The sequence below is a fragment of the Saccostrea echinata genome, unplaced genomic scaffold, assembly GCF_033153115.1.
Source record: "Saccostrea echinata isolate AGI-Se365-2 ecotype Australia unplaced genomic scaffold, CSIRO_AGI_Sech_v1 ptg000015l, whole genome shotgun sequence".
NCBI classification, from domain to species: Eukaryota; Metazoa; Mollusca; class Bivalvia; order Ostreida; family Ostreidae; genus Saccostrea; species Saccostrea echinata.
This window is the reverse complement of record NW_026889764.1, coordinates 14,223,345-14,367,523: the sequence shown is the minus strand read 5'-3', so window position 1 is coordinate 14,367,523 and position 144,179 is coordinate 14,223,345. Positions and strand designations below refer to the sequence as shown.

Sequence of the window (144,179 nt, the reverse complement as noted above, 5' to 3'; positions counted from 1 at the left end):
ATTTTATGAAAATCTTTACTCAAGTGAGGATATTTCAAATGAAGACATTGATAGTTACTTAAATAATATTGACTTTGTAAACAGAATTACAGAGGAGGAAAAAATTAATTGCGACCAATTTCCATCTCTAAAAGAATGCGCAGAAGCAGTATATCGAATGAAACAAAATAAATCTCCCGGAATCGACGGTTTACCAGTAGAATTTTACAAAATGTTTTGGAAACACGTTAATAAGTATTTTTATAATGCTTTAATAGCATCTTTCGAAAAAGGTGAACTATCAAAAACACAGAAATGCTCTGTTCTTTCTCTAATACATAAAAAAGATGCTTTAGATAAACTTGAAAATTATCGACCAATTAGTCTTACTAATACCGATTACAAAATTATTGACTTTGAAACGAAAGTAAAGGCATTAAAAGCGGCATGGGTTTCCAAAATTATAAATAATAAAAGTAGCTTGAAAGAACTTTTAAATGCATATTTAGCGCAACAAGGACTTGATATACCCTACTTAGTGCGATCAAATATTACTGATATTGCAGACTTTAATATACTTTATAAGTTACCTCGCTTTTATAAGGAAGTTCTTTGTGCGTTTAAACAGTGTAAAGCACGAAATGAAATAAATGTATCAGACCAATTCTTACGTGAAAATATATGGTTTAACAAGGACTTTAAATATAAAGGTAAAATGATTTTTTTAAAGAATTGGATCGAAAGTGGATACAAATATGTAAAAGATCTTTTTGATGAAAACGGTCTCAAATCTCTCACAGAAATTCAGAAAAAACTTAATAAAACGCAAAACTATCTTTGTGAATACTTAGTTATTAAAATAATCTTTAGTAAATGGCATGATATTAATTCGTGTAATATTCCATATATCAATATTAACAACGCATGGAATTCATTTTCCTTTAAATTTCAAAATAAAAAAGAAAATATTGAAGATAAAACATCAAAATTCTTCTACAAAATTTTATTACAACAAAAGTCCCAAAAGCCAATTATGGAAAATATCTGGTCAAAAGAATTTGATATTAATTTTTCAAATCAATGGCAAAAAGTATATGATGAAAAAATTAAAAATATTCTTGATAAAAATGTTGCCGAGTTTAATTACAAAATATTACATAACTTGTTACCAAATAATCTCTATCTTAGTAAATGGAATAAAGATATTGATAAATACTGTTCTGTATGTCGCTGTGAAGAGAATTCTAAGCACTTGATCTTTGATTGCAGACAAGTTAAATCAATATGGAACAGAGTCTCTGAAGTCATAGGTATAGATATTAGTTGGAGAAATATTGTTGTGGGTTTCAGTCATGGGATTAACCAAAATACTTTCGTTTTGAATAATGTCATATCCTTTATTGCTTGTAAAATGTTTAAATATAAAATGAAATGTAGAATTCTGCAAAATAACATTACAAATGAAGACATGCTTATTTTTTTGAAAAATGCTCTTATGAAATTTTTTCTAGTGACCAAACGATCTCGAAGTATCACATGCAATTTTCATATTATGCAATCCTTAGCATTAAACTTGTAATAATTGCCATTCTTTTTTCCCATTTTTGATATATACATATGTATTTATATTTATATACATTATAATATAATCTTTGTATGAAGTATAAGAGGGTGACCTGGCCCTCTATATATACATGTTGCTAAGGGTATGTTGGACAATACTTTAAGTGTTCCCCTTGCAACATACATGTATAATTATCTATCTATATAAATATTATGTCACTATAAAAAAAAATATAATAATGTAGATTATAAAATGAAAACGTAAATGTATATGCGTTGTCATTTTTTTTAAAATCATCATTATATCAGTATTATTTATTAGCAAAGGTTAAATCAAATTACCTTCTTTAAAAAAAAAGTTAGCTGACCAAATATGATTTTCTTTGTGTTTTGTACAATATAGATATTTCATCTACAATATTTATTTTATTTACAAAAGCATATGTATAGAAATGAAATGTTAATAATGATATATATACATGTATTTTTCTTGATCAAATATTTATAATTTTGTATATTAAATATTGAAAAAATACCGATCCAGGGAGCTCCTGGCACCCCAGGTGAGGTATATACAGAGGGCTTCTGCGGAAGTTTTGCCTCGATATTTTGTTGTATGATATTGAAAATAAATACATGTACATTAAAAAAAAAAAAAAAAAAAAAAAAAAAAAAACAAGGAGCAATTTGGAAGTTCAACACACCTTTCTCCTCTCATATGGGAGGCGCTTGGGAGCGCTTAATTGGTGTAATCAGACGGATCATTGATTCCGTTTTACTAGATGCTAAGTACACCAAACTTACCCATGAAGTCCTTTGCACATTTATGGCCGAAACGACAGCAATAGTGAACGCACGTCCATTGGTACCAGTATCCACAGACCCAGAAACACCTTGCATTTTGTCTCCAGTTGTTTTGCTTACGCAAAAAACGACAGATTCTACAGAGGATTTCAAATATCTATCTGTTCGTGAAATTTATACTTCCCAGTGGAAATTCGTTCAGTGCCTAGCCGAGACATTTTGGCGCCGATGGAAGAGTGAGTACCTGCAGAGTCTTCAAGTGCGCAGAAAATGGAAACATACTGTAAAGAACATTCATGTTGGAGACATTATTCTTGAAGGACAATGAAGCACAGCGCAACCACTGGCCGACTGGACTGGTAGAACGTGTTTTTCCTAGTGACGATGGACTGGTGCGCAAACTTGAAGTTCGCATTGTGAAAGATGGGCAATCGCGGACCTACGTTCGCCCAATCTCAGAAATTGTGTTTCTGTATCATTCAGAGTAATTCATCAAAATGTACACTTTTGTGACGATATAATAAAACTCTTTAACTTATACCTTTTTGTCTCACTTTCATACGCACCATGTTTATTTGTTGGGTGATATATTCATATCAGACGGGGAGTGTGTTTTCTATTATTATTATTGTTGTTGAAAACTTACATGGTACAACTTAACTACTATGATTATGTATCTATTTTTGGTATGAGTTAACTCCAATGTTACTCACTTCCTGTTGACCTGCTTGACCAGCCCTGGTGTGGCTATTTCTTAATTAGAAATCCTAATGCATCAGATATTTTGAGTGCCTAAAACCACTATGTAAGTCTTTTTATATTATTTTTGAGCTATATTTTCATATTATTTGAACGTATTTTATAAAGTTTCTATTTAGATAAAAAGGTTTTCTTATGGTAAAAACATTCTCTAAAGCATGGCATGTCATTTTGGTCACTAAATTTTGTAATACTTTTTTTAACTTGTGTTTAAATACTATATCTGTTTGAACTATTTTTTTTTGTACTTAATTTGTAAGCATTTGTTTATATTTTTTTGTAGCTTTTTACCAAACAAACTCGTGCACTCATACTCATACTGTGTACACTCATGACCCACACAACATGAAGAATAAATTTATTTCGTGTGACTTTGACTTCTCATGTGTTGTACAATGTCAATGGTTAGTTATCTGCCTGCACCAGGCGGAATACCGATCTAAATTAAAACTGAAAGGGTATCTGCGCTCGCCCTAACGGTCGCACCGTCAACATATTAAGTCATCGTATATTTAATTCACGAAATGTTTCAAGAGTGTAGGATTCTAATAAGTTAAAGGTATATAATAAGACTTATACGTAGCCGATGTTTTATAACACGAACTAACCCTCTGCGGCCACATGTTGTGGGCGCCAATTGAGCGTAAAACAGAAACCGCCGTTCTGATAAAAACGGATTTTGATGGAATTGTATTTTATAAAGTTGATAAACAAGAATTAAAAAAAAAATATTTGAATAATCTTATTAAAAAAAAACTTTTTAGTCGGCACGATTTAAGCGGGTCGGTCGCGTTATGGGAAACAAAGGTATTTTTTATTTTGGCCTAAGATTAAAACTTTACAAGTCTATAATTTCTTTGTATTTTGTTTTAAATAAAATATTTTTCACAATATATTTTAGTGCAATAGAAATGTAACTTATCATGCCCTGGATATTCAAGAGAATTAAAATATTTTTATTTTTGTCTTACTTGTAAGATCTTTTGTGAAAAAGTCTACAAACTTGCAGTATTTTTTTTTTTAAAGGAAACTGCTTCGCAAATAAATCTCAAGCATCTTTGAACGTACTGACTTTCACTAATTAACAACTTTCAATTGTCAATGAGTACATGGCTAACTAATTATGTACTCGTTGATAATTGAAAATTGTTAATTAGTGAATGGCATTACTTTAATTTCTTTTAAGGTATATCGCTCCAGACCCTGGTTACATCAAGGAATTTTTGAGAAGTATATTTCAGACTCTTATATATATGTCGCATAACTCAAAATCGGAAAGAAAATTGGGGTCAGTATGCATATAATTACTGAGCAACAGTACAATATGCTTTTAATGACCTTTCAGCTGTATAGCATTGTAACTTTTAATTTCTTATCAGCTGAAATCATGGTAAAAAAAGGGACCGGAGTCTATTTTTTTCAGTGTGCACCGCCGTAAATTGGCTTTGTTTTGTAATATATAGTATATGCTGGCAAAGAAGATGGGCGAACAAGGCGAGCGCAATGTTTATAGTGCAACAAACATGAAGATGAAAAAATACATCTCAAATATAACAAAATTTTCTATGAAATTTTTTCTAAATTTAAAGTATACTTTATGCAAAATCTCCACAATTTGCAAATATCTCAATAAGATTGGAATTATTTGCCTATGAAACTAGCATACACACACTAGAGAGGGCAAAAAAGATCATTTTCTTACACTAAAACACAATTTTTCGATATGAGTGGGTCTTCGCTGCATATTTTTTCAAAGTTTATCCTCATAGTTTGAGGAAAAAAAAAATACATCTTTTCGTCAACAAAAACATGGAGCAAAGACCCACTATGCCTTGAAAATACAGTTTTGTGACACAACATTCGCATCTTTCTGAGAAGTACTTGAAGTTCATTTCGTCAAGGGTAGATATCACAAACATGATTTAAATGCCACAATTCAAGAGCCCCGTAGGAAAGGAAAATGGATTCTTCGGATTTTTATTGCAAGGGTTCGAACCTCACGAATACAACTTTATTTTTTTAATAACAGAATATTTTTTTGCAGAGGAAATTTTTCTCAGAAAAGTTTTGTTTATCATTATATCATGAATTTTAATAATGAGAACTTTACTCTAAATACTAAATTCACAATTTGATTATGATTTTTATATATCTGAAGCTATAGGCATTCTGCTCGCCTTGTTCACCCATCTCCTTTATTGAGAAGGTACAACTTTAAATTATAGCTTTGTTTTCTATGTAATAAAGTATATGATGGCAAAATTATTGAATGGGGGAGGGGTCCCCATCCAGTTCCTACGGGCCTGCTTTTGTATATTTATGTAGGTATAGAAGAAGTCATGCACCAAGTGCTAAAATGAGGGTCAAGATCAAGATTAGATAAGCATATGGCATTATGTATAAGAATTCAGATTTTCGTTTACAGATATAAATGTAATGGAAGTAGAATACACAGTGGCTTAAAGAAAATATATTATAATAAGTCCTTGTGGTTTTAATTTAAGTTAGTTCTGCTAGTGGTAGTCAGTGCTAACGCCCTTTTTCCTCTGATGATTTGCAAGAAATGCAGACTTAAATAATGTACTTTTGAAATGAAAAAAGTGAAGCTTGTATGTATCTGAGATATATATAGATTCAGAGATTCTCTGAACTTTGAACCTTCGTTTCGTTTCTCACTATAAATAGAAAATTTATACAGAATTTTATTCAAGTTTTTTAATTAATTTCTCTTTTAAGCAGGATTGGGATTGCATGCCATTGTAAATCTGAATATATATTTTCATTGAAAAAAATCTTTGTTTAATGTAAAATAAAGAAAAGATTTTTCTTATAAAATTCTTACAATTAATATTTTGTGTGTTTGTATGAGAAAGAGAAAGAGAGAGAGAATTTCATTTGAAAATATCAGTTTTTCTTCCTGCATTTTCTTCTTTACTCAGTAGAAATTTCTGGATTTTTTTTTTCTGTAAATTGTTGGTAACATAATTAAATAAAGAATAAGTGGTATAAAATGTTCCAATCTTAACACATAGTTGTAAAATGGACTAATTCAACTTTGACCTTAAATTGTCCATATAACTGTGATTCAAATTTCTCAATTATACTCTCACAATAATTTACATCTGTACTTATAAGTGTTAGCCTCCGATGTCCTTCTATTAGAGAATCAAAGTCCAGACAATAATTTAACATTCTTGTCCTTGTTATTCAATGTCTTCAAATAGACCCATCTTCCGAACCTCTACATGTATTGCCCCCTTTCCAAATAATAATTAAACAAGGGATTAAAAGACCCTTTTAGCTAGGGGGTGGAGCCCAGAGAAAAGTACGTACTTAAGTTTAAAAAAGCAGATAAATCAACAGACATTGATAAGTCACATGAGCAATAGCAATATATGAATACATGGGTATATATCACCTAGAATCACTATTTACAGCTCAGTCGCACACTATATACATATAAAAAAAAAAAGCAATTATGAATATTTCAATAACTATATCGTTTCTTCGCTTATGTAACAAAACAAGCACAAATTCACTACTCTAAATAAAGCTGTTCAGATATGGAGCTATGTAGGTCATATAAGGTCAATGATACATGTATTCCGATAGAGTCCTGGTATCTCTCTTTTAGCGTCTAAAGTCTCAAACTTCTTGGATGATGGTCTTACTTTCCCACAGGCTTGCCTCTGGATCTTCTTTTGCGTTTTGAAAGTCCTTGAAATTCTTGATGACGATGAAAATGGTGTGGGCGTGCTGTGCCATATCGTCTTTCAGTTGCTTATGCCACCTTTCCAGACTATACATTTCATCACCAAAATATGTAGCAAGGGTTAAAAAAAGTAAAAAATCTGGATATTGATTGAAACACGCTTGTGACTGTAATTAAGGAGGAATCTGAGTTATCAAGGGAAAATTTGCCGTATCGAATAAGACTTCCGGTTGACAAATGGCAGGGTGAGTGGTGTTTTTGAGCTCCTGGGATATTTCCAGTTGTAATTATTTTTTCACACGATTTAGTGTGAAATATGTAAATTTACTGTATGTCTTTTTTTTTAATATCCTAGGACTTCAAAAAGCGGAAGTTTCTTTTTGGATGGGAGGGTGTTTATATCAGAGTGCAGGAGGGTTTTACACAATGAAAACTGTCTACATGTATATACAAACAACTATCAAACTGACTGCAGAAATAACTAACAATCTCTTCATCTTCTTCTTGTTATTATATGAATGATTTAATTATTGGTTGCCAAAATTGTCGGGGACTTGCTTCAAATAACATTAAACGTAGTTTGTTGAAAAGATAACAGTCCCCTTCAATGACTTTAAGGAAATGGGAGGAAAAACTTTCAATACATATTCATGAAAATAAATGGAAAGACTCTTTCTCTTTACCCTGTTTAATAACAGAGGACACAAAGCTTCGATGCTTTCAGTTTAAGCTTTTATATCAAATATTTTTTTTACAAATAGCAAACTTATGAAATGCAAATTAGCTGAAACAGAACTTTGTTCTTTTTGCCATGATGCTAAAGAAACAATTATTCATCTATTGTGCTGGTGTCCTTATTCCGTTATTTTATGGTCTAATTTAAGAGATAAACTTCGAAATACATGTGGTTTAATAATTAAATTTACTGCTGAAGAAATTATATTTGGATATAACAGTTTTAGTGAAACTGCTTTCAGAACTTTGAACATAATTATTCTGGTTGCAAAGCAATATAGAATGAATTGTAATTAATGGAAAAATATAACACCGTCTTTTTATGCTTACTTGGAAGTACTTAGATATTATAGAACTATAGAGCTCTTTTCCTCCTTTTCTCTCTCTCATAAGAAAGCAGACATGATAAAGCAAAGTTGGGATTTTTTGAAAACATTTCTTAGTCAGTGAAGGTTTAAATGTTATAGAAAAAATATGCTGTCTATTTTTCAAAATTGTTCAAATGGATCTCTTTTTTTATCTATCTTGTGGAATATTTGTTTTTATGCCATTTTATTGTAGTTTTGTAATGTTTGTATAAAAATGCATGTTACGACGGAAATAAAAATATGAATGACAAAAAAAAAAAAAAAAAAAAAAAAAAAAGCCGTTTCTTTTATTAACCTCGATTACCGATTTTCAGATGATATGTCTGACCTAGTTAAAGACAAAAGAATAACATGAGTGAGAACTTGTAGCTATATTCATACCTCTACGTGTACACATGTGCTTTACAGAACATTGCGAACTGCGCATAGATTTCCAAAAATATATAGAGTTAAACATTATAGATATAATTTTAATATTAAAGAAATTATTTTGTTCTTCATACTTATCTTTCCAGTCATAAGAATACAATAAACAACAATATTGTTTACCCTAAATAATGTAATGTTTTTCTTCATTATCGTCAAGATATCCTGGAGGCATTTAAGTATCATAAGCAAAATTGGTATAATGTTGAAGTACTTTATAAGGTATAAAGAAGCAGGGATCAGAAAGCACACGAGCTTAAGAATGGACCGAGAGAGTCATAAACTCCTCTGAAAACTTGACCCATGTACACACAAGTACTCTGAAAGTAGATATTAAAAAGATGCTTGAGTTTCTGATTGACAATATTAATGTAGATTTTGGAGATCGGGTCTTCCAACAATCTGTCGGAATTCCCATTGGCACAAATTGCGCCCCATTATTAGAAGACATATACTTTGGATTCATATGAAGCAGAATTTATTCAAAAACTTATAAAAAGAAAAAAGATGACATTTGTTGCGGCCTTCAACTCGACATTTAGTTACATCACAATACGCATTATCGATTAACAACATATGTCGACTCGAAACATGTATATCCCAGTGAACTTGAAATAAAAGATACCACAGAGGCTGACACATCTGTGTCATATTTGGATATTTTACTAGAAAAAAGACGTTTATGGTAATTAACCTAACAACAACACTTTAAATGTATGATAAACGTGATGACTCCAACTTTTCTATCGTCAACTTCCCTTACTTATGTAGCAAGATATCCTTATTACTTGCATAATGGGTTTATATCTTCCACTTGATTCGATACGCAAGAGCATGCACCAGGTACGAACAATTTCTAAAACAAAGCGGCCATTGAGAAACAAATTGATGAAACAAGGATATCAACAGTCTCGTTTATCATTTCGCAAATTCTATGGTCGATACATTGACCTTGTCAGTAAATACAATCTATCATTAAGTCCAATGCTAACTGACGTTTTTCATACTTATTGGTAGGCCATTATTTAAACACTAGATTATCTACGGATTTTTCCATTTGCCCGATCATGACAATGAGCACACGACCGGGGTGACCGATCGACAGGGGATGCAATACCTCCATCGCATCTGACCCAACCTCTGATGTTTTTAGAGGTCCGTGTTTGCTCTGCTCCCGACTTGTATTGTTTCAATGGACTTTTTGAGCTTGATTACTGATCGTTATCTCTATATTTCACCCATCATATGACATGGGAATAATCAAAGAAATTACACTACCAAACTTAGCTATAAACGAAACAAAATACTAAAATTTTTTGGGATTGTCTTGGTCCCTTCCCCTCCATACTTCTAGCTCATAAAATAAGTAAGAACTGTGTACTTAAATTAATCATTCATCTCTGGCATCCTTGCTTGGCTGGATTCCCAGTTTCCTCCTATACTTGGTCAGAAACTTGAGTTAAATAATTATGATATGTAGTTGCTTAAAGTAAATTGTAAGTAATTGTTGAATTGATAGAAAAAAAAATACCATGACGTGCAAACTATATTTAAAAATGAAATAGAAAGTTACTCAAATGTAGCTATCAATTTGTTCACATAGGTATGTGTTTACAGAAAGTGATAAAAGAACATAGTCCTGAAATACATGTAGTGTCAATGATCTGTCTGTCTGTCTCTCTATGATTTGGACTATCTCTCTTAGCGTACCCTCTTTGCACAGTAGCCTTCCTCACATTAGCTTCACATCGAAATATTGACATCGATAAAAAGACATGAAAAAGTAGTGGCAGAAAAATCTTTGATATCCTGCTAATTTCTTTTAGCGTACCACTGAATTGAATGACACGACTCTTACTTATACCTCAAAGTGATTATGAAGATTAAAACTTAATGAAGATAACCGAAATGACTGACATACCGGTGAATGACCTCTTTGCATCTACATTTGTAGGTTAAATTTATCAGTGATGATCTCATCTAAGATTCCTGTTAGCTACAAAGTGAAGCTGTCTTGTTGAGGAAATTTGGACAGATACTTTGAGAGGCGGAACTTATATATTACAAAAATTAATACTCATAGCGTGCGTCAAAAACGCGTTGCTGTAAATCGAAAGTTTTTACAATACCTGAATCTGTAGATCTCTGGTTTGTCTGCCATATTTTTCTCAACCAGACAGCTACAGTTCTGCAGCTAGAATCGATTGTACATTTTTCAGTATCATAAAAAAATACTTAATGAATTAATTATTTTTGTATGTTCAAATAAATGCCTAGGCTGTTTGTTACATAAATTTGTAAATATCAGTGTGTGTGACACTGTACAAAAATCTTTTAAAACTTTCTTCATGGAAAATATGGTGACTTAAATCGAACCCTTTTGACTTCCTTTTAGTTTGTTACTAAATGTTTGAATTTTACAGCACTCGAGATCGAAGATGGGATTACATATTGTTGTTTTGTTTGAAAGTCTCTGCTTCTTTCCGTCTCTTCAATTGTCTACCCACAACTGTAAACTTGGCCCATGGATTTTGACACAAATAACATGGAGGATTCATAATTTCCAAACAGGTAGCTTACAACAAGGGGACAAGATTTTAGGATTTCAAAATCTAAATTCTATTCTAATTGTCCGTAAGTTTGTAGAAATGTATTGGATATAAGATATAGCACTCCATGAATGCATGTATCTATAAAATAACTGCAGACTTAATTCATTTTTACAAGAACTAATCATTAAATGCATTTTACAGTCATCTTTCATGTTCACTTTTCCCTGTTTAATATCTTGTGTTGTCTGTTTATTTTTACAATTCATATTTAGATTACAAGCATTCATTCATTTATGTTACGAGACAATCGTTATTCGTAATGAAGAAGTTCAGATAAGGGATCTGTGTAGGTCATAAGGTGGTCATTAATCCTGGGTCTGAAGTTTATAATGTATTACCCGTTTCAGTTGCGACTCTTAGTAGATATTCCTATAGTTCTGTTGGCTTGCCTCTGAACCTTTTAATTTCCATTGGCATTTTGATTGTACTTGAAGATCTTTATGACGACGAAGAAGTTGGGGGGATGGTGTGGTATGCCCTGCTTTCAACCTTTAATTTCCGATATCGTCCATCTAGGAGTCCTTCGGATGAGACCTTAAAAACCGAGGTCCCGTGTCACGGCAGGTGTTGGCACGATAAGGATCCCTCACTGCTCAATGGCCCTAAGTGCCGAGTAAAGGTCGAAATTTGAAGCCCTTCACTGGTATATGGTGACGTTTCTATATGAGTGAAAAATTCTCGAATGGGACGTAAAACAACATACAATCAATCAATCGTCCATCTAGGCAGTCGTTGGTATGTGGTCCGTCGGAGCCGAAGTGCATGGTTCCATAAAAGCCTTCAACTGTTCATACAGTACTTAGTTATATAGTCCAAGAATGTCTCTGTCGCTTGTATAAGGTCGCTTCATCTCTGTCTTGATTGTTCTGACCTGAAAATTTAAACTCTAAATATTCTGAAATACAACTTATTAAGAAATAAGCCCATAGAGATAAATTTCAAAAGTATGCTCGTAATAGCACCACAAAACATTGACGAAACCATTATCTTAAAACCTACCTTATTTTAAAACAACGTGGTAAAATATATTTTTTTAGCAAAAATGTTTTCATAAATGTAAATGAAAAATCTGAGTGATAAGAAAAAAGATAATTTGACAAAGAGTTACAAAAAATGGATATTGTGTCTGGTCTTCAAGGTGAATGCAAATCTAGATAAGCATAATACTATAAAAGAATCCTGCAAACCTATTTTCTAAGCATTTAGTGTGTCCAACATACAAAACCAGGTAGGGGGCATCTAATTTTTATTAGAGGAAAAATTGGAAACGGAATCTTTCAGTTTAACATCTTTTACAACTTTTATTCATGGTTTTTTTTATGGACGAGGCAAAGATTAATTAAACAATAAATTGAGAAAAAAATTAATCACCATTAAAGAACCAAAGTCATATCATTCTATTGCATCAGTAGTGTTGATGCATTAGAATATAACAATTCGTATCTCAATTATCTTACTACGGAAGCCGGTTGGTGCCAGGTAGAAAAATGTTTTATCTGGCGGCCGCCACATAAATAACTGGCGGCCGCCAGAAACTTATCTGGCGGCCGCCAGATAAATTATATGGCGGCCGCCAGATAAATATTTGTCGACCGCCAGATAGATAGATCTGGCGGCCGCCAGAAATTATATGGCGGCCGCCAAATAGTTTTCTGGCGGCCGCCAGATCTTTTTATCTGGCGGCCGCCAGATAAGTTTCTGGCGGCCTCGAGATATCTATGGGACGACCGCCAGATAATTATTTGGCTGCCGCCACATAAACATCTGGCGGCCGCCAGATAAAATATTTTTCTACCTGGCACCTACCGGCTTCCGTATCTTACAGAATATTTATGCAAAATAAATTTTATTAGTGACAAAAGTTAGCTAAATGAACGACAAATTGGCCATTAAGACAATCAATAAAAATGTGAAGATGAACAAGAATCAAGTACAAAATCCAATGAACAATAATTAATTGATAAATAGCTAGTATGCCCATTTTGATATCCCCAATTTTTACAAATTAAATTATTCAGAATTCCATCATCCATTAAGAAAGGATTAGGAAATAATCCGAAATAAAGGAATCCCCACCCCTCTTTTTCTTATAGTTAGATGCAATTTCATTCTACATAACATAAGATTTACTATAGTTAATCTTGGTATAATCTTTCTAAAAATATGCAAGAGGTGATCTATTTTGTTAAAGTAATTGAGTTAATCACGTTACATGTTTACGATTCTTTCTATTTGTTAAATGTAACATTCATTTTTATGAAGTTTTTTTTGAAACTTACAAAATTGTATGTATTGGATAATGAAGCATGAAGCAAATATCCTGGGTACTTTGACTTAAACAGCTATTAACACATACATATTTAAAATTTACTGTAATTTTAACAGTAATGTCCACAATGGAATACAGTGAACACTTGAATAAGGTTTCAAACCTTGTGTTAATTCAAAGTTTATGTCAAGATGCCGATCGTAGATATTAGAATAAGTATATGTACAGGATGTCCCAAAACATATGTTACACTTTTAATCATCTATAACTTTATCAAACCCAAAGCAATTACAAAGATATTTTGTCAACATCTAGTGTATTAGTATAAATTTTATTTGACAAAATTTCGGGAAAATCTGTTAAATAGTCAGGTAATTATGACGTCATAATGACGGCATCACATTTTTAAGATGGAACCTTCTTGTGAAAGAGACAGACATCAGAAGTCGTTTAGAGTTTGCCAATTGGATTTTAAGTAGATCTGACTCTGAAAATTTAACAGGTGCCATATGGTTTTCTGAGGAAGCCCTCTTCCATCTTAATAATGTTGTCAATAAACAGAATTTTAGATTCTGGGGTTCGGCGAAACCCAATCTTTATGTGGAAAAACCTCTAAACCGTGAGAAAGTTACTGTATGGGCTGCATTAAGTTCAAGCGGAATAATTGGCCCTTTTTTCTTCGAGGACACCGAAGGCAATACAGTGACAGTAAATCCTGAACGATATTTAAAGTTAATGAAATCTAAATTTCTACCAGCCATTAGACGAAAAGTTGTAAATTTGGATAATGTGCGGTTTCAACAGGACGATGCTACACCACACACTGCAGGTTGTGTTCTTCAGTGGCTTGACAACACGTTTGGTGATCAATACATTTCTTATCGTACCGCAAATGTTTGGCCACCGCACTCCCCCGATCTGAACCCCCTTGATTTTTTCTTGTGGGGTTATCTAAAAGACAGAGTGTACTCTCCTTCCCCACAAACAACAGAGGACCTAAAAACAGCAATTACACGAGAAATAAGATCAATCTCTGTTGATACATGTAAAGCTGTGGTAAAAAACTTCAGAAATCGTGTTCAAACAATGTTAAAGGAAAAGGGACGTCATTTGGAACATATGTTGTAAAATGACATATGTTATTCCAAAGAAAAATTTTGGTGATTAATAAGGAAACTGTGATAAATGTATGCTTGACAAAAAAATTTAAAACAATTTTATTATATGTTGTAAATTATATGAATGTAACAAGTTATTAAAATTTTATAACAGTTTAAAAGTGTAACATATGTTTTGGGACACCCTAACACTTTCTTACTTGTAATATCAAAGCTGTTAAGATATGAAGTTTTTTAATCTTCATGTTGGCAAGTTAATCTCAATTTATTCATCTTATCGGAATACTACATGCAAGGTAAAATTTGTATGAACGGAATGGACGACGTGTAAACAATACTGCTTTACTCATAATTCTATCAAATAGTCCACTACCCTTATTTTTTTTTTTTTGTTGATAGTCAAATTTTATAATAGTTAGAATACTAGTAATCGGTTTTTGTTGACATTCCCACTTAAATTAGAGTTATGAAATAAAAGACATATCGCTAGAAGGTATACAAGATTTCACCTTACAAAGAACATACATTTCTTATCCCTGTGAATGGCTCTATCGAGGAAAACTTTATTTATACAAATATATTTCAAGAATTATGATATAGTCCATATGTCTGTATCATATGTATAGACTTATGTCACTTTAGAAAGTTTTTTTTTTTAATTTATGTTGATTTTGTATGCATAAGTTACTCATTCGACTTCAATGAGAATTGTTTCAGCGCTTAGCCTTTAAAGAACATTTAAAAAGGAAATCTGTCGAAATTCGTATGCATAGGAACAGTCAACGATATTCAATTTTAGCGATCTCCACATCCTCGATTGAAATGCCAAAATTGAATACTCGCTTAAAGTTCTGCTTATACGGCAGCCATGGTAAAACAACTGACAATAAAGTTCTGCAAAAAAAAAAAAAAAACAAACAAACAAAAAAAAAAAAAAAAAAAAAAAAAAAACGCAGAAAATATATTAGCGGAGTTAAACCGGATGCCATGGTCTTACGTCAGGCCACGCATGCGCATGAATGCTAGAGAGTTCGCCTCCAAGACAACTTGCTCTTAGAACAATTCGCCCTTTTCGGATATCGTTAGCAAACCTCGCTCTAAAATCTTCACATCGTGTTTAATATTCTTTGGTGTAATCAAGATCTGAATTTCTCTTTAATACATAATATCCTTATATACAAATTCTATGGTACAAGCATTTTAAATAAGTAGGAAGAACATTTATGGATAGCTTAACAGCTTTCAAGAACATATTGAATTAAAAACTGAATTCAACTACTTGGTTTTAAAAGATAGTCTTTACCATGTTTACCGGCATTAGCTTTGTGCATCAAGGTTCGCAAAATAATTTGATGGACAGCAATCCAATTATAGCTGGATAAAGGCATGTAGCAACGTTTTTCCATGTCGGGAAGAGGAAGAAACATCAAAAAAAAATTCTGCGTACTACAGATCTGTGCTACACGTGTACCATCTATCTTTCAAATGATAGGATATGTTCCGTATAAATCTAGTACAGATGTCCCAGCCGTTATGGATTTCATGTATCGAAATAGCCCGAGTTTTTAAAATGACAAAACTATAAGCCAATCGGGAATGAAATTTAACAATGTTGCTATGAAAGTACAATCAATCAAAGTAGGCAGAGCATTGTAGAAAATGTTAACGAAAGGTTAACCTGTGCCACCTTTCAAAGTAACCAATGAACTCGTCCATGGATGCATTGACGGTCGTTGTAACAAGAATAGATATGGGTTACCCCATATCCAAGAGATTCGACTTTTAATTTACTCCAATTTTCACAAAAAAAAAACTGCACATGTTATGAAACTGGTGTATCCCTAACAAAAAAATACTATAGTAAACTATAGTTAACTATAGTTTACTATAGTTAACTATAGTACCAAAGTAAAAACTTCGGAACTTTGATTTACTATAGTGAAAACTTTGGAACTTTGATTTACTATACTAAAAACTTTGGAACTTTGATTTAATATAGTGAAAACTTTGGAACTTTGAGTTACTATAGTGAAGACTTTGAAACTTTGATTTACCAAGTAAAAACTTTGAAACTTTGATTAAGTACGATAAATCCCGTGGAATTATGTTTTTGATTCCCATTCTTTACATTTTATGATATTTCAAGTTTAAGATTCATAAAATCTTTAGAGAACATTTTAAAAACCCGACCCCTCCCCTAAAAGAATACTGTACAAGATATGAATTTTAATGTAAAGATTGTCGCTTGCGCCGATAAATAAGCAGTATTTGTTTCAATGTATTTAATTTTAATGTTATACAGATGTAACGTAAGTCTTATTTATGGAGAAAAAAATAATATATTATAAAAAATTATGTCATTTAGAATCAAAATATCTGCTTCATCAGTTTCAGTCAACATAATTTTCTTTTAATTTATAAATGTAAGTATTACATTTGAATTAACTACATTCTATATTTGAATAAAGATGTACAAAAAAAACCCAGCCCCAACCAACCCCATATCCACCCCCTACCCTACAACGGCTAAATAATAAAAAAAAATTAAAAAAAAAAGTACATAAGTTGTTAAACTATTGAAAAAAAACTTTTAAAATTTGATTAAGTATAGAGAAAACTTTTAACAACATTGTCTTTGTTTGTAAGGCTCATTATATTAAATGTATTTTAGAGGAACTTGGATTTAATTCTACAAGTGGTAATCCAACTTATACTCATAGTTCCCTTTCTAAGGAAGAAATTCTTCAAAATCATATGTCAGTTTTGAATATTTTTAATATTCCAAACAACCAAAATGAATTCGAATTACCATATTTATATTGGATTCCGAAACTTCATAAAAATCCTTACAAACAAAGATACATAGCGGTTTCCAGTAAATGTTCAACCAAGCCTCTATCTTTACTCCTCACTAAGATATTAACAGTGGTGAAGGAGAAACTTCAAGAGTACTGTGCAACAATATATTCGAGAAGTGGTGTAAATCAGATGTGGATACTTAAAAATCCCAAGGAACTTTTGGAAAATTTGAAATCACAAGATTTTACCAAAATCAACAGCTTAAAAACTTACGACTTTTCAACTTTATACATAACCATTCCCCACGATAAATTAAAGTCCAGGCTTTTTGATATCATTGACAGCTGCTTTTTCAATAAAAATGGAACTCGTAAATATACTTACCTTGTCATTGGTCATTTGCAAAATTATTTTGTTAAAAAACATTCTGATTGTACACACAAGTACTCTGAAGTTGACATTAAAAAGATGCTTGAGTTTCTGATTGACAATATCTATGCTGTTTTTGGAGACCAGGTCTTCCAACAATCTATTGGAATACCTATGGGTACCAATTGCGCCCCGTTATTAGCAGACCTTTTTTTGTATTCATATGAAGCAGAATTTGTCCAAAATCTTGTACGTGAAAAGAAGAAAACACTTGCTGTGGCGTTCAACTCGACATTTAGATATATCGACGACGTATTGTCAATCAACAATGGTTATTTTCATTCTTATGTCGATACGATATATCCTGGTGAACTTGAGATAAAAGATACCACAGAGTCTGACACATCTGTTTCATATTTAGATATTTTACTTGAAAAAGACGTTAATGGTAATCTAACAACCAAGCTTTATGATAAACCTGATGACTTTAATTTTTCAATCGTCAACTTCCCTTACTTATGCAGCAATATACCTTCATCATCTGCATACGGGGTATATATCTCTCAGTTGATTCGGTACGCAAGAGCATGCTCTACGTATGTACAATTTCTAAAACGAGGTAAATTATTGACAAATAAGTTGATGAAACAAGAATATCAGCTGTCTCGTTTAAAGTCATCATTTCGTAAGTTCTTTGGTCGATACAATGACCTTGTCAGCAAATACAATTTATCATTGAGTCAAATGCTGACTGACGTTTTTTTATACTAATTGTTAGGCCATTATTTACACACTGAATTGTCGACGGATTTTTCCGTTATTTCCCGATCATGACAAGAAGCACACGGCGGGTGTGACCGGTCGGCAGGGGATGCTCACTCCTCCATGGCACCTGATCCCACCTCTGATGTTTGGAGGTCCGTGTTTGCTCTGCTCCTATTTTGTATTGTATAATGGACTTTTGAGCTTGAATACTGTTCGTTATCTCCATATATATCATTTTAAGCTTTAATTAACCACATTAAAAACTTTGGAACTTTGATTTACTATAGTAAAAACTTTGGAACTTTGATTTACTATGGTGAAAACTTTGGAACTTTGATTTACTATAGTAAAAACTTTGGAACTTTGATTCACTATAGTGAAAACTTTGGAACTTTGATTTACTATAGTAAAAACTTTGGAACTTTGATTCACTATAGTGAAAACTTTGGAACTTTGATTTACTATAGTGAAAACTTTGAAACTTTGATTTACTATAGTGAAAACTTTGGAACTTTGATTTACTATAGTTAACTATAGTAAACTATAGTTAACTATAGTTTACTATAGAATTCTTTTTGTTAGGGATAGTTCTTCATGTCCGTAGTACCGTTCACGGTAACTCAGTCGGTGGAGCGCTCGCTTCGTGATCGGGAGGTCGTGAGTTCGAATCTCGGCCGCGACTGACCTAAGTCGATAAAAAATGGGTAGCAACTGTTCCTTCGCCATGCGCTCGGCACTTTGAAGTGAAAGTTGCGGGTCCTTCGGATGAGACCTTAAAAACCGAGGTCCCGTGTCACGGCAGGCGTTGGCACGATAAAGATCCCTCACTGCTCAATGGCCCTGAGTGCCGAGTAAAGGTCAAATTTTGAAGCCCTTTACCGGTATATGGTGACGTCTCTATATGAGTATGAATATAAAAATTCTCGAATGGGATGTTAAACAACATGCAATCAATCAATCAATCAATCATGTCCGTAGCAAATACCGTCACCAGTCTAAGAGTCACTAGCAAACAGTGCATACACCTGTGCTTGCAAGACCAAATAGCCTTGGTCTACACACGTGCGATGAGATTGTCAATCGCATCTTCTCAGTGGCGAGCTCGGAAAAACACGTTGTTTTGTCGAGAAGTTACGATTGCATGTGTTGTATATTAACCATTCCGTTATTTAAAAAGAAACAGAGAAAACACACACACATACACACAAAATTGATCTTTTTTGTGTTTTCAAATTGATCGAGTTAATCGATAACCTAGCATCATTTTAGATAACTCGAGACCCTCTAGTGCCGAGACCCTATAGTGCTCGAGTACAGGGTCGGATCCAGCAGTTTTTGAAAGGGGGGGGGGGGTCTAGGTCACATCGCAGGCACTTTCATTCAAGCCCGTAGGAACGGTTTTAAAGGGGCAACCTCCAATAAGAGTTGACAAGCAAAAATAAATAACTAAATTAAAATAATAACCTGTGCACCACACTGTAAAATCCAATTGCGGGGGGGGGGGGGGGGGGGAGGGGCTTCGTCTAATTTTTCGGTATATTTTGAATTTTTTAAATCTTTCATTTTCCGTATTTTGAACCTTTCCGCAAAAAAATAGTGCGGGGGAGCTTCCAATGCAAATCAAAACTTATATAATATTATTCAAATTATAACAAAAAATTATTTTTTTAGCAAAAAGTGAGCCCCCTAGTTTCCCCTACAAACTACGGGGGCATTTTGAACCTTTCTCTTCATTGATTAAAATATCCCCATAATATATGGATATAAATATTCTCTTATGAAAACCCCCTTTCATGACTTTTTATGCATACTTATTAAAATTAGTTACTTTAGAAGATGGTCCAAAAATGGCATAGCCGTATGTTCGCCGGGATCTTCCGATGATATCAAAGTGAAATCTTTCATGTTACGTGTGGGTGGTCGAGGCACGGGGCCGGGGTTATGAAGGTACACGAAGGAAAGCATTAAGCAAAACTCTATCTAGAGAGCAGAAAGGGCAGAAACTGAAGTACTTATTTTATTGAAAATACTAAACATGAAAATATCTATTTATATTTCAGAAAAAAAAAATTCTCTCAGAGTCTCTCTTTTCCTCTTTTTGCAAAAATAAAGGGGGTTCAACACCCTCCCCCCCCCCCTCCCTGGATCCGCCAATGGAGTTAAAATTCAACCATTACGATACGTGCACGCTCATTAGCCTCTTTTAATTCTGATGTTAATTTTAAAGGCTACATTACAATTACATGTACAAGATACCTAGATCAACATTTCATATTCATATCATTTCAAGGTCATTATTTTTTTTTATTATTACAGCCTAATTAAGCAGACTTAAATAACGATGAAAATAACAAGATACATGTAAAAAAAAATTAAATTAAATTACACCTTTGTAAAGTCACTATTAAATCTAGAAATTTTCTTTGAATTTCGTTTAGAAACAGATGCATATGGTCCACGTATTGCAGTCCTTTTTTAAAGGACAGCAACTTGTCTCATTACAGGATGAACGCTGCATTCCTTCTCCTAGTCTGTCTTCCATTCTTGTTCGCTGATACGGTAAATGAAAATGCCGCTCTGGAAGTCTATAAGAGAATGACACCAGAAGAGAGAATGAACGGTATGCTGTTTTCTGATCAGAGTGTCTTTTTTTAAACTCTGATTTGACTTAATAAATGCAGTGACGTAGCATCGTTTATGAAAGTGGGGGGGGGGGGGGGGCAACCCGAGGAAAATTTTTTCGACTTACCTGAAAAAAACTTGACAAGCAAAAAAAAAAAAAAAGGAAAATTGTGCAAACTCGAAAATCCTATATCGTGGAGTGGGGGGTGGAGGGGGGGGGGATAGGTACCAACTTCTTCTAGTACATGTACCAATTTTTTTTTGCTCAAAAACTGCATTCCCCTTATATTACCCTTATTTGACAATACTGTAACCAAAAGTGGGGGGGCCAACCGGACTTTCAATGAACATTTCCTATAGAAAAACTTATGTCTGGAAAAAAGTGCCTGATACTACGTGCCTGGAATGACTACATCAAGGTTTCTTATCTACACTAGACAGAATTGCTAACGCACCACTTATTATTCTTATTTGTGAATTGATCGATCATTTTTCTGATTGGTACTAGTATATAAAATATGCCATCTTTTCCAAAACAGAGGATTGACAAATGTCTTGGTGTCATGTCAAGACCCTTAAAGGACCTTCTTGTCCGAAATCGAATGTCCCGACGTGCACTGCGCACCGTTTTTGCCAAGATAAGAAGTTGGTGATTACCGAAGGTAGTCCGTGAGGTTGCGACGGGGGCAGTCTCCTACTTAAAAATCAAATGCTATACCCTGATTGACTACCATATTGCTTAATAGTCATCCAGTGCCTTGGTGTCCCTACCAAATCCACCCAACTTCCGGTTGCCTCAATTTTGTGGAACAATCTTGAAGTTATTGTGTGGTGCTTACTTAATGCCGTCGATATCTATTGTAAACATTTTTATGATCGTTGATTCATTTTGATCAATTTTTCACCAGAGAAATGCATAATCTTTGAATTATTTTAATTTTTCACAAATTTCTTCAAAGGAACCCCCTGCAGTTACCATACTGGCTGCCTTAGCAGGCTCTTCTAGAGTCAAACGCTGCATACGGTGTAACTTTTTTTTTGAGTTTTTAATTAGTACAAACATAAAGAACACAACCACAAAGAAAAAAATTAGAAATTCATTCCACCCAAAAAGTATGGATATGATTTTAATTTTTTCTATGAAGTGGTTACGCTTCAGTAAACATTGCTGTTATTTATCAGTTAAAACACATTTAAATGTCCCATTTTTTAACGAAGTAACATAAATATATATCAAAAACATCATAAACAAGTTTTGAAAAGAAAAATGATAATTTATTTAGGTGGTGCATTAGCATTTTTGTCTAGTGTATATTTTTCCCATTCCTATTATAGTACATATAATATTTTTGTAGGTCAAGTTCAGAAAACAATGAAAGTATAGGGTGATTAATTTTTTTTTCCTTTTTTTTTAGAAAAAATTATTTTTCCAGACATAATCAAATATTATTGTCCTTTCATATAAAGTTCATGAAGCTGTAGCACACATCAAACAATGGTTTCACGATCATGGAACACAGCTGACCTCTGGTGCCTGTGCAGTGTTCTGTGCTACAGAAGCCGCCGTCACTCTAGGAATCGGTGCTCCAGTATGTGCTGCTGCTTGTGCTTTGTAAGTACTGAATGAAATACCTTTCAAACAAAAAACAAGAACAACACACACAGTCAAACTAAAACACACACACACACACACACACACACAAAAACAACATAGTTTCCAAGTAAAAAAAATATGATTTTCTTGTAAAAAGTTTTCGTAAAAAATAATCCTCGCAATTAAATAAAAGCAATTTGACTTCAACATACATATGTATTTTGACAGATGATAATTTTATTTTCTGTTGCTTTGCTGTAAACTTGAGCTGAGCACACACAGTAAAAAGTGATAAGAAGAAAATGAAAGACAACATTATGCTTTATCGAGTGCATTATCAAGTACTTTGAGTATTCCATGTATTCTATTTTTTATATTAACATAGCTATATTATGTAGAAAGTGCTAGAATGATTATCATATTGATATGACTATTAAAAAAATTGCAGTTAATTTATAGCTCAAGAATATAAATAATATTGGCTAACAAATAATATGATAAACAGGTTACGATAGTTCTTTTTTTTCTGAAATAAAGTTTACAAATTATACATGCGCCACTGTACTGTCATTAAATCTAATATATTATATTCGTTATAGGAAAATGTAATCCACAAATGTTTCTTATTTTCAGGATTGGACTGATTGGCTGAATCATGTGAAAAGAAATAAAATATTTTCTTTAAAGCACTAATATTTTTAATCAGAAATATTAAAAGGTATCATCTATAATGACTTTCCCATCAAAATACTACTGGGCGACCGAACATGACAGAGAGAGAGAGAGAGAGAGAGATATTAGAGATTCTATGCTGTCCTGTATTACAAAATAAACCAAGAAGCGACTTAAACACTTAAAATAAAAGCAAAGAATCATCAAAATATCTTGAAGATCTCTTATAAACCTGGACAATCAGCAGATGTCGTATTTATTGTTAGTAGCCACCTTCTACCAAAAGTGTGAAATGCAAAACCCTTGGGTCCAGAATTTGTTAATGAATCAACCAGGGCTTGCTAATTAATGATTCCTTTTATTGAAGACAGCTGATTGCACATCCTGTCCGGTTTTTATGTTTCAGCCATTCTTGGCAGCAAGAATATCAGCCTTTAATATTTAATTACTTATGCATTAAATTAGAACATTGATATAAAGTTCTGCCAAAATCATTTGCTTTTTATGGGGTTATAAATCCGTCTCCAAGTTAGCGGTAAAAAAAATAAAATGCACCTTTCAAGCGAAAGGAAAAAATAATGATTTTAAAATAGGGACAATGGAAGCTTGCAGTCAGAGAGTATATCTTATGATATCCATGAGTAAATCTGGACTTCTTTTGGAGAAAACTTTGGTCTTTGAAGTATTAACAGGAATTTTAAATCGTCACAAGCGATTCTTGGAGTTAGCAGCTTTGAAAGTTTGGTAATGGTTCAAATAATTAATAGTGTGGCTTCTAAGGATTTTTTTTTAAAAGAGGTATACTGTCTAGTATTCTTCTACATGCAGAAGAATTTATCCTGACCAACGTTAAGGACCCAGAAAATATATACAATTTCTTAAATATGCAACAACAAAATCCATTGCTGGTAAACAAAGCAAGAAGTTTTCATGAAGGAGAACGTTTCTTACATCATACGATCTGAACATTTTGTACCACAGAATTTGCTCCTCCATTACTAATACAATATGTACAACAAACTAAACGACACCTTTGTTCGTAATATTTTTTATCGTAGGCTTATACAACTTTAAAAATCATTCGCGAAAAAAGCACAGCAAGAATCGATAAATTCAAAGTTTCTTATCCTTGTTTAGCACAGTGACAAGAAATGGTTTAATTGTTCCATATCCTCTCTAATCTTGATGTAACAGCGTATCAGAATTCAGTCACAGACTAGAAATTAAACAGCTTTTACATCCAAATGGCATCAGACGAATACATCTAAACTAAACAGCAAATTTTCTTTTTTCGATAAGTATGCACTTTCAAATATATATTTTTTAGTTTATCACATTTTCAAAGTATTGACGTATGCCAGATTTGCAAGTGTGAGTTGCTCTTATAAAAATTCTAGAATCCATCATAAAAAAAATTACGTGATAAAATATTTTGAAAAAATGATTTATTGAAGCAAATGCCCTTTCTGATGAAGGCCTAAAACGATATGCAACAGCTTGAACCAAAATATCAAATCTACAAAACGGTTAAGACTCACACTGTATACCGACGCTACAACTTAACATTTTGAATTACAAATGTCTGATTGAAATACTTTAAATAAGGAATAACAAATTAGATAATACGTTAGATTTTTTTCTAATGTTAAAATTGGGGGTTGGTGGGGTGGGGGAAGGGGAAAAAAGAAAGTTCATCGAGTAAACAAAATTGAACTAGAATTGTCAAACCTACATATGAGAAGAGTAACTACAGTGTAACAAGAAGTGGATATTAAATACATGGTTTTTTCCCCTGAATTTACTGGCTCAATGTAAAGTTAGAATTATTATATATCTAAATCTACATACACTTTTGCAGTCAATATACTGGTAAAAAGAAGAGTATTTTTTCCATCTCCTGTTTTTTCCCTTACATTCTACACCATGAATAATTATTACTTTATAATAAACATGTATTTGATGAGAAACTCCAGAAGCCACATTTATGCTTGTTTGCAAATAGCAATCAAAGCAAAGAATTCAAAGCTTTAATGATGTTTAATGTAAGGTTTTCAATAAACGTTATTGGTTTTATCTACATGGTCATTTTGATAAAAGTTGTTCACTGAAATACAGATTATGCTGTGTCATTCTTAGTTCAGACAAATTTAGATTAGTTCAGGACATATATAAAGTCCGAGAGGAGAATTTTCTGACCAGTTCGTCTGTTGAGATAAACAAATACAGGTTAGTCGGATAGAAAATATCGATATTATCTTTTATTGGATGCTTTAGAACATTTCTTATCAATATTTTTTGGAGAAAAAAATCAAATAAAAAAAATTATAATTCGAAATACCTAAACTTTTCGGAGTCAGTTAAAAACAAGTTATAACTGAGGGGTAGTATTATTAACTATGATTACATTCAATGATAAACTAATGCTTCTATTGAAATAAAATGCCTGACAGTCTGCCCCAAAAACATTTCGGAAGAAAATCGTAGAAAGACAGTAGAAATACAAAGAATAGAACAAATCAAAATTGTTACAAGGAAAATTAATAAAATCATTCGTTTTAAATTCTGCCCATGCATATTTATTAGTTATTTAATTTTATGCGAACAAAGACAACGGATATAAAGTACCGGGTAAACAATGGTAACATTTAAGAGAGCAATAATGAAGCAATTGTTACAATTACATTTAAAATTTGTCTCAATATTTAAATTTGTGGGTGTACTGATCATTTGTTCTCAAATGAAGTTTTTACCTTTGGAAATATACAATGACCTTGTTAATGATTTTTATTTTCAATTATAGTATGTATTTCGTCAGTAAGAATGCATCATTCACAAAAACGCAACAAAATGGTAATCAAAGATTTAACAGGACTAATCAAACCAAGTGTTTTATTAAAAAGAAATATGAAATATTTCTATCAATATTTTTTATTCAAAATATGTTAAGCTAGTTTTCAGATTTTAAGTGACCGTTTTAAAACAAGCCGGTAAATAAAAGTACCACCCCAATTGAATATTCTGTAAGAAAAAAAACTACCCTCATTTTAAAAGGTTCTTCGAAATAATCAATAGATATCGTAAAAATAATCAAAACCTAAATATTACGATAACTGATGGAATATTAAGATCTGTACTCTATGAAATAGATAATGAAATATTTTCACAAATGAGAGAGAGAGAGAGAGAGAGAGAGAGAGAGAGAGACGGGGCACTGTTTCCTTGAGTATAAGTTCGATATGCAGCAGCTGTGAGTAATTAATATTTTCAAGAAATTCTGAAAAATAAAAATAAAAAAGTATTTTTACGAACACAAAATCATTTGATAAACCAGAGGTTTATAAGAAAGATAAAATTAGAAATTAACGTCTTCTGAAGTTACTGTAATAAAAGCAAGACCTTTATTCAGGAATAAAAGATTGAAATCTATAAGATACAATAAATCATACGTGGCTGTAACAATAGTACATTGCTTAGGAATTTGGCTTTCTTTAACACAAGATTTAAACCATAATTACCGTATAAATTTCAAAAATATTCAATTTAAGGATGAATGCTGCATTTCTTCTCCTCGTATGTCTTCCATTTTTGTTTGCTGACACGGTAAATGATCATGCCGCTGCTCTGGAAGCCTATAAGAGAATGACACCAGAGGAAAGAATGAACGGTATGCTTGTCTTTACGTCCTTATTATCTTTGTTCTTTAGGATTTCTTTATTGTATAAGCTAATGGTTTTTGACAGATTAGGTAAAGTATTTTCATTATATATATATATATATATATATATATATATATATATATATATATATATATATATATATATATATATATATATATATATATATATATATATATATATATATATAAACAGTTCACGAGGCTGTAGCTCACATCACGAACTGGTTTCGCGATCATGGAACACAACTGACTGCTGGTGCATGTGGAGTCTTTTGCGCTACAGAAACCGCCGTCACTCTTGGTATAGCTGCTCCTGTATGCGCCGCTGCTTGTGCCTTGTAAGTTCTACAATATTTATGTGGATTTTTTTTTTCATTAAAAAATTGTATTTTCATTAAGGAGAAAAAGCCTGATTGATACTATGGTAAATTGTTGACAATTTTAAACTCGATTAAGAATAGAATGATGTAAGGTTTAGACATAAGAAAACAATATGCAAACAGTATTTTTGAGCTGGACTTCATTCTGTACATGTGCATCAGAGGCTATCATAACTAGCAGGTTTGAATTTCGAGAAAAACCAAGAAAAGATAGAATTGAAAAAGAAATGTGCTGGTGTTTATAAGTACTACAAGCTTGATTTATCTTACATATTGTTTATATCAAGTTGAAAAATCTTTAAGATATGCAAATGAAAATGATTCAATATGATAATTGTTTGTTTTATACTACGCATAAAATGCAAAAACAGTTATTGTCTTATTGTCTTTTTACAGGATCGGACTCATTGGTTAGAATCGGGATAGAAGATGAAAGAGGACATTAAAAAACTTTTATAAGAAATATATTTTTCTATTTTCAGTTCTAGTCAGACTTTTCTTTCGTATTTAGTTTTCATTTTTTCTCTCTCACACAGAGAGAGAGAGAGAGTGAGAGAGAGAGAGAGATCATCGTCGTATTCTTCTAGACTATGGCTTACATCTATGATAAATCAATGAACATCATTCTGATTAAGCTTCAGTTGCTAATTGCTTTATAAATAGCTATATAAAGACAAATATTGTTTATTTTTCTCCAGTTATATTTACATTGATCTGGATAGATATTTTATATTGTAAACTTGTTTAAAATATATGCATGTACGTCCTTTAACGGTAGGAACGGTACAATGTTACTTTCAATGCGACAACTTTTGAAATTGCAAGTCAGAGTACTTCTTTTGTAACTAAACAAGTTCTTTTTAAGCTTCACTCTTACTCATATTGAGCAAATAACACGTTTCCGACCAAGAATAAGATGCGTGACGCCAGAGAAAAATGATAAAAAAAGTGAACAATTTTCGCCGTCCTGATAGTGTAAGAAGCCAGTAAATAAAAGAACAATGTCCGAAGACCAAAATACTTTGCTTATTTAATAAGCTAAAAGTGGGCATTAATGCATATGCAAGGTTGTATTATACAATTCTAATCGTTTTTATTAAAAGTATCCTATTTTCCAAGACAGAGAGTTGAAAGTCAATTTTCTTGTCCTTCATTATGTTTGCTTTAATCCATCCATAAATTTCCATGTTTTTTTTTTTACCTCTGATTTTGGTTTTCAATACGTTTTAAAGCACTTTAACGTAATGCATGCTTTGAAAGTTATATATGTCTCGAGAGGATAATAAAGAAGCAACAACATAATACTACATGTACTATGTATCATAAAATAAGAAAACCTTTTTTTTAAATAAGATTTTCTTTTCATGAGTCATAATGTATATATCTTCAACAAGAAACACGTAAATTTCATGTAAACATATGGGCATCAATTGTTTGCAAAAATTCACATTCTGGGAGACCCAGTCCTCACACTTGCGGGATACCGCTGATTTCTGGTTTTGTCCTGAACATGTTGAAATCGGTCAGATATAATCGGTGTTCGGGGTCAATATTAATACAAGATAAGGAAATAATGTTAATTGATAAGATATGTTCCTACGTACAACTATGTTTATTCTAGGACTAAAGAAGTCAAAAATCAAGATTTTTACTTTTTTACTCATACAATATAAATTGTTCTTTAGACACTTTTTTTTATAATGGTCAATGTTTATGTTAAAAATACATACACTGTAATTTCAAGAAAATGTTGATTATTTTACTTTCTATAAAGTTTAGCACTTAATATATTAATACTTTTCAGCGGGATGTCCTTAAAGTTTATTTTTAATTTTACAGATGAAATCTCCTTGTATAATCAACATTTCCTTTAAAATTAAATTTTCATTGCAAATATTTCGTCAAGAAATAGTACAACATAACAATTATATAGATTAAAGACTGGTGATATCTTGATAGAAGCTCAATGTAGATCATTGATTGGAACCATTTTGAATTTGACAAGGAGATACGTTAAAATAAATCTCTGAATTATAAACTTCAAATCTGTTGCATTCTATCATGCTTTAGAATTTTGTTTTTTACGAACACAACATCATATTTGTTCTTCAGTCACAAAAAGGTCGTAAGACTCGATGTCTCAACTCCTTCTCTCGGCGCCTTTTATTCACGAATTTTAAAATGTATATTAGGCCATTTGTTTTGATAATTTGTATGTCCTCTTAATGGCCCAATATTGTATCTATGGTTCGATCCTTTTTACAAGGAGTGTGTGAGAAAATTCTTAAATATGTTGTCAAGAAAACAACACACTAAAAACTAACAAGAAACAATGCTTTTGCAAGTCGAAGCATAAGCATGTCTTATAAACCCCAGTGTTATATTAAATTTGAAAGCAGATAGCAAATACACGTACTGTCTTAAAGTTTTGCAAAGTTTCAAATTTTTAGAAAAAATTAAATGACTCTTTTTTAGTCCCAGGCAACTGCAGCTATTTTGGATATGTAAATGATCATCGGAAACTTAGATAAACATTTACATATCAATAATATGAAAGTGTAGTTTGAAATACAATTGCAGAAAAGCCATGTAAAGTTAAATTCCTGTTTGTTTCTCTGCACAAAGCTAAACAATAGCAATATTTCGCTGTGAAACTAGTGTGAGAAATGCTTTGTGCAAAGAGGCTATGCTAAGAGATGTAATTAAAATGAGAGAGAGAGAGAGAGAGAGAGAGAGAGAGAGAGAGAGATTATGACCACTATTCCAGGACTGCGTACCTTCTTTAGAAAATGTAATATTTTTTTAATCTTTGACAAAAATTATCTCCTACAAACCGATGAATAAAAATAAAAACAAATGAGTGGTGGATTAATTATTTCACATCCAATAAAAGGGTTTAAAATTCGATTTACCCTCTCTTCTTTGTCACAGTACATTTATTTATTTATTTATTTATTCAAAAAATTCAAAACAAGATAAACGGAAAATGTCACAGTTTTGTCAGAAATTTTTAGTGTGTATATGTTATTTTGTAGGCAAATAATTTCAATCTTAGTGAATTTTTTGCAAATTTTAGAGATTTAAAGTAAAATATGCTTTAATCAGAGATGAAATCTCAAAGAAAGTTTTGTTATAATTGAGATTAAATTTTTCACCTTCATGTTTGTGGCACTATTGGCACTTCGCTCGTCTTGTTCGTCCATTTTCTTTACTTTGACACTGAGTGATTTGGATTATACATGGATTCAATTATAATTAAAAAAACTGGCTGTAGGGGAAATCCTACTCTAAAACATACATGTAGGTACATGTAATTGAAGAAAAAATTCTTGCAGTGTATACGAGTCATGACATAAAAATAATTTTCAAAAATACATTGTGCTTTTGATCGACCTAAAACTCATCACTTTAAATATTCTTACATGTAAATCAATTGTTTGAAAGACAGGCGCACTCGATCGGAGATTAAAGGATACTGCGATTACGATCCGCTTTTCTTGACTTTTATTATACATGTAGCTGTGGAACTACAACTTCGTGCGAACGATGAATTTTGTGAATGGAAACACAAGAAAATTTAGTTAGAATTATGCCCTTCATCGTTACGCAGTAGACATAGACTCCAAATTGCCTTGACCGGTCTTTCTGTTATACGTTAGTCGCTTATTAACGAATATAATGTTTTACTTTAGGTGGAAGAATGGAGTGCATATTCTGCGAGAAATGATACCCAAGGCTTGCAACAAGAAACAGTTCTCTTTAATATATGTTCTAATTACTGAGTGGGTTTGAAGCTAATTTCGAAGAGAGTTACAACTCTGCAGCTAGAGATACGGTTAAAAACTATGTCAAATAGTAAAACAAACTTCGTTTAATGGTAAGACATACCTTCTTACCTTCTTACAAAACTGTTACTGGATGACTTGAGTGATAAGCAAACACAACATTTATCAAAGAGTACTTAAAATAGGATATTGTTTGGGGTTTTCAAGGTGAATGCAAATCTAGCTAGATAAGTATATGTGATTATGACTATAAAAGAATCCTCCATACATACTTTCTAAACCATCAGTGAGTCAAGCCAAATAAATTACAGGTAAGAAACATCGAAACATCTAATTTTCATTATATGAAGAAAATCCATACTTTTTCATAAAACTTCTTTCACGAATTTCAATTGAATGATGATCTAGACAAAAGGTTTGCTTCAATGACATAATTGACATTCGTAAGGAGATTTTGCAATTATATTAGATCTTATGTCAAACAGAATAAGATTGTATCTAACTATATCTGTCAAGGAAACTGTGGTCAGGAAGGTCCTGTAACCCCTTATATTTCTCTGTAATAAAATACTGCGATTTTTTTCGGAAAAATTATTGAGGTCATAAAGAGCATTATGTTTTAATGGATTGTTTTTGGAATTAAAGATTGCATATGTTTTTATCTTAGGCCACCTTTTTCAATATATGACTTTCTTAATACTGCATATATACTCTATGAAAAGAATAATAGAAACGAACTATTGCCTGACGCCACGTGCGTCAGGCAGTATAAGAATAAATTTTTCCATGGTCCGAAACTAAGCGATCATACCTAGTGAGCAAGATTTTGTGCAGGCTGAATGTATCGGAATTTGTTACCTGCATTTTAACAAATACTGTATGCAGAAGAAAGGAACATATTACTGAAGCAAAATAATAATGTGTTTACTTCCTTCAGACTTTTTTTTTGCATGCACCTGTTTATTCTTTGAGATTTTTTATACGGACATGTCCGTGTAACATTTTTTTTTTGCGTTTCTAAACTACTGGATCAGTCCATTTGTCCTCTACGAAAGGGGTGACACAATCATGTCGCACCAAATGTCACAAGTAAATTATCTTCGCGTCTCCTTCTTGGATTGTTCTATTGAATGGGTGTGATAACTTCTCTGCATCGAAATAAATAAAATTTGATTTTTTAACCTGATTTTTAAGCTTGAGATTTTTTATTAACTGCAAATTTTATGTCAATTTTTAAATAGCACATTGTATATGGTCAGGCAACACTAAAGCAATAGATTTGCTAATTATTCTATTATTAATTATTTTGTTTCCCGGTTATCCCATAAGTGGACTAGTCCAATTATAAACAAACTCCCTCCTCCTGGTAAATGGGATATCCCTTCTTGATTCAGTCTGTTCTCCCCTTTTCTTTCAATATTACAAATAATGTACGTTACAAGGTTAGCTTTTTAGAAGGCTTAGAAAGTCAGCCAGTGGCATATTATTCCACGCTTTGTAATGAACAAGGGTTTCCTTTTAATACAACGACAAGAGTGTAGGCCAGCACCCATTGAGGAATGGGCTTCACTCTCCTAAGGTTCTAAATAAAGAATCGGCAAAATAAAAAAAAATCATGATCTGTACTGGTTTTCTATACTGCTCTATTCATTTCATTAAAAAACACACGTTGTAATAGAAGAAATTTGAGGCCCAGAAATCGATTGAAAAGTAAAACTGTGAACGATTTTAAAACTGTACATAAAGACGTATTTTAAACCCATTCATAATACATGATAAAACCATCATCGCAAGTGAGTTTTGTCCGGGGTGGGGGGATTATCAATATCTTGTTTTGCTCAAGCTATAAAGTGTATCGGCCATTTACTTTGCGTCCTAGAGTGTCATTGAAACACTTCAAGACAACTTTCCTAGTTAAAACTGTTCACAATTTACTTCGTCGTCGAGAACGACCGAGAACAGACCAGTCTATAAATAGAGGCCGTCTCATCATTCTATCACTGACCAAAGAGTGTGCATGAAGCGAGCTCTCTGGTAAGAGAGTAATATGAATTTCTTTAGAACGACTCGTCTAATTATTTTCCTCAGAATTCCAATCTACTCAAGCGCACTTGCATTTTCATCCAAACGTAACTGGGCTAACAAATAAACGACCAAACAGGTGCATGTCTTAGATATTCGCTAATCTGTAATATTTGGTTATGACATTTGAGAAAGTCATTTGTACATCTTGTGTAATGAAGTATCGCAACTATGTCGTTCCTTGACGAGGGAAACGTTTAGCACTTCTCTTGCTTATACGTTCCATAGATATTGATTGATTTAGTCAGGCTAGCTTTTTGAAAAGCTATTACTTGTTGAATTTAAATACATAAAAGAACTAATTTTTAACAATAAAAATATTTTCTTTATTTGATTGAATTACATTTGCCTTAAGTTCATAAATACTAAAATAAAGTAAAATTGCTTGATCAATTACATAACACGTTTACCGCTTTCATTATTTGTTGTTCTTACTAATTTGGTATGTAAGATAATGTTTGATGTACGGGCAAGATTAAACCAAAGCAAACGTTGATAAATAAGTTAATGTTACCGGGCTTTCAATTGTTTCCTTTAAAGTCAGCATTTCAGAATTTAGATCACAATTATGATAATTATAATGACCTTATATGCAAATACAAATCAGTGTTTGGTTAAATTTTGACTGAAATTTCTCCTACTAATTTTGAGTAAGGATTACTACATTGAGTGCTTACAGTTGGAGTACCCGGTCGAAAGGTGAGGATCACCTTTTCTTTTAAAAACAAAAATGATATAAATAGGTAGTTAAAAATTATAAAAGTACAAATAGCGATGATGAAAGTTAAATTGAAATAGCAATGTTGACAATGACGAATGAAAATCCATTTCAAAATATAATAAAAAAGGTTTCATTCAAGACTATAGAGATGTGGTCGTAGAATGACTGGTTATTCAAAGTTTATGTTGTCGTCAAAACCATAACGATTAGAGGAAAATTATGCATTAAATTTCAAAGATGACTAATCTGTTTCAAGAACAGTTGAAGAGAGCGATTAAAATCTTTGATAAATGGGTCCAGACCTAGATAAATGATCGAACGAAATAATTTTTTGTAAGTATACTTAAGAAGCTGCCTTGCGAGAAAGCAGACATATCTGCATAATTATATAATAATTTGAATGAATAAATACGGTATAATTCAAGAACCATGGATAAGTCTTCTGTATTTTTTGAGTTATCTAAAGCTTATTTTATTTTCGTTAATGATTCATTTGACTTTGCTAAAAATCGCTTGATTTTTAATACCTTTGATTAGCGTAATGTACGATAAAATTTCGAAAAAAAAAATTCTGATAAGAAGCAGGCAGGGTTACACATTTGATAATTAACAAACATCTGCTATATGTATTCACAATTCCAATTATCAATTAAGATATTTCTATTGTTATTAGAATCTACATCTACTTAAGTATTTTTAATTTACTGTGAAATCACTAATTTTCGTCTGGTTTAATTTTCGTTGTTTTTGAGATATGAAGAGACCCACGAAATCATGTCCCCACGATATGTAACATTTTAAGTACATGACTACTCAACAATTCTCCAACCACGAAATCAAATCCCCACAAACCAATATTTTTTCCAAAACCTCGAAAATTTGATCCCACGAAAATATGTGATTTACAGTAATAATGATACTGATAAATAATTACAGGATGAACGCTGCCTTCCTTCTCCTCGTCTGTCTTCCATTCTTGTTTGCTGATACGGTAAATGAAAATGCCGCTCTGGAAGCCTATAAGAGAATGACACCAGAGGAGAGAATGAACGGTATGTCTCTTTTCTGATCTAATTGTTTTATGCCGACATTTTTTCGACTTCAAATTGAGTACATGCATAAACTTGTACATATCTAGATGTTCCCTTTCGTATGAATAATATTTTTCAAGGTCAAGTTTAGGAAAAAAATGAAGATGGAAAACGATTTCATTCTTTTGTCAAACATTGTTCATTTTCAGACATACTAACATATTGCTCTTCTTTAAAGTTCATGAGGCTGTGGCTCACATCAAGCAGTGGTTTCAGGTACATGGAAAAGATCTGACTGCAGGCGCCTGTGGAGTATTCTGAGCAATAGAAACTGCCCTTACTCTTGGAATCGGTGCTCCAGTATGCGCTGCTGCTTGTGCTCTGTAAGTATTAACTGTGTTAGATACAAAAAGAAGAAATGGACAAAATCACTACAAACAGAAAAAAAAAAAACAACGAAAACAATCATTACAGAAATCTAAATTAACGAAAAGAAACTTTTCTAGTGAATGTCTTACGTTAAGAAATTTGATCTGGATATTAAATTAACATTTGCAAATAATTGCCAAAAAGTGTTTATTTGAAATAGTTTTGACTGAAGAGTGAGTCATTTTTCATTTGTTTCCCTGTAAACTAGAGTACCAACTAGGATATTTTTTATAAAGAATTTAAAACTGATAATTAAAAAGAAAAAAGGTTTGAGTATTCATAAACTATTGTAATTAGCGCATGCGACAGATATTCTAGATGTACTTATAGTTAATGATGCATGGCTAAATAACATATAGATTTTATGTAGTGTAAAAAATAGGAATTGTCTTATTTACTTACCAATGTAAAAAAAAAAGGAAACCCTTATTCAACTGATACACTTTTAACAATCAATTTATGTATAAATCGCAACCTAAATAATTTTGAGAACGTGCAGTATTTTCAATGACATTAAAAATATGACAGTAATAACATTGGACCAATTAGAATACAAAAAAAAAAAAATATTTCGAATCCAGCACATGCACACGGATACAAATAATCTTTTTTTAAAAGACAGTAACTGTTAATTGTTAACGAATAGGCAAATAAACGAGAGTCAATTAAATACATGATGATTTCTTATTTGACATTCAATTTTCAAATATTTTTTTTTATTTTCAGGATTGCACTGATTGGTTGAAAGTATGAAAATAAAATTTCTTTCACAAAACTAAATATTTCTTTTATCATTTTTAAAACATTATTATGTTTTATCAATCATGGTTAATGTTCAGGATATCACTGTGTTGTATTCTAAGATTTAACCAACAAATGCTAAAAAAGACCGGTAATAAATTCAACTTTGAAAGTTTTTTTTTCTCATGCAAGAACTCTCAAGCAAATTTTATTCAGTACTGTTGACAGTCTTTATAACAAAATCCCTCTTTCTGACAGATAAGGAAGTTAAAAAATGTTGAATAAAACTTTCTTTAGAAATGTTTATATCAATCAAAACAGACATCTGAAAAACAGAAGGTAATCTCTACATTTAATTTCAAGATACACACTTTTTCTGTTTTTACTAATAGATCGTGTATAGTTTTAGTTCAACTTAGAATGTACGAAGAAGATAATAGGGATATATATCGAACATAAAATTTTTATCTTCAACTAAAATGAAAGTGCAATCATGTAAAGGGAAAAAAAGGTCGCTCAGAAAGATATTTAAAATCAGCATCATTTTTTATGCTCCTTGAATGATGGAATCAGAATAAGTTTATGTATTCTTTAATGACACATTCATGTATAGATGATTTATTAAATGGCTTACTTTTTGGTTAGGATATCGATAACGCTTACATCTTTGCTTAAATATATATGAGGCGATTTTGCAGACAGATGTATGTAGATATTATATAATTTGGTAAGTACACCCAGATATTCTGTCTTAAATAAAAACTACAAACTTAAAATCGAAGTCCGCGATATTAAAGCAGACGTTTTCTTAGGATTTGATCTTAAACATTTATTTTAATTTCTAAAAATCTTGAAAAGCAAACTTTCGATAATTTTTAGATAGAAGCTTTGTCGCAATAAGTACATCGATTACCTGAGTCACTCAGGTGACCTATTGCTATTTGTTTTCGTCCGTGGTCGTGCGTGTACGACGTGCGTTGTGCGTCGCTCGTAATCGTTTTGAACAAATTCAGCTTCTCTTGAACCATCGAGCCAATTTCAACCAATTTCGACATATAGCATCACTGGGTGACGGGGTACAAAATTGTAATTTTAGCTCCCTGTGTGATAGATGGTGTTAAATTCATAAAAATTAGTGTTATAATTAAGAAAAATTCCATACCCATGAACATCAAGCAGTCAAACAGTTGGCGTGATTGTAATAAACATTGAGCCTTCTACTAAAACTTTGAAATTCATGACCCCAGAGTCAGGGGTTCTGGAGTTAGGGATATATAGCGAGAAGCATATATTCTTTTAAAAAGAAAAGAAACCTAACAATAAGGCTTTATGATAAACCTGATGACTTCAATATTTCAATTGTCAATTCCCCTTACTTAATATGTTGCAATATACCCTTATCACCTGCATATGGGGTTTTCGTCTCCCAGTTGATTCAATATGCAAGAGCATGCTCTACGAACGAACAATTTCTAAAAAGAAGCAAGCTATTGACAAACAAGTTGATGAAACAGGAATATCAACAGTTTCGATCGAAGTCATTATTTCGCAAGTTTTATAGTTGATAAAATGACCTTGTCAGTAAATACAACCTATCATTAAGTCAAATGCTACATATAACTTACATTTTTCATACTAATTGATAGGCCATTATTTACACACTAAAATGTCTACGGATTTTTTCGTTTTTTTCCCGATCATGACAAGGAGCACACGGCAGGTGTGACCAGTCCGCAGGGGAAGCTCACTTCTCCGTGGCACCTGATCCCACCTCTGATGTTTTGGAGGTCCATATTTGCTCTCCTCCCGATTTGTATTGTTTTAATGGACTTTGAGCTTGAATGCTGTTCGTTATCTCCATATTTTATTACATAGTGAAAATGTATTATCTCTTTGAAATCTTCTTCTCCTCTCTCGATATTAACAAACTAGATGCATAGTTATGATGAGCCAGGATGCCTCTTAAAAAAGAAAATTCTTGGCGCCTGGATCAGAGGTTCTGGTTCTAAGGTTCTCTATAATTAATTAAAATAGAATTAATTGTGAAAAAAATCTTTTCTGCTCCTGTAGGTGTATAAGCAGATGATAAACTGATTGCGTAATTGATATGAGGATGCTTCTACAGGTATATTAAAAATGCATTATTTCTTTGAAACTCTTCTTTTCTGCTCCTTTGTATCCAAGGAGCGAACAAAGTACAAATTGTTATTAGAAAAGCTATTTTATCTGAATTTAGGTTATCTGAATCAGTTATGTAACATATTGCTATTGCTACAATGTATTTTTCGTCGCGCGAATGTGCGGTTGTACCGCTGTGCGTCGTGCATAAACGTTTACACATTTGCAACCTTTTCTCAAGCACTGGACCAATTTCAATCAAACTTGCCACAAAGTTTCTTATGGTACATGTAAAGTGATTTCAAGTTTATTCAAATGAAGAGCAGTGCTCCCTTTCAAGGAGAGATAATCAAGGAAAAGGCAAAAATAAGGTGGAGAGCTGTTTATTAAATTCTTCCTTTTAAGAACCTCTGAGTCAGAAAAGTTGAAGCTTATACACATGTATGTAAGCTTGCTGACAAAGTGAAGATTCAAATTTGTTTAAATCATGGCCCTGCAGCCGGGAATAGGGTTGGGCCATAAACGGGATCAAAGCTTTACAAAGGAATATAAAGGATGATATCTCTTAAAATCTTCTCAAGAACTGCAGTGTCTAAATTGGCCATATTTATACGGAAGCATCCACAGGTGGATTTTTTTCTAATTATAACCCCATGGGTAAGGGTGGGGTAACATTGAGCAATCAAAGTTTTACATAGGAATATAGAAGAAAAATCTTTGAAAATCTTCTCAAGAACAGTAAAGCCATGATAAATCATATATGTTGAAGAATCCTCAGGTATTGTAGATTCAAGTTTGTTCAAATGGTTACCCCCTGGGGAAAGATCGGAGCAACAACTGCAATCAAAATACATTGGAATATCAAAAAAATCTTTAAACATTTTCTTCCAGGAACAAAAAAGCCATGACTGGTCATATTATTATGGAAGCATCTTCGGGTAATGTAGATCCATGTTTGTTAAATCATGACCCTTTGGGGTAGGATGGGGTCACTAAAAAGGATCGAAAGTTACATGAAAATATATTTTTTTCTTCAAAATTTTCTTCTCGGGAACGGCAGGCACATGATACGTCATATTAATATTGAAGCATCCTCAGGTAACTAGTGCAAATTCAAGTGTTTTTTTTCAAAATGCCCTTGGGGATAGGGTGGGGCCACAATAAGGAATCAAAGTTTTACAGGGAATATATAGGACATTTATTTTAATATCCTCTCAAGATCAGCAGGGCAATGATTAGTCGTATAAATGTGCAAGCATCCTCAGGTAAGACTGATTCATTTTTTCCAATCAGAGTACATTTCCAAATAGAGATAAAAACTTATACAGGATTATTTAGGAAAAATCTTTTAGATTTTATTTTAAAGAACAGTAGAGCATGGTTAGGCTTCTTAATAAGGTAGCATCCGCATGTAGTGTAGATTCAACTTTGTTCAAATCAGGCCCCCCGCAGATGGTTAGGGGCGACACGAAGGAATAAATCTTTTACATGGGAACATTAAGGAAAAATCTTTAATATTTTTCTTCTTGAGAGCAGCAGGGTCATAATATGCCAGCATCCTCAGGTAATTCAAATTATTTTTTTTTCTAATAATGGTCCTGGAGGAGGATATCGATGGGATCACAATGTGGGATCAATGAAGGGATATGAAACAAATCTTTATAATTTTTTTCGCATGACGGAGGGTCGGGGGTCATACATATATATTGAAATTAATTATACAATGTTATTTATTTAATTTACATTTGGATAAATAGGAGGCAAGCTGCATAAATATGAGATCAAATAAAGAGTTCTTATCAAACTGTAAACTGTCTGTGATATAAGTCTCAGGCAGTTTCAGTCCGGCCCAAAGTGGTCGTAACCTGAAAAAAACTCACGATAGACCCTTTCACTATAACTGCGGTACTACTCTTTTGCAGGGCAAAATGGTATATTTTGCTGAAATATGACGTAAAGCCAATTGATTAAAATACGTCATTTAATTTACTATTAACAAAAACTTCGCCAAAAGTTATCAATTTGCCCTGCAAAAGAGTAGTACCGCATATATCGTGAAAGGGCTAATACTCAGGTGACCGTTAAGGTCCATGGGTATCTTGTTTCATAAAAGCCTTAGCAATTTAAAAAGGAAGCCCAAGAAGAAATTCGTTACAAGGATTTTTAAACATCTTTTTTTGTTTGAAAAAGTGTCTTCATATAAATGGTATGTAGAACATTGTTATGTAATTTATTGTTAGTTATAGATTGAACCAGCTAACTGATAAAGTACAAATCCTGTGTGTAGAAAATAATCACCTATATCTGAAAAGATATTTATCTTTTTTTTTATAGAATGTTCCTGTTAAACTCAATTAGACGACGTCCTGAGGACTTGTGAATTTAAAAAAAAAGCAATGAAACAGTTCAAGATTTTCCTTTATATATCTGGACATGCTGGACATGGCGTAGAGTCAATGACAAAGTATGTATCATCATCGTGTTTGTCATCGCAGTCATCACTTAGAGAAGTCTTATTCTCAGTGATAATTCCTTCACCCTGTTCTCTTGTGTCTGTGGGACCACCATAAGAATCAGAAAAATGTACTTTCACATCAACAGTTTCACTGTCAGGTTCTGGATCTTGATCTTTAAATTCCTCGGGATTTTTTATGCTTGATTTTCTTTTTGCCAAAACAAAGTAAGGATCACTTTCCCTATTTTCCTCTAGTTTGATGGTCAATCCATGATCGTCTTGTCTGTAACAATCAAAATCCACGATACCGTTAGACTGCTCAGTGTGTTTCATTTCTCTACTCTCATATTCCTCATCGATATCTTTGTTTGCATCCATATTCGAATCACCGTCCTTTGTTACGCTTTGTGATTTGTTAGTATGCATTGTACATGTACGAGGCAAAATGTCTCTAGGCTTGATGAATCGTTCTCTCTTTACGGTATCTCTATAGATGGGCTAAATGAAAAATGTGTCAAAATGGTTTATGAAATGTTTTACAACTTGATCAAAGTTTTATGAAGTTAAAAATTCACATTCCTAAAAGTTGAATTCACCATGCATCGGACACCCTCGTACTTCAACAAGTTCTAGCGATATCGCTACCGACAGAAAATTATCGAAATGGAACATGTAGTATGTAGTTAAAATATAAATTTTTGACACAATTGTGTGCTATTTATTGAGAAAATATCACTTAAAACCGATTTTTTCGGAATAAGTCAGAATTCGCCATGGATCGGACAATATTCACCATGCATCGGACATACGGTATTTAAATCAGAAAAATGTCATATCTTGATCTCGGTTCTTAAAAATTAGCGATATCGAAACATTTTTAACTTTTAATTTAAAAATTAACCTTCTAGTTAAATTTAAATGACTATTTCGATCCACAAATGTGAAGAGATTTTAGTTGCATCACATCGCCTCAGAAAGGCTTTACAATGCTAGTAATATGGCAACTCGCGTCTTTGTCTCGTGGGTTATCATAATCTAGGTTAGTTAAAGAAATAAATTGAGTCCACTTCTAGTCGTCATATATCGATAATTTGTATTTTCACTGAAAATTTAGAGTTTTTTATTTTCTATTTCCTTAAAGAACAGCTGTCATTTGGGTTTTATATGAAAATGGAAGTGATTACCCATGCATCGGAAAGTGTCCGATGCACGGTTAATTTGTGTCCGATGTACGGTGAAATAAACATACGAGTAAAAAAACAACTCTAAAAAAATATTATACAAACATTGAAGTAAAATTTTTGAAAAAAATTCTTTAAAATTATCAGGCATTGACAAATTCTACCTAGGCCCGACTCGTTCCGTTGAAGTCTATTTAAAAGAACGACAACTCTTAAAATTGCAAAAGCGTCCAATTCTGGTTACTCCCCTTTGATGACGCAAAATATGACGTAATTTTAAGGCCATTCGTGTGGTATTTTTATCACAACATGAACTCGGCATCATTAAAAAGTTTAAATCTTCACCTTTAAGACAGAAACAAGTAAAACACGGGGAGACTCAGGTTCAATGAAAGTCTAGTATTGCTTAAAGTTGTCCGAAGCAAGGTATGTGTCCGATGCATGGTTAACTTACCCTACAGCTCAATTCTTTTCTTTAAATACTTTATTGGTTTGGTTCTGTCATAATGCATAATGCATATATGGATACCCCTAACATATGGATACCCCTAATATAATCCATAAATATTTCAAGGCTATTAATGCTACAATTAAGAACGTGTTACATATTTTTTTTTTTAGAAAGATTAAAAATAACAATGAATTGCTTTCTTTCAATCTATAGGAGTTCTAGATCTGATGACAGAGAAAAAAAAAAGAAAATGTATCGTCAAAGATATGAAATGTGTTGTGGAAACTTTTAATATTACCATCAATTCATACTCGTCAATATCATGATAGACAGATGCTATGGCTTCTTCTGTAGTATTTTTCCTGTGTTTTTCAATTTTCCTACAAATATCAAATATTTCTTTGGATATTTGCGTGCAGTACTTTCATCAAAATTCATTTCAGCCTATAAACATTAAATCAAGAATAATTTAATTGAAAGTATAATTGTTGTACATTGATAACTGCAAATGCAAAACGACATGTTACATTGTACCTGTTCTTATAGGTAGAGTGTTTCCAAACAGCACAGAAAATAGCTGAGGAAGTTATAATTCCTACTGCTGTACCACATAAAAACCAACCACCATCTGGCATTGTTTTCTACCAAACATAAATAATAGTGTTTAAATATGCATTGATAGTTCATACTTGTAATACAGGGAAATATTTCTCAATAAATGAAATATTTTTTCAGTGATTAAATCTTAAAAAAATACAAAAAAATGTTTATCCACGCAGCACTATTAAGGCCACATAAAGGGGCGGGGCCAAATTTATAAGATGAGCAAACTAAATTTAAAACAGAGTGGGGAAAAAATGTTATTTCGGTTAATAATTAAGTCATACGATAATATAAGAGCTTTACAAAAATAAATTCAGTTTAAAAAGGTATCTATTTGTGCACGTCTATATTCTGTTGATTTCTTTATAGTACGCATTACCAGTGCTGCGCTGAAATTAAAAATAATCCATAACAATTGCCAAATAAGTGTATGTTGACAAAACACAAACAATACACAGATTGTTTGCAAAGGGGTAATTGCAATAAAATAAAAGAGAGATGAGATATGAAGATAACAAACAATTATGAAACTCAAAATCCAAGAAAAAATGACATATTCAGAGCATAGCTAACACTGACCATTGGAGACATCACATGTGGGATCTGGTAACATAAATGAATTAGCCCTTTTCATACTTATGAGAAAAATTTTCATTCTTATTGGATAAATCAATAGGCAAATAAGAATTATAACAATGGTCTTATAAACATTAAAATTCTTGCAAAATGTTGAATTAAAAGGTAATTGATATTACCTAATTCTCATTAAGTGTCCTGGCTAGATTCAGTAATTGATAGTGCGCAAAGCCATACGCAGATGGTGATGGATTATTAAAAAAAGAAAGGGAAATTGAAGAAAGCAGATTTGAAGTCCGAACGTGTATCATAATGTTTAGTTGTTAGTTTGCCATCAATGTCTTTTTCTAGTTAAACACCCACTTACGAAACAAGTGTGTCAGACTCTGTGTTGTCTTTAAGTTCATCAGTTGGAGAAATGAATATTGTTAATTGATAAAACATCGTCAATATATTGAATTCCACAGTTATAGATACTTCATCTTTTCTTGAAGAAGTTTTTGAGTAAGAATGCAAATGCATATTGTCGATTAATATCCTTGGGAAATTTAACAGATTGTTGGAAAACCTGGTCTCCAAAGACTATTATCGATGAAGAACTCCAGCATCTTTATATAAACTTTGGAGTTATTGTGTGCACAATGCTTTTAGCATAAAATTTTTGTAGATGACAAGTTTGATTCAAGAGCATGTACTACATATATAGACCAATTTCTAAAACGAAGCAAGCTATTGATAAAAATTTAAGATTTCGAATTCAATCAATCTTACTATAGAAAAATAGGCATGGATACATTAAATCAACTTAAAAATATATCAAATTTCTCAAGATACCATTGATTTAAATCAATTTTAAAGATCAGTTATAAATTTTGAACGTCTGTAACATTTATCCATAGAACTAGGAAAATGGCGAACACATTCAGATAACTTACTTTCATTCAACTCATCATTACATGTAGAAAGTTATACTCTCACAGTAATTTCGACATTAGAAAACTACAGTCCTCAATAAGACCTTGAAGTGAATCTTAACAAAATAGCAGTGTCCTATAGTTAGTATTTAAAATTTATTCCTTCTTGTATCTATGGTATGATAAAAAATTGCTCAATGGGTACATTGCGACAAACGAAATCCACGTTAATACAAGTGTGGTAGATGTAAATCATTTTGACTAATATTGTTAAATTGTTAATCGGAGAAAATTTAAGCCCCTCAACTCCAGTCCAAGAGGTATGACCAGAATTAAACTACAAATGTAAATTGGGATAATTGTTTGTTTGTTTGTATGTTGTTTAACGTCCCTCTCGAGAATTTTTCACTCATATGAAGACGCCACCACTTGCCGCTGGAGAGCTGTCCTATACTAGGCACTTACGGCCATTGAGCGGTGAGGGATCTTTTTCGTGCCAGCACCTACTGCGACACGGGACCTCGGTTTATACGGTCTCATCCGAAGGACCGGTCTCCACGTCCCACAGTGGGATTCGAACCCGCAACGTAAGGATCAACTCCTTACTCCGCGACTCTAGGGATAATTGTAAATCAAATCTTAGTTCATGTATTTATAACCCCTCTGTTCTTTAAATCTTTAAAAAAGGAGATTTTCCCATTATATTATGTTGATTTTCAAAACATTTTGGTCCCACCCCAATCGTAGGGGCCATTGTTTGAACAAATATGAATTTTAAAATGTCCAAAGTGCAAAATGGGATACTTCCACATCAATGAGACTATTCAACGCACTGCTTTGTGAAAAGACGATGCCTATATTTTCTACGTTAATTTGACCCCAGATGTTGCTCCACTTGTCCAGAGTCCTTGATTTCAACAAAGTAGAAAATGATCAGCAGTGGATGTTACTACTCTTAGGTACCTGATCCCACCTCCGGGATATCGAAAGATCTTTGTTTTATGCCCTGTTCACAGAATTGTATTATTTGTATTTTTTTTTTTTTTTTAGATCGATCACTGTTCATTGCCTTCACTTATTTCATTGAATTATCATGAATCAATACTGATAGTTGACAAACACCTTTGTACGTGTTAATTTCACTAATTTTGTTTTAACTGTTTATCAGAGGATTTCTTCAATTTTCCCCTTTAATTCACATGTCAAAACACCCAGTATTGTGGGCAAACCACAAACTTGGGGAAATAACTTGAACGAACGTGAATCCCTTCATAGGGAATTTTAAATAGTTACATAGCCTAATACAGCTACCCTTTTATAATGCTATTTAAAGAATTATAAAGATTATTCCTATCAGGCTGTCAGTTCAAATGTTGACTTTTTTTGACCAATTCTACATCGCATTTGATAAAAGTTATATTCATACTCGGTAAGGAAATTCTCACTTCAATGAGCAAGAGCCACGAACCATCAAAAATGGCCCTGTCTCAAAAAGTAACGGGGTTTTGTCGATTGATAGTGTATACTTTTAGCTTTTCTTTGCCGTTTTTCTTTTTTCGATATCGATTATATTTTTTTTGAAAAAGAAAAATGCTAGAAGAACGTCATTTTTTGAAACGTAACGTCGTGGGGCGGAAAAATTACCTTGAGCGATTTTACATATGTGACTTTGAATTAAAACTAGTATTAATTGGGATAGACATTTATTATCTTACTAATAAACTTCATAATTAATTTAAGACAATTAAGAACAGTTGGAAATTGATTTCACATCACAGTCTTGATGGCAACTGCGTGTTTAACTGATTGAATATTATAGATGCATGTACAGTAAAAATAACCTGTGTTACTGTCTCGGAAAGTTTTCACTCTACCTGGTCCCTATGCTATTATAATTTTTAAGAAGGAACATTGTATTTCTATCCCTTGAACACATTTTTGTGCGATGCATCGCTCCTAATTACATGTAAGTATTGAGTATTGAACATCGTTAATAAAACATAGGACTTGCTTCAAAGGACGATAGCCTGTCCAACTTAGTTTTCCGGACTTTTTCCTACACGCCTGCAAATATTAGCTGATCTTTGAAATGCGCGTCCAGGCACGAAGTTTGTTTTTCAAAGTGGGGAAGGGGGCAATCAGAAAAAAAAACGACAAGATACCTGAAATGATCTTAAAACGAATGTTTCTAAACTGAAGAACTACAATGTAATTCAAAAACTGGATAGAAGTAATTGCAAAAAAAAATTGTTTAAATGGAAATAGACTTTTAATGTGAAATTCTTAGATCCTGAACTTGCGAGTATTTTAACATATAAAAGTTCTAAATGATTTGGGAAAAGGGAGGAAGTAAAAAGTTGGAAGGACTTGTTTCTAATCCATTTATTCATTTGTAACAATAATTTGAACGCCGTTTACGAAACAGAAACATAGAAAATTATAGATTAATTGAAAAGGGGTGTCGCAACTTATCAGAATGGTTTATGAAGTAAACAGAACTCATCAAAACATTGTCGTCCTAAATGTGAGTTTCATTGGAGTAATATGGAATACATTTCAAAAAAAATATTCTTAAGAAAGAAAAATCTGTGAAAAATCACTAATTTAAGGCTAAAGCAGAAAATAAATCAGCCCTGTTCATTATTATATATTTATCGATATTTGCTAGACCCCCCCCCCCCCTTCTCTTGCAAAATATTCGAATATTTCTCTCCCAAATATCTTTACTGCAAGGAATTTGTAAAGATAGAAATCTGCGAAAATTATATGATTATTTCTTATGTAAATGTACAAAATAATTAAACTTGAGCAAATATTCGTTTTTAGCATACTTAACTATAGTGTAAAATTCCCACTTTCGATTTCATTGCACATAATGGTTTTTATGCTATATAAAAATTAAAAAGAGTATAGCTGCATTTATATTGCTGTTACGTGCAGGCCCGTAGGAAGCAAATTCAGTTCAGTTTGGGAGGGGACACAACCATACATTTTCAGTTGACAGTTGAGGAGGAACTAAAAAAAAAAAAAAAAAAAAAGGTCATCAGACGTTTTTATTGAGGGGGCACAAGCATGTTTACCATAGTAATCTATAGTAATCCCCTCTGTGCCCCACCCCCGGTTCCTCCAGCCACATGATGTGGGTCACAGTCATAAGTGAAAGACATGTATGGATCTTCATTTATCCTTGTCTTACTGTCTTACAATCAGCGCAAGATTGATTTTATTCAACAAAATCTTGCTTAAAAGGGTCTTACCCGCAGAAACAATAAGAGCTGTCCCTATATTTTCTTTTCTTTTTAGTTTTCTTTATTAAATTTTTTTTTGTTCACAGTGGTGGTGCCGCACCAGCCCCCCCCCCCCCCCCCCCCTTCTCACTGAGGAAAAAAATGAGAGGAGTAGGAAAGTCTAAAGCAATTTTCAATTTCTAGATTGATTTCTACAGTAGCTAAATTTCCTTTATGTGCAGAGGCTGTTAAGAAGAGATCAAAAACACCGTATCAGTTCTTATAATAAACGAACTATAGTCTATTATAGCCAACTACAGTGATAAATTTAACAATGTGAAAATTTTTAACAGCAGTGATAAATTTGACACTTTGATTAACTATAGTGATAACTTTGAAAACTTTGATTTACTATAGTGATCACTAAGACACTACAGTGATAACTATGACCACTTTGAATTACTATAGTGATCACATTGAAAACTTTGATTTACTACAGTGACTACTTTGGCACTATAGTGATCACTTTGGAAACTTTGATTTACTATAGTTTACCATAGTAAGCTATATAGTTTACTATAGTATTTTTGTTAGGGTTTTCTGGAGAAAAAAAAATAGTAACTATGAAAAGTAAGTAGACACACAGATAAACATATGATTGAAGCTCACAAACTTTGGTCAGAAATGCTTTATCGAGTTTTGTCTCAGCTGAATTGATAATAAACTTAAACCAAATTTCAATCTGATTAATATTATTAATGTACCTGTAAGTATTGAGTCCGTTTAACTTCCATTGTAACAGTAAAATCTGTTACCGTTGTTAGTGTTGGCTGTAAATTTCGTATCATTAAATTGCAGTCAAATCGATATCCCTTTGTGTCGGGGGTAATGCCCAATATTTTAGCTGCAGCAGGCTTTATCTTAGATAGTGGAAGTCTTTTCAGGCATATGCCAATAATATCATTGAATGTGGAAGTGGTATTTTTATCATAAATGCATGTCTTCAGGTTTTTGTCTCTGTTTTCTTCTATAGTCAAATGATATGAAGAATCATTCTGCTTATATCCACGCATGTATTTTTTAAGATAATCTGAAAAAATAAATCTTTTATTACCAATTAAATTACGAAGGCTTTCGGAAATTATTGAGATTTTTACTTCAATTCTATAACAGAAAGAGATCAATTCATGAGAGTTCATTAGAATTGTCATCGTGAAATTGAGTTTTATTAATAGAATTTCACCATTTTTGCGACAGCTCCCAGTAATTACATGTGAAATGTTCCTTCTGTCTGAATACTCCTTCAAGTTCGTCAGTGTTTCAGTGAAAGATGTCTGAATACGCTCGAAAAAAACTATCATTTCATTTTCCAATGTTCTAAAAATTATAGAAAAAGCATCAGCTAAAATCGATTGCTTTTCTTAGCTGTAAAATAATGAAAGCAATTCATCTCCCTTACCATTAACATTATAATACATGTATGTTTGCAACGTGTTAAATAAAGTTACCTGTCGTAACTTTGGATCTCCCTGCACATCAAAATGAAGGTTAAACATGTACCTCTAAAAATCACTAAGAAAAAAAAATCGGATTCAGAAAAACTGCATGGAAAGTGTGTAAAAACAATATTATCTGCCTCGTTTTTAAAACCTCAGACTTACCTGCCATTACGAAAGTCATGGTCATGATGCTTCACTCCCCTGCTTCCGAATAATCTGCACAAGTACTACAAAGACGTGAATATACTATTATGACAATACTAACAATATTGTGCATCATTTTAGCTTCCAGTTATATACATGTATAAATACTAACAAGCAACGTACAGCCTATAAAATAATTAGACAAACCAGATTCTAAATGTTTTAACAATGGATCTTAATGTCTTGGGAACAATAGAGAGCTCGAGGTGGGGGGGGGGGGGTGGGGGTGGGGGGTTAAATTTGTACAAGAAATACAAGGTGAAATTTAAGGGAACTTATATTAATCGTAAATAATTTGAAACAAGTGTACATTGATTATATGTAAAATAATGTAAAATGCATACCTTCTAAAAAATTAATCTTTGTGAATTAGAAATAATAGGATTTTTTTTCTTTTTAATTCATGTATATCTTTCTTTAACATTTATATATAAATTTTAAAACTCATATGGTTTAATCTTTGTGAAAGGTATTTTGATACTGATTTTGACAAGGTATGACCTCTTTACAAGAGTGGATTGCTTATCAAAAAAATAAATAAATAAATAAATAAAAAATACTTGTATTTGATAAAAATGAATTTTTTTTTTTTGCTGAATAAGCCACTTTTAAATCATCAATGTGCTACTGTGCAGAAATAGCTCTAATCTGGAAAGACGTGATTTCAGGAAGGATGCGAATTTGTGATATTTACTCAAGATAAAAATGATTCAGTGGGGTGTTTTTCCCGGAAGGATGCTTGCAGACGTTTTCAATCCGCACTCAATGAAGTGAGAAAGTCTTGTGAAAAACAAGTTAAAATTATTTTTCTAGCATTTTACGTTTGTAGAAAACTATATTCTTCTTGTTATATTTAATTTCTGTTGCATTTTAGACTGCTCATTTACAACGTCTAGCAAACCTTTAACAATAAAGTTAAACATTTCTAGACTCTGAAAAGAAATAGAATTCTAGCGGAAATTATATGGGGAATACATTTTTGATATTCAATGCAAAACAAAAGCGAGAGAACAATAAAAATATAGAATATAATATTCAACTATTACAGTAACTAATTTTTATTAGGTCGAAATCTAACTCATGTCTTTCATAAAAACTGTTAGACAATTATTTTCCATATTACGTAATTGTCTACAGGTCATGACAAATGGCACGTGGCGGTTGTGATGCTTACTTCTCCATGGCACCTGATACTACCTCTGTTGCCTTCAGAGGTCTGCGTTTGCTATACTCACAATTTGAATTGTTTGATTGGCATTCTGAGTATGTTTACTTGTACTCTTCACATTTGATGCATCGTTGATACATCAAGAAAATGTGCAATTAAATTGACTTCCTCATGCAATAAAAGATGAGAGTATCAGATCTCAGATATAAAATTTATAAAGATTGGTTGTTGTTTAACGTCCCATTCGAGAATTTTTCATTCATATAGAGACGCAACCTGCATAAGATGAAATGCCTGTGCATTACGTTTAGGAACATAGCAGTGAGAGGTCTTTATCGAGTCGACACGAATCTCGTTTCTTAAGTCTCATCCTAAAGACCTTCACTTCTTGTGAAGGGCAGTTGGAGAAGGCACAGTCTCTGCCTATGTTAAACATCTTAACATAGACGCGGCATCGGGAACGAGAGTCGAATCTGGAACATCTAAATCACGTAGCATGATGCGTAAAAATAGAATTGTGCTTAATTAAAAATTGATAACGCAATTGTTCACCTCCGAAGGCACTGAAACACTCTATGTTATATATATAGACGAACCTCGTTATCTCGAACTCGATGGGACCGAAAAAAAATTCGAGGTTCCGAAGATTCGAGATATCGAGATATCGAGGGTAAAATACATATAGAATAAGGGGTTGGGACCTTTTAATCACTTCGACATATCTATGGTATTCTATGGTATTCGAGATATCAATATTCGAGATACCAACTATATATATATATATATATATATATATATATATATATATATATATATATATATAATTATATATATATATATATATATATATATAGTTTGAAATCAGTTTTTATGGTATGACAATACTTTCTTATTTCATATGCAGTTTACATGAATAATAACTTACCGTTTCCTTTGTATACGTCCGGTCGATTGCTAATGTTAAAAAAGAATGTCTTTTGTATCTGTTTATTATCAAAAAATTGCAAAACTTGCAATACTTCTGACACACTGAGTATTCCATCGTCAGCTAATGTTTCACGTGGGACAAAATATTGAAAAATGGAAAGGAATTCGGCGGATGGAAAGAGCTGGTAGGGCTAGGAATGATACCCCATTTTTCTACACTTAGTTGTTCTTACTGAGCAAATATTCAAGCTTTCTTTAATGTATGAATATTAGCTGTCCCCGAAATAAATATTCCTTATTTTGTATATATATATTCTAAATATAAACATGTAATTAAACTTACAGAATGAAACATTTGTATTCCATACCTTATAATGAATTTTTCTTCAAGTCTTTTTCTTTCAGAAAGAGAATGATCAATGTTTTGCACGCTCTTATGAATCGAGTAGGAGTAAGACTTGAAATAAAATTGTGTTTATATTTTATTTAGACACAGTATTCGTACTCAATGTCACACCAGGAAATTTTTTGTTGATATGCATGCAGAATGCATTAAGAAATTTATGGTACATGTATATAATTTATTTTTAAACTTAATGTGCTATGTTAAACATCCTACACGAAATAAGTAAAAGTTATAAAGATAAAAGTGTATGAAACCTAAAGATCAGAAAGTCAGATGCTATGCTATTTTCTGTTACATGCAATAAAAATACTTTTCGTGTAGCTAATAATTATTCTATTAAAATATACTAAAAGTCTAAAGAATTCTAGGCTTCAATATCTTAGCGTTTTATTTTAACGCTAAATGTGTATTACCAATACGAGTATGCAATAACGGACGCGAAGCTTTTAACAAAAAATTCGTCTGTCAACCGCTTATGGTGAGTAGCAGCAACAGGGTAAGATTTGTCTATTTTCAAACAAAATCGAAATTATTCATTAATAATTAGTGCTCATAAGCCGAATTTAAAACCTCAATAAGGAAATCATGAAGCTTGGTAGGGTCATTGAAATGATGTAATATTAAAGAGACACTGTGACGGGAAAGCAGGAAAATCGACAAAAGTAGAATTTTTGCAAGACACAAGCAAATTTAATTCAATTCTTGAAAGCATTAGGTTTCAGAAAATTACAGGTTTCAGAAACTAAAAAATCTTTTATGGAGAAAAATATGAGTAAAAATAATTTTAGTTTGCCCCAATACAGAAATTTTGCTTCCCTTCTTCCTCCTTAAGGTACGCATGCACAGAAAAGTTGAAGAAGTTAACATGGTGTCAATACCATTGATATAAATGTCGGATAACCGAGGATTTTGATATAATCTTCAAAAAGATGATTAGAATGAAATATGTGAAGATAACGAACAGTATTCGAGCTCAAAAGTCCATTAAACATTACAAAATAGGAGCAGAGCAAACACGGACCTAAGACATCAGAGGTGGGATCAGGTGCCATGGAGGAGTAAGCATCAACTTTTTGCTCACTTTTGATTGCTCTAATTCAATGTTGTTTACAAGTTTTACGCTAAATATAAAACATCGTAACCTTGACATTGTTGACATTGACGATAACAAGAACGCCATAGATACAACTTTTCTTTTTCCGGCAATTACATTTTGCAGTTTTTTCTTGCTTTTACCGTGCAGTCGAGATCTCAAAACTTCGCCTTTTTCATATTTCTCATAAATCTTTAGCTTTATGATACAATTATCTTAAAATAAACACACGATATTAACTCACAATGTAACTTTAAACACATCCAGGACAGACGCTGATATTTGACACTTTTAATGTTAGTACCGATATTGAATAAATCTCATATATTTTTAGTTATTTCATCAAAATGATTGATATCAATTAATGGGAAAATGATTTACCTTTATAATAAAGAGGTTATAGAACTTATATTGGTGTATATTGGCATTCTTTGACTGTACAAATGCAGTTGTACACTGAACGTTTGTCAATATTCACCGGTTTACGTGAAATAATCCATCTCTAGGCAAAATTGCCATATACCACTCAGTATTAACATTTTTCTTACCTACCTGGCTCTAGTATATCTAATATGCCTTCTTATCTCTTGCAGTCGAATTGGCAAATGTCTTTGTGTCTTGACAAGAACCCCGTATGACTATCTTGCCCGAAAACCAATTTCTTGAAGTCACTGTTTTTGCCCTGATATGATATTGGTGGTTACAATCATTATGGTTGTCAGAAATGTTGTAACAGAAGCGGTTTACCAATTAAAAAAAATACACTGTAAACAATATAGAGCTATTTGTCTATCATATCACATATTAGTCTCACAGTGCTTTGGTGTGCATACCCCGACCACCAAACTCCCGGTTGCCCCAGTTTTTGGAACAATGTTACAATAATCGTATGGTGACAATTTAACTAAATGCTGTTGCCATCTATTAAATAAGAGGCCCATCGGCAACATCGCGTACCTGAGCACATTGGCTAGAAAAAAAAAGCAGAAATCAGTATAGAATTGAAAAAAAAAAGTTTAAGGATGGAGGGAACAAGGTTGAATTTACACTCCTAAAGATACTTTCATATCAATATTACTTATCATGGCTTTGCTGTTCTTGAGCAGAAGATTTTTAAAGATTATTTCCTGTGTGTTCCTCTGTTAAACTCTGATCGCTCATTGTGGTCCCACACTGGCAACCCTAAATTTGAACAAATTTGAATATACACTACCTGAGGATGCTTCTATAATAATATCACTTATCATAGCTTTGCTGTTTTGTATGGCATGTCAAACGTTGCAATATTCGATCTTTTCCATTTGTATTGTATAACTTTCCATTTGTATTGTATAATTTTTATTTGTATTGTATAATTTTCCATTTGTATCGTATAATTTTTATTTGTATTCTATAATTTTCCATTTGGATTCTATAATTTTCCAATTGGACTGTATAACGTTTATTTGTATTCTATATGTTCCATTTGTATTGTAAAAAAGGTTATTTGTATTGTATAATTTTTCATTTGTATTCTATATTTTCCATTTGCATTGTATAATTTCTTATTTGTATTGTATGATTTCTTATTCGTATGCGATAATTTTTCATTTGTATTGTATCCGAGGATTGTTTATTTATTTCGTTACGAAGGGTGTCATTGGTCACTAGCTTGTACTAATTAAAGGTCCATGTGCCCAACACAAACTTAGTCTAGTACCCTTCCAAAAATTCCGATCGCGCACTCTCTACAAACACAATCTCGACTTCTCTATTTGCGTGCATGCTAAGGGACGACCAAACCCGAAAACCCAGTTTCTTGGGGGGGGGGGGGGGGGGGGGGGGGGTAGGTACCACTACTCAAGGTTAATTTATTTATTTTCTCAGTCAACATTTCTATTAGGACAGATTATTTATTTGCCATCTGCCAGCGCTCCCTTTTAGAATCCAATGACCGTCTAACATGCACGCAAATACATATGAGCCGCAGGCACTTGTTTCCTTTACGGGGCACCTCCTACTTATTATTTTTACCACAGTGGTAAAAATAAGTAAGGGTGCCCCGTATACGAAACAAGTGCCTTTGATATGAGCCCAATTTGTTTGGGCACCCGGAACATCTTCAACCCGATACAGGCTGAAATTTGACCAATAAAATCCTTCGTAACGAAACAAATAAACAATCCGCGGATACAATGCAAATGAAAAATTATCGCATACAAATAAAAATTTTACAATACAAATAAGAAATTATACAATGCAAATGAAAAATTATAGAATACAAATAAAAATTATACAAAACAAATGAAAAATTATACAATACAAATGAAAAATTATACAATACAAATAAAATTATACAATACAAATGAAAAATTATACAATGCAAATGCATGGAAAATTATACAATGCAAATGGAAAAGATCGAATATTGCAACGTTTGACATGCCATAGTTTTGAGCAGAAAATTTTTTCAAGGTGATTCCAATATATTCTTATGTAAAACTTTGACCATCTGTTGTGCCCCCCCCCCCTCCCCGCTTGGGGGTCATTTTTGTTTTACAATACCTATGGTTGCTTCTGCATAAATATGACTAATAATGGCTTAGTTGTAATTTAGAATAAAATTTTAAAAGAGATTTCCTATATATTCCGATGTAAACATTGACCCACTGTTAATCTTCATATATCAGTTTATTTGTATAATTATATACTTCTATTGGTTCCCTACAGTGATGTCTTATACTCAGGTGACCGTAAAGGCCCTTTGACCTCTTGTATATGATTTCCATAGATATCAAACACACTGTTGTATGTAGCACAGTTGGTCTGTACCAGCATCAACACCTCTGCATTATATTTAAAAATACATATATACTTGCGCGAGTATGTTTTAAAACGCTTTAACACAGATAATCTAGTTGTCTATACAATATGACGTCAAAGTAAGAAATATTACGTGAGCATAAAATAGAACAATTTATTTAAAGATTTATTTCAGGTCCTAAATATGAACGAAAACATGCAGAACATAATATAAACTTAATTTTGTCATTTTTAGGATGGCATAAATAGCAAAATATTTATCATGGGGGTTACATCCTTAACGCAAGACGTCATAACTATTGATCAAATATTTGCCCGGTAAAAATGAAACATAACGAGTATTCATGTAATCAAAGATATGATCATGAAGTGGGAGATAAAATACATAATATCGTGAATAGATAGAGGATATTCAATGTTTTGTGGATGAATATGGAATTTATTTCACGAGTGGGACAGGATTTTTTGATATTTTCACGAGTGCAAAGCACGAGTGAAAATATAAAAAAAATCCTGTTTCACAGTTATAAATTCCATATTCATCTACAAAACATTGAATTTTCTGTTTATTACATTTTCTTTGATTTTGACTTTGCCTCTGTCTTTTCTTAACACGTACAGTGTCATACGCTTGACGTCATAGTTGAGCGGTTGAGACGTCATAGCTTAGCAGTTGTGTGATTGAAAACATTACATAGCATGGATTTTAGCAACATATTTGGGAAGAAATTTGCAGTTTTAGCTCTATCGAGATGCTTAGTTACTATCTCTATCTTATGACATGTCAGAAATTGTTTTTTACTTACTTTGATATCCTTTAACACTGTGAGAGAATATCATTTGGGTATCCTTTCACACTGAGAGAATATCACTTTTATTCAATAAATAAATCACAGTATTTCACTGTTGAAAATGTAATAATATTTGTTATTCATAAGAAATTCAAGATTAAGAATCAGATAAGATTCCATTATTTTTATCGGTTTTTCTTATGATGAAGACAAGCAGTGTTTTGAAATCTAGATCTGTCGGTATTACCGACGACAACGATGAAAAGGTCAATATTACACTTCGTTCTTACAAACGTATATTTTTTGTTTATATCGAAAGCTTGTAGGACTCAAAAGTACTGTTAGAATCATGTGGTTAACATAGATTGATGACAATTTTTAGATCGTGTGTTTTGAATGTTAAAAAAATGGTAAGGTTCCATGCAAAAGTGTGGATTCTAGCAGCATTTTCTACTGTCGAAAGATCTTTTCACAGAATTTTTTTTCAAAGAAAAATGAATTATTTCCGGGGTAGTGTTGAACTTTTCACATTTTCACGTATGCATATTTTTCTATTTGTAGACATCACATATGATGACATTGTCGTAAAGTGCTTCTTTTAGCCTAAGACTCACAGAGGTCTATACAATGGATAATAATAGTAAATGTTTTATCCATGGCTTATCCGATTTATCATGTTGCGTTTTTGGAAAAGGTGTAGTCTCCAAATAATGATCTGTATGATACCTTAACATACCTGGGCCAGGGTTCTCCATAGACCGTTAAACGTGGTACACGTAAAATTGCCTACCATCAAAGTTAGATGATAAGTGCCATACTTCTTCAGAGTAAGATAATTGCGCTGCAAAATAACATTCTTAAATTCCGATTTTCAGTTTCTAATGTTAAACTTTAGTTTACTCTAATTTGGATACATTGTTTGGCTTGAACAACTAATTTCTTCCAGACCCTCGCTGACTTTACTTATGAATTAATGAAAAGAGACAAGTTTTTTTTTTTTTTTTTTTTTTTTGGTTATTGCACTTTGAATCATCGTGTGTATATATAATAATCATGTATTGATGGTATGTTGAACAATGAACGATAGATCCATCAAAAATAATATTTTATGACTAAACTCATGAGGTGATGATTAATTAACAAGTTTTCTAATTCTTCAGTCATATGACAAGAAAGATTGAAAATGTATTGATGAAAGTTTGATTGTGCAACTTACCAGAATTTCCTCTGTCCAATAATTTATACTGCAATTTGTATAATTAAATTTTACTTTTGTAAACATAAATTATTTTTCTGGATAAACCAGGGTTATATGTGTTACTTATACTATTATTTTTAAGAAAATATAAAGTTATATCAATTCATTTGTAAGGGGTAAGGGGTGTTAGTAGATCATACTTATATATATATATATATATATATATATATATATATATATATATATATATATATATATATATATATATATATATATATATATATATATATATATATATATAAAATTTATTTTATATATATATATATATATATATATATATATATATATATATATATATATATATATATATATATATATATATATATATATATATATATATATATATATATGGTAATTCCCATTTTGCTATACGGAAGCAAAGTTTGGGAAGTTGAGTCAGTCATAAAAAAAAAAAAAAAAAAAACAGGCTAGGCATCTTATGAAAAGTTTCATATTAAATTTTTAAAAGAAATCTTAGGAGTTCATTGAAAAACTTCAAATAATATTTGCTATTCTGAACTCGGGAGACTCCCAGTCAGATAAAATATTACTATGTTTGCTATCAAATACCTTGATCATTTATTTCATTTGAACATACGTTGGCACATGATATTTTTTTTATCAAAACTAAAGAAAATAACACAATGTCATGGTCTATGTGTTTAAAGACTTGTTTTAATAACTTTGGGTTTTCTTATTTAACAAATTTTAATATGTCATTGAAACCAGTGATTGGCATTGTTAAGCAAGTATTCATGATCAAATATTACAAGAACAAAATGCAAGTATTATGAACTCTTCAAAACTATCATTTTATCGGAACTTTTCTTTGAATTATAAACGTGCACATTATGTTGACAAACAAAGTCAATGACACCGCACTGATAGATCATTTTTAACAAAAATTAGGTTAAGTGTACATAATTTAGAAATTGATAAAGGTAGATATGTTGAAATTAATAAAAATGATAGGTTGTGTAAAGTATGTCAAAACCATGATATTGAGGATGAAATACATTTCATTTTGCTCTGTCCGAAATATGAAGCACAGAGAAAAATTAAGGAAAGTAGGTAATTTTGTTTTGAATATTATATTCAAAACAAAATTATCTACTTTCCCTAATTTCAACCAGACAATCCATAATAATGACAATTTGTTAAAACCATTGATGAAAACCGCGCAGGTGTAAAAGGGTTCTTAAAATACTATATTTTTATGTCAAATATCTGATATTAGCAAAAATGTTTAGCTGTAAATGAGTATAACTACATTGTTATGAATTATTTAGTATCTGATGAGTATACTACATTATTTGCTACACCAATTGTTTGTATTCTAGTTGTGCTCTATTGTATTATCATGCTTATTATTATATTCTGTATGGGCGTTTACCAACTACTGTAATTGTGTTTGTGCCAATAAAATATTTTGAATTTTTGATATATATATATATATATATATATATATATATATATATATATATATATATATATATATATATATATATATATATATGTCTAGGTGTGGGTGTATTCTTTTGGCTTCAAAAACTTACAAGGATAGTTATATAATTGTCAACAATATTTTTCAAATTACGCAGATAATGTCAAAAGAGAAAATGTTCCCTTCAAGGTATTTTAAATTTGTTATTTTCATTTTAAGATATTAGTCGAGACTTGATTTTTCTCCATACAAAATGAGATACTACATGTAACAAATAGAAAGAAAAAAAGGTTAATGAGTGTTAAATATCATTACGTATTGACTACTTTTGCTCATAAAATTCAGATATCTAGGGGGAAAAAAGAAACATATATATTCCGAATTTTCTTGCTTATTTGCAAAATTATTCGATTAAAAATTAAAGAAATCAGTTATTTTTGAAATCCATATAGAATGCTTCAGTGGACAAGTGTGGTGTTTATCATTTAACTCGTTCCACATTCTCTCTATTTCTTTAGGGTAATAATGATGCCCTGTAATTTTGTTTTCAAAGTGTGTCCCACATGGTCCTTGATCTCTATATCCACAACTGAATCCGGGATGCCCCTCAGCCACGGCATTAATGTATTTTCTACAGATTCCATTTATAAAGACATCCTCCAAGAAAATATATTGCGCAATTTTTGTTGCAAAGTAAAGTTCAGACAGAATATCACCGGTGATGACGTAAGCTGGACCGCTGATGTAATCTGGAAATGTATCAGCACTGTACTGATCACGAGATAAGTACCATTTTGAAAACGGAAATCTGAAAGGCGAAGTATCTTTCACTTTACATCCAATAATAGAATTAGTTCGTTCCCTGTGTCGGAGATCATCTAAAAGATTCCTGATATTTAAGAAGATATCATCGTCTACTTTAAGGTAATATTTAGCATGGTTACAATTGTTATGAATCCACTCTAATATGCTAATTGACTTCCTCGCCAACATTTCATACTTTTCCTTAGTTTCAACTTCAATGATGTCATTATGAATTTGCTTTTCCTTTGTTAAAATGTCATCTATTCGACTGTTCTCTGATGTTCCAACAAAGAAAGCGATTTTAAGAGAGGGGTCTGATTTAGCCACACTCCCCCACGACTTTCTAATTGAAGATCGTTGCTCAAAGTTGGCAACATGACTAGGAACAGCTATGAAGAAAAATAATGTAGATTCGCTTTTACAACTGAATGGTGACATGGAAACAGTATGGTGAGCTTTTTTTACGAGGGAGATGTCAATATTGTGAACGGGTTCATGTACTGGTACAAATAATTTCATTATAGCAAGGATGCTCGTTAATATCAATGCACTGTAAATAAGAACTCGCATACACAGTGGAAATCTCCGAATTTTTCGCTTAAAAGATATTGGGAAATGACCCATGAACTGAAATGAAAAAAAAAAACAATGATTTACTCTAAAATTTTGATATGCCCTCATTTAAACTTTTAAAAAATGATAACCTAATCTATAGCCTTCTTTAAATGTATTATAATTAGTTTAAATCTAATGTAGATATTCAATATAATGTTTCAAAAGTGCGATTGTAGCCTTTCGGCGCTTTTCAGCAAGCTAAGAAATCGAGTAGTAGTATTTTTAAAAATCTTTTATTTGTAATTGGCATACAGGCAGACAGTTTTTCCTACTTTCAGTAAATCTGCAATACACAATCATCCCTTAGTTCTGAATATTTTTTATTTCAAAAAAAAAAATTTGTTCATAGTTTGCATGACTTTAATTATATATTCAATATATGCTATTTTGGTAAATAATTGTAAATACATGTAAATAATAATTTTCCACACTTGACGATATTGCAAATCAGGTGAGTGGGTAACTATATAAATTTATGATGCATTCAAGCAAAACTTGCTGTCTTCTAGTGGTGTTAGATCTTTATACATAATTTTATTATTGAAATGAAATTTTAAAGCTCACTTTAGTGCTAAAACGAATGTAAAATATCTGGCATTGCCATATGAAATAGTTAAGGAATGAATTTGATAGCTACCCAATTTAGACGGTATAAACTGGGTTGGGGCAGTTTACGGTTTATAAACCGCGAAGCGGTTTATAAAAAAGCCTAAACTGTTTCAACCCACTTTATAAAGTATAAATTGGGTAGCTATTAATTTCATTCCTTACAATTTAATTTTCGTTCATTTAGTGTAAGAAAAAAGATGATTGTCCTTAAAAAATGACAATGAAAATTGTACAAAGTTTAAATGTAACGTCAGGCGGATCGATACGTTTTTGACGCAAGTCATTGTGACGTGGGCAACCCAATTTATACAATATAAACTTATTTTTTATCCAATCAAAGAATAAATATGTAAGCATCTATAATACATGTAGATACGTACCATAGCGGTTGATAAATATTTGCTTTGTTAACATCTCAGCGGCATTGCGGACAGAGACAGTGTTATCCAGTCTGAAATCGATAAATGTAAAGATGAATATAAGTTCCATTACCAGCGTGAGTTTTGTTTGATTGTTTTTGTTTGTTTTTGTTTTTTTTTTCTTTATTTCAAAGTCGAGTTCCTTAATTTTATATTTTCCAAGAGACACACGGCTTGCCTCATGAAAATCAAATAATTATGATATTTAATAAATTAATAATATACATAAATAATATAAATCCATAAATACATAAATATATAAAAAAGCATATTAATAATGTACAGATTTAATTGTCAAATATTATCAGTCAATTAACTGCATGCAAGAATTTTATATAAAAGTTGTATGCAAGAGACAACGATCTCTAATATCTGTTTTGTCTTTTTCTTTATATCGTGCAATAATAATTTTGTAACACTAACGTATAAATCTTAACATAAACAAAAAAAGACTAAGTACTACAAAGTTGAAATAAAAGGGATAAAAAATAAAATAAAATGAAAATCATAATAAATATGAAGTTTTGAAAAGAAAAATGTTAATTTATTTATATATAGGTGGTTCGTTAACAATTTTGTCTAGTGTACTTGAAGTCAATTTAATAATCAAAACAACGCGTTTAAATTCTCAACCACACGTAATAGAGCCCATTTACATGTACCCCCGTCTACGGTCAGTATTATGACTCTAATCTGATTTTTAGATGAACAATATTTTGTTTGAGGATTAACTGTTGTAAGCATTTTAAAACATGTTACGAAAATAAGAATTAAGCTGCTATAATCAAGAAAAAAGTTTTCTGAACATTTCCTTTTTACTTTACATCAATGTCATTTGGTACTTGAATGGATATGAAAATCCAGCACTCGGTTTTTTTAAGAATTAAAACATCGATCAATAATTTTTCAATGCGAAGTTATACAAGATATTTATAGATACATGTACCTAATTTTCCGATATCTTAAAATATCAAAATAGTTGAAAAAGGTACATGTATATAACCTTACAAAAGTCTCTATTGGTCTTTGAAATAGACGTGTGGATTTGCTACATGTAGTTGACAAATTCAGCTTAAAAGGTGATCAATTGCAAATTTATAAGTAAAGTGTGTATCCATAAATTATAATCAGTATTTCATCTAAATCATATCGTCATTTTTGAAACTCAAGAAATATTGACAGAATAATCTCTTTTTTTTTAAATATTGTTTTACTTTGATAACATAGAGAATGTCAAATTAAGACGAACAAGGGATAAAATATCCTTTTTCAGACATTGAAAGCAAACAATTTAGATTGGTTGTCTCTTACTCACACTACTAACATAGTATTTGTTATTCATATAAAATACACACCATATATTTATTTTACGGAAGAAAATAATTTCCTTACCCTCTGCAAAAAGTATAAAATCATGATGGAAAAATGGCCACTTTTTCAGTGTATGTCAACTCAACATGGTAATTCCTTGACAGTTTAGAAAACCAAAACAAAACGTTTCCTATTCCAGTGCTAGAAAAAGTCAATGCGGCATTAACCCTGACGTTAGGGATCATGCTATAACAAGACTCGAGTCTTCTTTAATCCCTAGGACAAATTATCACATCAGTTTGTATACAGCTCGAGATAGGGTGTATTTCAAGTGTTCTATAAAGCAGAATTTGTTTAAAAAAAAAAAAAAAAAAAAAAAAAAAAAAAAAAAAAAAACAAGGGTAATTTATACATGCACATTAAGGTATATCCAAGCAATGTGAAAGATTGGAGAGGTTAATTAAATCGCACCGTGCGATAGTATTCCACCACTTACCTCAGGTGTTAAGGATTTATTAGCATGATACATTTACTACACTTAGTTTGAAAGTAAGACTAATCTGGGACTGACCTCGTTTTTGTCTTAAATCTATGTAAATATCCTTATTCAATGTGCTACGCTCTATTTTTACCATTTTAAAACTTCAGTTTGGCCATTTCAGTATGATAAAAGTAGTGTTCATCATGGTATTATGTTATACTAAATAATGTAGATTATTAAATTGGCACGATGGTTTTAATTTCACCTTCTTCACTATTTATAATTTTCCGTGAAAATAACCAAAAGTAAATAAGGTTATGATGACGTAATAAAGTATAGATTTGTTACAATGCACAGGCCTATGACGTGAAATTAAAATCCATGCGATTGAAACCGTTTGAGTAAATTAGGAGAAAATTAAACGATTTACTTAAGCTTTTTGGATGTCGTCGGTCATGTAACAGCATCTGGTCCTACAGACAAATTGAATACCGCGCGTTAGCGCAGTTATACGACCGACGACATCGAAAAATAAGAAATCAATCCTTATATTTACATTCTCTATTTTCTTTTTCATAAATGTTGATTTTATTCATCTTTAGTATAAACTGGCAAGTTTAATAGATGCAAGAGCCGTTTTGACGTGGAAAGTTAAACAACACAAATGAATATTGAAAATGACGAATTAATTTGAAAAGTAAAGACATTAAATATTTACAGGAATTTAACAGGGTAAATGTACATATTAGAGTTCCTAGTGTATTGAAAGTGCATGAAGTTCCTTTTTGTATTCTATCGTGCCATGAAAGGTTTTGTGTGTGTTAAAGGGAAGTGAATGTCCTAGATTTCCAATGAATTTCATAAAGAAAATTACACTGAATGTAAATTTAATACGTTAAATATATCCTTGTTCAAGCTTAATCCAGCGTATGCTATACCTATTAACAGATGAACATTCGTTAGATATTTATATTTTTAACACAATAACGAGAGAGAGAGAGAGAGAGAGAGAGAGGGGGGTGTCAAATATTAACATTTTGAAGAGAAAACAAAATTTGTACTTTACATCAATTAATTTTTTTCTCGAATTTTAGTTTTATGGTTCAAAATGATTATTTGACATTTAATGGATTTTCGTTAAATTAATGATACATTGTACATGAAATGCCAATTAAAAAATCATTAATCAATCTTTTACGGAAAAGCAATTAAAATAATATGGTTTTTAAAACTGCACTTTGGATTCCATTTTTTTGTATGTCACTTTGAATGAAAGAATTTCGAGTGCAGTTTTTAAATATTTTATTTCAGTAAATAATGTTGATTTAATTGCTATGTAAATTTCTCGTTTCAAAACATAGAATGGAAACCCAATCAAAATAAATCTCTCAGATAAAAAAAATCGAGAAATCCATTTCTTTGCAACGGAAAAGTCTGTATATTGATATACTTGTTATGTTACATCTTAAGCTATTTTTTTCTTTTAAAAAATTAACGATACAGTGTCCCTTTCTTCCCCCTAATGAGTAGAGCTGCGTTTTGCAGGGTTTTCGTTTTATATTGCCCAGCTGTCAGTCACAAAATATTATTGTTACCACTGAACTTTAGATGCATCAACATCTATACTATATGTCAAATATCAGAGGCCAATATATACAAAATTCGGAATTTGAAACCAAACCTACACATAAAGAATTAGTCCATTATTGAAGATGGAATGCACATACTAACTTACATGCGTGTTAGAAGCAATTGATTAAATTATCAAATAAAACTTTACAATAAAATGCTTGTGATGCAAGGTTGTATCATTTCCTTACACATGTGTATGTCTACTTACGACATGAAGTAATTACCTGTTTAACATTTTCCGCAAATAATACGAAGCACGATCAGTCTTTAAATTTCCAAAAATGAATATTTGTGGAAAGTACAAGTATGTGGGCCTATATAAATGGACTCCTAACTGGATTTGTCCTTAAGCAAGGGTTCAGTTTGATTGAATACCGCGTTATTTTGACACAATCATGCAAGGTTGTTACTCTTCAACTTGATCCATTTTGTTTTTGGATGTACACCACTGGTAGTGCATGATCAGTCGCGTTACTGTGGGGCTGATTATGGTAGTTAAAATTATAATTATATATATTAGATATCACAGTGACTGTTTTTTTTTTTTTTAATGAAATTTACAAATATTATCATTACTTATTCATTGTTGCATTATTTAACTTATCAAAAATTGTCGGAATCATTACCCCTACTATAAAAAAATGTAGAAAGTTGATCGGAATGAATTTGAATTTACTGCAATTGGTTATAAAATTTATCTTCTGAAATACACATCCTTAATGTACATGTATGAAAAAGAAATCATTTTTCGTATCTTTTTTTCAGCATTTAGTGGAATTGTTCGATTTTCTAGAATAACAGCTAGTGAGTCTGTCTTTCAAATTCAAGTAATTAGAAATATTAAGGTAAGTTTACTTGAAATATATCCTGAAAACTATAATACATATTGATCTTTTACACTAAAAGTATTTTTTCTGCAATTGTGTTTAGAAGATAGAAATACATGTAAATATGAATACTGAGTTAATAAGTAGACTGAGAGGCAAAACATGAAGATGAAAATGTGATAATGGAGCATTTAGGAGTTAACTCTCTTGCTAGAGCCCTTTCCTTATTTTAATAAATACAAATTAAGGACATATGCTACTTTCGAAAAAAGAAATGAATGTACGGATTAGTATATACAATTACAATAGTATGCTGCTATTATTAATATTATAATCATTACCTATATCTATATGTGATTTCATACCTCTTAAATATTTTGACCTAGTTCCTGACAATTGTGGTTATGTTACTTATTGGACATTTCTCGCAAGTATAACACATGTGGAATTGTTCATCTTTCATTTGTACCTTCATTGTAGAAATGATTAATATTTTTATAATATTATAATATTTAAATGTGATCATACTGATATGATTGTTAATGCCCCCTGAGGACCCTCCTTGATTGGTGAATATATATATATATATATATATATATATATATATATATATATATATATATATATATATATATATATATATATATATATATATATATATATATATATATAGTTAAAGGATCATGAAATTACTCGAAATATAGAATCTTAAGGTCAGAAGTTTTCAATAATATATATTTCTTAAGGGTCGAGTTACCTTTCCAAATGGTCTAATAACGGTTTATGGAAGAGGAACACTAAATTCCTGTGGAGCTACAAGGCTTAATCTCGACCAGAGATATATTCTCTATGGCAAGTATTTTCTACTACAATACGAACCCATTCAAACGAAAAATCGTTTAAATGTATTCGTTAATTTTGCGATTTCACTTACCATCTAGATGTTTATTCATATATATCACTTTACCAGAATGCATTAGTTTATGGAATCCGGAAAGGGCCATGCTATTCACTATCGCAGTATTGAGCATCGAGAAAAGGGTCGATGGAGCGATAATACGATAACGCGATAACAATGGAGCAATGATCGATGACGATGAAGCGATGGTGCGATAGCGCGATGACGATGATGCGATGGCGCGACAATGCGATGACGATGGTGCGATAGCACGATAAAGCAATAGTGAATATCTCTTCATCGTCATCGTACCATCGCGCCATCGTAATCGCACCATAGTGTCATTGCTATCGCACCCTCGCGTCATCGCACTATCGATTCATCGTTCCAGCGCATCATCGTCTTCCCATTTTCACACCATCGCATCATCGTCATCGCGCTATCGCACCATCGCTTCATCGTCATCGCACTATCACTTCATCGTCATTGCATTATTGCATCATCGCACTATCGACCCAAACTTCGATGGTGCGATGATGCGATAGTGAACAACGTGGCCCTATCTGAATTCCATATTAGTAAGACCAAACGTATTTCAGTTTTTCATATGGGCCCGGAATGATTTTAAAGCAATTTATCAATTTCTAAATAAACATGTAAAATTGTTGATGTAAAGTATTTGGTTGATAAGTTATTCTTTATTTCCTTTGTTTTTCGTTGCCCTAAAGAAGAGACAGGACGTCCCGAAAATTTGACAATTTCTATTTTTCGTGTCGTGTTTGGTTTTTATTTTGCCAATACTGCCTGTTGCATGGATCTCTCTTATCCTAATGCTGTGGCAGGCTGTGGCATCATCGCTAAACAGTCGTGAGACGTCAAAGATAAGCGAATTTAAAATTGAAAATTGTAAACATGGATTTTAATATCAATTTGGAGAAAATTTGGCAGCCATATTTTGTCAGCGTTAGGACGTTATTCACTCTCGGCATCTAAGCAGTGTGCATGTAAATCCTTCACTCTTCAAGGAGGGAAAGGGTGGTTTACTGCGAATTATTATTTTTATGTACAATAAACACGTCTACGAAAATATCAATTTAATTCAATGGTTTCACTGTTGAAAATGTAATAAATATGCGTTTTCAATTAGTTTATCCATCTTTGATAGTGTTTGCAATGGAAAAGTAAATGTTTTAAAAGGTCGGAGTAACTTTTGTTTACAAATAGGCTTATACAGAAATTGGCGTACTTGTGGTCATGTATGAACATGAATCACAATTTGTAAATCTTTTTTTGCAAAATAAGAATATAGTACACAATAGTATAAGAAAGTATCCCTTTTCTTTGATGACCAATATGTCAGCATACCGGTAGCTTTCGTTCATTCGTCCTAGAGATACGTCTGCGAGTCTATAATCTAGTATAGCACTTATAAAGCCAGAGAAAAGTTTAGGACTTTTGCAATAATGTCATTCATTTTTCTTTTACAAATTTGGAGTACTTTTCTATCTTGAACATATAACCAGTTTCTATAACTCATGTGACGATGTTGTGTTGAAATTACAAGTCAGACTGAATTGCCTATATTTTCAAATGTAAACAACTTCTTGTGTTAATTGTGTTAATTGTCAAAAAGTCAATTTGGATTTCTCCTCTATTTTTTAGTAGAATGTTTTTAAATTATATGCATTTCATTTGTAGTTTTGTCATATGATAATAGACTTAGTGTCTACCAGCAACAGGAAGTCAGTGCGATCAATTTTAACAGAATCAGAAGATACGACTGCTCTTGTGAGGTTAAAAAGTCTCCTAATCTAGAAATATCTTGGCTTACCAATTATTCAAAATAACTTTTTTCCCTATTTAATATGAATTAATATCTATAATATATGTCACACATAAATAAAATGCAAAGTAAATTTGATTATTATTAATTGTATATTCCAACAAAGGGGAAAAACATAATTCACTACATTCTCTCTTTTGAAAGATCATATATGTATTATGTAAGGCAAGAAATTTGATATCTTCTTGGGAATTGACCATTCTTTCCTAGCTTTCTCAACCAGGGGAGCCTTATATTTTCCCATGTAACGAAGTATTCAAATTCTGACCTGTTAAGATTAATTACTTGTAAAAATGAATAATTCAGATCGAAATCAATCTTCCACAACAACCATTCGATAACAGTATGATACCTGCCAGGGACAAATGTATCATCACAGAGCGAGAATGGGACTGTACATTCCAGAACGGATACTGTAGTCGAGCCGGAAGACGCTATGGACCACGTGGTGCATGTCAATGGGTCCCAGGAATATCCAATTGCTAAGTGACCTACGGTCTTTAAAAATCAGTATCACTTAATTTAATATTTGTAAAGACTGTTTTCAATAAATGGTATCAGAAATATTTTAGCCTTTCCCTGTTCATTGTCGAAAAGCAATGTGCATGATCATAACTTTAAATTCTTGTGTATATTTTTATTCATTAAGGTACTAATGATTCTTTCATTTATATTTTTTTTTATAATCTATTAATGTATAATGTATATTATCTTTTTATAATCTATCTATTTTATAAAATAGATGAACCTCTCTTCCGTTGATATGGGTGATTTGTTTATTTAGCAAAGTATTTAGTAATAAAATATTTAGTATTTTTGGACGAGATGGGGTCACTCTGCCGTAAGACTGAATAGCTTTGGATCAGCAAACTGGTCATTGTTAGCTGTTATGTAGTGCTGTTATGCATACAAGCTAAGTGTATTATGCTACATTCCCTCTTTCAGTCAACAAAGCAACTGATTACACTATATAGAGAAAAAGATAAATAATACATATCAACATTTCTATGACATAAATAAAGGTGTAACGAATGATTTTGGTGATTATTATAAAAATCTTGAGAAAATGTACTTGGATGATGGCTGTTAAACCCCTGACACTGAGCAAAATTTGTGTTGAGTAGGAAAAATATGACCAACCAATTTTCAAGTTTTGAGAGCTATCCTCTGTAACCACTTTAACTTTTTGGACACACATAATTTGATGAAACATTGCCCATTGTAACAACTTGGCACCAGAAACATATATAAAATAAGATTTGTTTGCTATGTGTCTTTATTGCAATGGTAAGAGCGTGAAAAGTTGAGATATTCTGCTCCTTTGAATATTTATTGTGCTTTAATAAACGTAAGAAAATCAAACAAACCGCTCTCATAATCACATCACATCTAGTCCCATTTAGAGCTATTAAGAAATCATTTAGAATGCATCTCTAAGTTGTAACAATGGGTATATTAGGAATACATTTAATTGCTGAAAAATGCCTCGAAAATGCTCAATATTCACTAATGATACCAGTAGGTGTTACATGATCAAACTCGACAATACAAGAAAAACAATAAAAATAGTTGATCTTACGTAATAAAGTATTGGCAGTATCATTCAAAAAATAACATTCCTGACTGTTATAGTAAAACAGTAGCCACTCAGAATTTGTTGCTAAATTTTGATTAATGTTGCTATCTTAAGGAAAACATTAAGAGAATTTAAGATTTTTGAATCTTATGACTTGGATATTGTCTAAATGACATCTGGTCAGTGTCGTAACATATCGTAAGGTCATTTCGACCATGCAAGCAAGCATATTTAGAAGTAAGCCTAGACAAAATCATGTTTACAGACAGACTGACAGACGGACGGACATACATATCGAAAGATGATTTCAATTCATCACTTAACTTCCTTTTGGGGTATATAAAAAGCATCACAAAAGCTTGTTGGAAAGTACGGATGTCAAGAACGGTCTTATATTTTAGGTAAAATTTATTAAAATGTAAAGATAAGAAACATTACCAAATTTAAAAAAAAAAATCTGTAAACATATCAATTCAAGAACAAGGCAAAAACATAGACCATTGGAAACACCAAAGGTAAGATTTGGTACCTTAAATGAGCAAAGATCTCCTGTCCACCGGTTAAACCACCCGAGGGCTCTTTGAATTGATAAGATAAATGATAACCCGTTATGTTAAAAAATGCTATGAAAACAAAAGCTATCCAATTTGTATGACAATTTAATGCAAATTTATAATGTAATTGCAAATAAACTCCTTTTAACGACCATAGACTTTGATATGAGACTGTGAAAGCCCTGAAACGTGAAATTACTCTTCAGTAGCCTGTCTAGGTTTAAAAATTGAAATTCTAATATTAAAACTGAAATTCAAAATACTCATAGTATGCGATTCAGCTGGGAGACTAAAACACTTAATACAACTGTTAATTGAATATTGCTTTTAAAAATATGGGGAGTTGAGAATGGAGAAGTTGGAGTCTTTCTGTTTGTTATTTAATTTAGTTTTAGTTTGCCATTAACGTCTATATGCAGAAAGATCCATATTTGAAACAGATGCGGCAGATAAATAGGGATGAATATCAATATTATTTTGGTTAAGCTTCGAAGCACATTGATTACCTTGTACATCAAAAACAGTTAATTCGTATAGGTTGCCTCTGATTACTTTGGATCGTTTAGATTATTACTGAGTTTTCGGGTAAATTGGCAAGCGCGCAAATATGACATATGAAGCAAAAAGCGTTAGATGGACAATAGGTGGCACGTGGCTAACATTATTTCTAAAAAGTATTAGAACAGTTAATTGCATATTTATATAAAAACAAAAAAATAGTTTGTTACTTATATACTTCTGTCAAATAATCGATTAAACATTTTTAACTGATAGTACATCGTATCGACGAATAAACGAATTATAATGGGTTGACAGCCACTAGAAAGAGATTTATTCTAGTTCAAAATGAAAGGATAGATTTCTGATTCTACAATTCTAAAAAATTAATAATAAATAAGTAATAAAACGGGCATTTGCATTTTACTTTGGTCGAAGATTAATATCTCTTAGCAAGCAGGACAGGGGATTAACGTTTGATTGAAACATGAAACTAATCTTGTGTAGCTAATATGTGGAGTTTCAGAAATACTTTATTGTGCATTTTTCGGATTACCGAGTCACTACTACAGTTGTTGTTTTCTCGTTACACAGATTTTACTGAGTCTTTTTAACAATTGACATTGAAGAAATCTATCTTCTTACTTATTTTTCCAATAATTGCTCAGTTTTCTTTGGAACTGCCCTAACTTGTGCCTTTGATACTTGAATTTCTCCAAGCAAAAACAACAATAATGATACATTTAAGAATATTACTGTTATTTGCATTGTTTCCATACCGATGACTAATGAATGAATAATGACATTCAATGCAACATTCCTTGTTATGTAAAATTAATGTTAAATGAAAGGCTGTATCATTCTTTGGTTTCTTCTCTGTAAAACTAAGGACATCACAAGTCTTGAAAGCGCATAAGAAGAAACAATGACATTGAGATAAAATTTCAAAATAAATGTCGGATTCTTCTATATCGGATACAAGATTTCCACCATGGTAAGAATAAAGTTTCTTTTAAATTTTAAGATGATTCCAACTTACTGATTTTCTGTCTAAATAGTTCCTGAGGTTATATGGAAAAAGTGGAGCTGAGGTTATACGGAAAAGTGGAGCTTTTAAAGTAGATAAATAAATAGCGGTATATGATAATCTATATTCAAAAACATATACATGTACATGTATTATTCTTTAATTTTAAGAATGATAGCACCACTTATCTCTATTTTGTCTTATTGAGTCTCACAAATAAATTTTCAAAGGTCAATTAGAAAAGTTTAACATATCATTTGTCATACATTTGAACAATGTTATGTATGACATTCATATATGTAAGTTTTTGCTGGAGAGTGGGGAGTATATAATTTGTCTATTTGACATGTCTAATTTACTGTTTTCTTACTTCGTATGACAAAATAAAGAAAATGTTATATCAAGTGTTGAGAAACATGTTAACTTCTATCTCTTTCTTTTCTTTTTTAATAATGCTTCATCAAAGTACCAAACAAAATGTTTTACAACCTATATTTTTTAAATTTTTTTTTAATTTTCCGTCATTACAATTTATATATTATGACCAAAAAAAATGATATATTTGTATCAATTAAAATAAGATTTTGAATGTTTGATTTTGTTGTTTAAATAACAGACACGTATCTTCGTCATATAATTTTTCTAATGCTTAATGTAATGATCTACTAGAGTATGGATATATGAAGGAATTAACTTTACTAATTCAAAACAAACAATATCTTAAAATAGAAAATACGAAAATCAGTCACTTTTCACTATTTACGTCATACCTCTACCAAACACTAACATGAATTCTTGATAGTAAACTATATGTATATATGATTTTGATTTACAATGGAAAAACTTTTGATACTTTTATTTACCAAAGTAATTATAACTATAGTTTTTGTATATGGGTAATCAATCTATGGTTACATTGAAAATTAATGTTAATAGAAAGTTTTGCAAAGCATAATACAATATCTCGGAGGTCTGATATTACTTGTTAATTAGAAACACTTGCATGATGAATGGTGAAAAAACATTATTATATCACCAGATAGGAAAAAATAGAATTTGCGTGTTTTTTTTTTGTTTTTTTTTTTTTTTTGGGGGGGGGGGGGGGGTTGTTTGTTTGTCTGGGTTTTTTTCTATTTTTATTTTTTTTTTTTTAATTTTTTATTTATTTATTTATTTTTTTTTTTTTGTTGAAAAAAAAAAATGATTAGAATTAAATATTACTTTGTCTTTAACAGAAATATCCTTGTTAAAAATCAGAACCTTATGTTCATTACATGTAATATTCTAAAGAAAAGACGCCAGTGAAGTTCTAGGTATTTAATTCAATGCACGTGTAATACATTCTCGTTATTCTGTAAAAAACTAAAAAAAAAAAAGAGAAAATATACTATAATATAAAAGATGTTAAACTTTTTTTCTAATTTTACACCGAATAACATTTCAGTGTTAAACTTAGATGAAATGTGAAGTTAACGAACAGTTATCATGCTCTATAGTCCTTGACTTATACTAAATTAAATAAGCAACGTTTGATTCCTTCTTTGTAGTGAATAAATCAAATAAAATAACTATCAAAGCAGATCACATTCTTAGACAAAAAACGCATATAATGAGAAACTAAGACTATATTAATTCATAATGGGGAAGCTGAAGTCTTAATATATATATATATATATATATATATATATATATATATATATATATATATATATATATATATATATATATATATATATATATATATATATATATATATATATATATATATATATATAATATATATTTTATATATATATATATATATATATATATATATATATATATATATATATATATATATATTATGTATATATATATATATATATATATATATATATATATATATATATATATATATATATATATATATATATATATATATATATATATATATATATATATATATATATATATATTGTGCACTTCAAACGTGCATTTTTCGGAACCGTTTTTTAAACCAAAACTTAACCTCAGAACTTGAGGATTTCACTAGGACTGCTTTACCCTGAAAGTATGATTTGCAATTTACAATGTGTAATCCAAATATATAATTATTCAATTTAAATTTAGAAAATGTAGATGTAAAGGTAACATTAGTGCAGGAAGGAAAAAGAAGGCAAAAAATCTCATTTTAAAATTGAAAGTCAAATTCCTGAGAGAGAGGGGCCATCCTCGCTTTACCCTAACATTCCATAATCATTAAAATGTGTCTGAATCAGTGTCAGGATGTGACATGCAGGAATAAGTTATTGTTTGAGAGCAGAATTACTTTATACGGGTAATAAGCATGTATTAATTCCGACATTAAACTCTGCATTCCTGTATATAACCTCGGCATATTTCGTCGAATTCTACAATGCAAAGCTATGAATCACAGTAATAAATAAGCTTTTAGTTTAGTTTTGTATCCCAAATTATGTAATTTTCATAATACACATACATTTATGTATGATTCTGCATTTATATGTTAAAATGGATACCGATATCACAATGAATCAAATGAAGAAATCATTAATTACAACTTATTTGTGTACATTCCTTATAATGATGTTTTACTTTAAAACATTAATTAAATGTTCTTTTAAGATGAAGTGGAAAACAAACCTTTATCATTAAAAAATATATTTGAAAGCAGTCTCCAATTAACTATAGGTCTAATATGCAACCGATTCGGGCAAAAAATATACAGACTAATGAAAGGGTCACCGGGAAAATTTCTCCAAAATGAAAAATACAACTGATTTGTAATATCATATATTTCCTTGAGGATGTTTTCTCCACACCATTATTATCTAGTTTGTTTTTTAAACTTTTCATTCTTAAAATATTTAAATCTTTAACATGCAAGAAAATAAACTCTCAGGCAGGAAAAAGATAAACTGATCAAACAACAAGTCGTTACTTTAGACACTTGTCCTAAAAAAGGGGGGGGGATATTTTTTTGAATATAAAAAAAAGTTGTTTAAAATACCTTTAAATATGGAAAGTGGAAGTCAAAAGATAGACAGATGAGAGAAAGAAGAAAGTGCGTGGAGGATCCGGTTATCATTTACGCCACTTACTCTTGAAACCGATGCCACATGAGAAAAAAATTCTCACAGAGAATTAAATATAGAAATGAACTATGGAACAGTTTAAAGAATTTTAATAAAACAACTTAAATCAAATGTTCTAGCTAGCACATGTTGGTTTTGTTGAGTAAATAAAACGTGCATTCGTAAGTAAAAGATTTCATAAATTTTTGGATGAACTGAAAATGAGCGCATATTAGTAACTTCAAAAAGAGTTCGGTAAAACCTTGCGGCGATAGACAAAACATTACTTTATGTGTATCTATAGATATTTAAAAAGTACTATGTATATTTAAATAAACTTTTTTATGCAACAATAAAAATAGAAAGAGGTAATGAGGTATGAAAATTTTGTTGATAACTTCCATTTACTAAAGATATAGCAGTTATGACACTTTTGCATCAATCCTCGTACGTCCTTTTCTAAAGGTGTTTTAAACCATAATTCCTGAATTATCACCCATATTATTTAATTTGTTTGCGAAAAAGATAGTGATCATTTTAAGAATAGATTTCTTATTTAAAACTCCGATTTTCCTGCATGATTCTATAATAACAATCTTTTGATGTTTTGATGTGCTAAAACTGTTTAAAGCAAAATTTTTGTGTTGTTTCATACAATTTTTTTCTTAGAGGCATTTTGATTTGATAGCTTTTTTTGCTTACCAAGACAAGTTTTCATTTTAAAATAACATATTTTTCCTGCTAAACAAAAAATTTAAATTGTTAAATTTTAGAGATATCTCAATGTTTCTTTCTCTTTTATAATTAACAATTAGTTGATAAACAATTCATGAATCAAAACGTGTGTTTCATGAAGTCCTTAAAAGCATTTCATAAAGTCTAATTGCACTTTTTCTTAGTCAATAAGATTAAACGTAAATAATTATCTCTCCTTCAATTAATAATCGAATATCATATAATAAGAAAATATCATAAGACAAACAAAGTCGACAAATAAAACAAAAATATAATTAAAATGTCGGTAAAGTATGTACGTTACAATGAGTTTAGAAATCAGATAGCGACAGTATTGAGGCGCCATTTGTCACGATAATCTTCAAAAGGTCATGAGGTGGCTAACCAACATCATCTTTGTAGTGAATAGATGTCAGATAAATCATTTCATTATCCAATAGACAACTACGGGGGTTTACTTCAGAAAAGTGCGCGATTGAAATTCTGGGAACAACCCATATTTTTTAAGAAAGTTGACAATATTTTGGCTTTAGATTTTACTGGCGTATAAACGAAGAAAGTTAAACTTTGAGACTATGAAAAGAAAGTTCTCTCCTACAAAACTTGTCTTACTTTTTTTAATTTTAAACATGTTAATAGGTATTAGTATACTTAAGATTTTAGACGAAATAATGCGTTGAAAGACTATGGCTTCTTTGAATGCTGATGTTATAATTTTAATATTATACTTCCATATACACGTATTTAAATTATATAGTTGTGCTTATATTTTTTGTAGTATTACTACACAAAACACAAATGGTAATATTCTAAACAATGCCATGGCTTTAATGATCCATTTCAACTGTGACAGTATACTGAATAATTTAAAAGTAATACAGGAAGTTTCAAATCATCATTGAATGTAAAACTGAAGCGAAGATGATATAGTACAATAAAAAGCATAATATTTTTAGTCCAAATCTTTTATATCTTTTTATTTTTTACGTTTTTACATTATTTACACGCTGAATTGTCGACGGATTTTTCCGTTATTTCCCGATCATGACAAGGAGCACACGGCGGGTGTGACCGGTCGGCAGGGGATGCTCACTCCTCCATGGCACCTGATCCCACCTCTGATGTTTTGAAGGTCCATGTTTGCTCTGCTCCTATTTTGTATTGTTTAATGGACTTTTGAGCTTGAATACTGTTCATTATCTCCATATATTTCATTCTATAACTTAAATTAATCAGGCATTATATGGTGAATTACTTACATTCCATTTAATCTACTTTAGACGTAAATTAACGTTTGTTTAACGGTATAAATCCCTTAAGAAGGACAATTGTTTTTTAAATATTGCTTATTTATATCACAGATTTTTCTTCTTGATGATTGAATTAAAAAAAAAGATATGACGTTTTCAATTTATCAACTAGTTTTGCTTTCAATGAATGCAATTGCTGCAGTAGTTTTATTATTTCTAAAAATTTTGCATCATTTTTGTCTCTCGGATACTAAAACATTAAGGACATATTTGAATAAATAGAAAATTCCATTCATGATATCAAATTGAATGCATAATTAAAAAAAAAAAAAAAAAAAAAAAAAAAAAAAAAAAAAAACATTCATTTTACTTTTATAGAGGTTTTCTGTGTTCACATATGAAATATATTGTGAGAAAAAAAAATCAGCATTTGTTTCATAGAAGTCAAAAGGGTATTTTTTAATTAAACCATGCATTTTTAAAGGCAAAAATCAAAATACTGTATCCTATTCTTTCAGAAATCTGAAATTATTCCATTGCTTTACAGTGGAATTTCAAACAGCTAAAATAAAAAAAAAATGGACACTTAACAAGGGGAAAAATAAAACAAAGAGCTAGATTCACTTTATGCATAAAATGGCCCTTTAAGTATACCAATTTAGTTACTAACACCCTTTGTTCCATTTCAAAAATAAGTATTAAGAAGAGACTTAAGAGACCAGATATTGGAAAACAGGCTTTGCGAAATTGCAATGTTCTTGAATTTTGCAGTAAAGGGTTTATTTGAATACCTTAGACAAAGGATTAAAATTTGAGCACACCCCTCGATAAAAAAAAATGTGTTTTATAATCTGATGAAACAGTTCTATTATTACATTATTACACATCTTGGATCAGAGGTTGTGCTCTAAGCGAAATATTGAAAAAGGGCTTAGCTTTTGGCTATTATTGAATAATTTTGAGGATATGGGAATAATGATACAATTCTTGACGTCATAATGCATTGAATAGCCAGAAAATTACGCCATTCTCGAAAAATATGTATTCACCAGGTGTTTAAGTGATATATAATGTATCTTCAACTAAAACTGAACAGTTTTGATTTTTCAAAGGCCAAAAAGGCCATAGGTAAAGTTTTGTTCCCTGACTTAGACTTATTATTATAATTTACTGATAACATATTACTCTGAGACGTATAATTCTTGTAAAACGTATACTGATATTCAAGGAAAATTTTCCCCCATGTTATGCTTTAAAAAATCGTACAAAAATACAAATTGAGATCATTGTAAGATTCAAAATTCGGAAATTTACTGCATCTGAGATTAACATTCTAATGTTTTATGATATTTTAAAAGAATAAACATAAATAAATAAGAAAGAAATTGTCTTTATTTAAGAGAGAAAACATGTTCAAAATTCTGTTTTATAAATTAGTTAGATATTGATCGTTTCGCGTCCTGTACATATTTCTGAGGAGATCACTTTGATAGATGACGTACTTTCTGTTACAATTTATTCTTTAGCATGTCATTCACAAAGGTTAAGAAGGACATGTGTTATAGGAAAAATTCGGACACTTAAATGTAGGTTAAATAAATAGTCCAAGGTTAATGGTTGAAACCAGTCATTCGTTAATCTTTTAAACCCGAAGCATTTGTCATACCTTTTTTATCTTAAATTTTAATGCAATTTAATGTCACATGCACACCTGCTTTCATAGTGCATCTTAGAAATATGAATTATATACAATAAAAATGACATTATTCTGTCATACTCAGAAAAAATACATGCAAGGTGTAAAAGAAAAAAAATGACCATGAATTAAAAAAATTTAAGAATCAAAGTATGGATGAATGTCAAAAACTTAATGTTATTCATTTAATTAAGGCAGGTGTGATATTTCTTCTAGTTCTGGAGTGGAATTGGGGGAAAAAAAACTTGATTTAAAATATGTAGTAATATCTATACAAGTGAAAAATGGAAATAATAAAATGTTAAATGTATGTATTTTATTTTATTATAATTTGAAAGTTGAAATTTGCTTCACATTTCATAAACTTTTTTTTTCATTCAGAGTCCGAGAAACTAACAATATCATCATTTAAAAAAAAAAGAAAAAAGAAAAGAAAGAAAGAAAGAAAAAAAAACGCCCCTTTCTACGAGACTATGATTTTATTCTACTAATGATTACGCTGTACGTGAATGATTGTCAGTCTGTTTTATTTAATATATTTATATAAATATTGCAAAAATCACTTTGCCCTGATTCACAAAAATTTAAAAACTCACTTATTAAATTCAAAATGAAAAAGGATAAATAATCACATGAATTATTTTAAGTTAATAAAATTTTTGAATTTAAAAATTTTAATAAATATTTTATATACTGAGTTGAATAAAATGTTAAAGAAATTTTGATTTTAAGGGTTAAAAAATCATTGATCATTTCATGTATATTTCGGGGATAATGCATTGTTTTAATTTTGTAAAACATATACTTTTATTTTATAGAAAGATGTGACTTTCTAAGAAAAAGGTATATAGAATATTAGTTAGCTCTGCATCGTATAGAAAAGAATTCAAAAATAAATGTTTATATTTCTCAAAAGTGAATCATATACCGTTCACATTAATTAAGAGAAAACTGAACCAGGTAGTTGTGATTGGGTTTAATCGACTAAATTTAACTATATCGAGAAAAATCTTATTAATACCCCACTAGAGGAGTAATATCGATATTTTTATTATGTTATTTAATCATATTATTATCAAATGGATTATATGTCACTGTGTACATTCTGATTAAATCATTCCATTGTTATACTTCAGGCTCCTGATTTTCAAAATTATTTCTTTCTATGTGTAGGGAACTTTAAATTCTGATATACAGCATTTGTTTCCCTTAACTGGGAAATTTTTTAGGCTAATGATGTGCATTACCCATTGTTGTTTTTTTAACATAAGGCTAAATAAATGCCAAATGTAGAATTTGTAAAGATATATATCTTAGTTTAAATATCATTGAAAAATTTTAAAATAGCATACAGAATTGTTTAATTTCAAGCGATGTAGTTGAGTGCAATCCTGATTCACTGCTTTACAACCAAGGTGTCTTAAGTTTTGGTCTTCCAAAGTAAATCAAAGAAATCCAAAACTCGTGTAAACATCAAATATAAGAATATAAGGTAAAGATAACTTGTCTGACTTTTCCTTTCCACCAAAATAAGATGTACGCCAAAATATAATTTTCAATTAATCGGTATTTTTCTTCCTCAATAATCTTTTGCTGTAAAGCGTGTTCTCGAATGATTTTGAAGATTGTTTCAATTTGAATTATTAAATTATTGTCTAGGCACAAATATATATATATATATATATATATATATATATATATATATATATATATATATATATATATATATATATATATATATATATATATATATATATATATATATATATTCAAATATTAAAAGATCTATTATGATGTATTGCCAAACAGTATGCTTAATGTAGTGCACAATAGAAAAAAATCACAAAATTGTAATTCGAATGTTTAAATTGCTTTGTAATGCTTATTTGAAATGATTTGTAAACGTTTTTTTTTTTTTCCATATGATGATATAGAATAGATATTGACATTAAAAAAAACAATATTGAAATTTTATATTAATATTTCATTACTTGCTCTATTATTTTTTGAACGCAGAAATTTGAAATTAAGTATGATGCATGCAACGTTCTTTTTATGAAAATGCAGAGTTAAATATTTATTATTATAATACTGTTTATCTTCATACTTAGTAATTACTTAACTATTACAGTTAAATATTAATTATAGTGTTTATCTTCATATTAAGTCATTATTTAGATAAAGCTTATTATTAAGGTCAGAAGTGGAAATTAATTGAACACCTGTATGATAATTATACCCAAGGTGTAACTATTTTTCTCTTAACGTAAACGAGCGTTTTTGTAATTAAGAGGTAATTTAAAAAAAAAACAAAAACAAAAAAACAATAATACTAAAGATGTGATGCAATGCATATATGGTAAAATTTAATTGTAAAAAAAAAATACTGAAATAGAAAGAAAAATGATTGGTAACAATTTCAGGTTCTAATTTTTTTTACGCCATTGATTCATAAATAATGAGAGTGCACTTGATTTAGATTCGGCTAGAATTTTGGCGCACTTGAAAAAAGTGAATTTCGTTGATTCGTTACATTATAGTTTAGCATTCTACTGATATATCGGGTTCCTGTGATAAAGGAAAGGGATATATTTTCCCGACATTTTGTCTAAATTTGCTAAAATACGCTATGAAATATGCCAAGATAAGTAATTTTGTACAAAAATAACATTTTAAGTACCTTTTTCTTTCAATTTGCTATATCCGCATCATCCCTCAACGATCATAAAACGTAATTTGTGTGCATTTGAAAACGAGCTAACATTTGTTAAAAATGGTGAGAAGGCCCAGAGACTAGAAATTTTTTTCCCCAATATCTATAGCTAACTTTAGTTTATTATACTTTCAAAGTTTATACTATAATAGTAAATAAAAGTTTTCACTATAGAGAATCAAAGTATTTTTACTTTAGATTTCAGATTGTTATATGTTTTGTTCTCTAATTAATTCCTGTACATTTTTATAATACTAAATGGAAATATTACTTGTATATAAATATATTGTTTACAAAGTTTACGTAATTGGTATTGAATGTAGGAGACTTTAAGCTTCAAAATCTCATAAAAATTTCTACAGTAAAGTTTCACGGTAAATCAAGGTATTAAAGTATTTACTATAGTTAACTATAGCAAACTATAGTAAAACATAGTTAACTATAGTAAATTTTTGTTAGGGTTGTTTTAAATCCCTTATTTAGTATGTTGCAACGATAGCACAGTGGTATATACTCCTTGTTAGTGACGGCGAGGAATCATTTTATTTTTTAGACAATCACTGTATTTCAGTTTGATTTATAAAGGATCAACATAAACTTTAATATTGATTGTGTTGCATAGATAGCGAAAGCAATTACTCCCACACACTGAAATTATTATACATATATATTTAATATAAATATATTACATATATCTTACAACGTTCCAACCGCGAAGTTGTGAAGTGGTACTTTGACATCGTAACTTTTTAAAGATAAACAGACTTTGATATTTAAATTGTTTGTATTTTAATGTTATATCACATGTTCCTATATTCATAACTTTGTAAAGTCTGTCCACTTGTTGTCAGCAAACCAAATCGTCTGCTAAACTGGACATTTAACGCCTATCTTCTTTCAGAGAAAATACATTATTGGACAAAACTTTCCGATATTGCTTATGAAACAAAGATTATGAATGGAATAAAATCTAGATCAAGGAAAACAAATCCATAAATTAATTTTCCATTGTCACAAGCTGACCTTTTGGAATTTGACACCAAACACGTGTAGAATTAAATAATTCAAACTCTGTAGAACTGAAGTGATGACATCGTATAATGTGTAGGAAGTGACAGTTGTGTATAAAAAGCCGAACCCTGCCGTGCCAGTCACAAATCTTAGAATTCTCTCATTAATCCGGAAGATGTTATCGATACAAATTTTGACGTTTCTTTTACTTACTTATGAAGTTATTGCTTCTTGTACGGAACCTCGTCATGATCAACAGTATTTTTGCAGGGCACAAAATGGTAGGTATTTCATCTGTGTTTCTTTGTAAACTGTTTTGTAGATAGATATTGCATTAAAAATGCCCCCTTGAAGTTTCTTTTATTGAATTCAAATAAGATTAGAGTCATGAAAACGACAAATGTTATAATGCTTCAAAAGTCGTTGCTTTTTTTTCAATAGACTATGAATGTGAAAATAATATTAAACTTAATGCTTAATACTTTAATATTTTAATCTTCTTGCACAAATTAAAATGTTCTCTTTTTTTAGAAATAAAAAAGGAGAAATCAAGTTAATTTTTGTATTATTTACTTTTACAATAAATCATTTTTAAAATATTTTTTGTAAAACAAAAATCTTTAAAAAGTAAAGATTCAGGGGGATATAAATATACATATATGTGTATAAAATTACAAGATATACATGCATCTTCTTTCCAAGACGGATCATTAAATCTGCCTTACGTATTATAAGTGACAGATACGTTTATTTTTAATTGGATCATTTTATAAAACTGCACTGTAAACGTACTTTTAGAATTTATGCAATTTTACTTCCTAAGTGCATATTTGTGAATCACCTTAAATCAAGCACCATGCGTCATGTCATGCATTTGACTATTTGGATCGTACATATCAGCACATTACTGTTATATTTGAATTAAAATTAATTTTTTAGACATGTATTTATTTAACTTAATTTTGCAATTATAAGAGTATTATAGCGCACAGTTGAATACTACGGTAATCATAACTTTATGGATTATGTTAACCGATTCAGTTGTCATTTCTTAGATAAAAATAAAACAATGTTCTGTAAAAATATCCGTCTTGCAGACAAAACTGGCGTCAAAAAAATAATTTAACTGCACTTTTTTTTAAGTCCTGCTGTGTAGAGTTTTCAGTAAGCAAATACTTTATGTAACATTATGTAAAAAAAATGTAATAAATCATTAATTAAATTAAATTAAATAATTATTTAATTATAAGGGTATGCATTCTGATGCTTTTCTTTATTTATAATTTATTCCTTATTCACAGATTTGTATTGTTTATAGATTTTTTTTTTTAGATCGATCACTGTTATATTCATCTTCTTTCATTAAAACCAAATCCACTTAAAAATGAAAAATAGTGAATAGTTACGTTTAACAATTAAATCTGAGTAATATCGTATATACATGGGTAACACTTAAATTAGTTAATAAACTAGTTTGAATTGTATGTTTATCATCAGTGAATCCTCCTAAGAAATAAAATTCAATGGTAACGTTTTTTACAGTCCCATTTTATTTATTATAGGGAAATTAGAATAATTTCTATACAAGTCACTTTCAAAGAAAGAACAAGGTCATTTCAGAGAAAATTACATATGTCCAAATTTAGTACATTTGGTGTCTCTAGATGCTTATTTTATCTTCAGTTTGAAAAGATTTCTGAAAGGCTTATAGTGGAAATGAAAGAATCTTTTGAGAAGTGAATTCACTGTGAATCTACTGATTAAGGACCTTGTAACTTAAGATGAAATAAATCATTCTGTTTTTATTTTTCTCTGTAATTTTGCTTATTTCTGTACCTTTGTTCACTTTTTGTTTTTGTTTTCTTCTTTTGTACATTCTTACTTTTGCTTCAATTGCCTCGATGTAGGGAGAGGGCTAAAATAGGCAGAACCTGATGCCCAATCCTATTCACTTCTGTGAATAAAATATTGTTTACATCAAGTTCTGTTTTTATCATGCAGCATTTACAGCCTTTGTTGATGATATAAAGGGTCCACCTGGTGATCTTTTCGATAGAACCTATACTGTAACAGTTAGGAGGAGATACAGAGTAAGTCTTACAAAACCAGACTCTTTTTTTATTTTATTAATCGTGGAATGAAAGCTATTTTGGATATAAAGAATGTTTATAGTTAATTAAACGTCAAGCAAGTTATTTTAGTTTATCAGTTTCAATTTACGATAACTTCTCATTGTGGTTTTTATGTCAGACAATGTTGAAATACGCCTTGTATAAAGTGCTAAATATGATGATAAAGAGCTGTTAATTATCTAATTATTTTATATTAATGTATAAACCGTAAACAATGAAATTAACATTAACGTTTGAAAGAAGGACCCAATATGCAAAACAAACAGGTGCGACGAACCGAAATACTGCTCACAAACTATATCAAGTATTTTTTTTTTTTTTCATTTTCTCTTTTTAGGGATCCGAGGTTTTACCAAACACAACAATCACCTTGTACGGAAGGTCAACTTCATGTGGGCCTACTATTCTGGACTTGAAAAAACATTATAAAATTTATGGTAAGAGATGCAATGCACCCTTCCTTGATGCTTCATTAATAAAACAGTTTTGCCATATTTGATCAATCATATTCAGGAATCTGCGAATGCACAGGATTCAATTAATCAAAAGATTGGTGTCTTGATTTTTTTTAATTAAAATAACGGAATCGTTTTTCAATATTCCTCATTGGATGGGAAATTTGAATCTTCTACGGCGTAAAAGTGAAATAAAAAACGTGAAGTGAATCCCTCACAATTTGATTGACCAAACATTCTTTGAAAAGAAATCTACATCCCGGGATATGTCTCATTTTTATTGATTGTTTGATTTATTATAATTTATTTCCTCGTGTTTAAGCAAGTACAAATGGTCCTCGATTGGAAATCATTAGCCATGAGGAAATTCCCCCCGCCTTCGAAGGCCGAATGAAGATATACGACTGTACCTGTCAGGTGAGTTGGAAATAGGTCATTATTCCAAAACCAATAATCAGTACATCTATAACCACAAAATATGAAAAAAGAGAATCTATTTACATTTCAATAGCAAAGGGATAAGTGAAGCTTTCTTTGAATCATTTAATCTTCTCTTTATTCTCCCATTTATAAAATCATTTGTGTTGGAGACTAATGCGAAGGAGGGGTTAATGATTCCCATAGTTTATGCAATAATTGACTTAAATTTGAAAAATTAATTCATAGTAGGATGATAAACAGAAATTATTAAATCTTATATATATATTCTGTGAAAGTATTTCATTTGTCCTTAGGAAACACACTCACAAAAAGTTAGGCAATACTTAGCAATGTAAAGCATTTTTTTAAGTACAGCTTTACATTACTGCAAAATAAAAGTCGTTAATATTTCAGGAATGCGATCCTAAAATGGAAATTTTAGACACAAAGGAGTCAAAAGATTATGATAAACACAATATTTCAGAGGAAAAAGAGAAGGAACTTGTTTTCATCAGTAAAAATTATTGCATACTTATTGCTGAAAATTTATGTTTCCTTAAGAACTTTCAATAATCAAAATCAATACAAAAATTCTTTTTTTATACATAATAAATTATTCCACGTTTATGGATATAAATTTCTTCCATTGTTGGAAACAATGTATGTACATATATTCGTAATTCGTGATTACAGATTCAAATTCATGTGTCCAGGAGGCGAAACTCTGTAAGCTATGAAGATGCCCCAGATAAATGTATTGTGACAACAAATGGTCGAGATTGTCAATTTAGGAATGGCTATTGTAAAAAAATAAATAACATTTGCACGTGGAAACTTTTTCCACGTGCTCAACGCACAACAAACTGTATACAAAATATATAGAAAAGTTATTGTGATTTTTACTGTATATAATACTCATTATAAATACTGTTTATTTTACAATCTTGTTTTTAACATATTTCTGTTAAATTTGATTACTGTTACTCTTTATCATTTAGTATGTGGCAATAAACTATCATGCATAATTCATATTGTGACCTTGTGTTTCGTGGTTTTGTAGTCTTTTCTAGTGCACATTTTTATATCATGTAAATGCCAGAAAGTCAAGGAATTCTATGATAAAGATTACCTCAAATATTCCTTCAGTCCTTGCATGACACTTTCTTCCAGTCGGATATAATGCGAAATTTTGTTAAACTAAATTACTTTAAAAATTAAAAAAAATATCTTTCCGGAAAAAAGTGAATGGTGCGTCGTATACGTGTCAACTCGTACGTGATTGAGATCAAACGAATTCCTTTATATATAAATTCAAAAACTATAATAAAATCTATTGTTTGGGAAAACAATATTACTGTCATTTATACAAAATGTCACCTGGAAAAATTCTGAGATGTACATCACATTGTATATATATATATATATATATATATATATATATATATATATATATATATATATATATATATATATATATATATATATATATATATATATATATATATATATATATATATATATATATATCCACATACAACACTTACACTAAATATTTATATTGATTTTTATTTTTTCACATTTAATAAAAAATGTTTATATCCATTGCATATTTTCTCCATTACTTCTAAAAGGGGCCTGGGCACGAATGCATTAACGTTTTCTTTGCAATTTTAAATTTCTACATTTCATATAATAACTTCAATTAAATGAATTAAACTAGCATGATTATTCTTAGAATTCGATGACAACGACATTCTTCATAACATTACATCACATGTTGAACATCAGTATTTGAAGGACAAAAGCTCTGTTATTGTTCATGTTTACGATTTAACGGGTGTGTTCAATTTGTTTCCTCTGAACATATCACTGAGAAAGAAGGGTAATGCTAATGAGTATATATATATATATATATATATATATATATATATATATATATATATATATATATATATATATATATATATATATATATATATATATATATATATATATATATATATATATATATATATATATATATATATATATATATATACGGATATGAATGTCTCTTGGTCATTTGCAAACTTCAAATGATATTTAATGTGCAAAATATCCTGCAATATAAGAGATAGACTGCATGGTTCTCATCGGAACAAAACCTTGTTCACTAATAAAATTGAATAGAAAACAAATCAGTGCATGTTTCTGATTTCTTTCTCAACTTTCAGACAATTTAAACACCCATTTTGATTAAATTGCTTAATATTTTTTCTTAACCTTCCCTAAAATACGGATTTTCTTGATTTAAAATTATTTTGATCTATCTCTTGTTAAAGTACCATCGGAAATCATATATATATATATATATATATATATATATATATATATATATATATATATATATATATATATATATATATATATATATATATATATATATATGCCTTTATTTTTTATATACTAATTATAATATTCAATTCAGGAATAATTAGATTCCCCTGTTTAGATTGTGATATCAAATTTCAGAATGGATAAATCGGGTAAAGGTAAAGGATAAAGCGGGTAAAGGTAAAGGATAAATCGGGTAAAGGTAAAGGATAAAGCGGGTAAAGGTAAAGAAAATACATATTTACACTTTTGTTAACACTAATTTCTGCAGAAAAATTAACCTAATTACTATGGTCATGGGTACTAATGTATCAGAGTGTGTAAAACGTCTGTTATGGCATATTGTTAAAATGAATATCGTATCAGACAGTTACTTATCATAAAAAATGCCATATTTGCTTGAAAGAAAATATTTTAATGTTAATGATATATTTTTGAAATTGAAAATAGTTAGCATTGGGGTAATGATTTTTTTAAATTCACTAATTAATACATGTTTTGAAAAGTTAAAGACTTCAGAGTTCAGAATTTGAACTTCAAAAAATACCATTTGTCAAAACACTGTGTAAAACATTTAATAAAATCTTTACCTAGATTTTAACATTCATAATTTAATAGAAAATCTTTTTTTCCATTACAATCATACACCTGGGGTTTTGAATAACAGTCCAATAGCAATTCTACGTATTTAATATCTCATAACATAGCGTATCATAGTATTTTTTTTTAAATTCTATGAGCTTTATCACCAAATAAAAGAAGTCTTCTAAGACGGCAACGCCAATTTGTGGAACTGCTCTTCAAAACATTCTAATGTAACAAAACGTTTATTTCATATTTATGAGGATTTTTACAGAATTTATTTTCGTACATGTTTTTTGCAATGATAAGTCACTGATTCAAGCTTGTTAAAAATCAAGAACAGGTTTTCTTTAGCACGAGGGAGTGACACGTACATTATCGACACATATTGTGCTTTTTGATGTTTCTCTGACATTCATTTTCAAACAAGACTGCCACGCACCGTAAAAGTGCTATGTTTAGATTACGTAAGTAATTAATGCGAATAAAACAGGATGTTTTGTTTCAATATTTCAGTTAATATATCAGTTAGTGCTTGTCATAAGCGTTCAAAATCTAATGTAAGCCTGAAATAGAAGTCTTTCCTGCTAAAAAAAAATAAGAAAAAAAAATAAGATGAAAATTTACATATATTTTTAATCCGCATCTACTGAACACACACTTACTGAAAATGTAATTGACTTAATTAATAAATAGAATATATTTTGAATTATTTTACGTGCATAAAATGAACCTTATAGTGCAACCTCTCATTATTTTTGTTAACATACGTATCTGTTCCGCATAAAATACTAGTAATTTGTTCTTTTAAATGTCTTTTTCTGGTTTATCTATAATTTGATTCATTTTTATTTCTATCTTAAATGATGTCTTAATTAGGACTTTTATTTCATTATAGGTATCTTAAAGTACTTGTGGTGGTTTGAATTCACGACAGTTTTTGGTACGTTTTTTATATGTGTACATAAATACAGAAAAAGATGTAAGAAAATACATTGAATGATTGAACAGATACAATAATATTAGCATATACAAGTTTTAGTTAAAAGTATTGCACTCAAATGGAGAACAAAGTTCCGCGACGCACTGTCTGCTACTTGACGTGTTCTTTTTTTATTTTTTTTTTTTACGGAAGTATAGATTATGTACTCTTAAAGGACTATAATTTGATTTCTGCTTGTCATTAATACAAACAGAAATGAATATGTTTGTTTGAGTCACAACCTTACTGCATGAATACAAAAGATCGAACAAAAATTCTAATGAAGATAGTCCTAAGAACACAGTTTTGATTTTTTGTATTTAATAGACATTTATTTAGGAAGTTAGTCCAAAAGTTAGTGAATTGACTCATAAAATCATCAGTTAATAAATAGTGACGGTGAGTCTTATCGTCAAAATAAGGAGAGTTCAAATGTTTCATAAAAAAATTAAGTACACAAAATTAAAAATTACTTTTTTATCGTCAAATAAATTAGGCAAGCTAAGTTCACCAGACGCTATCGCTTTTATGAATCATTTGAATTCTTATTCGACAATGTCTCACGGACACACTCATTCAGTGAAACTAGTAATTTTATGGAGTCAGTTCACTCACTTTTTGTTAATCCTTTGTATAAGCACATTGTAAATAGATTTTTTTAAAATAATTTTAAATTAGGGCCATTTGATATGCCATCGATAGTTTTGTAGTGAGCATTTATATTTGACAAAGGATGGGCCTCTTGTGGCATAGCCTGGTCCATATTACTTCAACAAGTAGCCAAAATTCTCTGTATATTTTAATAAATGTTTGCATTACAAACGTATTCTACTCTGGTTCTGTTATCGAGAACAAGCTTAAACAGTTATGGTTTTTCAAAAAGAAAACATAACGAATAATTATCGCACTCAAAAGTCCAATTAATTAAAGAATACAAATTTAGAGCAGAGCAAACATGGACCTTTGAAAACATCAGTAGTGGGATTAGGTGCCACGGAGGAGTAAGCATCCCAGTTTATCTATTCACACCCGCTTTGGGCCCCTTGTCATGATAGGTAAACGGTGAAATCTGTCGACAATTCAGTAATGGACTTTTGCGAGAAGCGCTGACTTTTACAATCGACGGCTTACTTTTTCACTAGGACAATATACAGAAGCTTTTTTGCGATATAAATATTATGCGTAATAGTTCATTAACCAATAATAATGGGTCATTTCAAAGCAAATATTACGTTGTCTAGGAAGGGAACGGCAACCACCATACCCTAAACCCGCTCTCTTCCCCCATTGACCATCTCTGGCTTAGTTTTTCTTCTGGAATGTTTTTTTCTTCATTATTTGATTAATCTAGAAAACGAGATTGAAAGGGGATGTTTTCCCTCACGAATAAAGTAATTTAAATTATGTAATTCTGCCTCCCATCATCTCTTGCGTTGATTGCATACCGGTAAATCATGTTAGTGCCCCTAACACCATACCTATAACCACTTTTGAGGTTTTCTTGTCTATTATCAATTCCGTACATTAGGCAGGTTTAAAATGTCAAAGTAAGCCATCGACCGTAAAAGTCAGTGCTTCTCGCAAAAGTCCAATAATGGACTAACAATTTGTATGAAAAACTTCAGTAAACATTCGACCTTATCAGATTGAATTTGCAAACTAGGTCATTGTATCGTCTATAGAACTTGCAAAAAGATGACTTAAACAATATTGTTGATATCCTTGCATCATCAACTTATTTGTCAATAGTCTGTCTCAGTTTAAAAAACATTCGCACGTATAAAAGGCATGCTCTTCTGTAAAGTGATAATGGTATGTCATTACAATAATAAGGGAAGTTAACGATAGAAAAATTGAAGTCCTCATATCTATCATAAAGTTCGGTAGTTAGTTTGCCATCAATATCTTTCATTCATAAAAAAAATCCAAATATGAAACAAATGTGCCAGATTTGTTGTGTCTTTTAATTAAGGAATAACTGTCAGATTTTTTGGTTTCATGACGATGATCAATCGATTGGCTTGCGTGATAATTTTATGCATAAACGACAGTTAATCCTTATATTTACATGCTCTTGATTCTGCAAATTCACGTGCTACAAGCCCCGCTTCTATCTCTATTTGTCCCGCCCCGCACGTGATTTTTTTTTTCACCACGCCTATCGATGAACCAGTAGACTTATGTAGAAATAAAGTATTTTTATTATTTGAAATTTTATCTCGGACAAAGACATTGGAAATGTAAATATTTCGTGTTCAATGGGATATCCGGTATTTCGATTCAACGGAATAATGTATTAAATGTCCATGAATGAAAAAATGAATTTCAAAGATGTATTTTCAATTTTATGAACAACTAAGCCAAACCTAGAGACCCTGGACCTGGAGTATTAAAAAAAATAATTATTGCCATGAACATTTGCCAGTTGGCATCTTACTCCTGAGATTACCCTATCAAGTCAGAAATCACTTCTATTTTAAGGACATACGCAACGTACCTTACCTACTGATAATTTTTCAAGATATTCTTGATATAAGATTTTAGTGCCATCAGATGTTCGTAGACAAAAAGATCAGCTTGCATTACCATGGGGTTTGAAAAGACATCAATTGATGAAAGTTCTTGTATAATTCAAAGAAAACGATATAAAAATTATTAAACATATATTCTGCATGTTTCGTTTATCCAAACTTGTTTTAGAAGAAGTATGCAGCAGTATATATTGAGATTAAAATGTAGCAAACAGTTCCTTTAACTAATAAAGTACAAACTACGTTACGTATTTCCTTAACACAGGTACAAATAAAATCTCTAAAATCAAATAATTTGGTTTTATGAAAACTTAACACACTTAATTTGGCAGAATTTCTTACTAACACTGTGTACATGACATTGAGAGTGAATCCATATTTCAGAAGTTAGTAAAGACTTGCATAAAGATAAAACAACCATAGCATGTATTGAAATATATAACAGTTATATATATTTTTTAAATACACACTATGGTTACTAACAGAACCCTACCCTTAGGTCTGAACCATAAACAAAAGGGTCTTGAATTTCACACTTTTGGTAAAGGACTAATTACATAGCATATTATAATCGATTTGACTACTTGATGTCCAGGGATAGGGAAGACGATTTTTTTCTTTCTTTTTTTATTGTAATACCACTCTGGGAAATGAACCCTGAACTGAGGAATCGGATTTCCATTTTTTTTTTTTTTTTTTTTTTTTTTTTTTTGTAAAAGGCTTATTACTTATTAAAAAAAAACCCAATAGTTTCACAACTTGATTAACAGGAGTAAAAAAGAAAAAAATTTTTTAGATTGTTTTCATTTTTTATTGGATTTGATCTCAGGCCCCAGGGTGCCAAAGACCATGAAAATTACAACTCTTGTTATCCTAGGCCTTACTCCTTAGTTGCTATATACCAAATTTGTTGAAATTGGTTCATTTGTTTAAGAAAAGAAGCTTAAAAGTCAAAAGCTTCGGATTGATTGATGATGTGGAGAAAAACAGGCAGCAATATGTAAGTAAAATAGTTCTTTAAGATAATGTTAATGACATCTATGCACAAAAAAAAAAAAAAAAAAATCAAAAACCATAATTGTTTCCACATATAATTCACCTGGAGTGTTTTGGTAGTTTTCTCCTTGCCTTCTGTACTGATGTTTTGTGTAATTATGTAAATGCATTTATTAATGCATAATCATTAACACCTATAGGAGTATATTGTGATGTTTTTTCCTTAAAACGGTGGAATTAAGTTGTCCTCCTTTTTATGAATTTTAATAACAATTAAGTTCAAGTTCTGTACTTTACGCTGGAGAAAGAGGATACCTAAAAACAGAGAAAATATCCATTCAAAGACATAATTTATGCATTCCATCAGAGAAATATAATAATATTGCATAAATATTTTTTTTAATTTATTAATATGTTACATGATTATTCAAAATATTCAATGTACTACGCAAATAGTTTTGGCTCAAGATTAAATCAATTATTTGAGATATTTAATAAATGTATATCACTGTAAGCATGCGGTCATCAATAAAAATTCAGTTAATAATAATCAAAATGAGATGTGTAAGAAAAAAGATACCTTTTTTGCATTAAAATATTATGCTACAAAATAAAACTCTGAATTTAAAACTAATCATAAAGTTTTAATTAATTTATATCATTAAGAATTATTTAAAATTATTTAATACTAGGCAGGTATTTTTACAAGTATTTGAAAATAGATAAACATAAATAATAGATACAAACTATGATATACTGGTAGTGAAGTCTTAACATATACATGTATTCTGTATGATATTTTTGAAAAGAGGCACAAATAATTTTTGTTTCATATGGTACACTTAATGCATTTCATTATTGTGTAGGTGTATTCTGTAGCTTTTTCAACAACTTACTAGAAAACTGACCAGTCAGCAAGGGCACCGTAGAGAAATAGAAATCTAAGAGTGCAGTTTAAATGATGAGAATTTGGCTTAGGAAAAAATTGAAAAGGAAAATTAAAAAATATATGAAACAGCAACTGGATTAATAAAATTTCAAGGTATTTCCTAAATGGGATTACCCGATTACTTGTTGGAAATTAATCGTATCCATGTGATTTATACAAAGGAGTAAAAAGTATCAGATATAATAATTCCATTAAATGTATATTTAAACCAGAATGAAATATGAAGATAACGAACAGTATTCAATCTCGAAAGTCCAATGAAACGATACAAATTTGGGGCAGAGCAAACACGGACATACATTTCACAAAATATCAGTCTTTGGTGAATGCAAACATCACCCAGTCTTTACATTAACTAAACAAAGATTACTTGCATTAATGCATTTATATATATCCTTGTCATTGGTCATTTGCAAAATTATTTTGTTAAAAAACATTCTGATTGTACACACAAGTACTCTGAAGTTGACATTAAAAAGATGCTTGAGTTTCTGATTGACAATATCTATGTGGTTTTTGGAGACCAGGTCTTCCAACAATCTATTGGAATTCCCATGGGTACCAATTGCGCCCCGTTATTAGCAGACCTTTTTTTGTATTCATATGAAGCAGAATTTGTCCAAAATCTTGTACGTGAAAAGAAGAAAACACTTGCTGTGGCCTTCAACTCGACATTTAGATATATCGACGACGTATTGTCAATTAACAATGGCTATTTCCATTCTTATGTCGATACGATATATCCTTGTTAGCTTGAGATAAAAGGTACCACAGAGTCTGACACACCTGTTTCACATTTGGATATTTTACTTGATAAACGTGATGACTTTAACTTTTCAATCGTCAACTTCCCTTACTTATGCAGCAATATACCTTCATCACCTGCATACGGGGTATATATCTCTCAGTTGATTCGATACGCAAAAGCATGCTCTACATATGTACAATTTCTAAAACGAGGTAAATTATTGACAAACAAGTTGATGAAACAAGAATATCAGCTGTCTCGTTTAAAGTAATCATTTCGTAAGTTCTATGGTCGATACAATGACCTTGTCAGCAAATATATACAATTTATCATTGAGTCAAATGCTGACTGACGTTTTTCATACAAATTGTTAGGCCAATATTTACACACTGAATTGTCGACGGATTTTTCCGTTATTTCCCGATCATGACAAACACACAGCGGGTGTGACCGGTCGGCAGGGGATGCTCACTCCTCCATGGCACCTGATCCCACCTCTGATGTTTGGAGGTCCGTGTTTGCTCTGCTCCTATTTTGTATTGTTTGATGGACTTTTGAGCCTGAATATTGTTCGTTATCTTCATATATTTCATTGCAAACAGATGTGTTAATTAATCTTAATGTAATATATAAAATAAGGTAGTGGATTTTCTACAGTAGGCAAGGTAATTACTCCCATAGGATTAATAACTACACTGCTGTTTTATCCTTTCATCGTACGTTTACAACCTTTTATTCTAAGTTAACAATAAGAACATTTTCAGCAATCATGATAGAATGAGGCTATTATTACTGTACCTATTATATTAACAGTTTCCTTGAATTTACACTAGACAGCAATAAAAACTTATATTTTAAACTCTTTCTTTTTCTTGCATTAATTCTCCATTAAAATTATATTTCAATAAAATATGTATTTTCACCAGAGAAAGGTATGAACATCATAAAAACCCACCTTTCTGTGAATGCAAACATCATTCATGATTGAACGTAATTCAAAATAAACATCACTTCCAAGCAGATGTGTTAATTATTCTTGATGTGACAGACAGAGATCAGGCTCTGGACATTCTACAGCAGATGAGTTAATTAATCACAGGGACTCAGTGTAACTTTCATAGTTTAAAAGGAAAATTTTCAGCAGTTATCTCTCTTTACCCATTCAGTCTTACATAAAGTTAGGAATTTACCCCACCACCACAGCTCCAAACCGGATGACAAAGAGAATCAAAATTATCAAAATAAATCTTACTGTTATTTAACCAACATACCAAACGTGAACTTAATAGGACTACCATAAAAAAAGTTATTAGAAAAAAAAAAGAAAATTTGTTGACGGAAGAATGACAGACGGACAGCTTGATGGACAGCTAGACAGACAGACAAAACGATTACTATATGGCAACCACAAATCTTGTGGAGCCCTAATAAAGCATCTAGGTTTTGGGGCAAAATATACTAGTATGAATGTTGTGAAATCAATACATTCTTCGACAAAATTACACATTTTTAAGTCAGTGTATAATGTAATCATGGAAAATAATAAAAATGCAGTCAATAAAGCAACGACTGACAAACAAAATTTGCATATTCAAAGCGATTTACTAGATATTGATTTAGAAGGTCAAACTGGGCTTAAGTGGCCCTTTTTGGACTACTATCTCTCCACTGGGTATTTAAGGGCCCTCTCTACACTACACCCTAATTTCTGGGTACATGTACTTTCGTGTAGTTAGACTGACCCTCCATTTGACATAAAATAGAATAAATTGTAATCTGCACTGTATGACAAAATCTAAAATAAATCCATGTATTCTAAATATTATTTTAGACCAAGATAGAGTAGTTGAAAACTTTATTTGCTTGTATTTTCTCCATTTGAGTAAGCAAAAGCAGTTTTTCTTTGTCATTACTTCACTGACTTTAAAGATTTTTCCTGGATAAAAAAAGGCAAGCTCTCTATATTAGAAATGAATTAATTGATTTCAAAATAGCCTCCTTTACGCTATATAATTTTCTCAAAGTCCAAAAAAAAAAATTCATCAGTATATAGAGGGTCATTAAAATAAAGAAGTGGCAAAATAGTGAGATATTAATGACTTAAACTATGTTTTACTGTAAATTAAAGACAGTTTAGATTGTATGCTTAATATCCTCTATTCACATCTTTGTAATCTATTCAATAATCTGAGAATTTATATTTCATATCAGGGCTCTAAATGGCAACTAACTTAGTCGCCATGGCACCTAAAAGTTATGATCGGCGCAAATTTTTTTTTTCTGTAAGTCGCCAAATTGTCGACCATTTTTAATTGACTTGGTGATCGTCTAATTACTGAACTTTAAACATTTTCAATTATTTTTTATAAAGAGTAGAAAATAAGTTTAAAAGTAAGCAAAGGACCTGTCTCTATATATTGACTAATATCAGTTTTTTAAATTGGTGCCTAAGAAAAATAAGATTTACCTGGCGACTAAAAATTTGCATTGGCGACAAAATTGTTTTGCTTAGGAGCCAGTTAGCGCCTAAGCTTTAGAGGAAACATAGAGGCCTGCATATGAAAAGCACTGAAAATTACAATCTGTTTGCCATTAAGGAATTTTTATCTTCATTTTTAGGGAAAAGGGTTTTTTCTGCAATTGGGACACTGGGTTCTATTGCCAGACCCAAATGCAATGGATATATAGCCTTGTCAAAGGACTTGATAAGCTTTGTCGCTTTAAGAAAAAAACAGGTGAAATGTATGTCTTAAGTAATTAATATATAAGTGTAAAACCCTTACTCACTGATTTTAATTGAGTATTGACCATACATGTATATGTTTTATATATATATAATTCAACTCAAAAGAATACCTTTCCTTGAAGAGGTCTATATGCTTAAAACAAATCTGATTTTTTTTAGTTTATATTAACAGCTTTTTTTAATGTTGAAAAATGGAGTGGGGATAGGAAGAGGTACTTAAATTTGCAGGGGGAGGGAAGAATCAAATATGGGATACAAGTGTGTATATTGAGGACCTATCTGTTTATCAGTATTAAAGGAAATGCTTACAGTATTCACCTCATATCCCTGCTGGCTGTTACTGCATGTTTACTACAGAAAACAAACAATGGAAAGATGCAAATAAATCTAAACATAAAAAATCACATCCATTCATGATATATTTCATCCCATTCCTTATATACTTCACCTAGCTATAACAATATGAATATAATAAAAGAATAAAACAACAAGCTTAAGGCACAGTATTTCTTTGTATAAAGAATCTCATTTTTACAACAAAACAACATTGGTCAAATGAATTGCAAATAAATACAAAGCTTGTAAAAATATGGCAAATAAAATATATGCAGATCAAAGCTTCTGGCAGAAATAAGAACAGGGGAATTGGGAGACATCAACCGGTACCTACTTTTGGGCACACATTAAAGTTAAGTTCTGTACTGCCATTAATGTAGACTGTGCATTTTGTCCTGTTATTAAATGTCTGTCTATGATCACATGAACTGCATCCATGTCACTGTCTGGAAAAATAAAACATTTCTAAAGATTTTGTCACTTTTCAGTTCAAGACAAAAAAAAAAAAAACTCTTTATATATGAGTACATCATATCAAGATTTCTAAAAAAAATAACAACCAAAATTTGAGGAGTTGTGTATTGTACAAATATGTTTTGCATCTCAATGTCTGACAAAGAAGAAATACAATAAAAAGTGTGTTCACTTTGAGTGTGTAAATTTACATGATCATACTTGATATTAATTAAGAAATCTGACGAAATAGTAGTCAGTCAAGGTTGTACTACCTAAAGAATCGTTCTGAACACATATAAAATTAAATCACTACTTAAAGGGCAATAAATGTTTTAAAATAATATCCTTTAATTTGCAAAGCAACATGAAAGGATTATGTGACATATATGGATACTTTTATCTAATCTACATGTACATGGTCCATATACAAAAAACAATGTATTAACTGATTCTGCCAAAGTGTTACAAGCTTCACATTTTTTTTCACAACATGAAATAGCTAAAAGGTCAGAACATCACCATGCATCAATGTGTATGTCACAGAGTGAGTATCATTACCGCTACATTTTCAAAATTGTCATTACCACTACATACTCATTACCGCTACATACTCATTACTGCTACAAAAAAGGTTACATCACCACTACATTTAAAGTACATATTACCACTACATTGCCTCTTTCGTTAGCCAGTGGCTTATGCATGTACTCAGGTTGATTAAAAAGTTAAACTGTTCAAAGTACATTACACCCAAAAGACCTGTTTCCCCTGCTCACCATGGGGAGATGAAAGTAAGACTTTGAGCAATAATGTTTTTGTTTTTGCTTTCAATTTTTATTTAAAATCTATTTTATTTAATAAAACATTTTAGGAAGTGTTAAAGCCGAGCATTGTTCATGGATAAAACACACAGTCTTTACATAATTGGTAGAGATTTGAAGGCCATTTGCTTGACATACTGCTGTCTGGAAATCTCTTATACATGTATGAATTATGATGAATAGAACTTATGTTCCATGTCATTGCTGGCAGATTAAATATGCAGTGGAAATAAGTTATAATGAGCAATAGTCTAATTGACAAAATGTAACGGTAATGATCACCCGAAATTTCGAGGCGGTAATGAGTTGAAATTTTTTGCAATGTAGCGGTAATGTTGACCTCTCATGTCACAGTAACATTACATAATGGATATCAATGTTCATGTTCAACTAAGTGTGGACACCTAATGTATGTACATACACCTTTACTTATGTCAGTCATAGACTTACTATTGTATTTCCCCCCGTAATCTTTGATGAAGTCTTCGACAATAACAGGAAGTGATGCAAAATCTTGATTTCTGGCCAGTTCAAACACAGAGGGCTGTACAAAAAAAATTTCACATTTTTTTCTTAAATTCTTGTCATGAATGTAAAATTACTGTTATGCTATTATATTTAGTGTGTATCGTATTGGACAAAAATTGATACATGTATTGACCTTATGAAATACACATGATTGTATTATCTTGCTGACAATCAGCTGATGTTGAAAAAATTTAATGCAAATATACAAATCTGTATTTTTCACTAGATCTTCCTGTCTTAAAATCCTTTTATCATTATTTTCCTGCCTCAAGGCACTTCTTCTCCTAAAACTTTTAAATATCTGTTCACATTATTTTAGAAACAGTACACTGTCAGAAAACTGATAAGACTGATGACCAGAAAGTGATATAACCTCCTTCAACTTGATTCAAATTACTGTATGTGTACTTAAAAAAGCGGGCTTCATATTTTAGAAGCTTTGGCACAAACAACGATGCGCTAATTCAAGAATACTGCTAATAAATCATTTATCAATACAATACATGGCACAGAAATGTGTAGTGCTAATTCATGATTATGCCAACAACTCCATACCCCTTGATTATGCTAAATTTTAAATATGCCAATTTATGTACATGTACAGTAGTTCTCGACATTTTGCTACTTGTTTTGGTGACATAAATGAAGTGAGAAATGAAAGATGGATTTTAATTTTAATTTAATTCCTTAAACCTGATTTTCCTTGTACAATTGATGACAACATATTTTTATTAAAAAAAAAATAAGTAGCATCAAGAAAATTGAAGCCACTCTTTAGAAAATAATTTGCAAGAAATATTTCTACTCAAACAGTATTACAAATGTTTATTATAAAACCTACCCCTGTCAGACTATAGTCCTGGAAACCCCATTGTTTGCTGTCAGGTGACCTTGCACAACAAAGGGCTGCAACCCCCATTCCAATTGCACATATTGGCTCTAAAAATCAAATTTTATATAAATGCATAAAGTTCGTAAACTCTGTCATACCTGAAGTACCATTTGCAAATGACCTTCATACTACAATTAGAAAACAATATTTTTCTTCCTTAAAATGCACTATTTTGGTGATATCTCAAGGCTTATAAATCCAATTTGAATGGTAACTTGAAAAATTGATGTGATCATGTCTTACTTTTTTCTTTGATGAAATGAGTGATGATCTGTGAGAGTTCTGTGTTATTTGCCAGATCATGCACAGCTCCTGGTGAAGATGGAATCAACAAGGCAGAGTACCTAGCAGCTTCAAATTCAAACACTGATGTCAATTTTTACTCATCTTTTCTTATTCAATTATTGTTCAACATGAATCATGGTCAACTGAATTTACAGAAGATCTATCCTTATCAGGACAATATATATATCACATGTCTTTAAATTGCTAGTCTGATAAAAATCAAACCTTCCACAGACTGTCAAATTGCTTATATACAAAAAATCTTTTAATTCTATTCTACTGTAGATCACCAACTTTTTGTGACACCTTATTTTCCCAAGAAAGGTACATGTATTTGGTATTCATAAGCGAGACAAAATTTTCACGAATTCTGGGTAATATTGTAATGTATATAATCTATACTAACAAAAATATACGCGAGAATGAAATTTTTGCGAGCAGACAGACTTGCGTGGTTATATGAAAATAAAGTCCTCGCATATAAAGTGATTTACAGTATTTAATCCTTTTTTCTCAATAGAAAGTTTATAATATGATTCATTTGAAAAACTTACAATCAACAGTTTCAAAGGCTATTGGAGTAGATGAAGATTTGCTACGAAACTCATTGAACCATCTTCTGTTGTTGTCATCTTGCTGAACATATTCTATATTCTTACCCTGAAATGCATAAACAAGTACTTGCTGCATCTATAGATGTAAATTTTCTTCATATATTACATTGTATTTTTTAATTCATGTTTAAGATATGACATCTGCTTTGCAAAGTTTTAAGAGTCTGTATAAATTTGTCTTGATCTGACATGATCTGAATGGCTTTATAAATCAACTTACATGAGGTGAGGCCAGCTGAATGGAGAAATTTGAGCTTGCAAGAGTGTATGCCTGAATGAAAGAATGGGCTGAAACTCCTGTAATGTTTAAATTATTCAGGTATTGAAAAAAATTCATATAATTTTGTATTAGAGTAAAATTGTTTATAAAAAATAAAGTAGTTAATTTTATGGAGATACATTTGTTTTTTTTTAAGTGTTCAAAAGCAGCAATGCTTTAACTATCTAATAATCTTTGATTTAGGTTACTCTTTTTCTATTATAGTCTGTAATACAAATATGATTAGTCACATACTTGCAACTTTTTGTCAATGTCATATAAAAAGTATGTGCATGTGAAAACTGCATTTGAATAGCTTAATCAATCTATTTTGTATGGCTTATTAAATCTATATAGGTTATTCAAGCTATATAGCTAAATCAAGAGATTGTGTTGGACCTGATAGTGATACATTTGGTGATGGCTAAGACACGCCCACTTCTACAACAAAACTGTAAGAAACGTTTGTAAAGTATATGTTAAGGAAACGACATTTGATTTTTAACAAATGAACAAAAAAGAAATGTTCCTTGAGTTTCATGATAAAATACTGCTCTGCCTTTGAGCTTATATTTGTATTTTACCTTCAACAGCTGAACTTAAAACCATCAAACAGTGCAGCCTAGGCGCAGACATCTTTGTTTACAGAAACGAACTTCAATCCCGATGTGAAAAGACCATTTTTAATGACAGGTTTTCAACTTTTCAGGCTTCAGCTAGTTATAGCACATAATCTTAATAAAGATACTTAATTAAAAAAAAAAAAGATAATATGTTATTTGTATTTTGATTGTGTTGGTACACGACCACGGAACGAGACCGCCATTGGTTTTCATGTAGGTTTTTTTCAGTTCTCTTTGAACTTCCGGTATTGTTTTTTTAGTCTGTGTTCATGGCAAAATATCATGGACAAAACGATTCGTGATACTCAGAGCGATTGGACAAATGGTTTAGAAAAATATCCAATAAATTGCAGAAAGAGTGGAAAGTTTATAACACGAGACATAAAGGTAAACACCCACCACTAAAGAAAATAATGTCACTTTAAACGGGTATCAGGTTCGTTCGCTATTCTCTATTGAGAAGTAGATGGGTCGTTTTATACTCCCCCTCAACTTCTCTACGAGAGGCCTAATAAAAGCAGTTCAGAAATTGACTAAATGAAGAACCAAACCGGGTCCCACTTCGATCGATGTTTTAGGGTTGATGCATTATCATAGACATATTTTGGATGCACAGATGTTGTTTTGCAATGGAAATGCGGTAAAAAATACCGATTCTGCTGACTTACAAAACATTTATCATGGAAGAACACTTACTTGCGATATCTGTGTCACCAGATTCGTTTATTCATTCAAAACTGCGTTTGTACCCGGTTGACCTCTAAAAAAGTCTAAAACTTTTTCTCTGGATAAATTAGATTCAATGTTCCAGTGTTAAATAGTTATCCGGAGGAATAGTTTTAGACTTGTTTAGAGGTCAACCCGGGTTCAAACGCAGTTTTGAATGAATAAAAGAATCCGGCGACACAGATATCGCAAGTAAGTGTTCTATCATTAAAAACGTGTTTTAAGTCAGCAGAATTGGTATTTTATTCCCATTTCTATGGCAAAATAAAATATGTGCATCCAGACTACGTCTATGATATCGCATCAGACCTAAATCAGCGATTGAAGTGGGGTCCGGTTCGGTTCTTCATTTAGTCAATTTCTGAACTGCTTTTATTAGGCCTTTCGTAGAGACGTTGAGGGGGAGTATAAAACAACCCATCAACTTCTCAATAGAGAATGGTTCGTTCGCCCTATCTACCTGTTTGCATGAGTCCGTTCGCGCAGGGTCCATTCGCCATTATTCTTGTTCGCCCTATATCTCGTTCGCCATAATATGTATACAGTATATAGTAAATATTAACATTTATTATGAATTTTATTCAATATTTTACGACTGGGCGTTTTTTTTTTTTTTAAATGTTGCTACAGAATTTTTTTTTTACCGTAATCTTAATTAAACAATTCAAATTTGATAGTAATGCTTTTCATGCTTAACTGGTTTAATTATACTTAATAATGTCACTGTAATTTAGGGGATCATATCCGTGTTTTTTTTACAATCTGCGTTATGTTTTGAAAACAATTAAAGGACGGAGATGTTAATTTCTGTTGGTCTGCCAGGTCTTTGATAGGAGAGGTATTTTATTGTGACCACATGCATACGTCTGTTGTCTCCTGTGTGCAATTTATGTACCAATGTACATATTATTTATTAAAAAAAATTCATTGGTTCATTATTCAACTTTTTGCAATATAAATAAGGCGAACGGACCCTGTGCTAACAAGTTTTAGGGCGATCGGACTCTGGGCGAATGAGAATTAGGGCGAACGGCATCAAGAGCGAACACATTTTAGGGCGAACAAACATACAACCCTTTAAACGTGGACTACCCTAACCTTATACTCTCAGTCTTAGTATAGGTACCTGTAAATTTTTACCAATAAGTTGCAAATAAAGAAATAGATTTAAAAAAATCATACCCCCTCTATATGGTAACAAAGACATACATACATGTAGATATACAAATTGAGAATTTATAACCAATGATTGAAATAGCAAGTAGACAAAACAAAGATATTAATATTTTAATTTTGGCTGTCTCTATAAATTAGTAACCTTAATCAATTAATGAAATCTGTGGTAGAGGGGAAGTAGGTTTTGTTTCTTGTATTACAGAAGTTCTTCACACAGTACAATTTCTTTGTGATCTTCGTGTAGGTACATGTGTATACAGTAGGTACTTTGATGCTACTCTTCTAGACCAGTATAGATCTGTGTATTAGTAAAATTTATTTCACATGTAAATGATTAAATTAAAAAAAAAAAAAAATGTCTTACTGTTCTACTAGTTAGGAGCTGTAAATCTTTTTGACAGATTGTTTTAAATAAATCATAGACAGAAACTAAGTAATGGGCAAGTTAATCTAACTACAATTCATTTCTTTAGTTTCAGTATGTAAAGCACAACCTTCCAGGTCCAGGCACACAGAAGGAGAAATTTAACTCCCTTTTTGAAGGTTGCCCTTGCAAGGAATGTTTGAATGATTGCCCCTGTATCCAACGTTTTGGTAGAAATTATTCAGAAGATGGAAAACTCTATAGTAAATATCTTCATGGAAAAGAACAGAAGTTGATTGTCGAGTGCAACAGCAATTGCAGTTGTTCAAAAAACTGTGTGAATAAAAAGGTTCAACATGGAGTACAGATAAAGCTTGAGCTTTTCTGCTCTGCAGACAAAGGTGTAGGTGTCAAAACTCTTGAGGATCTAAGTCCTGGGATGTTTGTATGTGAATATGCAGGGGAAGTTTTGACTTATGAGGAAGCCAAGAATCGCAGCTTAGCTCAGCAGAAAGAAGACATGAATTACATTATAACTGTCAATGAACACTGCAAAAGTGGGGTGATAAAAACTCATGTGGACCCTAGATACTTTGGTAATGTTGGCAGATTTCTGAATCACAGTTGTGATCCTAATTTGACAATGATTCCCATTAGAGTTAATAATGAAGTCCCCCTGTTATGTTTGTTTGCCAACAGAAAGATAAACACTGGAGAAGAGCTGACATTTCACTATGGACATTCAAGTGAAATAAATACGAAAAATGATTCACTATTAGAAGAAGAAGACACAAATTTAATACCTTGTTTATGTAATGCACAAGGATGTTCTGGTTATCTGCCCTTTGATAGGAGTCTATTCAATGACCAATAATTTAAAAGGAAAAAGAGACAAGAACAAAAGGAAATTAAATATTTTGTATTTCAGGAATATCAAATAAAACATTTAAATTTAACATGTATTAATTTTCCTATTGGATGTGAAAAGTTCATTATTTTTTATGTTGTATAAAATCTTGTCATATCCAAGAAATTCACACAAAAAAATAATGATTCCCTCAGTCATTCTTTTTATTGTTTAAATACACTCTCTTTCATTACTATCATTTTCCTAGAGTTTGATAATTTTGAAATAGTCTGCAGACTTCTGGTTTCCTGGTTAGCATGTCTGGTGTGGTGCCAGAGTTGTCTGCCTTGATCACAGCTCCATGCTGTAGGAGGAATTCACAGGTGTCTGAATGTTGAGCCCCAGCAGCAATGTGTAAAGCTGAAAAGATATTACTCTCTAATAAGTGAAATAAAATTAGTGAATTTTTCCTTTTTTGGTGACAAATATGAGAGAAATCTCTCATGCAAATTAATTTTCTGAAAATTTTTTATAAGTTTCCTGTTAAACCACTTTGATACCAAACAAAAATACAAACACTGATACATTCAAAAATCAAAGTTAAGTACAGTCAAACTTCATTATCTCAAACTCGATGGGACTGAGAAAAACCTTTGAGATATTCAAGGATTCGAGATATCAGGGTTAAAATACTTAAAGAAAAAGTGGTTGGGACTTCCAAATGACTTTGACAAATCCCAGGTATTAATACATGTGATATGTACCGGCGGTAGGCAAAATGTACAGTTTTTTTCGAGCCCATTCATCGTGTACCGGCGGGACACCAAAATTCACAGAATATGAAAATTTGTACAGTTTTTTGAATTTCTCGCTAAATGCCGCCATTTTCCTCTCATTCTCGCTCGCTCGACACTGGAAAACGTCACCTGTGTTTGACACTTGACCTTCTGATAATTGTGTAGTGTACACAAACTATCGCATGTGAAGGTGTGAATTTGTGAACTGCCAATTGGGATAATTATCTTGCTATAAATCCGTTGGGATAATTATCTTGCTATAAATCTGTATGCCCCTTTAGGTAGCTTTATTTTTAAAGGGGTACTTAATTATAACTGTTAATGTTTCGTAACTTGATTGAAAAAAATTAAGCCAACTTCTAAAGTTGATATACACGACTTAATATACTTGAATCTGACCCAGATCTCCGTAGGTATAAAATATACGATGTTTATTACCATGATTACCGCTGAAATAAAGGATATATAGTTTTAAGTTTTTATGTACTGAAATTTATGTATGATTTTATTTGCTGCTGTTATTTAGAATTGCTGATGTTTATATCAGTAATATGAACAAGATGTAAATTGGAGACATTGACTCTCACGTTAATACTATATAAAGCTGGCAAACAAACTGTCATCTAAACTAGTTTAATTTATAGTCGATTCATAAGAACATTGTGATTATAAAACACGATATATGAAATTTTAAAGCATTCAAATCTCCATTACAACTTTTAAAATAAGACATTTGCAACAACATATATTTGTTGGTTTAGAAATAAGGTGCCTTATCAGAAGAATTTAAGCGATATTTTATACCGTTTTTTTTACCGTTTTTTGATAGGCAGTGCACAGTTTTTTCACCCAAATTCCAGTTTTTTTTATGGCTCCTGTACAGTTTTGTGGTCTCTGACTTATCACATGTATGGGTATTCAACATATAAGTGTTCGACATATCGAAGTTCAACTGTATTGGTATATATGCATACCTGTCCTTCCCTTGTTGTCTGTGAGATTGACATCTGATCCAGAAGACACTAGGTAGGACACCACTGATAACTGACCCTCCTGAAGTAGATAAAAGTTGGTAATTTGGTAGGTATGCCTAATTACAGTATCTTTAATATTTCATTTATTAAACTAGTTTCTGATTGGCAAAAGATTTTATTATTTCTTAAGCTTCGTACACATACATTTACCTGTGCAAGTAAGAGTGTCATCATGAAGTACAATGATGCAGATGAGTGAAATTTTACATATCTCATCTTTTTTTCTCTTGGTCTTAAACTTTTTCAGTAAAATTATGGCAAAAATTCATTGTAGAAAGATGACGGTATGTTTTACTTGTTTTCTGAATTTCATGGTTTTACTGATACTAATTTATCTAATTATACAGATGATGCTTACGGTAATTCTCTTTATTTAAATTTATACCAAAAATGTGGAAGTGCAAGGGTCTCAGAAATTTGCCTCATATAAACATACACACATACACTGAGGATACTACAGTGGCTGCTATGGGACATATGCTTGAGATATATTTTTAAAATTTGTTCCCACGAACCCATGAAATAAAAATTTGTTCCCATGAAATTGAATTTGTTCCCACAAAATAAAAAATTGTTCCCACGAAATTAAAATTCATTCCCAAGAAATAAAATGCATTCCCACAAAATAAATTTCATTCCCTTGAAATAAATTTCGTTCCCACAAAAAAAAAATTCATTTCCTTATAACAAGACATGTATTAAAACAGGAAACAAATGCTGTACTGCAACAATATATAATTAACAAAGCCTCATGATCACAAAGGGTCATTAAACATATCATGTACCCATTCATGTTAACATCTGTATCTGCAAAAGAAATAAGTTTTAGAGCTTTTTCACCAGTAGTTGTTATTAAAATGGTTATTATGAGCATGCATTACTCTACCAAAATTGTGAAACTTATGATCCCAGGGTCAGGAGTTCTGGTGTTGAAATGGGCTCCTGTTGTTCATGTATGCAATTATACATTACGTCTTCATGTAGCACAGGCATAGCCAAAGGGGGGCAATGGGGGCAGTTGCCCCCCCCCCCCCCTCACTTTCAAATGTGCAGTGAGAAGGGGGGGGGGGCAAGAGTATCTTTCTGCCTCCTTATTTTTTGAGTATTATGATAAATTTGATATGACTAAAAAGTATAATTATATCATATTATATGATTCATATATATTTATCTTAATTTTTATAAAACCAAAAAGATACTTTTGTGTATGCATATTGCATTGCATAATTCATATCTAACTACAAAAATATACATTTTTTTATTCCATGGGAACGAATATTTCGTGGGAACAAATTTTATATCATAGGAACAAATTTTTATTTTGTGGGAATGAATTTTGTGAGAACGAATTTATTTCATGCGAACGAATTTTATTTTGTGGGAACAAATTTTTATTTCGTGGGAACGAATTTAGAAAAAAATATCTCAATCATATGTCCTATAGCAGCCACCGTAGGATACTTAAAATCCAAACTTTAAACACTAAAATTTGCAGATGTACATGTAAGTTATTTTTTAAAGGAAAAATATTAGCTAGAATGGAACTTTCAACCAGAACCTCAAATATTAGACATGGTATCTCAAACACATTGAACAGGTGATCTACCACTTCTGGAAGGACATTTCAATGTTCTTCAATGTCCTTCATAAAAATACATAAACGTCTGCACAGTTATTTCTTTTACAGAATGAATTTGATATAATAACTCGTTGAATTTAAATACATATATTTAATCCATCTACATGTACCTTTGCAGCCACAATTAGGGCTGTAAATCCTTTTGATGACCTTGAGTCAACCTTGGTATTTAATCTTTCCACCAGAAACTTGACAGAGGTTAAACATCCAGACTGAGCAGCTAGGTGAAGAGGCTGTAATCCAAAATTATCCTCTTCATAAACACTGGCCTACAAAAAAAATAAAAACTCTTTCAAGACAGATATTCCCAACACTTCAAATATTCAATATTCATGGTACTCAATATATCTATGTTCTAGATACCGAAGTTCAACTGTACTGCCATGTAATTCCTCTGGTCAGTGATTGATTACACTACCTGATTTTGACCCTATACCTTTAGTCTAGAGATAAGGGCTTCTGCTACATGATTATGACCTGATCTAATGGCATCCATCAAAGGGGTAGTCCCAGCACTGTCCTTGCTGTCTGGGGGATAATTCCCTTTGTCCAAAAGAAATGAGACAACAGCAACACAGCCATGTAGAGCTGAAATGATACAAACAGAATTGAGGCACCTGAAATGAAATAGTATGTACATTTGATTTGCTATGTTCTAGGGATGGAGTTTTAATCACATGGATGTCAACTTTCTTACCAAATCCTCAAACATATCTACAAGTACAGAATAATTGGAAAAATGAAATCTTTCATCAACTTGAAATCTTTGACATGGTCATTTGAAGGTCAAAGGTTTTCTTAGATTTTTTTGTCAGAAAAAAGCAATGAAATCTCGGTACATTTCAATTTAATCTGCACTTCAAAAATATGAAACCCAACCTTGTTTCTCCAGAGAAACAGCCTCTGAATTTATCAACTGTATGTAACTGCATTTTACAAGTACATGCACAGCATGTATACTGCATTAGAAATTGTAAAGGTGTATTGTTGAACTTAAATTACCTGCAGTATGTAGAGGGGTCCGTTTGTTCTTACTGGCAGTTTTCCAGACAGAGTCATCATGGTAAAACAGGAGCTGAACAATGTTTAAGTGGCCTTCCCTTCAATTCAAAGCAAAGTACAAATTGTCATTCACACAAATTTATATTAAATGCTTGATTTTCTGGAGAAAATAATATTCATTTTCAAAAGCCTGGTTCTTTTAGATTACCAAAAATTAAATTTTTTTAATGTACTTTGTATCTCAGGATTTTTTTGAAATCATAAGTTAGCCAATGAAACATACATGTCTTTATTGTCTTACATGAATGTATAAACATGTGCAATAGGAAAGGAGAAAATATATGGCTAGACCGGGAATAAAACCCAGAACCCGTGCATCACTACTGACTAGTCAGATGCTCTACCTACTGAGCTACCCAAGCCGACATCCACAGCCAAAAACACTACATTCCTCCCTCCTTAAATTGTCTCTGCTCTAGAACACACAACCCAAGTTCGTCTTGCCCCTGGCAGGACTTTCACCTGCAAGTCGAGGGGTGGTTAACAGTACCAATTTATTTAACAAGAAAGGAGAAAATGTATGGCCGGTCCAGGAGTTGAAACCCGGGACCCCTGCATCACTAGTCATAAGTTCTACCTACTGAGCTACCCAGGCAGATATTACAGCCCAAACCATTATACACATGTTTAAATTACCACATTTACCATTTTTACAGATTCTAAAAACATGATGAGCCTGAGCAATTTGAATTTAAGATATAACAGAACTGTCAATAACCTACGATAGGCAAACATTGAGCAATGCATTTGTAATGCTTGTTAGATTCATTTCATGGAAAATCTAACTTTTGAGTACTGTTTTCTGACCTGCAAGCTATGTGAAATGGTGTCCATCCATCTTTGTTTCTTAAGTGGACATTGGCTCCAAACTTCATAAGAAGTCTAATAGTATCTTCATTATCTTTGGTGCAGGCAAGCATCAAGGGAGTCCTAGAATACATGCATCACAATGCAAACCTATAGTAAGCACAGTTTTAACAATAAAGCAATGTGAACAACAACAAGTGAGCTTCATACTTGCAAAGCTCACTGGTTGTTGTTAAATAATGCTTTATTCAGTTATTGTTAAAAAAAAAACTAATGATTCCTCACTCTCCTCAAAAATATTTGGCTAGATAACAATAGATCGTAGATATGTATTTATCCCATGTTTACCCCTTTATCCCGTGGATATGACTCATTGGATAATTTTTTCATAATCCACAGTTGTGACGTCACAATGGTTTTTGCGTTTGCGTGATGAAGTAAAATAAAGTGGAGTCCTATATAAAACTGTGTAAAACATTGGTTGTGAAGTATTAAACATGGGATAAAAAGAATCTCCCAAGATTTGTAGTTGGATATGACTTTTATCCAACTCGTTGTGTGTTTTTATCTCCTCGCCAAGGCTCGGGGATAAAAAAACACACAACTCGTTGGATAAAAATCATATCCAACTACAAATCATGGGAGATCCTATATTTAACCACTGTAATCATTACCTAAAAACAACGGATAATCTACAGTTACTCACTGACCAGTCTGCCCGCTTTAAACTGTCCACCTGTGCCCCAGCCTTCAGTAAGCACTGCACACAGCTAACCTGACCAGCTTGAGCTGCCTCATGGAGGGGTCTTTTCCCGTCAAGATTCGAGGTTTCTATATCGGCGCCAGAGTCTATAAGATGCTGCACAAGAGTCAAGTGGCCACATCTAGCTGCTATGTGGAGCGCAGTGTCACCCGATTTGTCGTACTGCGTGTTCAATGTTAAAAGTTTTCCGCCTTCATTTGTATTTAATGTTTTAAAATATACAAGGTCACCGTGCTGTGCTGCCTTGAAATAATTATCCATTAACATAACAAAGCTAAGACCTAATAACAAATTAAACAATGTTGCATGTTCACGTTCACATGGTTCATGATCATGATGATGATGTTGTGATTGATTGCAAAATTTACTCGGAAAGGAAGCGAGGACGATGAAGTCCAAAACCAACAACGCCACTGATTATTTCCCGGTTTTATAGTTAATAAACTTTTTTTTCTTTTCCTCTTGATCGAAGTTAGTAGTGATAAATTATTTGCCCCCCCCCCTCCCCCCCCCAAGATTTTATCGTAAAACAGTGATTCCCAATTTCTTGACAGAGTCACACTTTGAACATTTGAAGAAAATGACTACACTTTTAGCCCTTTCCGATTTTTTTTTTATTGTGGGGGTTGGGGGCTACAACTCCATAATTATGATCTCCGTAATCAGGTAATGGTGCGAGTGAGGGAGTGATTCACTACCGCACATATTTTGGCTCAAATTATCAGTTATTTAAGTGGCTATTTTATTAACATTTCTTACCTGAACTCAAAAATATAGTTATGCAGGACATGAATATAATTGGTCCAAAATAAAAATAGGAGAGGACAACATTATTGCAGCTAGACTTCAGCTTTTCCGTCGTCAACTTTCCTTATTTTGTAGAAATATTATGAATAGTGGTGAAAATATTCCGTCGAGTGACAAGTATATAACCATTTTGGAATCAGTCCAACATTATATCGATTTAAATCCAATTCGGTTCTCTTTGACATGTATATTATATAAATACTGCATGTAGTTGAGTGTAACATTTCAATGTTACACTCAACTACATATGCAGTATATTTATTATATTATACTGAATGTTTTATACAAATACCTATAACAGTGAACCTTGCGCGCATCAATTCTGCGCAGTCAATATTTTTTTTTGGAATAACATCCGTCGTCAAGCAATGTTGACTGTTGCTACGCTGGAGGGCGTGCCTTCATTTTTCAGCGGGAAATAGTGTTTTAGAACAAATGTTTCTCCACGAATCAGATTCAACTAATTTACATGAAAGTATAATATATGTTATTTTCACCCGCTATAACTATTTTCTAGGACGTTCTTTATGTATTGTGATATTTAATTTGTATGTATCACGAAATCTCCGAAAGGGGGAAAATAAAGATTGAATGAATGAATGAATGAATGAATTGACAGAGTCTCACTTTGAACATTTGAAGAAAGTGACTACACTTTTTAGCTGCAATAATGTAGTCCTCTCCGATTTTTTTTTTTTTTTTGGGGGGGGGGGGGCTACAACTCCATATGATCGTAATGGTACGAGTGCGGAAGTGATTCACTACCGCACATATTCTGGCTCAAATTATCAGTAATTTAAGTGGCTATTTTATTAACATTTCTTAACTGAACTCAAAAACGTAGTTATGCAGGGCATGAATTGACCCAAAATAAAAATCGGAGAGGACTACATTTTTGCAGCTAGACTTCAGCTTTTCCATCGTCAACTTTCCTTATTTTGTTGTAATGTTCCACTATCCCCTGTATATGATGTTTACGTCTCCAAACTTATTCTGAGTACGTTCAAGTTTTTGTATCGAAGCAACTGTTTCAACAACCTTGTTTAAGTCATGATTTCGTAAATTCTATGGTAGTTATAATAATGACTTTGTAAGCAAATATAACCGACCATTGAGGTCGTATTTTGGCTGACGCCTTTCATACCAATTTTATACTTAATTTGACTACGGGATATTCGGGCTACTTGATCAATACATAGGCATCATGGCGGGTATGACCGGTCGAAAGGGGATGCTTATCCACCTAGGCACCTGATCCCACCTCTGGAATTTCCGAGGGTCCGCGTTATATGCTCTGTTCACAGATTTTTATTGTTTTAGACCCCCCCCCCCCCCTTTGAGATCGATCACTGTTAGTTATCTTCACCTTGTTCATTATTCCTGTCGGTCAATCCGTTCGTTATAATAATATTCCACCGTGTGTTATTCCATTGCATCTGATGAGTGTATACTTTTCCAGGCTGTTTACAATATGTTTTAAGCCACGCCCCTCTATCATCATACAAGTAATAAATTTGAAAGTGATAATCTACGAATCGTAAATCATACATATACTTCATATCCAAACGATCAAATTTGTCAACAATATCTATAAAACTACAAGCAGTTCAAAATGAGTATTCAAACAATTGTTTTCTTCATTTGGAGTCTTCTTTAAGAAAAAAATATCTACGTTTTTTTTTAATTGTTACCATTGAGCTAGAATTCTAGCAACCTTATCTTTGGTGGTATGCAATGCCAGTTATTTCAATGGCGAATTATCAAATCATTTCACCAAAATCGACTAAACGAAAAATATTTTAAACCTCATTCCCCAAAAATCAAGAAAAAAATCTCTGGCTTGTGTATTAATTTTATTAATGGCTCAATGTATACATAATCATTCTCTGCAATCATCAATAACATCAACTTCCACCGTCAATCGGACAACCTGGAAAGAAAACCCCCACCAATAATTATATATCTAATGTGCAAAAACTGGAAAGGGATGCAAGAAGTAATAGATTTAACCAGATTAAATCAACTTAAAGTCTGGAGTTCAGTAAAAAAAAAAAAAAATACATTCTCGCTACTTAGGATCTCACAAACAATAATAAATTTAACTCTTTAAAGCTAAATTATAAAATCGTTTTTTTATTTTTTTTTTTCTCGGATCCTCTTGCAGTATGAAATTGAAATTAAAGCATTTTTTGATCAGTTGCTGATTGATGAAAAATAAAAGACAAGTGTATACATGTTTCTGTCTCTGTTAGTCCGCCTAGGCAATTCTTCACGGGATAAATCGAAGAGTAGTCATTTTTAAACGCAATCTCAGTGATAAAAATATAAAGAAATGCAGTATCTTATAAATTCATCCAACCAAAATTATTTTGTCTTATAGAGCTGTGCTTAGTATAGAACACAAGAAATATACTACATATAGCTAGTTACATTGTAAAGGATACCTAATTTGACCCTATTAAATTACATATAGCTAGTTAAAGGATACCTAATTTGACCCTATTAAATTATATATAGCTACAGTAGTTAAAGGATACCTAATTTGACCCTATTAAATTATATATAGCTAGTTAAAGGATACCTAATTTGACCCTATTAAATTATATCCTTTTATCGAATTATAATACATTTCATTAATTGTAAGACTTTATCGGCTGCTACATAGTAAATCATTGATAAGAATCATTTAAAACAGCGACTATAAAAATGATCATACAATGTACTCTTTCGCTCTCTCTCACATCTATTATTCTTACATTTCATATCCAGCGACATGTTGAGCGATCGGAATCCCATGCAGTATATTTGGGGCAATATTTCGTGTACGGTTTACCCCAGACACATTGATAGTACTTGGATTTATCGTCTGCATTTGGAAAAAATCCAAATTGTTTTGGGCAGTGGAACACATTTTCACCTTAAATGAATAAAAAAAATCAATTTTGAATTAAAGATAATAATGTAATACATTGCCCATCAATGTGCTTAAGCTTTTGGCAATAAACAAACATTTTTTTTCTTGAGCAAACTGTCCTCAATCTGTATTTGTCTCTTTGAAATTGTTAATATTATGACAAACACAGTACATCTCTATGGCAACACACTTTTAACCGTTTACCTGTACCAACAAAAATTGACATCGTTGCGTACTGGTTTATTATCAGAACGAATTTACCTAAATCTGTAGTGATAAATCCTTGCCGCTTGCTTCAATTTAAATACAATTCCACCAAATTAACAAGAGAAAAAATGCAAGAGATTTTTTTTTTACTTTATTTAAAAATAATTATCCAACAACTTACCTTTGTCTTTAATTTTAGTGGAATCAAACCCCTTGACACAGTCTATATTATCAGAAACTACGCAAGTTGAGTTTGCTTCATCCCAGACGGTACCAAAGGGACATGACATTGAGAATTCAATTCCATGACTACAGAGAAAATATTTTCTGCAGTTAGTTGGATCAGGTCTATAAACGCCATGCTTGCATTTCTGATTTGATTCTTTCGTAAATTCGTTTGTTGGACTGGCTTTTGTAGTAAATTCTTTGTGGTTTAGTATTTCTAGGGTATTTTTTGATTCAGGTTTTCCTGTTTCCTTATTCATCGTTACGATATTAGACATTGTTGTTAATTTTTCTACAGATTTGGTTACATTTTCGTTAGAATGAGCTGTTGATGTTATGTCTGATCTAGAAGTTTCCATTTTCTGGGTAGTCATTTCTGGTTCTTGTATAGAATATGACACAGTACTACGTTTTCTTTCTCCATCATCGTACTTCTCTGAAACTTGGTTTGTTTTCACGGTCATGTCAAACTCAGTGTTTGATTCTGTAGTTAAAAGTGTCGGAGTAGTTGATGTAAGGTCTGAAAACAAACTACTATTTGTCAAGTTCACACTCTGTCCAGAATCATCAGTAGCTGTGATTATGTTTGAGGATTCCAGTTTTTTTGTTGTTGTTTCCACCAATCTGTCCGTCACAGAGGGAGCAGTTATGGTAGATAACAAAATTTTAGCAGTTGTTCCCTCTTTTTCCTCTCTTGAAGATATGGTAGTCGTTTTTTGTTGCTTTTTTTCTGATTTATCTTGAAGTGTTACTTCATAAGCTACTGTTGTTGTATCCATGACTGGTGTTTTTGTGGTATTTTCTCTTGTTTGATTCAAACTTATAACAAAGCCCGATGTAGAATTCTCAGTCAACTTTTCTTGATAATTCGTAAAAAGTTTTATTTTTGAGATGTCTTTTTCGATTTCAGACGTAGTTATTTCAGCAGGGACTTCTGCGGATGAGGTCTCTGTTTGTTTATTTTCTGGTGGTATAGTCGTCGTTCTACTAGTCAAGGCTTTCAAGTCCTTGCCCCTCGATGTTTCATTGTTAAAAACTTTAGTTATATTTCCATTTGTTTCAGTTTCTGCATATTTATTAGAGTGTTCGTCTTCAATTGTTGCAGAGGTGGATACCGACACTATAGGTGTGCTCAGTTCTAGTTTCTTAGGGGGAAATTTTGTTGTTGAATTTCCTTTTCTTGCTTCAACTTTTATCGATATATTAATCATGCTTTCATTTGGCTGTATGGAATTAATTTGTGTGGGAGTTGAAGACAGCAAATCTTGAGTTGTTTCAGTTTCTAGCCCTAGAGAATTTACAAACTGTAATTTACATTTTAATTTCTTTATTTTCTACGTGACATTGCTATCTTCAGCATTTTCAACTTCACAGTGAACAATGCTCCATCAAGTCATGATTCTAGATGATATGTTGCTCAGAAAAAAGAGTAATCAACAAAATAGTTAGTATTGTAATCAGTAACAACTCATTCAATACCCACCATCACACATGAAACCTTGTCACTGCGCGGTAGAATACACAGTTGAAGCTATATGCATTTTCAGTACTCTAAGAACATCAAAATGTATATTGTTGTGGCTCAATTTAATTAAAAACACTTACCCTGTTAAATTATTGTTAAAATTATAAGAATTTTACATTCAAAATTAATTTGTCATTTTCCCCCTCACAATACTCATTTGCTTTATTTAACTTTCCACGTCACAACAGCTTTTACGGCTATTTAGCACATCAGTTCTGAAAGGCGCGCTAAATTCATAATGAGGATTAACGAATTTAACAATTATAAAGAAAGAGAATTAGAGAATGTAAATATAAGCATTGAATTCTTATTCTTATTTATTCTTGGATAGAAATTTCTTCTTTAATTTTTCTAAGCTATTTACCTATCGATTACATTATTTACAGTGATTACTTAATAATCATAAGTGAATATCAAAGTGGAATAACTTTTAACAGTGGGACGGACAACTTCGGAATGGACATTTTTCCGAACTTGCGCACCCTTTTCCTTTAAAGCTATTATCTTAGGATTTTTTTTAAATGGTGGGGTTTTTATATTTAAATTGATTTATGAAATAAAAAATCCAACATTTTTAGCTAGTTTTTGAGATATTAAGTGGCAAAGATAAAAATCCCATGGGGAAACATGTACTTAAAATTACCCCATGAAAAACCCCACAAAAACCCCATGGGGTTTAAAATTTTCCCCATGGGGGAAATAAACCCATATAATCTTTCGTGGGGTTTTTAAACCCATATATGACTAAAAATTACATGTGGGTTTTTTTCCCCCACGTTTTTGTTACTTAGGGTAAAAAAAACCATGTAATCTTCATTATATATCTTTGATTTCATGAAAATTGGAATGGAGACATTAATTATTGTCTTGTCTTATTTTCAAACTTATTTCCAAGATATAATAATTTCAGACATGTCTGCTCCTCATTTTTTTTTCAATATTTTTGAAACCTTGTTAGTAGCAAAATCATTTGTTCTTAGAGATAACAAATTCTGTTTATTAATTAATTCATAAATTATCTTGGTATGTCCCACTTCCCTTGGATCCCCAACTCATAAGAAGAGACCGTTGAATCCACCAATAAATTCTTTGAATCTATGTATGATTCATGTTACATAGATATATTTTCTATATGACTTATTCATATAAAGAATAAACTTTCTTATCTCCCATACAGAAGAGTACCATTGCTATATATATTTCAATATTTATTTCATATTTCTTTTTTTCCTTCAAATTTCCCCTTGGATCCCCAAATAAACTGGATCCTTGGATCCATCACTTAATTCTATGGAGCTATTTAACTCATTCATGTTAAGCTTAAGTTATGTACTTGTGCTTGATATCATTTTGTTGAAATCAAAAAATAATTTATATTATCAGATAAAGGTATGTTCCTCTCACTTTCAATCAACAGCCTGAACATAAAACATTTATTCTTGAGACCTGATTATCATATTAAAATCATTTACTTTAAAATAAATATACTTTTAATATCTCAAACTTTTTAATTCATAAAATATTCCCACTCCCCTTGGATCCCCCTCTCAAAAGATTAGACTCCTGGATCCACCACAAAATTCTCTGGATCTATGTTTGAATATTTTTTTCTTCAAATTAAATCAATACATATGTGATTAGATAAAGTTCTTCTTCCTTTGGATCCACAACTTAATTAAAATTTAATTGATCCTATTATTTGTTATCAAATTGTAAACAAATGTAATATCTTTTTTTTCAAATATAAGGATATGCAAATGCTGTTTATAAATTAATCAAAAAATTATGTCCCATTCCCCTTGGATCTCCCACTCAAAAGAATAGACCCTTGGATCTACCACTAAATTCTTTGAATCTATATATAATTCAAACCTATATATAATATATGACTCATTCATATAAAGGATAAATTTTCTTATCTCCCATACAGAAGAGTTACATAGCTATATTTCAAATTTTCTTTCATGAATATCTCTTTCTTTTTTTTTTAAATTGATAAATTATTCCCCACTCCCCTTGGATCCCTCATTCAAAAACCTGGATCCTATGATCCATCACTTAATTCTTTGGATCTATATAATTCACTTATATTGAGCTTAAAGTTATGTAACTTTGACATTATGCTTAAAACAAAACTTCATATTATAAGATAAAGCTACATTCCTCTCCCTTTCGATAAAGAGCCATGAACATTAGACATGCCTGATGTTCTCAATTATTCATAGGTTTAACATAAATATCAAAAATCATTTATTCTTAAATATAAAATACTTTTAATATCTCAAACTTTTTAATTCATAATATATCTCCCACTCCCCTTGGATCCCCCTCTCAAAAGATTAGACCCTTGGATCCACCACAAAATTCTCTGGATCTATATTTGAATATTTTTTCTTCAAATTAAATCAATACATACATTGTATGCGATTAGAAAAAGTTCCTCTTCCTTTGGATCCACAACTTAAGATTTTTATCCCTAATACCTGTTATTAAATTGTAAACACATGTAATGTATTTTTGATTTTAAATATTATAAGGAAATAAAATTAGAAATTTAAAAAAGGCAGATGAAAGAATTCATTATCATGTACTCTCATTAATTCCAGCATCTACACTTGTTCGTTATGCACTGACAATAGCATAAAATTTGAGAGCAGAATAAAAAAAATTAGGTTAACTTAAAAATCACATCTAAGCCAAGAGCATTGATTCAGTTGTTTCCTTGGAACCAGCACCTAAATGAGTGTATGTTGAAAATGGCAGCAGAAGAAATCAAGGGGAACAACAAAACAATTTGTAAAAAAAAAAAAAAAAAAAAAAGATTAATTACTGGTTCTGTCAGTGGAGATGTTCATACATGTACAACCTACTAATAATCCTTCCATTTACATCTCCACCTGATAATATTTTATTAATGCTAACTTTCAAACAATTTGTATTATTAAAAAAAAATTAAATAAAATTAAATCTGCTATCAACAACTGGATCACTCCCAATTACCCAGACTGTTCACAAGTATAATCTGATTGTATGATATAGGTTCTCCTTTCATTGTAAAGAATTAACTTCTGTACAAAATTTAAAAATTGTTTGACTTATCGTGTAAAAACAAAGTGTTGATGGATGGACAATGTGATTCTAATTGTTTTCCCGCATTCCATGAAAGGCCCTAAATATCACAAAATAATAAGTATACTACTTCAAAGAAATTAAGGCATATTGACTGAATGCAGTTAAGAGGGCTGGGTGGTTGTGGCCATTTTCAGACTATATTGATCTCCTTTAGAAGAAGAGCTCCATATAAAGATATACAAAACTGATCAAATTTTAAAACTAAAATGTATGAAATTTTTGTTTGCCAAATGATAGTTGACAGCTTAAGATATCATATCTAAAAAGATTAAGTTATATATCTGATGGTCAATTTGTCGACCCCCCAGCCTCCTTAAAAAGTATAGCTGTTGCTTGATTTCTGAAACTTTTGAGGGTTTGAGATAATGAAGATGACAATCATATCTTTAATTCCAAAACTTGTATGTATTAATCACTTTAAAATATCCCTTGTATATTACATTTTTTTAACTGACCAAACCTCAACAGCAATCTTTGTACATGTACATAAAAAAAAAAAAAAAACATGAAACCCAACACACCTAATGACAGTTGACCTAACTAGTAAACACCATTAATTTCACTGTATTATAGAGATTGCATGTATCTATTGCTATGTATACATGTGTATATATCTGATGCATGTAGGTCCATTAGAAGCCAGCTAGGACCCAGTCCCAAACAAATCCTTTTAAAATTACCCCAAAATCAAGATGAAAATTCACTGACAAGCACTGTGTAATTCATCAGAAATCTAAATTTTTGTATTGTAATACTTAATTTATTAAATGAGATGTGAATATTAAAAATTAGGATAAACTTTCAATCTATTTTTAGAGTCTTTACTTTGCAGTAGAATGTATATAAGCTTATTCAGGATATAACTTTGGGCAATACAACCCATCAGTTTACAAAAATAACATATATTAATAACATACATTACAAAATTTAAGACTCTCAGTGAGCCTAAATTGGGGGGTGAAAGTTGCAACTTGTACAAGATGTCAATATTTCTCCATTTGTCAACTTTTTGAATCTAAAATTCTAATTGAAATGGTATAGGATTTAATTTGTACTAAAAATTGTCAATTAAATCTTGGTAAAAAATTAGATCAACATGCAGTTCTCAGTTAATGTAGATACCCAGGTATAATAATAGCAATATCCAATCAAGGAAATTGTCTTGCATGTAGCAGAGTGAGCTGTTGAGTTACTTGATATACCTGCAGTCAAACCTAAATGTTATCTCGAACTTGATAGGACCAAATTAAAATCAAACCTAAAAGTATCCAAAGATTTGAAATAACAAAATGTAAAAAAAACATTAAGAACATGGTTGGGACAGACAACTTGCTTTGACATATCACTGGTATTCAAGATATTGGTGTTCGGGATATTGAAGATCAACTGTATTAGACATCTAGACCCTGTTTCTTCTCCTTATTTCAATTTACTTTCACTTATTTTTCTTCTTACTCATCAATTATTTCAGTAACAGGTTAATTAGAGTTGTTGGGTTAAGCAGTCAATAATATATTTTTTTTAATAACTTAACTTTTGATACAGAATTATAAGGCTTAATCCATGTGCGACATTAAGTGTTAGCTAAAGGACACACAAATCTTTCCTTATACATGTTATAGATGGACTTTTCTTTGAAATCATTTTTATATCTATGAAATCATTTGATAAGTATGAAATTTGCTTTTACAACCCTAAGCCTCTTACCAATGAAAATGACAGTGAATGTCACATAAATCACATTGTCTTGCCCCATGTATTGGTATAATTTCACCATGATATTAATTATTGACCATTTAATCATGTTTAATAATCTGCACTATATAACTGCCTTTAGAAATATATTTTTATAGGTAGGCCCCCTACATTACATGTACTGTCAGTAGGAGCAGTCAATTGACCATATGTCTAAAATCATGTCTGATTTGTACATCCTCTCTCTCTCTCTTTAACGGGCCCTTGGCTTTCTTTAAAAGTAGAGGAATCCACGCCTGCGTTCGTTTAAAGCAACATGCATGTTTAATTGGTGCATGAATAAACTAATTTTATAGTATCCATGTAGATATTTTGTATTTTATAAATATTTACATTTAATAGGTTGTGCGTGACAATGTACTACATATACATGTATGTATATCTGTGACTGAGGACAGCGTGTACAGTTCTACATGTAACAGATAAAGTTTGTTTATGTGTATATACTCACTGATACTTACATCGTGGACAGCTGGTGAATATGCACGCGAAATATATCTTGGAATGGAACAGCTGATCACTGAACAGTCGCCTATGACGGCGTCGAAGTTAGGACTTAGTTCCCTAGTATACCAACCAATAAAAAGTTCTTTATCACATACATCACATAAATCACAAGTTACAGCTTCGTATTTAATCCACTGAGAAAACACTAAGCAGTCTAAATTTTGCATGCTTAGTCGCCGATCTTGGTAGTCGGTGCACGTGCTTTTAATTGTCCGATTCCCGGGTGCGTTTGATTTAATGCAATTGTAAGATTACATTTTGAATGAACGATTTATGAATATATGTTACTGTAGACTTCATACTATTTGATGACAGTTCCTAAAATACTGACCAGGTCTATAGAATTTATTGTATACTAGAAAACAAAGCTACTTTATGGATATGCCCCTCATTATATGACAATAATATTACATATATTATTTTATTTATTATATATATATTCATTTTGCTTTTCTACAAGGTATTTTTGGTCGGTAGTGCCCTGAAAATGTTTGGATTCCCCCCTCTTTTCCAAATTAAAATTGCTTCCTTCGGGCATGAATATATGCGCGGATCCAGGAAATATCCGCAGGCACAGATACAAATTATTTTGTCAAGCAAACAACTTTCCTTACTATTTCACAAGGGGTCTGTGTTTTCTATAAGGAGGGGGTTTCCAACAGTTTAATTAGACTGGAGTTTCATCATTTCCTTAACCCCCCCCCCCTTTAGATCTGCGAAGGCAAACTTCATCATATTATTATAAATTTTACGTTCTTGACGTTGTTTTCAGGTAATATTGAACGTGCTGGAATAAGTTTTTTTAAAAAAGTCAACTCCCCTCCTCACACAATTATTTTCTTTTTTTGTAAAATGAGATTTCAGTCTTAGACTAATTAAAATTAGCCCTTACGTTGTTTTTTTTTTTTAATTATTTAACATTTTAATTGTTATGCCACAGTCTAATTAAAATTAGCCCGCCCAATACTTTTTTTTTTTTTATTGTTGTGCCATAACAAAAATTAAAACGGAGAAAACGGAGGGCTATATTTTAATTCGAGTGAATGAGAGTTTTGTACGCCTGTCAGGTATCTAATTACTGAATAAGTGGTGAATATGACAATACATTGTGCTTATTATCATATAATTGCAATTAATTGATTATGGGCATTTTGGGAGTGCATGATCATAAGATCTTTTTTCGGATTCACCCCCTTGTAAACGTATTTCGAATGACAGGAAATATGTACTGGATCCGCCTCTGTTCGGGCACCTGCAACCGCTAGATACAGTACTCCTGTGTGTTTGTACTATGTATATACCACGGTATACAGTTCCAATCGATAACAATAGAGGGTAGTCTGAAGATGTATACACGGTCCAATTCATTACGGCCGAAACACTGAAAAGGGCAATCTTGAACTGAATCTCCCATTCTTTCTTTCAAACAGACACTTTCGCATGTTTTAATTTGATAAAAAGCATACAGATATAAAGTAGTATCTACTACTATATTTATATAAATATGAGCAAATTTGAGTGAGACTGATAATTTTGATAACTTAACGGGGGCAGAGGTGCAGTGCTTGTTTAAAATGCAATTGAAATTAGTTGTATTACTATAATACAACCAGGGACCTATATACTAGTATATAAGTCCCTGATACAACACCATAGTCACCATATTGTTACTCAATGCAATTTTTTGTTAATTTTACCACTTCAACCTTTTTATCACCATGATCACCACAAGCAACACACCGTGTCACATCTGAAAACAACAAATTAATAAAATAATATTCCATCACACAGGAATAAAAATTATGCTATGTGTATGTTATTTACAAATGTGTGTAATTAACAATTGTCGTTGTTACTTAGCGGACATATTAGCTTAACAGCCTGTATGCGACTGACACCTAACTCTTTTTTTTTTATTTTTTAACTTTTGACGTTTGGCCTTTGTGCTGTACAATGACCCGATGACCTCAAGACTGACAGTGAAAACACTGATACAAGTTTGTAATCATTATCATTAACTGAACCATTTGTAGTTCACCTGGTCCTAACTGCTCAAAGGAGGCCTACCATTTACTGTAAAAACAATACGATACTACTATAGATATGTTATTTTAAAAACGTTATGTCACTGCATGCCAATTATCTTATTTACTGTGAAAACAATACGATACTACAACTATGTTATTTTAAAAACGTTACGTCACTGCCAATTATCTTATAATGAAGAAAAAATAATTTTACAAAAAAAAAAAAAAAAAAAAAAAAACCACTCGCTTTGAAGACATGCAAGTGATCATTGGATTAAAGAAAACCACAAATATCATGCAATTATTTTAATTCTACTGGCTATAAAAGCTTTAATCATGTTAATGAAATGATTAAGAGAAACCTATAATTAGATGTTGAACCCCCCCCCCCCCACTATTATAGTCTTTCGGTTTGGTAAATTTTCATTCAGATGCTGGTTAGCCCCCCCCCCCCCCCAACACAAACACACTTCTTGCTGTGTAAGCCCAAACACTGGCAAATTTTCAGGATTTGAAAAACAAGGTACCAAGAAGTAAGAGGAAGGTCCAGCCCCCCCCCCCCTCAATAGGATTTAGATTTTAGGGGGGGGGGTAAGTATTTTTGGGAGGCGCCCCTTTTAAAAAGAAACATTAGTACGGATCCGAAGAATATTTACTACCTTTAAAGAAGTAGAAGTTTTGACATGAACAAAAGGACAATGGCCACCCTGCCAAGCCCCCTTCAGGGCTGGTCTTCTTTTTCACTTCTGGCATGTCTGCTAGCCGTGAAATTTTTTAATCGGGTTAATATGTCTCTGATATTAAGGAGTTCGTAAAGGTTCTAAAAACAAATGTTAACATTACAGAAAAAAGAGCATTTCAATGACAAATATATAGATGCTTCGAACTCAGAAAATTTAATCCAATCATTGATAAGCTTGGATAATCATTACTAATTATAAATTATGTGTAAGTTTAATCGTTGGTTATTTTTATGTAGTATGACCGTGATTTTCAAAGTCTGAAATATACAACATTAATTTTGAGTTCACATGTACTCTCTTATATTACACAGCCTTCGTTATTTTTGCAATGCTACCATGCACTTGCATGAATACAGGACTACCAATATCAGGGTTGTCCCCAAGAATTAAAATAGCAGGGAACACTGAAGGGGGTCTCGGGTTCCTCCTCTACATGTAACAGGGATTTGAGTGGGAATGCCAGATTAACCGCGCGGGACATTATGTCTTTAAAGGCGGGGAAATTCCCCGGCTTCCGGGTCTTAGGGACAATCCTGTCAATATTATGTAATGATAGGTATCGATTGGTGTGAAGCCGAATTCTTGAATATATGTCTTGGTTTCGATATGCCGCTATTAGCCGGTAATTCTATAAGGTGTGAATTCAGCCCTGCGGGTGAATTTTGCAATCGATTTTCAATCAAAGGTGTGAATTGAAAGATCGATAGCATGCAGTATTTTAAATCACTGATTAATTGTACCCTCTATTACATGATTTCCGTGCATTTGCATGGGATGAAATAGTATTTAACGGTTTCAAGAATAAAATACAAATTAATCTACCGAAATGCCAGTATACATGTACGTACCATGTCATATAGTTTGCATATCCCGTACCACAAAAGATTTGTTTTGAATACATTAAATGGATTGGAAACAAATTTATAGAACTTCGTAAGTTCCTTTTAGAACAAACATTTATTAAAGGCAGATGCTCCCCCCCCCCCCCAAAAAAAAAGGTTAAAAAAAAAAAGAAATCAATGGCTTTATGTATTAATGAATCAGTTTAGCCATATAGTTTAATTTTTCTAGTTAACAAAAGAAATTAATGTAACTTGTTATGAATTATTTCATCATGATTGTAAATCATTGTCAATTCTTAACATTTGCAACCATGACCTTCTTGGAGAGGACTTATATAGGTCATGCCTGATGTCCAATCTGATGTCCAATCCAATTATGTAAACTGACTTTACATAATAAAATACTGATTAAATTAATAGTTTAATTTTTCATTCAAAGTTTTTCGAATAAGAATTTTAAACATAGCTAGATCATTTTTTTTAAAATATGTACAATTTTGTTTAATGTTTGATGTGTTTAGAAATTTGATATTTCTATCATTTACAAACAATTAAATGATTAAATCCAAAGTCTTTTGGAAGTCCGATTTCCTTGTCTCAAAGTTACAAATAAAATTAATGATCCGATTGGGAAGGGGTGGCGGATCACAGTCACGCTTTCCTGAACTGTGACAATGGCTGATTATCGGGTGTAAACAGAGGTGAACATCGATAGGAGATATATACACATTGTAAGTTCATCGATGTGTAGCGGATGTGTTCATATAGGATAGGACTATACATGCTATAGGGGAAGGGGTACTTTATGCGATCTAATGCGTTTGCCATGCTGAATTAATTATTTTTTCTTTATTTTCACATTAATTTTCGGACGTCATTTTGCATAGTTTTCAGGTTTCTTCGAAAGATATAGATGTCTAGAACAAATGTGTTGTAAAAACAATGATTACAAAAGAATTCACAGATTAAGTTTTTGTTTGTGTACTTTGGTTTGCTGAAAGAATAAAAATAAACAAATATAGACCAGAACTATAAAGGGTCCAGTTTTTCTGTTATATATAGAGTCACAGTCCACGATAATATGAAAAGGTTAGAAAATATCCGAACCCCTTCTATATTGTTATGTTTGCTAATTGCTAATTGTTCTACATGTAATTAGGAGCTCTCGAGGATTCAACCCCGTATAATAAAAGATTCTGAAAGCAAAAATCTATTTAAGAAAGATAATCAAAAAAAGGGGGGGTTAACTTCTTTGGGCTAAATAGCCATGTATGCGGTACGTGCGTGTAAACGTGAATAAATCAAGGTAATTAATTGATAGGAAATGATGTTTGTATAGTAAAAATTGTATGTATCATTTATGTCAAATTAACAACATATCACTTTTATTTTAGGGGAAAAGAGGGAAAAGGAGGGACGGAAAAATTTCGATCTAACTATAAACGATATAATTGTTTTCTCGAAACTTATTAATTACAAATAAAACTAAGAAGTAAAATCAGAGCTACGATAAAACTGTGTTATGAACGTGTTAATTCAGTTCTTTATTCCGTGGGACTTCATTCCGTGTTATAAGCAAAGTCACCCAAAACATCATCGTAATAGCCCACGCAGCTACTGTATATAGCCATGCAAGACCGCCCAGGTTTTCCACTTATATAACATTTCAGCATGTAGCTTTCATTGCGTTTTATTTAGCTGATCAGGCAAAAAAAAAAAAAAAAAAAGGAAAAATAACAAAACACAGAGAACGATTTCGCAAGTATCATATTATAAGTAAAAAACGTACTAAATAATTGTCATTATTCTAAATAAAAAAAAAAGGTACCAGAAAAAAATACTTTGGATTCCGATTTAAGATTTCTCTGTGTTGTTCATGTTTTAGTCAACACTTGGTCCAAGTCAGAAGAGCGCTTTATGAACAGAATAGAAACATCACCTGTCGGCTATCCCTATCGTAGAAGTCTATTGTAACAAGGATTAATTCATGCAAGTTTTAAATCAATCTATTTGATTTAGCATGTGTGAATTACTCCACTAACATCACCAGTTGACCTGTCCATTCTGCTGTCATTACAGACAAGCAACTTTGTTTACATGTAACTGATGTAAGTTATTGGCATGCTATAAATCCTGGCAAGTTGAATGGGGACCTATATAACTTTATTTAGGCCTGTATATACCTGAATGGAACATGACAAAAAATATTTGGTTTATTTTTGACACATGTATGTACAATTTGTTGATAATATAGTACATTAGGTTGTGAGCATTTTAAATTAAACTGTATAACACTTTGTTTATTGTACAGTTGCATGATTGACTCTGATCAGTATTTTATGAGGTGAATATTAGGGGAGGGGTGTAATTTATATTAGGTTTCTGTCTTACCCGAGGCAAGTTTAATAGATGATCAAGATCCAGAAATTGATGGTGGATCCAAAGGGAATGGGATTCAAGATTTTGAAGATATTTATTGATTATTTATTTTAAATGTAACGTCAAATATCAAGACTTTAAATCAATATGAATATTTTTAATGAGTGACTGGGATCCAAAATATTGGTAGGTGGATCTTGGGATAATTTCTTTTTCTTTAATAATTATTTCTAATTGACTTCAAAGTCATGTGTGAACAAGATCCAAACTTATGAATGGTGGATCCAAGGGGAGTGGACATTAAAAATTTTAAAAATATGTGGTGGATCAAAGGATTTTTATATTTTATTTCAGGGTATATAACTGTTTAGGTTTAGATATAAAACATTTAGCTTACTAGAAATGGATGACCATGATCCATGAGTGGTGGATGTCAGGGGAGTGGGGATGAAAATTTGCCAACAGCTAGAAATGATTAAAAAGAGTTAACTATTTTCTTGACTATTTCATATGAAACTTTTTTAAACACGTTCCCATGAAATTAAGGAATAGATACACAAATAAATGAAAATATATATTTGTAATAACTATTAACTATTATAGAAAGACAAAGAAGAAAATGATGCATTTAAAAAGACAGTCTTTAGGAATTATCTTAGAGAAAATAAATATTGATATATGGGTTTTTTAACCCCTTGATGAAGAAATGTGGGGGAAAAAACCCCACATTACAATATAAGCAACACATGGGTTTAAAAACCCCACACTGAATTGTATGGGTAAATTTTCCCCATGGGGAAAATTTTAAACCCCATGGGTTTTTTGTGGGTTTTTTTATGGGGTAATTTTAAGTACATGTTTCCCCATGGGATTTTTATCTTTGCCACTTAATATCTCAAAAACTAGCTAAAAATGTTGGATTTTTTATTTCATAAATCAATTTAAATATAAAAACCCCACCATTTAAAAAAAATCCTAAGATAATAGCTTTAAAGGAAAAGGGTGCGCAAGTTCGGAAAAATGTCCATTCCGAAGTTGTCCGTCCCACTGTTTTTTCTTAACGCAGAGTAAAAAATTCCAATACTTGATCACAATAGAGACCCACCCCAAGTCCAGAGCCTCTGATTCAGGGGCCATGAAATTCACAGTTTGGAAGAAGTATTTTTTGCTTTTACATTTTTGGAAGAGGCACCCTTGTGCATCATAGCTATGTATTTAGGTTTTATGTTAAATATACAGAGGGAGAGAAGAAGATTTTTGATGAAATTTAGCATTTTTACTGTATGATCAAAAGCACCCAACCCTAGGACCAGACCCCTGACCCTGAAGCCATAGATTAGTATTTCACAATTTTGGTAAAAGGTTCAATGTTTATTATAACAATGCTAACAATTTGACTGCTTGATGTCCAGGATTAAAGTTGTTTCCATTTATTTTATGGTTTTGGCCCACCAATTAGGCTCCAGGGAACAGAAACCATAAAGTTAGCATTTTCCCACTTTGCTCATATATGCCATATGCCAAAGTTGATGAAATAGAGTCAGCGGTTCCAGAGAAGCTCAAAATGTTCGAATGTAAACGCACGACGGACGACCCACAACGACGAACGAAAACAGATACATGTAGCAACAGGTCACATGAGTGACTCAGGTGACCTAAACGGCTAGGGATGATTTGAATACTCCCTAGCACACTTTTGATATATTTTTTCTGGATTTATTTAATTGAATAAAATTTCTGAACCTGGACAAAGTCCTAAGAAACAAGCTGTTATCTTTGTTTGTTGAGTTTGGCCTGAACAAGGATTCCCTCCATGTTTAGGTGGCGTACATGTACGTTTCCTTTGTAGAGACTGCGTACCATTTCCACAGGTTTTACTACAACTTCCAATGGACATCCATTTACTCCATGATGATAATTCACCATCGACTGAAAATAAAAATCTTTTTTTTTCATGTAATGATGAAAAATTCCTTTTACACGTTTTTTGTATCTAATAGATATCTATATAGCATAAAAGAACGAGGGCGCTTTTGATCGGCAATCGGCAGGAAAAAGTGAAAAGTGAAAATTTCATTGATCTGTCACATGAAATTTTAGCATTCTTTTGATGTATCGGGTTCCTGTGAAATAGGAAACGTTTCATTTTTAAACACGTTTTTCTAAAAATTTGCTATCTCTGGGTCATCTCTCCATGATTTTGAAACCTTATTTGTGTGCATTTTAATTCAAATAAACTAACAAACATTTGTAAAAAAAAAAAAAAAATCGAGAGAAGACCCAGAGATGATAAAAAATGAACTTTTTCCAAAACATTTCCTATGTGTAAGTGTAGTGCTTCATTGTCGCTTTAAAAACCATAAAGTGTGTGTAGCGGTGATAGCTCAATGGTATGCGTTACCCGTCCAGTGCAATGAAAAAGAAATATTTTGGTTCGATCATCGCAAGGAACTTTAATTCTTTTTTAGTACAAACAATCAATTCTTTTGTCAGTTTAATTTTATGTACTGATTTATTTTCAAATAGATAAATTCTGGTTTTGTTGCACCGAAAGCGAATGCAATTCTTCCAACCTACTGATACTTTAATATATACATGTAATTGCATTTAACTTTACCCTATAAGACTGGTGTTTCTTATTCATGTGAAGCATTACTAACTTTTACATGTAGTAATGATTAAGATAAGCGAACTGATATATTAAATTTGACAAAGTATTTCAAACTAAATGTAACATTTTCCCATGTGCGTAACTTTGTAAAGTATGCCCAGCTGTGGTCAACCGACCAAATCGTAGACATTTAAACTATAAATGTTTCGTAAGCCTTATTCCTGCAGATCACACGCCAAATACACCCATCTTCTTTTTATATGAATATAAAAGACATGTATATGTATTTTATATGTTTATATTTGATAAACAATCTGACCTGGACAATGTTGCAGGAAACAGGCTACTGTCTTTATTTGTCGAGTTTGACCTGAACAAGGATACCCTCCATGTTTAGGTGGTGTACATAAACGCAACCTTTCCAGCTTAACTGTACCGTTTCCACAGGTTTTACTGCAACTTTTAGATGAGTTCCAATCACCCCAAAATGAAAATTTACCATCGACTGAAAATAAAAATTAATCTTTTTAATTTAAACCATAATAAGAAAATGATTTTAAATATTATGATCAGAACTAAGTTTCTTTATGCAACCGTCTATAAATGAATAAATATTCTGACCAGGACAATGTCTTAAGAAACAAGCTGTTGTCTTTGTTTGTCGAGTTTCACCAGGGCAAGTATTCCCTCCAGGTTTAGGTGGTGTACATATACGCAACCTTTCCAGGTTTTGAGTGCCATTTCCACAGGTTTTACTACAACTTCCAGATGCGTTCCAGTCACCCCACGATGAAAATATACCGTCAACTGAAAAAAGAATTCAATCTCTTTAATATTAATCAGGAAAAAATATGATTTCAAAAATTGTGATAAGAATCTAAATTCCTCTATGCAATCATTCTTATTGAGTAAATAATCTGACCAGGACAATGTCTTAAGAAACAAGCAGTTGTCTTTGTTTGTCGAGTTTCACCAGAGCAAGGATTCCCTCCATGTTTAGGTGGTGTACATATACGCAACCTTTCCAGGTTTTGAGTACCGTTTCCACAGGTTTTACTACAACTTCCAGATGAGTTCCAGTTACCCCACGATGACAATATACCGTCAACTGAAAATAAGAATTCATTCTCTTCAATTTAAATAAGAAAAAATATATTTAAAACTTTTGATAACAATTAAGATTCCATTATGCAATCATCCTTATTGAATAAATAATCTGACCAGGACAATGTCTTAAGAAACAAGCTGCTGTCTTTGTTTGTCGAGTTTCACCAGAGCAAGGATTCCCTCCATGTTTAGGTGGTGTACATATACGCAACCTTTCCAGGTTTTGAGTACCGTTTCCACAGGTTTTACTACAACTTCCAGATGAGTTCCAGTCACCCCATGATGAAAATATACCGTCAACTGAAAATAAGAATTCAATCTCTTTAATATTAATCAAGAAAAAATATAATTTTAAAACTTGTGATAAGAATCTAAATTCTTCTATGCAATTATCCTGATTGAATAAATAATCTGACCAGGACAATGTCTTAAGAAACAAGCTGCTGACTTTGTTTGTCGAGTTTCACCAGAGCAAGGATTCCCTCCATGTTTAGGTGGTGTACATATACGCAACCTTTCCAGGTTTTGAGTACCGTTTCCACAGGTTTTACTACAACTTCCAGATGAGTTCCAGTCACCCCATGATGAAAATGTACCATCAACTGAAAATAAGAATTCAATCTCTTCAATATTAATCAAGAAAAAAAAACATGATTTCAAAAAATTGTGTAAAGAATCTAGATTCCTCTATGGAATCATTCTTATTGAATAAATAATCTGACCAGGACAATGTCTTAAGAAACAAGCAGTTGTCTTTGTTTGTCGAGTTTCACCAGAGCAAGGATTCCCTCCATGTTTAGGTGGTGTACATATACGCAACCTTTCCAGGTTTTGAGTACCGTTTCCACAGGTTTTACTACAACTTCCAGATGAGTTCCAGTCACCCCATGATGAAAATGTACCATCAACTGAAAATAAGAATTCAATCTCTTCAATATTAATCAAGAAAAAATATAATTTTAAAACTTGTGATAAGAATCTAAATTCTTCTATGCAATTATCCTGATTGAATAAATAATCTGACCAGGACAATGTCTTAAGAAACAAGCTGCTGACTTTGTTTGTCGAGTTTCACCAGAGCAAGGATTCCCTCCATGTTTAGGTGGTGTACATATACGCAACCTTTCCAGGTTTTGAGTACCGTTTCCACAGGTTTTACTACAACTTCCAGATGAGTTCCAGTCACCCCATGATGAAAATGTACCATCAACTGAAAATAAGAATTCAATCTCTTCAATATTAATCAAGAAAAAAAAACATGATTTCAAAAAATTGTGTAAAGAATCTAGATTCCTCTATGGAATCATTCTTATTGAATAAATAATCTGACCAGGACAATGTCTTAAGAAACAAGCAGTTGTCTTTGTTTGTCGAGTTTCACCAGAGCAAGGATTCCCTCCATGTTTAGGTGGTGTACATATACGCAACCTTTCCAGGTTTTGAGTACCGTTTCCACAGGTTTTACTACAACTTCCAGATGAGTTCCAGTCACCCCATGATGAAAATGTACCATCAACTGAAAATAAGAATTCATTCTCTTCAATATTAATCAAGAAAAAAAAACATGATTTCAAAAAATTGTGTAAAGAATCTAGATTCCTCTATGGAATCATTCTTATTGAATAAATAATCTGACCAGGACAATGTCTTAAGAAACAAGCAGTTGTCTTTGTTTGTCGAGTTTCACCAGAGCAAGGATTCCCTCCATGTTTAGGTGGTGTACATATACGCAACCTTTCCAGGTTTTGAGTGCCATTTTCACAGGTTTTACTACAACTTCCAGATGAGTTCCAGTCACCCCATGATGAAAATATACCGTCAACTGAAAATAAGAATTCAATCTCTTTAATATTAATCAGGAAAAAATATGATTTCAAAAATTGTGATAAGAATCTAAATTCCTCTATGCAATCATTCTTATTGAATAAATAATCTGACCAGGACAATGTCTTAAGAAACAAGCTGCTGACTTTGTTTGTCGAGTTTCACCAGAGCAAGGATTCCCTCCATGTTTAGGTGGTGTACATATACGCAACCTTTCCAGGTTTTGAGTACCGTTTCCACAGGTTTTACTACAACTTCCAGATGAGTTCCAGTCACCCCATGATGAAAATGTACCATCAACTGAAAATAAGAATTCAATCTCTTCAATATTAATCAAGAAAAAAAAACATGATTTCAAAAAATTGTGTAAAGAATCTAGATTCCTCTATGGAATCATTCTTATTGAATAAATAATCTGACCAGGACAATGTCTTAAGAAACAAGCAGTTGTCTTTGTTTGTCGAGTTTCACCAGAGCAAGGATTCCCTCCATGTTTAGGTGGTGTACATATACGCAACCTTTCCAGGTTTTGAGTACCGTTTCCACAGGTTTTACTACAACTTCCAGATGAGTTCCAGTCACCCCATGATGAAAATGTACCATCAACTGAAAATAAGAATTCAATCTCTTCAATATTAATCAAGAAAAAATATAATTTTAAAACTTGTGATAAGAATCTAAATTCTTCTATGCAATTATCCTGATTGAATAAATAATCTGACCAGGACAATGTCTTAAGAAACAAGCTGCTGACTTTGTTTGTCGAGTTTCACCAGAGCAAGGATTCCCTCCATGTTTAGGTGGTGTACATATACGCAACCTTTCCAGGTTTTGAGTACCGTTTCCACAGGTTTTACTACAACTTCCAGATGAGTTCCAGTCACCCCATGATGAAAATGTACCATCAACTGAAAATAAGAATTCAATCTCTTCAATATTAATCAAGAAAAAAAAACATGATTTCAAAAAATTGTGTAAAGAATCTAGATTCCTCTATGGAATCATTCTTATTGAATAAATAATCTGACCAGGACAATGTCTTAAGAAACAAGCAGTTGTCTTTGTTTGTCGAGTTTCACCAGAGCAAGGATTCCCTCCATGTTTAGGTGGTGTACATATACGCAACCTTTCCAGGTTTTGAGTACCGTTTCCACAGGTTTTACTACAACTTCCAGATGAGTTCCAGTCACCCCATGATGAAAATGTACCATCAACTGAAAATAAGAATTCATTCTCTTCAATATTAATCAAGAAAAAAAAACATGATTTCAAAAAATTGTGTAAAGAATCTAGATTCCTCTATGGAATCATTCTTATTGAATAAATAATCTGACCAGGACAATGTCTTAAGAAACAAGCAGTTGTCTTTGTTTGTCGAGTTTCACCAGAGCAAGGATTCCCTCCATGTTTAGGTGGTGTACATATACGCAACCTTTCCAGGTTTTGAGTGCCATTTTCACAGGTTTTACTACAACTTCCAGATGAGTTCCAGTCACCCCATGATGAAAATATACCGTCAACTGAAAATAAGAATTCAATCTCTTTAATATTAATCAGGAAAAAATATGATTTCAAAAATTGTGATAAGAATCTAAATTCCTCTATGCAATCATTCTTATTGAATAAATAATCTGACCAGGACAATGTCTTAAGAAACAAGCAGTTGTCTTTGTTTGTCGAGTTTCACCAGAGCAAGGATTCCCTCCATGTTTAGGTGGTGTACATATACGCAACCTTTCCAGGTTTTGAGTACCGTTTCCACAGGTTTTACTACAACTTCCAGATGAGTTCCAGTCACCCCACGATGAAAATATACCGTCAACTGGAAAAAGAATTCAATCTCTTTAATATTAATCAGGAAAAAATATGATTTCAAAAATTGTGATAAGAATCTAAATTCCTCTATGCAATCATTCTTATTGAATAAATAATCTGACCAGGACAATGTCTTAAGAAACAAGCAGTTGTCTTTGTTTGTCGAGTTTCACCAGAGCAAGGATTCCCTCCATGTTTAGGTGGTGTACATATACGCAACCTTTCCAGGTTTTGAGTACCGTTTCCACAGGTTTTACTACAACTTCCAGATGAGTTCCAGTCACCCCACGATGACAATATACCGTCAACTGAAAATAAGAATTCATTCTCTTCAATTTAAACAAGAAAAAATATATTTAAAACTTTTGATAACAATTAAGATTCCATTATGCAATCATCCTTATTGAATAAATAATCTGACCAGGACAATGTCTTAAGAAACAAGCTGCTGTCTTTGTTTGTCGAGTATCACCAGAGCAAGGATTCCCTCCATGTTTAGGTGGTGTACATATACGCAACCTTTCCAGGTTTTGAGTACCGTTTCCACAGGTTTTACTACAACTTCCAGATGAGTTCCAGTCACCCCATGATGAAAATATACCGTCAACTGAAAATAAGAATTCAATCTCTTCAATATTAATCAAGAAAAAATATAATTTTAAAACTTGTGATAAGAATCTAAATTCTTCTATGCAATTATCCTGATTGAATAAATAATCTGACCAGGACAATGTCTTAAGGAACAAGCTGCTGACTTTGTTTGTCGAGTTTCACCAGAGCAAGGATTCCCTCCATGTTTAGGTGGTGTACATATACGCAACCTTTCCAGGTTTTGAGTACCGTTTCCACAGGTTTTACTACAACTTCCAGATGAGTTCCAGTCACCCCATGATGAAAATGTACCATCAACTGAAAATAAGAATTCATTCTCTTCAATATTAATCAAGAAAAAAAAAACATGATTTCAAAAAATTGTGTAAAGAATCTAGATTCCTCTATGGAATCATTCTTATTGAATAAATAATCTGACCAGGACAATGTCTTAAGAAACAAGCAGTTGTCTTTGTTTGTCGAGTTTCACCAGAGCAAGGATTCCCTCCATGTTTAGGTGGTGTACATATACGCAACCTTTCCAGGTTTTGAGTGCCATTTTCACAGGTTTTACTACACCTTCCAGATGAGTTCCAGTCACCCCATGATGAAAATATACCGTCAACTAAAAATAAGAATTCAATCTCTTTTCAATTTTAATCAAGAAGAAAAATAATATTTAAACTTGATAACAATTTAGATTCCATTATGCAATCATCCTTATTGAATAAATAATCTCACCAGGACAATGTCTTAAGAAACAAGCTGCTGTCTTTGTCTGTCGAGTATCACCAGAGCATGGATTCCCTCCATGTTTAGGTGGTGTGCATGTACGTTTCCTTTGTAAGGTATGTGTACCATTTCCGCAGGTTCTACTACAACTTCCTGATGACTTCCAGCCACCCCATGATGATAATTTACCATCGACTGAAACGAAAGAACTATCAATTCCCCAAAATAAAACAGAGTAGGGTGTATTCTAAATAGTAATCATTTAATCATTCTAAAATTTTCCAACCAGAACATTTTCTTGAGTTTTCTTCCCATTAATGTATGCCTAACTCAAAAACTTTTGACCTGGGCAATTTCGTAGGAAACATGCTGATATCTTTGTCTGTTTAAGATGGTTCGAGCAAGGTTTCCCTCCATATTTAGGTGGTGTACATGTACGTTTCCTTTGCAGACTCTGTGAACCATTCCCACAGGTTTTACTACAACTTCCAAATGACGTCCACGTACCCCATGGTGACAGTTTACCATCGACTGAATTAGAAAACGGAAATATTAATTACATAAAAATCTACAGCTAGGTAATAGGAATAATGTATTTTCTTCTTACAAATCAAGGAATTCATATAAGTGGAAGCAAATCATATTCATTTGTATTTAACCTCTCATTGTTTTTCTAAATATTTTTGAAAATGAGATAACATTATTTTTCATATGCTTACAATGACGAACGTGGTTGTAAACATGAGAAGAAATTTTGAAAAGATTTCAAAACAAAAATCTAAAACTTATGGAATTGTTTGAGACAGCACATATTTTGGGCAGATATATTTGCCAAAATTTCAGAATATGTAGCTAAAATAAGATACAAGTGAGTTCATTTTATACTTTTTTAAATGTACATGTAGTAACAGTGAAAAGTTGTTTACATGTATATGTCTGAAATTATTTTTTTAATTTCATTCAAATAATAATGAGTTTTATAATTCACAAGATATTGCCCTAAACTCTATGTTTCAACCTCCTCATTATAATAAAAACTATTCTAAGGTTAGGTATCAGATGATGCATTCTAATGAATGCAGTAATGCATTACCTTTACAATGTTTTATGAAGCAGTTTACAGACTTCTTCTCCAGATTAGAGCCTATACAATCCCTTCCTCCATTAAGTTTTGATGGATTGTTGCACAGTCTCTCACGGGTATAAATCATTGTGCCATATCCACATGATTGGGTACATCCAGTGGAACGAGTCCAACTGCCCCATGTATTCCACTCACCATTAACTGCAAATTAAATGATTATCAATGGATATGTTGATGTGAAAATGTTATACATGTACTTATTTTCATAGACTGATTAGTTTAAACAAATTAAAATATCAAAATAAAAAATACAAAATGTGAAACTGGATATAAACGAAATCAATACCTATACATTTTCTATAGCACCTTCTTGCAAGTCTTTTAGAGTTCTTCCTGTAAACAAACAATTTTTTTTAAAATTCTATCCACAGAAATTTAAAAAAAAATACTAAGTCATCTACAACTTTTGACTAAATCGGAGGTGATAAAAGAATTAGAAAGACTACATGAACAAATGTTATGGTTCCAGCAGACAAGGCCTTTAACAATATCGTCTTTGTTTGTAAGGCTCTTTAGTTTAACTGTATTTTAAAAGAATTTGGTTTAATTTCACAACTGGAAATCCTCATTTACGAGGGTTGTCCAAAAAGTTCGTGGACAAATGCTTAAATTTCTTTATAAAGTCCGCAATGGCAAACATGTATAGGCCTTTTAACTGCCGCTAGGGTTCGATGAAAAGAACGATAATCCATTACCGGAACTTGTTTAGAGCGTGTCCGAGGAAGCTAATTGTTTTTAAGGATGTCAAGTTTTAGCATTTCCCAAGTGTTCCTTCACAGTCAGGGAAATCCAGTGGTTTTGAAATTTAGCTCAAATGTTCGACTTAATTATAATGTAGTTATCGACACTGCACAATAATTTATAAGTGAAATTTTTAATAAAAATATGAAGTGAAATCCATCCCCCTTCTTAATTTTGACCTGATTAAATTTTTATACTTGATCGTTCTTCTTCGTGCTTAGTGAAAAGAATAAGATAATTCATTGTTGCATTTATTTGTAGAAATATTTATCTTCATAGATGAAGCACAACAATGCACAAACAAAAAACATGGCATTAATTTTCCTCTTCATAACAAATGTTAGAGAGAGTTAAAAATCTTGAATATAGTCCGTTCCCCATTCATTGATCCCGTTATTCCAGGTATAGAGTAAAGGCATTCTTGTTTTGGTCAACCCTTTTGTTTACCAAAGAATATAAGGAACCCTTTTGTGTACATAACAATACCAATTGAAGCAGCCTATATGTCATTCCTATAAACGATAACTCAAAAATCGGCACTTTGTTGGTCATGTTTTACATTTGAGTTACCTGTCCTTAAAACATCACATCGTACAAATCAAATATTAATAATTAATAGCGATTCTCTGTAACCACTTAAACTTCTTTGCCACGCATGGTCACCGATTTTGATGAAACTTTGCCCATTATTACAACTTGACACCAGAAACATATATCAAATAAAATTTCGTTGCTATGTGTCTTGGTTGCCATGGTAACAGCCAGAAAAGTTGAAAAAATTGAGATTTTCAGCTACTTTGAATCTTTATTAAGCCTTAATAAAGACTAAGAAAAACAAACAAACCATTCTCCCAAAAACATGACACCTTGTTGCCACTTATGCTATAAAGAAACTACTTAAAATTTATCTCTAAGTAAGTGGTAACCATGGGTACATTTGGAATACATTTTAGATGCTGAAAAATGCTGAAAAACGCTCTATAGTCACAAATGATAGATGTTACATGATCAAACTCAATCAATAACGCAAGAAAAACAATGAAAAATATTTGACCTCATGTAATGAGGTATTGGCAATATTATTCTAAAAATAATTTTCATGGTTGCCATGGTAACACAGTGTCACCATGCAAAATCTGTTGCTATGATTGGGTTAATGCTACTATCGTGAGGAAAAACAATAAAATTCATGACCGGCACATATGCATCCTTAGGACCTTGCAACACCGACAACATAAGAAAAATTGAGATTAATTGTTACTTTGCAGTGTAACCATGGAAACAACGTACTAGTTGTTTAAAGTGATATTTTTTTTGCTGCTTTAGGAATTTACTAACCTTTTAATCAAGAAAAATATTATTTGAATCACCTTGAATAGTACTTATCTCGTAGAACTAAAGCTGAATTTCGTATATTGATAAAGGTTTTTGAAAAATACAACACTGTTGCTATGGTTACCAAGAAGAGAAAATGTTCGATTTTGTTAATTTTTTGTCAATATTAGACCCCATGTGCCAGCTTTTTGCATCCAGTTAGAGATTGGGTGATAGTCAAAATTGAAAGTCAGGTTAGTTGTTCACATATATCAATCATTAAAGTTTTGGGAATCTACATACAACGGTACGTATCCAAGGAAACAGAGTATTTTTCAGATTTTTATGCATGTTTTTTTTTCACCTTATTTCCATAGCAACGCACTATTTAAAGAATTGAAATTGAATTTTTTGAATTGTGAAAATTAGGGTCACACCAAGGCCTTTAAAAATTGATCATCAGTTATATAGAAATATGCTTTTTAAAAAGATAGGATAAGATTAAAACACTTAGAGAGTAAATTTAAAGTCCCTTTGTGTTATTAAAACCATGGCAACCATTGCCAACCTATAAGAAATATCGTATTTTGTCCTTGGTATATGTTACAAGGATCTCTTCTCTATTATTTGCTTGCATTTCAACCTATAATTGTCTTTATTCTTAAGTGTATGACTTTATAAGATTAAATGAACAAAATTATTACTTTTGAATACTTTGTTTCCATAGTAACGTATGTTATAGATGATTTACCAAACATGTTTATCATGCATTTAAGACATCAGGCCTTCAACTTTCAGAAACAGTCATTGCCACTTGTTTGCTTTGCTGCAAACATTAACTGTGGGACTCTGAAGATGTTGAAAAATGCCATTTTTCAAACTTCAGGACATGTTACTATGGTAACCATGACACGTAGCAACCAATTTTTGCCTGATTTGAGTTTACGGTATCAAAGACTTTTATCAGAGAGAGTTTGGAGAAATTCTGAGACTATGCGTGCCACAGCTCCTATATAAAAGTTCAAGTCATTCGCAGCTCTGTTAAGGCTGCATAAAGGGGGCGGGGCCTAATTTTAACGGGAAAAGTTTACTGTGACATCACACAAATATAGCAATTCCTCACAATAACAGAAAATGAAATAATTTGCGAATCTAAACTGCATAAGAGTAATGAACTACATCAAAACTTACCACTGCATTCATTTTTGTCGCTAGTTAAATCCCACACAGCAAGATATAAACAAGTCACTGATCGCAATGCACTTGTCGACATGACGTCATCATGGTAAAGTTTGACGCATTTTATGTGCAGTGAGAGGCGGATCAAGTAATTTTTTCACAATGAAAAATGCATTTTATAATTAAACAGAATATTATTTGCAAATCTTAGGTAGACCATTAATACAAATCTGAAACGTTTATTTAGTCCCACTTTTTAAAAAATATCGAGAGAATGTATTGAATTAATTCTACCGTTTTTTTGTCTACAGGGTGTGCATGTTTCACGCCGAGGTGCCTCAGTAAATTGCCTTTTCGCAAGGGCATACACTTAATTGATCTTGACCATTTTTTGAATACACATAACGGACGTATTCCTTAACTTGAAAAGTGCTGCTGCTTTCCTGAAATCGATAGCATGATTTAATAAATACATAAAATACTTGGTAAAGGCCACACATATTTCAACATTAGCCAGATAACTTGAAATTTAAACTAATAAAATGCGAATTCTATTTAAAGCAGCAGCACTTTCCATAAACTACAAGTTATGTAGAAACAATCTATTACTTTAATTTTTAATTTTAACTAGGGTATGCCCTTGCGATATTGAAATTTGTTTGTGACCTACATACAGTACACATTACATGCATTTATCACGTGACTATCAAATAACGTGACCAAACCAAATTCAGTACAGAGCGGGGTATACAATGTTATTTCAAAGAATGTTAAAGTCATAAGATAATATAGTACCTTTACAAAAATAAATTCAGTTTAATAAGGTATGTATTTATGCACGTTTATATTCTGTTGATTTCTTTGAAGTACGCCTTAATAGTGCTGCGTTACAGAGAATGGCTCTTAATTTTTTTACGATTTAATTAAAGGTATGTATAGATTATAATCTTTTTTGAGAATTTCATGTACCTACAAATATGTCTATCAATTGTTTTTTAATCATATGTATAACTTGAAAAATTAGTTGAAAGGCCTAACATGTACGATAATGTAGTAGTGTCAGATACATGGCTTTCTACTAGCTTGGGCTAGTGGGTTAACCCTTTAGCTAAGTTGGTAGAGCACTGGACTGGCATGCCAGAGGCCCCGGGTTCAATCCCCAGCAGAGGCAGATCAATGTCTCTGTTACATTTGGCGCCCACGTTGTAACACTTTCACCCGCCAGAGAACACCCGTGTCCCAACGTGGGCGCCAAATTTGTAACAGGTTTTGGGTTATTGAAGAATAACAGCCTGTTGAAGGTTCTTTTGACAAGACTTTATTTGCAGAGAAAATCAAATGAGGAAATCATATGATGAAATCAAATGATGAAAACCCTGCAATATTAACAATATAACAAGTGTAAATATTTAAGCATAAAAATACAATGATTGTCAAGAGAGATAATTCATTATACATAGAATATACATATATTTCTCCGCGATCAAAGAACAATCAATTCCCATCATTAAACTTTACAATAATTATCATCATAATGTATTTGAACATTATATATTATTGAATAATCATAAAATTATAATATGCATACCATTCTATGGGAATAGGTGTGTAACAACAAGCAATAATGCTGCATATATACAATGTATACAGTCTCAGAGTGATCTGTAAATTAATTACACAATATTACACACCAGATCATAAAAATATGTTACCTTAAAAATATATAACAATGAGATCTTTCTATTTACATCATACTTTAAAATATCATTCTCACTGATCTCATTTACTCAGGGAAATGCTTGGGAAATAGATCAAGTATGCAAAATTACAGATTGGACATTTATTTGAAATAAAAGAATCATATTAATATTAGTAATAAATTGTTAACTTACCAGAAGGAGAAGAAAAGTCTGTCTCTATAAAAAAGGTCATAGTCAAATTGTCAGATAACCAAATACACATGATGACTGACCAACCTCTGGACAAAGAATGTTCAGAAAACCAAGAACCTTCTGGAGGGAAAAACATGAACCAATCCCCAAGTAAAATACAAACTAAAACACCAATGAAATTAAAAGAAACATCCAACATTAGGCCTGGATATAATTAATGATCTAAGGCCATTTCTATCTATATACACCTATTGACAGACCATGGGTGAATGCACACAAAAGGCTTTAAACTGAATAATTATATTATTCAATATGTGCATTTCAAATCAAAATAAATATAACATATGACACTTACCATACATGTACATAATATATACATGTGTGCAAAGAAAAGTAATAAAATATGTATCTGCCACATTGTGAAGGCTGCAACAAGTGATGAACGATTTGATCAGCTACAGGCTCAGCTGAACCAACTTTCAACACAGATGGCACAGATGAGGCAGCCATATCCTCAATATC

The 144,179-nt window shown here is 31.6% G+C and overlaps 6 protein-coding genes and 2 long non-coding RNA genes across 11 annotated transcripts; 4 read left to right on the top strand and 4 right to left on the bottom strand.

Annotated features, from left to right (window-relative positions):
• The first annotated feature begins 20,785 nt into the window (after nt 1-20,785).
• Nucleotides 20,786-23,180, top strand: LOC133187902 (uncharacterized). The gene is made up of 3 exons (XR_009721274.1): nt 20,786-20,898; nt 22,368-22,512; nt 23,128-23,180. It is a non-coding gene; the product is annotated as an uncharacterized LOC133187902 (long non-coding RNA).
• A 17,349-nt stretch (nt 23,181-40,529) lies between these two features.
• On the bottom strand, nt 40,530-49,104 carry LOC133187901 (uncharacterized). The gene is made up of 6 exons (XM_061323295.1): nt 49,045-49,104; nt 48,780-48,913; nt 48,301-48,626; nt 42,751-42,857; nt 42,515-42,596; nt 40,530-41,082 (listed from the first exon to the last, which is right to left on the bottom strand). The coding sequence occupies exons 1-6, from the start codon at nt 49,071-49,073 to the stop codon at nt 40,549-40,551; spliced, it is 1,212 nt and encodes a 403-aa protein (XP_061179279.1). The 5' UTR covers nt 49,074-49,104; the 3' UTR covers nt 40,530-40,548.
• A 10,435-nt stretch (nt 49,105-59,539) lies between these two features.
• Nucleotides 59,540-60,385, bottom strand: LOC133187650 (beta-1,3-galactosyltransferase 5-like). Its single transcript, XM_061323066.1, has one exon. It carries the CDS (start codon nt 60,368-60,370, stop codon nt 59,540-59,542), a length of 831 nt encoding a protein of 276 aa, XP_061179050.1. The 5' UTR covers nt 60,371-60,385.
• A 4,825-nt stretch (nt 60,386-65,210) lies between these two features.
• On the top strand, nt 65,211-69,133 carry LOC133187649 (uncharacterized). The gene is made up of 6 exons (XM_061323065.1): nt 65,211-65,215; nt 65,402-65,490; nt 65,765-65,844; nt 66,573-66,678; nt 68,423-68,517; nt 68,874-69,133. Exons 1-6 carry the CDS (start codon nt 65,211-65,213, stop codon nt 69,051-69,053), a joined length of 555 nt encoding a protein of 184 aa, XP_061179049.1. The 3' UTR covers nt 69,054-69,133.
• Nucleotides 69,134-85,170: 16,037 nt separating this feature from the next.
• Nucleotides 85,171-86,561, top strand: LOC133187900 (uncharacterized). Its single transcript, XR_009721273.1, has 3 exons — nt 85,171-85,270; nt 85,611-85,705; nt 86,402-86,561. It is a non-coding gene; the product is annotated as an uncharacterized LOC133187900 (long non-coding RNA).
• A 6,692-nt stretch (nt 86,562-93,253) lies between these two features.
• On the bottom strand, nt 93,254-102,443 carry LOC133187899 (glutamine amidotransferase-like class 1 domain-containing protein 1). Of its 3 annotated transcripts, none has more exons than XM_061323291.1 (9): nt 102,391-102,443; nt 101,768-101,844; nt 101,488-101,593; nt 100,892-100,999; nt 100,598-100,695; nt 99,675-99,772; nt 98,286-98,393; nt 97,934-97,966; nt 93,254-93,487 (listed from the first exon to the last, which is right to left on the bottom strand). In XM_061323291.1, exons 1-9 carry the CDS (start codon nt 102,440-102,442, stop codon nt 93,466-93,468), a joined length of 702 nt encoding a protein of 233 aa, XP_061179275.1. In that variant the 5' UTR covers nt 102,443; the 3' UTR covers nt 93,254-93,465. The 3 variants fall into 3 exon arrangements, with proteins under 3 accessions (XP_061179275.1, XP_061179277.1, XP_061179276.1); XM_061323293.1 differs by having other exon boundaries at nt 97,925-97,966; nt 98,286-98,397; nt 99,679-99,772; XM_061323292.1 differs by having other exon boundaries at nt 98,286-98,397; nt 99,679-99,772; nt 102,391-102,442.
• A 254-nt stretch (nt 102,444-102,697) lies between these two features.
• Nucleotides 102,698-105,583, top strand: LOC133187563 (probable histone-lysine N-methyltransferase set-23). Its single transcript, XM_061322967.1, has 2 exons — nt 102,698-102,816; nt 104,805-105,583. Exons 1-2 carry the CDS (start codon nt 102,712-102,714, stop codon nt 105,567-105,569), a joined length of 870 nt encoding a protein of 289 aa, XP_061178951.1. The 5' UTR covers nt 102,698-102,711; the 3' UTR covers nt 105,570-105,583.
• A 16-nt stretch (nt 105,584-105,599) lies between these two features.
• LOC133187562 (ankyrin repeat domain-containing protein 16-like) lies at nt 105,600-111,976 on the bottom strand. Of its 2 annotated transcripts, none has more exons than XM_061322964.1 (7): nt 111,592-111,976; nt 110,882-111,004; nt 110,015-110,112; nt 109,449-109,600; nt 109,123-109,281; nt 107,314-107,392; nt 105,600-105,962 (listed from the first exon to the last, which is right to left on the bottom strand). In XM_061322964.1, exons 1-7 carry the CDS (start codon nt 111,909-111,911, stop codon nt 105,799-105,801), a joined length of 1,095 nt encoding a protein of 364 aa, XP_061178948.1. In that variant the 5' UTR covers nt 111,912-111,976; the 3' UTR covers nt 105,600-105,798. The 2 variants fall into 2 exon arrangements, with proteins under 2 accessions (XP_061178948.1, XP_061178949.1); XM_061322965.1 differs by having other exon boundaries at nt 111,588-111,721.
• Between the last annotated feature and the right edge of the window lie 32,203 nt (nt 111,977-144,179).

What these genes read in the sequence shown, in the direction of transcription:
- LOC133187899 (XM_061323291.1), bottom strand. Translation starts at nt 102,442, where the DNA reads ATGTCTGCGCCTAGGCTGCACTGTTTGATGGTTTTAAGTTCAGCTGTT. An exon ending in AGCCTTTGAAACTGTTGATT is followed by an intron (nt 101,000 to 101,487) that starts GTAAGTTTTTCA and finishes TTGAATTTGAAG; the next exon opens with CTGCTAGGTACTCTGCCTTG. An exon ending in TCATTTCATCAAAGAAAAAA is followed by an intron (nt 100,696 to 100,891) that starts GTAAGACATGAT and finishes TTTGATTTTTAG; the next exon opens with AGCCAATATGTGCAATTGGA.
- LOC133187563 (XM_061322967.1), top strand. Translation starts at nt 102,712, where the DNA reads ATGGACAAAACGATTCGTGATACTCAGAGCGATTGGACAAATGGTTTA. An exon ending in TTATAACACGAGACATAAAG is followed by an intron (nt 102,817 to 104,804) that starts GTAAACACCCAC and finishes TCATTTCTTTAG; the next exon opens with TTTCAGTATGTAAAGCACAA.
- LOC133187562 (XM_061322964.1), bottom strand. Translation starts at nt 111,911, where the DNA reads ATGTTAATGGATAATTATTTCAAGGCAGCACAGCACGGTGACCTTGTA. An exon ending in CCCTAATTGTGGCTGCAAAG is followed by an intron (nt 107,393 to 109,122) that starts GTACATGTAGAT and finishes TATCTACTTCAG; the next exon opens with GAGGGTCAGTTATCAGTGGT. An exon ending in AGACAACAAGGGAAGGACAG is followed by an intron (nt 105,963 to 107,313) that starts GTATGCATATAT and finishes ATATCTTTTCAG; the next exon opens with CTTTACACATTGCTGCTGGG.
- LOC133187649 (XM_061323065.1), top strand. An exon ending in AAGTAATTAGAAATATTAAG is followed by an intron (nt 65,845 to 66,572) that starts GTAAGTTTACTT and finishes ATATTTCTTAAG; the next exon opens with GGTCGAGTTACCTTTCCAAA. An exon ending in GATACGACTGCTCTTGTGAG is followed by an intron (nt 68,518 to 68,873) that starts GTTAAAAAGTCT and finishes TGAATAATTCAG; the next exon opens with ATCGAAATCAATCTTCCACA.
- LOC133187650 (XM_061323066.1), bottom strand. Translation starts at nt 60,370, where the DNA reads ATGTCACCATTCAGTTGTAAAAGCGAATCTACATTATTTTTCTTCATA.
- LOC133187901 (XM_061323295.1), bottom strand. Translation starts at nt 49,073, where the DNA reads ATGTGCAGGGAGATCCAAAGTTACGACAG. An exon ending in TGGGAGCTGTCGCAAAAATG is followed by an intron (nt 48,627 to 48,779) that starts GTGAAATTCTAT and finishes TTATTTTTTCAG; the next exon opens with ATTATCTTAAAAAATACATG. An exon ending in AACGGACTCAATACTTACAG is followed by an intron (nt 42,858 to 48,300) that starts GTACATTAATAA and finishes TATGTTTGGTAG; the next exon opens with AAAACAATGCCAGATGGTGG.